General features: G+C 38.3%; 1 protein-coding gene and 1 pseudogene across 1 annotated transcript; one reads left to right on the forward strand and one right to left on the reverse strand.

Moving 5' to 3' along the window:
• Positions 1-5,485: 5,485 nt before the first annotated feature.
• Positions 5,486-111,856, forward strand: PCM1 (pericentriolar material 1). Its single transcript, XM_049772426.1, is given in 47 exon segments — positions 5,486-5,533; positions 5,535-5,597; positions 6,050-6,295; positions 7,283-7,552; positions 12,059-12,154; positions 12,156-12,235; positions 12,426-12,510; positions 12,512-12,529; positions 24,167-24,199; positions 24,202-24,246; positions 24,249-24,348; positions 29,211-29,320; positions 30,131-30,286; positions 30,288-30,342; positions 32,966-33,161; positions 36,093-36,266; positions 37,055-37,218; positions 37,493-37,725; positions 39,748-39,902; positions 40,007-40,136; positions 42,571-42,711; positions 43,372-43,562; positions 45,549-45,749; positions 46,565-46,784; positions 46,885-46,947; positions 46,949-47,031; positions 47,465-47,606; positions 47,608-47,653; positions 48,364-48,535; positions 50,519-50,877; positions 58,631-58,795; positions 64,312-64,368; positions 69,623-69,795; positions 70,877-71,002; positions 74,891-75,011; positions 77,191-77,353; positions 77,560-77,689; positions 81,080-81,214; positions 87,269-87,466; positions 88,496-88,558; positions 89,023-89,158; positions 89,639-89,799; positions 90,218-90,293; positions 92,332-92,591; positions 94,646-94,738; positions 100,350-100,464; positions 111,528-111,856. Coding segments are annotated over 47 exon segments (6,258 nt in total). The 5' UTR covers positions 5,486-5,500; the 3' UTR covers positions 111,554-111,856.
• A 15,470-nt stretch (positions 111,857-127,326) lies between these two features.
• LOC126006867 (28S ribosomal protein S7, mitochondrial-like) lies at positions 127,327-128,251 on the reverse strand (annotated as a pseudogene).
• Positions 128,252-144,179: the final 15,928 nt, after the last annotated feature.

Raw genomic sequence — 144,179 nt, forward strand, 5'->3', positions numbered from 1 at the left:
TGTTGTGTAGCCTGTGTACCCGTGATTTTTTTTTTTTTTTTTTTTTTTTTTGTGGTTTGATTTACATCTCTTTTGAGAAAATGGGAGTCTATAGAGCTGGCCTGGTACAAACAGGGCAAATGATTTTGTAGGTGTGGTTACAGTTCATTTAGTGATATAACTATTCTCACTAAAGCAGATAGTAGTGTATATATTCAGGATTGAGCCAGGCAAATAAACTAGGAGGATGCTGATTGAGTATTTTGGGAATATAGGAGATGAAATAAAAGTGAAAATAGAGTGAAATAAGAGATGAATGATCTCTAAAGAAAGAAGTGATTGGAAATATTCAGCAAGATCAAGCATGTACATCTGAATAAGAAAGTGAGAGGAGTATAAGAAGTTAGACCAGTAAAAGTGAAATTATAGCATTTCAAATTATAAGCTAATTACCTGTTTTAAAGGAAAAAAGTAAACTTTGGAGTTGGAGCCTTCCTAAAACCATTGCTTATGTTAGGTCAAGAAAGTAAGAAATGAGTTGGATAATTAAACTAGGAATCAGTTATCAAAGAAATACAAGACTATTTTTTGGAGGTCAGATAGGGTCTGGAGCCAAAGATAGAGAGGGTATGAAGGATTTTGTTAGCTAATTTGGTTATTTTGGCTTTGTTTTTCTTCTCTTTTTTCTTTTTCTTAGGGGTGCATATTCTATTGATGCTTAGGGGTTAAATCTGGCTCTGCATTCAGGAATTATTCTTGGTGGTGTTTTGGTGGAGTGCTGGGAATAGAACCAAGGTCAGCCTAGGCCCTGCCTACTCTACTATTTCTTCAAATGTATACTTTCCCCTGGATTTGAGATACCAGAAAGAGTAGTATGCTCTTTTATGATTGCAGGGGAATACTTGTAAAGGCATTTGGGATTTTATTGAAGCCAAAGACGTCGAACTATAAGAGAACACTTAAAGGAGTCTATATAGGGGGTTTATAATGTTCTGGTTGGTGGGAATGATAGATGGAACTATCATCAGTGAGTGAAATGGTGTGGTGATGAGAAGTTGATATGAAGAGAAATGAAGTGGAGAAATGAAGAGAAATGAAGGAGAAGTGGCTCAGGCTCACGTTTATATTCTTTATATAGAGTAAATTCTTTAGTTTGTTAATACTGAATGTTCTATATTTGGGAATCAAACTTCCAGGCTCTTAAAGCATGCAACACAAACATTCCACTGTTGAGCTACATTCCCAACCTCTGCAATGATTAATTTTGCATTATTTATTAAAGATTCTAATTTTATTTTATTGTTTATGTTTTTTGAGCAAAACCCGGTGGTACACAGGGTTAACTCCTGGCTCTGCACTCAGGGATCATTTCTAGTAGGGCTTGGAGGACCATAAGAATGCTTCGGATCAAATGAGTTTTTAAATATATTAAAAACAATTCATTAATTTTTCTCAAGCTAACTTTTAGTATAAATTATAAAATTGTTTTAGGAACTTTTTTTAACAGTATTAGGTCATTTTTCTCTGAATAATACCTTTAAAAGAGCTCTTTGTAATATAAAAATGTAATGTAAAATATTATTTCTTTAGATCTATACTCTTAGAAATTTTGGGAGAAATTACCCAACCAGTTCTCAAGGACTCAGGCACCACTCCCAGCAATTCCCAGTGGTTCAAGGCTGGGGTATGAGGATATGATGCTGCTTGAGCCTGCCTATGCTGGGTATCACTTGCAGTGGTACTTGGCTCCAAAAAGTGCCAGGGATTTAAACAGGGTTGACCATATTCAAGGCATGCACCTGACATCTCTGCAGTGTCAACATTTATTTTTAGTTCTGAATACAATACTGCCAAAATACTATCCAATAGGTTATGCCAGTTTACCTTTACATCAGTTACGGAGCATTCCACTTTCCCTTTGCTGTCATTAGATTAGATAATAATGTAACATACCAGATTACATAAATTTAGTTTAATAGTCCCTTTTTTAAATTTGAAGCTGAACTTCAGAATGAATACTTTTATGTTTTTTGATTTTTGTGTGTGTGTGTGTGTGTGTTGGCTGGAGTTTTCTTGAGTCTTTTCTGTTAAATAATTTATTTGTGGAATGGGGATGGTGATTCTGCAGCAGCACAGTTCATTTCTTGGATGCATAACATATTAATACAATTCCCTCCCAGCGATGCAAAGAGAAAAAAATAGGAAAGGTATTAATTACATGCCTTATTGAACTTTTCCCCAGTTTTTCTTTGCTGTTTATTCTCTATATACATAATTCTTATATCATTCTTTTTGTTTCTGCATTCCAGATTTCTAAGAGTTCTAGTTTTTAAAAGTCCCATTCTGTTTTATTACTAGTTTCATTTTTGTTTTCTTCTGTTGTTATAGCATAGGTATTCAGATGAAAAAATTAGCTCCTCCTTCCTCCAGATGGGGGAATGATCTAAGTCATTCATTGTTTATTGTTGACTCCTTTACTCTGTGTTTGCATTGGCACTTGGTATGTACTGTCCTTAGGAGAATTGAGAAAATAATTTAATTTATTAAAAAATTGTCTGATCAGTTAAATAATTCTCCACAATCGAATTATGAGAAATGCTATCCATAATTAAATTTTTATTATTAGACTTCTAATTGAGTATGTTTGAAGTCTTTCTTTTGGAGGCTGGTACTTATTTAACAATGGGCATGCAGAAATGATTATCTTGTTTGTTTTTCTATCCTTCCTAACCTTGATTGCTACTCTTACCTTTAATATTTAGATATTTAAGCTTTTTTTATCTGATTTCTCAAAAGTACATTTAGAAAACAATGATAATGTTTATATTAATTTTCTTTTGGCTTATATGCTATCATTTTATTATACACTGATTTTACTAAGTTCATAATACAGTTGTTTCAGGCATTAAGTGTTCAAACACCAATCACATCACCACTGTGGCCTTCTTTCCACTAGTGTCCCCAGTTTCCCATGCATCACCCTAGCCTGTCTTTTTGCAGACACAAGTTCACTTTATATTGTTTGTTGTAACAATAAGGATCAACTTGAGATAATTGTTTTATTTCTCAATGGTATTAACAGTCATTTGTCTAAAGATTTACTGGGCTGTGGTTGCAGTTAATTAAACCTTCTGTGTTGAGGCTTACAGAGCTTGATGGTATTCTATGCAACTTTCCCATCAAAGTTGCTTTGATGCTGCTTGGCTGACACTACCATGAAATTTTGAGGTGTCCAGAATACATACAATCAAGAATAATTTGGTGGCTTGGCAGTTTGATAAAGTTAAGTTGTGGAACTGGGCTAATTCTGTCCAAGGGTGTCTGAAGCGGCAGGCTCTTGTGTTTTAGGCAGAAAGGAGAATCTGTCCACACCATTAGAAGGCCATGGACTTTTCAGACCAGAGTACAGGTGAAGAGTCAGTGGTCTTCATTTTCTTTTGGAGCTTAGTAGTTGAGCTGGGGCATTTTTCTGCCAGGAAACTCTATAGAGCATAATAGTACTTACTCATAGTGCAAAGTATCCTATTCCTAGATAATTTAGTATTTTTTCCAGTTTAAAAAATAGGATTAATTTGGATTTTATTCATTGGAGGGGTAAGTACATCAACTATGCAGAAGCATTTTAAATTTCAGCAATTATAATTATCTGCTAACTCAGGAATTAGCATGGCTGTTAACTGCCTGACTCCTTGGGAGTTTTGTTTGTTTGTTTTAATTTTGGGGCCACATCCATTGGTGTTCAGGTTACACTCTTGATGAGGTTTTGGGTGCCAGAGATTAAACCTAGGAAGTTCCTTACTGTCCTACCCACTGCCCTTTCTCTCCAGCTCAAGTTTGAATTTTCTAATCACAACAATTTTTTTTTTTTTTTTTTTTTTTTTTTTTTTGGTTTTTGGGCCACACCCGGTAAGGCTCAGGGGTTACTCCTGGCTATGTGCTCAGAAGTTGCTCCTGGCTTGGGGGACCATATGGGACACCGGGGGATCGAACTGCGGTCCGTCCAAGACTAGCGCAGGCAAGGCAGGCACCTTACCTTTAGCGCCACCGCCCGGCCCCAACAATTTTTTTCTTTTTTTAAAAACATACTTTGAGTATTGGTGGTGATGTTAGAAAATGAGAGCTCTATTGATTTTAAGCCTTATAACTAATGGGTTTTCTTCTTACGTTATATATTAAATGATTTTAACAGCTCATGTTTTACTCATTGCCCCTTCAAGTCTTCATAGTTCCATATTTAGTGGTAGTCCAGGGTTCTTCACAAGATTATCAGAAATTTTTTTTTAATTGTATTTTCTTATCACTCTTCAGGTTTAATTTAGTTGTCTCATACTTGTAAAGCAGGTGCTTTTGCCACTTATATCTTGGGTCCTAAGATATCACTATCCTGAGCTAGTGTGTTCTTTGTTTTATTCATATTTTACCTAGTCTTGGAAATTACGTTAATTATTTTGTTTTGTTTTCTTGGCCACAGCCAGTTGAGTTCAGAGTTTAATCCTGGCTTTGCGCTCAGGGATCATTCCTGTTAGGCTTAGGACCATATGGGGTGCGATGGGATCAAACCTTGGTCAGCCGTGTGCAAGACGATTATCACTCTGGACCTGAATCTTGCTTTTTTTTGTTTTTCCTCTTCTGCATTTTATTGTCTTCCTCCATATTTTATGCAGAACATTTCTCCCTTTGAATTTTTTGACCCAAAAGAAATGCCCCCCCCCCCCCAAAAAAAAAGAAATGGCCCACCAAATGTTTTGGAGTATATTTCTTACCTAAGAACAGGCTTGATTCTAGATATTAATAGTTTTTTTTTTCCCTAGGTGATTATTTTAATCTATGAACTAGGACTGGGTTGAATAATTTAAAGTAGCATTATAGTAAAATTGGTTGAACTTAGGATATTCTGATGTTTTTCCTTCCCATCACACCAGTTTCTTAACTCATAATATGGCTGTGGCAGATAGAGTCTGTTGGTTGATAGGTATAAATTACCTTTTCTTTTTTCTTTTTTTTTTTTCTTTTGGTTTTTGGGCCACACCCGGCAGTGCTCAGGGGTTACTCCTGGCTGTCTACTCAGAAATAGCTCCTGGCAGGCACGGGGGACCATATGGGACACTGGGATTCGAACCAATCACCTTAGGTCCTGGATTGGCTGCTTGCAAGGCAAATGCCGCTGTGCTATCTCTCCGGGCCCATAATTACCATTTCTTTTTTTATTTTTTTTATTTTTGGGCCACACCCGGTAATGCTCAGGGATTACTCCTGGCTATGTGCTCAGAAGTTGCTCCTGGCTTGGGGGACCATATGGGACACCGGGGGATCGAACCTCGTCCGTCCAAGGCTAGCTCAGGCAAGGCAGGCACCTTACCTTTAGCGCCACCGCCCGGCCCCATAATTACCTTTTCTAACATTACTTTGTAGTATTTAGCTTTACTGGACGAGGTAAAAATTGGAACTTGTTTTAATCTGTTTAAAAGTTTAGTAGTTTTCATCTTTTTTTTTTCTCCCCCAGAAAATTGTTGAAGGCAATATGGCCACAGGAGGAAGTCCTTTTGAAGAAGGCTATGAATGATCAGGATTTACCAAACTGGAGTAATGAAAATATTGATGATCGTCTGAACAATATGGTATGGTATCTAATTATTGATGGTGTGTTGCTAGGTTGGGGCACAATGCAATTTTCCCCAGACATGGACAAGTTAAACTTAAAGAAGCTTTTTGACTCATTTATCTTGCTGGCCAGTATAGGCCCCGAACACTATTTGTTAACTTAGTTGAAGCCATTTCCGTTGCATATATAAATATTTTATATTAATGCTTAAGTTAATTTTAAACCTTTGCTCATTACTACTAGAAAAGCTCAAGGGTTTATCCATATGTGGTGCTGGAGGTTGAACACAAAGTGACCACCTGTAAGGCAAATGTTTCATCCCCACTGTACTATCTCTAGTCCCTATGACCATATTTTGAAAATGTTGTTTTTCATTTTATGATAAAAATTTTCTGTATACCCAAGTATATTCTTAGTGTGATAGCTGCTAGATTGACTTTCACTTTCTTTTTCTTTTTTTTTTTTTAGGATTGGGGTGGTCAACAGAAGAAGGCAAATAGATCATCCGAAAAGAATAAGAGAAAGTTTGCTGTAGAAAGTGATAAAAGAGTAACTAATGATATTTCTCCAGAATCATCACCAGGAGTTGGAAGGCGAAGAGCAAAAATCCCACATTCGATTCCACATAGTAGATATATGACTCAGATGTCAGTTCCAGAGCAGGCAGAATTAGAGAAACTTAAACAGCGGATAAATTTCAGTGATTTAGATCAGGTTAGTGAATTATTTTTTAAAAACCAAATTACAACTGTTGGAAATATTTGAAATGGATTTAATAATTTGTCTTAAGAATAAATTAGCTTTTTATTCCTTATGAAAATAATTCAATGATTGTTAATAGTATTTTCTTTGGAGGTCAGTGAAGGTTTGTTTGTTTTTATTTTGCCTTATTTTCTGTCTTGGGGTAATTGTTACCATAGCTCACCCAGCAGTGTTTGGGGAACTAAGTACAGATAGGGAGTGAAATGTGCTCTTCTACACATATATCATCTATGCACTTGAACCCTTTTAGTTATGTTTTCTAGTCCTAGGGATAGTGAAATCTAAATTTGCTAAGGACAAGTCTTTATTATTAAGCTAAATAGTTACATTATGGAATTGAATAAGATACTGTTTAAAGTGAATATTTAGTTTAGAATATTGTTGCCTAAGTGGTGAATATATGGATAACTTAAAGTGTAGAATCAAAGTATAGTTTGTACTTATAAACTGAAATAGTTCAGTAAAACTAAGAGCAAGTTGAAAGGATAATGATCAATAAATATGCTTTCAGAGAGAAAACTGTTTCCAAATGTGTATATAGATACAAGTCTGATTTTATGAGGGTGATGATCATGTATCATTTTATCAACTCTGCAGTGCTATAGGCTGATGTTTGTAACAATGTTGGTTCATTGAATTTATATAAAATTCTGTTAGTAAAACTATCAATGTGAGTCATACTTATTATCTATATTCCTAGTTTTTTGTTTAGGTTAATTTAAAACTCGTTGGAAGTGCTAATCAAATTGTGGTACTTTAATAAAATATGTTTGTAGATTTGAAAGACTTTTAGTATTACAAATCTGTTTATGTGCACACTTCCTGAATCAATATTAGAGTATGAAACGAATAACACTGAAATTTTTTATTTTTTTTTTATGAAATTGTTTAAAGTTATGAAAGATTAATATTATGGTGATTAATCTCTTTTATATATAGAGAAGCATTGGAAGTGATTCACAAGGTAGAGCAACAGCTGCTAACAACAAACGCCAGCTTAGTGAAAATCGAAAGCCCTTCAATTTTTTGCCTATGCAAATTAATACTAATAAAAGCAAAGATGCTGCTACAAGTTCTCAGAATAGAGAAATGATTGGATCAGCACAATGTAAAGAATTGTTTACTGCTGCTTTAAGTAATGACCTATTGCAAAACTGTCATGTTTCTGAAGAAGATGGGAGAGGAGAGCCTGCGATGGAGAGCAGCCAGGTGATAAAATTTGTTTAATTTTAGGGAGTCATAAATAGTTCAGTAGGTAGAGTGCTTGTCTTGCATGTGGCAGACTCAAATTTGATTCCTGATACTCTGTTATGGTCTCCTACACCCACCAGGAATGATTCCTGAGTTTAGCACTAGGAGTAAGCCCTGGTGTGGCCTCAAACCAACAAAAATGAAATGTTTCCTTATGCAGAGGTATAGTACAAGATCACTTACATTATAGTGCATTAGCACTTAGCTAATGTGGAGCTGTGATGCCATTATCTTGGAAAATCTTTGAAACCACATATCACCAGGGGTTGCTCCTGAGCACAAAGCCAAGAATAACCCCTGAGAATAACCCCTAGTCTCCCAAATTGCCCCACAGATATGTGTCTTTGACTTCTTTGTTTCATATACCTTATTTTATAAATAAAAATTTGAGGGATTGGGGCACAAACTGCATTGTTACATTGGAATTTTAGGTCAACTCAGATACTTTTCTGTTGTCCCCTTCCTCCTAAAATATCACAATTGTTGTATACAAAATTCCCCTTTTTACTCAAATGATTTAGAAGTGACATTCAGATAAACTAAAGCTTTTTCTAAATGCTGCAACTGTCATTCTGTATAAAGGAGGTCTGGGAAGAATAATTTTTTACAGAAGTTTTTTCTTCTAGGGGCTTCCCTCATGTTACTCAAGACCTGGAGGGCTCCTCCTAGATTTTGGGGGTCAGTCAGCTTAGTGCTTGATCTGAAGATGTTTAGCTGCTCAAGCTTTGCTGTTTGGGGACCACCTGTGCCACCCATTGAAGTGCTTGGGAACTGCCAGTATTTTTTGTTTATTTTAATTTTTATTTTATTAAAACCGTTGTGATTTACAAAGTCCTTCATAGTTGGATTTTAGACATATATTGAATCAGGGCTAATCCCACCACCAGTGCCAACCTCCACCTATGTTCCCAGAGTGCATTCCATACCACCACCCTTTGCCCCCAAACCTGTCAGTATAACAGGCCCATTTTTAAGTTTCGATTGTTAAAGTTTTTTTTTTTTAATTAATATTTTTTATTTAAACACCTTGGCTACCAACATGATTGTGGTTGGGTTTCAATCATATAAGATGACACCCCCCCACTACCAGTGTATCATTCCCATCACCAATGTCCCCAAATATCCCTCCTCCCTTTCCCACCCCCACCTGTACTCTAGACAGGCTTTCTATTTCCCTCATATATTTCTCATTGTTAGGATAGTTCTCAATGTAGTTATTTCTCTAACTAAACATCATCACTCTTTGTGGTGAGGTCCTTGATGTGGGCTGTAACGTCCAGCCCTCCTCTCTTTTTGTCTCTGAGAAATGTCTTTTCATTTATCTTAAATCCCATAGATGAATGAGACCATTTCTTAAAACCCATAGATGAGTGAGACCATTCTCCGTCTTTCTCTCTCTCTCTGATTTATTTCACTCAGCATAATAGATTCCATGTACATCCATGTATAGGAAAATTTCATGATTTCATCTGCTTATGGCTGCATAATATTCCATTGTGTATATGGAACTGCCAGTATTGTACCTAAGAATGTTCAAGGGAACCATATGGTGCTAGGGATAGAACCAAGGTTGGTTATGTGCAAGTCATACACTTTAATTTTATACTGTCTAGCTCTGAAAAATTATTTATTTTTTGTTTTATTTTTGGGCCACACCCTGGCATCACTCAGGAATTACACCTGGCTCTGTGTTCAGAAATCACTCCTGGCAGGCACGGGGGACCAGATGGGATGCCAGGATTCAAACCACCTTCAGTCCTAGGTTGGCTCCTTGCAAGGCAAATGCCCTACCACCGTGCTATCTCTCTGGCCCCAATTTTTCTTTTTTTTAAATTTTACTGTGGTCAAAGTGAATTGCAAATCTTTCACAGTAATATTTGAGGCACATAGTGACAATGAATGAGGGGCATTTATCACCACCAGTGTTGTCCTCCCTCACCCCTGTTCCCAGCATTGCACCCCACATCTCCCTCCTTTACCCTGTAATGCTAGTGCAGCTGTTCCCCCCTTGTACAGTTTGTTGTAGATTGGGTATTGATTCTGTTGTCATTGACTTTGGATTTGATATTCATGTCTGGTCAGTTTTTATTTTTACCAAATGAACATACGACTGTCTGGTCTTGATACCATCTATTTTCCCCTTCAAATTATGAGGCTGAGTAAGGTGATTCCAGTAATGTTGTTCTATTGGAGATATGGGAAAAGTAAAGAAAAAAAAGGCAAACAAAAAGAAAAACTAGGTGTTATAAATATCCATTTTGAAGAAGAAAGGGGAAAAAAGGTAACAAAACAAAACAAAAACAAGGAAAAAAAACAGACCAGCAACTTCTTAAAAAAAGGGTGTGTTTCTTCTTCTTCTTCTCTTCTTTTTTTTTTTTTTTTTTTTTTTTTGCATAGGCACTGTAAATATTGGGGAAGTTAGAATGGGAATTCTTTTGGTCTAGGAGATACAGGGTTTCTCTGCCCCTGAAGCATACTGCCATAGGAACAACTACAGGCTCCATACTCATTTACACACCCCAAGGCCTTGTTATGATTCCAGGAAACTTTCCGCTCAGATATGGGTGTTGACATTCTGCCTCTATAGCTGGAGATCTTGTTATTTGCGTAGGTCATAGGGTGAAGGCTAGGAGAGAGGGTGTAATTAGTAGTCTTGGTTTTTGCCCAGATCCTAGAACAGAGCCTGGGATGTGATCTTTCAGCATGGTTCCAGAAGTTCTGCTCAGTTGCAGTTGTTAGACCTCTGGAGTTAGAGACCTTGGTTTTGTACAAATCCTAGGCCGAGGTCTAGGCTAGAAACTTCCTCATTGGTCTCTTGATAAGTTCTGTCCAGACCATGTTTGTCAAAGTCAATCTTCTGCATATAGAAATTTTGGTTTTTGCATAGGGCAAAGGATGTCCTGTGTCCTGGTTGCATCATGCAGTTAGGCAGTGAGATAGGGCAGCCCTCTCAGCGCAAGTTGTTCCGTTCCTCCTCATATCAGGATGTCATGTTAAAAACTGATGCAAGTTGGTGATGGGACAGTAATTCAGAGTTTCCCAGGAGGAGTTTGGTTCCCAGTGTTGTTGCTGGGATCTGGATTGGATGGTCACTGTCCAATCACATGGAGTCTTAAGTTGGGTTCACATGACACATGTTCAGGGTGGGAGACATCCCTTTATTATAAAAAGTATGGGTTCTTATTCCTAGTAGATAAGAGAGCTTGTTTCTGTGCATAACATTTCCCATTATTTAGAGTGCCTATACAAAAGGGTATGGTGGACATATTATATTGCTGGTAGATTTGGAGGTAAGAATGATAGTTTGCCACAGTCTCTGTGTCCTAGTTTTGACTCGAGCTTTTATATCCCAGGCAAGACTTTTCTTGTAGGTTTTCATACCAAGCAGAACCAAAACAGGTGAGGTTGGAGAGAGAAAGAGAGGGGAAAAAAAAAAAAAAAGAAATACACTAGAAGCAATAAATAAAAAATACATTTAAAAAAGGCATCAAAGGAAAAATGCTGTTTATGAGACTAACTTACTTTTGGGAATAACCAGACTTGTAGGTATTATTATAGAGGTATTAAACACATAAAGGAAATATAGGCTTCCATGTTGGGTCTTTTGAGTTATTCTTGTGGGGGCGAAATCCAGGGGCAAGTTTTTCATTACACATCTTGTCTTGTTGGGTTTTGTGAAAATATTTGAAGCCATGAGGGAAGTGTCTTTGGGCTGGGGTCCTTCTGGGGCTGAATCGATATGCACAGTCCACGATTAGGAGGGTAAGAAGGGTCTGGCCCCAATGTTTTTATTCTTGATGTACTTTTTTGAAAATTAGTTAAAATATATTTATAATTTACTATATAAACGTTAGAAATAGTTTTATACCTCTATAATTAAAATATTTGAATTAAAATTAATCTTTGAAATAATTTAAGTACTGTTTGAAGTTACTAATTTCTAAATTTTTATTTAGATCTTTTGCATGTATAGATTTTATTTTTATTCTTTTGCTTTGGAGCTACACCTAGCTGTGCTTAGAGATCACTCCTGGAAGGCTTCAGGGAACCATTGGGAATACCAGGGATCAAATCCAGGTCAGCCATGTGTAAGGCATTTGTCTTACCCATGTTCTATCTCTGGACCCTTGTGTTTTAAATGAAAAACCAGATGTATATTTTAAAGCTTTATTTAAAATTTTTTAAAATATTTATGAAATTGGGGCCGGAGAGGTAGCGCTAGAGGTAAAGTGTGCCTTGTAAGCGCTAGCCAAGGAAGGACCGCAGTTCGATCCCCCAGCGTCCCATATGGTCCCTTCAAGCCTTTCTGAGCACTTAGCCAGGAGTAACCCCTGAGCATCAAATGGGTGTGACTCAAAAAAACATAAAAAAGAATATCTATGAAATTGTTGCTCTTGGACGAATTACACAATTTTCACATTGTTTAATGCATAAAAAATTAATTTTTTTTTTTTTTTTTTGCAGATTGTAAGCAGGCTTGTTCAGATTCGTGACTATATTAATAAAGCTAGTTCAATGCGGGAAGATCTTGTAGAGAAGAATGAAAGATCTGCTAATGTTTGAGCGCCTTACTCATCTTATAGATCACCTGAAAGAACAAGAAAAGTCATATATGAAATTTCTCCAAAAAAATTCTTGTGAGTTTTATGTTTTCTAAATTCTATATTAAATTATATTTTTAGTATATCGGTACTGATGGCGTTTCTGGTGCCATCCCAGAGGAGTTTAACGTACTTTCAAAAACATCATGCCTTCCATTATAAATTTATTGCCCTTTTTAAATAGTTGTATGATTTATACCACTACAATATTGCAGGCTAGAGAAAATGAGGGAGGAGGATGTTCGGACTATAGATTCAGCTGTGGGATCTGGTTCTGTAGCTGAGAGCACATCGCTAAACATAGATGTGCAGTCCTGAGGCTTCAGATACCACGGTAAGCGGCTTTTCGGTAATCAAGTTCTGGAAAAGAAGATTTATACCCCACCCCCCATTTTTTCAAGATGGTATTTTTAGTGGGCATTCCTTAATGAAAAGTGTATTTCCAGGGAGAAAGAAACCCCTCACATTGTTAATGCTGTATGAAATATGGAAGTTTAAATGTTTTATTAGCATTAAAACTTTTTTAGGGTGCATCGATAGTATATTGCAGGCAGCCAACTGGGGCTCAATTCCCATTATTCCCTTGTGGTCCCCCAGGTTTCAGCCAGGATGTATTCCTGAGTGTAGAGCCAGGAGTAACCATAACCTCTGTACCACTCACTGGGTGTACAAAAAACAAGAAAAACATTTTAGTCATTAATATAAAAACTAGTAATTACGGTAAAATTAGTAATTTCTCAAGGAATTGAAGTTTTTCAAATTTTGTGCATGTAAGGGCTGTTAGTACAATATAGTAATAGTGATTGCTTAGTTTCAGTGGAAAACTCACTTTTATTTTTTAGGCCAGCCTAAAAGTCTAGCAAATCAGATACTATAGAATTGAAGTGAAGGGGCCCAGAGAGATAGCACAGCGGTGTTTGCCTTGCAAGCAGCCGATCCAGGACCAAAGGTGGTTGGTTCGAATCCCGGTGTTCCATATGGTCCCCCGTGCCTGCCAAAAGCTATTTCTAAGCAGACAGCCAGGAGTAACTCACTGAGCACCCGCCGGGGTGTGGCCCAAAAACCAAAAAAAAAAAAAAAAAAAAAAGAATTGAAGTGAAAACTAGAAAATAGAATAAACATTTTTATTGTGATTTGTTCATAGTGGAAAAATACTTAGTACAAAATGAAAAATACTGTTGGAAGAATAATCAGTTTACAGAATTTTAAGGAAAAAATCCACAAAATTAATTTAGTTAACAGTGTAATTCCTAAACCAGTGTGCTTAAAACATTTTTACTAGGGCCCGGAGAGATAGCACAGCGGTGTTTGCCTTGCAAGCAGCCGATCCAGGACCTAAGGTGGTTGGTTCAAAATCCCGGTGTCCCATGTGGTCCCCCCGTGCTTGACAGGAGCTATTTCTGAGCAGACAGCCAGGAGAAACCCCTGAGCACCGACGGGTGTGGCCCCCCAGTCCCCCCCCAAAAAAACACAAAAACCAAAAAACATTTTTACTAATCTAGATTCGTATTGCCTGCTACCAATGAAACTTATTGTGAAATAATAGCTATATGTGTCTTTGGTTTCTGAGATATGTTCCAAAATAAGATTCAGCATTAGGAATTTGAGGGTTTGTTTCCTTTCAGTATTGACCTGTAAGTTGTCTGTGTGCCTCCTTTCTCTTCCCTGTCCTTGACTTAAGAGGAAAATTTGAATATTTTTCCTTCTATATTATTTGAGCTTGAGGATACTCAGAGGGTTTATTCAAATAGTTGGTGATGGATTCTAATTGTAGGAAAACTATTTTTATTTATGCTGGGAAAAATTTCTTCCTCTGATTTTATTCTAGCTTTATTAATGGAAGGAATTGGGTTGGGGAATATTTTGGTTAAAGGAATTTTCTTGGGAAGTAGGGGATTGGTAAATGATATTGTTTAAAATTGCCATTTATATTACCATATATGGTGTTGAATGAGTGAGATTCATTTCATAATTTTTTAAATGACAACTTGACTAGTAATATAGCATGATAAATGTTAAAGTGTTTCAGCAGTTGTATATATACCTTGAAAACTTGCTTTACTATATAATACTCCATTACAGTAAGCAATAGTCTAATCTATACACACTTGGAATTCTTAATTTTCTTCTCTTTGGGTGGGGGGGGTTTAAATTATTTTTAGATAGACTGGTAAAATTTTTGTATTTATGAGGCTGGCTTATATGTTTAAACAGGAGTTTATTGTTAAGAAATTAATGTGCTACACTATTTAATAAAGGAGGCAATCTTTTAGTCTGAGGAGTTCGGCCGTGGCATTGAGGACAAACTAGGGAATTTCAGCTTCACAGGAACAGGTTTCCAACATTGACGTTACTACAAGTCCAAAAGGGAAAGGTGACAGACCTGCTCAGAATGACAGGGAACTGAGACCTAATAGGAAATGTAGCCGAAAACATGGATTTTCCTCAAAGGTATACTTCATAATATTAACTTGGGAAGTCTCTAAAGAGCATCTCTTTTGTTGTATCTCTTTATTTGCCTTTTTTATTGTTACTATTACTCTTAAAGTATTTATTAAATTGGTTAATTATTATATTACTCCTTAAATATTTATTAACTTGGTTAATTATTAAAATATTTATTAACTTGGGTTAATTATCATACTGTATAATTTGCTGTAGTAAAATTCTGTTTTCAATTCTTTAAATTGGTCTCTGCTTTCTTAATTTCTCTCTGTAGATTATATGCAGTTGGTTTGAATTTGCATTAACAAGATTTGTAATCTCATCTGTTTTCCTTTTTTTTTTTTTTTTTTTTTTTGCTATTGACTCATCTAAAATATATATCAATATATATCACTTTTTTTTTTTTTAATTTTGGTTTTTGGACTATACCTGGCAGCCCTCAGGGTTACTCCTGGCTCTTTACTCAGAAAGGGCCCCTGACAGGCTCGGGGGTCTGTTCCAGTCGGCTGCCATGTGCAAGGCAAACGTCCTACTGCTGTGCTATCTCTCCAGCACCAAAGTATATATCACATTTTTAAACTTTATTTTAGCTTTCTGTTTTATATTTATCAGTTTTATTTTTAGTTTATTTTTGTTTTTATTTATTTTGTGGTTTCCAGGGTTTCAGACACTTAAAGCAGATGTTTTTATTCCGGAGCCACATCTCTGGCTCTTATTTTTCTTTTTGATATTTGTGTTCATGTGTGTTCAAATGTTACTATAAAATTTTATTGTAAGTTATTAATGAAAAAAATAAAGCTATTCCCTTTCCTGTTGTAAGACTGAATTTTTTTTTTTTTTTTTTTTTGGTTTTTGGGCCACACCCAGCGGTGCTCAGGGGGTTACTCCTGGCTATCTGCTCAGAAATAGCTCCTGGCAGGCACAGGGGACCAAATGGGACACCAGGATTCGAACCCAACCACCTTTGGTCCTGGATTGGCTGCTTGCAAGGCAAACACTGCTGTGCTATCTCCTCCGGGCCCCTGGACTGAAATATTTTTAATGTTTCTTGGTTTATATTTAAGCCCTCTCATTCTTTTTTTTTTTTTTTTAAGACACTTGTAAAAATACCACTTACCACAAGAACTAGGAACCAAAAAGGCATAAGAGAGAAAAATAGAGGGTCAGGGGTCTTCCAAAACCATGGGGAGGGGAAAGAGAGGAAAAGAGAGAGCTGAAAGAGCTGGAGAGGAGACAGGGGAGGAGAGGAATGAAAGAGTGGAGAGAAGGCAGAAGAGAGAGGATGAAAGAGAGGAGAGGGAAGGAGGTGGGGGAGAGGAGTCGACCTTTCATCCCCTGTTCAATTTTTATTAATGACCAGACTCAATCCACCTGTTGGGGCATAGTTAATAGACAGAAGTACTTAATGTTAATTAAGCCTAGGTGGGTTCAGCAGCAGACCTTGAAGTGGCAGTGTTAAGGGGGAACCTTAATAGTCTTCTGTAATATGCAAGGCTTGGTGTGGGTTGGGGTGGGTGCTCCAGGGGCAAAGATAGTGGGTTTAAACTTACCCAGTTGACGTGTTTGCTGATGTTTTTGTTTTATAATGTGTTTAGTGTTTTTCTTTTTAATTTTTATGGTTTGCATAAAAACACTAAGAAAAATTCATTTCAAATATAATTTAAGCACTATGGTTACAAAATTGTTTACAGTTGGGTTTCAGTCATAAAATGTATACCACCCTTCAGTGTACCTTTCCTACCACCAATGTCCCCCTTTTCCCTTCCATCCCCCACCCTGCCTGTCTCTGGGACAGGGCATTTATTTTACTGTTCTCTCTCTCTCTCTCTCTCTCTCTCTCTCTCTCTCTCTCTCTCTCTCTCTCTCTCTCTCTCTCTCCTCTCTCTCTCTCTCCTCCCTCCCCTCTCTCACTCTTCTCCCCCTCACCCCCTTCACCCCTCTTTACCTCTTTTCCACTATGGTTAATGAAGGGGTACCATGCATGTCACTTTATTCCCTTTCAGCACCCAGTTTTTGTCCAAAGTGATCAATTCCAACTATCATTATCATAGTGGTCCCTTTGCTGCCCTACTTTCACTCACCACTCTTTGTGACAAGCTTCCTAACATGGACTGGTCCTCCTGACCCTCAACTCTATTGACTCTGGATATTATTACCATACTGTTTATTTGTGTGTGTGTGTGTGTGTGTGTCCCACAAATGAGTGAGATTATTCTATGTCTATCCTTTTTCTGACTCATTTCATTCAGCATAATAATCTCCATATCCATCCATGTAAGAAAATATTAAAAGACAACTGTAATTATACTTAACACAATTTGAATAAAAAGTAACATGTAAAAAGAGTTTAATTTATTTGACAAATATAAGGCACCAATTTTAAGTTTAAACTAATTCGTAGTTTTATTAATAGAAGTAAGTTCTCTCTTTTTTTCTTCTTTTTTTTGTCTTTGGTTTTTGTTTGGGGGCCATATCCGGCAGTTCTTAGCGGTTATTTCTGGGTCTGCACTCAGAAATAGTTCAGATGGGACTCTGGGCATCAAACCTGGGTTGGATACATGCAAGACAAACTGCCCTACTATTGTGCTATCATCACTCTAGCCCCAGGCTGTCTCACTTAAAGTTGCTATTTTTGTGGCTAATTTATTTATTTTTTTATTTATTTATTGTTTTTGGGCCACACCCAGCTTGTGCTCTGGGGTTATCCTGGCTATCTGCTCAGAAATAGCCCCAGGCAGGCACGGGGACCAAATGGGACGCTGGGATCGAACCAACACTTTAACTCTTGCATCGGTCTGCTTGCAAGGCAAACACTACTGTGCTATCTCTCCAGCCCCTTTTGTGGCTATTTTAAAATAATAATACTTGGGGGCCGGGCGGGTGGCGCTGGAGGTAAGGTGCCTGCCTTGCCTGCGCTAGCCTAGGACGGACCAAGGTTCAATCCCCCCGGTGTCCCATATGGTCCCCAAGAAGCCAGAAGCAAACTTCTGAGCACATAGCCAGGAGTAACCCCTGAGCGTCACAGGGTGTGGCCCAAAAAACCACAAAAAAAAAAAATAATACTTAATAACTTGTAGGTATTTTGACATTCCCTCTGTCCCCTTTCCCACAATTCTCAGCTCCACAAAATGAAGAGAATACAATTTGAAATGAGCTGTGCTGAGCATAGTATAGAGTGTTAAGAGGTGTCTCAGTTCAGTAAAAAAGTAAATGTTAAGTAGATGATATTTTTTACTGCTTTTTTAAAATGTATGTCTTTGGGGGTGGTCTATACCCAGCGGTGCTCAGGGCTTAGTCTTGGCTCTGTGTCAGGGATCACTCTTGGTGATACTGAGATGAGTGAATATCCAGGGGAGGGCCAACCAATTAGAAATAATAGTAATATTGGAGAAGAAAAAAGTGAACATGTAATGTGATACCTCTTTTGGAATTTTTTTTTTTCGGGACATACCCGTTTGATGCTCAGGGATCGAACTGCTAGCTTCCTTGGCTAGCCTTTGCAAGGCAGACACTTTACTCTAGCGCCACCTCGCTGGCCTCCTCTTTTGGAATTAACTTTTCTGAATGATGGCAGAAAGTTCACAGTGTTATAATGACATCAGCTTTACTTTTTTCCTAAGGTGTACAAATTTATTTTTAATGTAGTGCTTTTCTAAATTAATCCTTTCAATTATCTCTCTTGAACTTGCCTTTTGGGAGTTAATGTCATTGTTAATTCTCTATAGTACATGATTGTAAGGCCCTCCTAAGATAATTCTACCAGTATCCTGCTTGTAAAAATGATCTTGATAAGGCTATCTTTATAGCCTAGCAATTGAGCACTTAACAGTGTGTGTTGTGAGATCATGTCCAATCCCCAGGAATTGCAATATTTTTTCTTAGAACAAAAACTTACTACCACTATTTCTATTCTTTCTGTGCATGCAGAATCTATTCCCATCACGTTTTTATTCCTTCCTTAGCATCCTTTCAAAATGTAGTGCTTTGTCAGAACAATAGGTAAAAATTAAGTCTTAGCTGAAATTATGTTTCTTGACCTTGTAAGTCTAAAACTCCACGCCAACAATTGTACTTTGCTTTTTTTATAGAGTAAAATAAGTTGGAGCACAGTATAAAAATTTTTATATTTTTAAATTGCCTTCAAGGACAGGATTATTCTGTGGTATATCTTTTTTTTCCCTGTGGGACATCTTAACAGACATGATGGCATTTTGCATACTTTAAAAGTTTATTATTATAATTATTTTGTTCTGGTGATTGAACCCAAGGCTTCCCACCTACAAGACATGTACTCTACTAAGTAGAGTACTCTTAGTTGAACATTTCTGGCTCCTATTACTTAGAAATTTTATTTTAGTTTTTAGTTTTTGAGCCACACCTAGCAGTACTCAGAGTTTATTCCTGGCTCTTTTAGGAGATCATTGTGTATTTGAGGGACCATTTGTGGTGCTGGGGATCAAACCCTGGCTGGCCTCTGTGCATACTTGTTTTTTTTTTTTTTTTGTGGGGGGCCCACACCTGTGATGCAAGTGGGTTACTTCTGGCTATGCACTTAGAAGTTGCCTCCCTAGCTTGGGGGACCGTATGGGATGCCAGGAGATCGAACCACAGTCTTTCCTAGACTAACATGGGCAAGGCAGACACCACTCTGGCCCCCTCTATGCATACATTTTTAAAGTCTTTTTAAGGGGCTAGAGTGATAGTAGAGCAGGGTCTGTGGCCAACCTAGATTCTATCCCTGGCATCTAATATGGTCCTTTGAGCTTGCCAGGAGTGATTCTTGAGTGTAAGAGCCAGGAAAAATCCCTGAGCACCAACCTGGTGTAGCCTGGAAGCCATAACAAAAAAAAGGAAAATTTTAAGTACTCATTTTTATACTAAGGCGCAAATACCCCTATCCCCTGTGCTATTGCTCCAGTGACTGTAGTTTAGAACCTTTTTTTTTTTTTGTAGTTTAGAATCTTTATTGGATCATCAAAAAGTTTTGCAAATAAGTGTGACTAGCACAGACTAAAAATTTTTGTTTTTCTTTTTTCTTTTTGGTGACACAAGATAGTTTTTATTGAATCAAACTTAGATACTAGAGGGAAAAAAGGATGTGTTCAAATACGGCTTTCTCCAGAAAGATATAAGCAAGCAAAGAAATATAGAAACACGCAAGCAAGATCTGTGTTTCAAGGGAGAATAATGGGCCTTTTTTGATGAAAAAGCTTAGAATTTTTTAAAGTGCATAATATTGTTCAAATAAGTTCTTTAAATTATTATAATTGGGAGCTTGAAACATTGTACAGAAGTAAAATATGTACCTTCTTGGTAGCTGCTTCTGGTTGTCCCTGATTAGACTTTTGTGTACAATATGTGGTTCAGAGTAGCAAATGGGTTGGGTCAACTTCTGAACACAGAGCCATGAATAGCTCTTGATTATCTCACTGTTTGCCCCCCAAAACATTTTATCCCCCAAAATAAATAAGATTTTTTATTTTTGGTTTTGGGCGCCACAAACCCTGGCAGTGTCAGGACTTACTCCTGGCTCTGTACTCAGAAATCTTTTCTGGAGTGTTTTGAGGGAATTTCCATATTATTTTCCATAAAGGCGGACTAGATGGCATTCCTACCAGCAGTGAATGAGAGTTCCTTTCTCCCTACATCCCAGCCAGTACTGATTGTTTTTCGTTCTTTGTGATGCTTTGCCAGTCTCCGTGAAGTGAGATGCGTACCCTCATTGTGTTTTGATTTGCATCTCCCTGCAAATTTACAATAGCAAGAATCGGGAAACAACCCAGATGCCCAACAACAAATGAGTGGCTAAAGAAACTGTAGTACATATCACAATAGAATACTACGAAGCTGTCAGGAAAAATAGTCATGAAATTTTTCTATACATGGATGGACATGGAAACTATTATGTTGAGTGAAATAAGTCAGAGAGAGAGATAGACATAAAATAGTCTCACTCATCTGTGGGACTTAAGAAAAATAAAATACATTATTATAATACACCCAGAGACAATAGAAATGAGGATTGGAAGGACAGCCCATGATATGAAGTTTACTGTAAAGAGGGGGGGTGAAGTCACTTAGAGAAATAACTACACTAACAACTATCATGTCAATGGTAGTGAGTGAGAGAAATAGAATGCCTGTCTAGAATACAGGCAAGGAGGCGGGGGAGAAGGGAGGGGGGGGGCATTAGTGGTGAGAATGTTGCACTGGTGAAGGGGGGGGGTGTTCTTTTTTATAACTGAAACCCAACTACAGACATGTTTGTAATCATGGTGCTTAAATATACTATTAAAAAAAAAAAAAAAAGAATAAGAGAATGCTAGGGATCACATGCCCAGGAATGAGTTAAAAAAAAAAAAGAAAGAAATTGGTCCCTGGGCGGTTTCAGGACCTCTATGAGATGCCGGACCCTGGTCTGTCCCCGAGCTGGCTGCCTGCAAGGCAAATGCCCTACCTCTGTGCTATTATTGCTCTGGGTCCAAGATTGTTTGGTTTTAAGGTTACTTTGAGGATACAAACCTAAATAAGTTTTAGATATTTGGAGATTATAATTGAGGTGGAAAAAAAATTAATTATTATTATTATTTTTTTTTTTTGGTTTTTGGTTTATGGACCACACCCAGTGATGCTCTGGGGTTACTCCTAGCTAAGCGTTCAGAAATCCCTCCTGACTCGGGAGACCATATGGGATGCTAAGGATGGGACCCCAGGTCTGTCTGGGCAGCTGCGTGCAAGGCAAATGCCCCCACCACTGCGTTGTCACTCTGGCCCCAGAAAATAATTCTGAAGCTTTTTTCCCCTTGATTTTTGTCTTGTTTGCTTTAATCTCTTTTAATTAATTCTCATTGATTTTTCATAAAGATGTATTTGGTATACACCTATGAGAGTTACTTCTGATGATTCCACTGTTTTCATCTGATTTATAATTTTAAGATTACTCATTAAATTAGTTGAGAGTAAATTTGCAAGGGATAGTTTATCCCTTTGTTAATGTTGTCCCTTCCCTTCAGGTTTGGTGAGTGTGTGGTGGTGTGTGTGTTTTTAAAATGTCATTTATCTTCAGGTTGTGTGTATGTGTTTAAAATGTCATTTATCTTCTGTGTGTGTGTGTTTTAAAATGTCATTTATCTTGTGTGTGTGTGTGTGTGTGTGTGTGTGTTTAAAATGTCATTTATCTTCAAATGTCCAGAACTAAAAAGATATATTTTCAGTGTAGTGAAATCAAATTTTAGTTAACCACTATTTTGGGAGAAGGGAGAGAACTGAGTCAACTGTAGTTTCTTTGAAAAGTGTTTTAACTTACTGAAAATTCAATGGCAACAGCATTTTCAATAACTACTGGATTTAACTAATATTTTCTGTGTTTATGAAGTCGTCAGTCTAGAGAGTCTAGAATGCTAGCTGTGCCTCTTATAGTCAAATACTCCATTCCTACTATTACCATTTCTTTTTCTTTGATTATTTAGTTCTGAACAGAGCACTTATTTTTTTTCACATTCATTTTGATTGCTAAGGTACAGTGTAAAATGTTTCTATAAGTTATTCATTCTTGGTCACACTACTAATAAGTTCGAGTTAGGTGCATATAAAGGGAATTTTCTACATAGTATTGGCCAAGGAAGTCATCCAGGGAATTATCTTGAACCATTTTGTTTTTATTATCATTTCTTTAGGAATAAAATATATACGGGGAAAATAGATTAGTGGCTTTTTACTTTCAAAAGAAAAACTTGAACTTTGAAATTTTTCATTAGTGGTAACTTTCATTGGGGAGGACATAATTTAAAATCTAAACCAACAAAAATTTGATAAAGGAATGGTGGGGAACTGTCAAATAATTTAATCCCTAGGCTTTTGCATGTTAGAGACTCGGTTCAGTCTCTGGCACCACTAGGTTCTCCAAAGTACCACTTGTGGCTCTCTCTGACACAACAAAAACTTGATAAATATTACACCAAACGTTGGGGCCGGGTAGGTGGCGCTGGAGGTAAGGTGTCTGCCCTTGCAAGCGCTAGCCAAGGAAGGACCGCGGTTCAATCCCCCGGCGTCCCATATGGTCCCCCCAAGCCAGGGGGGCGATTTCTGAGCACATAGCCAGGAGTAACCCCTGAGTGTCCAAAGGGTTGTGCCCCCCCCCCCCCAAAAAAAAAAACCCAGACCAACAAAAAAATTACACCAAACGTTGACAAAATCATTTTAGGTTATTAGAAATCCCTCTCCTTTTTTTTTTTAAAGTAATATTTTAAATAGTTTTGTCTTTTTGGGGGGTTAATCGGTGAGGTCTGTGGACCATTCCCCTGCGAGTCCTTACTCCAGCCCTGGGGACCAGCCCAGAGGATCAATTTAGGGACTGGAGGATATAGTGCTGCTTGTTCACCCTTAGCAGTATTGGAGTAGGAGGAAGGGCTTTCAGGGACTGTCAAAACCATGTAATACTAGGGGTCACTTGGGCTCAGCATATGCAAGGTATGCTCCTTAACCTCTATGTCTCACCCTTACATTGAATACTTTCACTTAACATTTTATAAATTATTATAAGTGACACTTATATTACCTGTTCCTTAGACAGGATAATAAAATTTAATTTTCATTTAATTTAGTAAACTTAACTTTTAGGTGGGAGTTTCAGATAACAAGTTAGTCTTTTGTGTCCTCTGACTTAGCTAAAATCATTTGGGGGTGGAGGGCACAAATCTGAGAGCAAGGCTATTTTTTGTTCCTGTACGCTGGGGATTTGAAAAGGGACTTGCATAGATGTTACAGACCTTATGAGGACAAATGCCTTCCCTTGAGTACTATCTGGCCCCTAAAATGAGATTTCTTTTGGTTAAGAAAAAAGATCTTTGACATAAAGTAAAACATTTTCTGCCTTACTGTATATGTGTATAAAATAGTAATTTAAATCTTTTATATTAAGGTCATGCTTTGAATTATAACCTTGTTAGAAAATAGTGCTTTGGAGTTTTTGTTTTTAAACCATTTTTTTAGGAGTGGGGACAGAACACTTTATCTTAACTTTTTCATAGACTTTTTCATAGGGTACTCTGGTATCATATGATCTTTTTTTGTAAGGCTTATGATTTCTCTGTGTCTTCTCGGCCTTTTGTATGTGTGTGTTTGTGTGCTTTCTTATTCACAATATGTAATGATTCCTGCTCAAGGCTATTGCTTATGGTATTTTACCATAAAATTAACAAGACTATTATCATTTTATTGTTTTTGCTTTTCAATTGTGAGCTCTACTCCAGGCAGTACACAGTGGGTGGAAAACAGGAGGCTTAATGTGCCATGGAAAGTCAGGGCATGTCCTCAGCCTTATTTAGTTCTTACTTTTTTCTTACTCCTTCCATATCTTCTAAAAGCTGTACATAGTGTTATATATATAACTTTCTTCCATGTTTATGAAAAACTGTACATAGGGTTTTATATTTAAGCCTTATATGTTATCTATGTGTATACTTTGTAATTGGTGACAGAAACATAATTTTTAATAGATATAAGTATTATTCATCTTAATTTCCAGACTAGAGAGCCTCAGCAGCAGTCTATGGAAGAAGAATAGAAAATTTGAAGAAACAACATGATTTATTAAAAAGGATGTTACACAGCAGCAGGAGCAGTTGAGAGCGCTGCAGGGACGACAAGCTGCTCTTCTCGCTCTACAACATAAAGCAGAGCAAGCTATTGCTGTAATGGATGATTCTGGTATGCTACAGTTTATAAACTGTTTTCATAAATGAGGCTCAATAAAATGTGGTACTGCAAGGTACATGCTGGCTATTAATCACATTTGTAAGTTTTCCTGTCCTGTGACTTTTGCTGGTTATGTAGAAAAAGCTAGTAGATCTGTTCCATGCAGACATAAAGCTCCCTCTCTTCCATCAAAGAGTACTTCTTTTTTTGTTTTTTGTTTTTAATTTTTATTGTGGTCAAAGTGAATTACAAATATTTCACAGTAATATTTAAGGCACATAGTGATAATGAGTAGGGGGCATTCCCACCACCAGTGTTGTACTTTTAAGGTAAAAGAGAGGCTGCAGTTTTGTTTCTGAATCATAGACTGTCAGAGGCTTTCTTTTTGATTCAGCTAGAGTCACAGAACTCTGCTTGCTTACCACAGAAGAGTGAATCAGTGAATAGAGTTTCTTTAACCTCTGAGGCTCTATTGGTTTATATTATTTCTATTAGATATTTAGTTCCTTTGAACATATGCATCATATAAAATCTCTGATATCGCTCAGAAATGTCCTCCTTTTCTTCAAAAGTGGGTATCATTTAGGTGGAAATCTTACTGAATTGTGTAATACTAGGTTTCTCCTTACTGCAAACAAACTTATTTATTAAAACTCAAGCTAAAGTATATTTTCTAGTCGTTTATCCTCACCAATTCAGTTCTTTGCTATAGGTCCATGCTGGGTTTTTCCTTTTGTTAATCACCTTTCTGTCCACACCTAATTTCCTAGTTTATCTCTCTGATCAGTCTTATATATCATTTTTCATTTTCCTAAGGGCATTTATTGTATTTAATGATTATGTTGTATTTAATATAGATATAATCTAGATAGCATAATAGCTACCCTATTTTCCGGCGTATAAGACGACCCCCTAATTTTACAGTTAAAACATAGGTTTAGGCCTATATTCGCTGTATAAGACAGAACGTTCTTGTGCTACAACTGTATGTACCACAGTGAGCTAATCACAACAAGCAAAGCTTCAAAGGTTATACTGTAATAGACTTCCTCTCTGACTCTGGCCAATCCATACAGGCTTTTTACATTCGGGTAGAGAACATTGTCTAATTTGCGTGCATAAAAAGCCTGCTTGGATTGGCTGAGTTAGAGAGGCTGTCCGAGCAGCCTTGCAGTGATTGGGGCAGGATCGAGTTGGAAAATTCCTTTCATGGCAGTATTCAGACGATTTTTATTTAGCTGCATATCAAAACATTTTTCAGGATATACTCGGCGTGTAAGACGATCCCCGATTTTCGGTTGACTTTTTTCCGTTTCAAAAGTCAGAGTCTTATACGCCAGAAAATACAGTATACAGTTTCCATTCCACTTATTAGCTTTTAACATTTGTACTAGAGAATAATTTAGAGAAATTTTAAATATCTTAGTATTAATATTATTTTGGTTAAGGACCAATCTATTAAATATTTTGAATTATAGAATTCAAAAAAATTAAATTCAAATTCAAAATATTCAGAATTTTTGCTTAGTTATTTTATATAGTTATATTAGTATAACATTTTATATCATATAATTATAGATATCACCAAAACTTTTTTACTTTTTTTGATGTATTTAGGAGCTTGACACAGTTTGTGAGATTTCGAAGGCTTCTATAGAATTTTAGTAGAATCAGATCACTTAGTCTAGATTGGGTTTTCTGTCTCTCATTATAAAATTTTACTTTTTAAGTTAGCTGTTTTTTAAAAAAAAATTTTGTTATGAGGCAGGCATGGAAGCAGAATGAACAGGAGTTAAGATTTATGTACTACTTCAAAAAGAATTTTAAGTTGGTGATTTAAGTACAGATTTCCTTTTATATTTATGAAACTTTACTTGGAAGTACTGATAAGAAAATAATTTTCTAGCATATAGGAGAAGTAGCACAAAATTTATGAGAAAATTAGCTCTTTTAATCATTTAACTTGCTTAATTGTGAGTTATCTAGCTAAAATTTCTTTACAACATAGACTGGTTTTAGATAGGTAAGATTTCATACAGCCCTGAAATTCTAGTTTCTCTGTGGGGGGAAAAAGTCCACTCAGTATGTAACTTCAAAAACAGAAACAAAAAAATAACTATTAGAATTGTTTCCTTTGGGGCCGGAGTGATAGTACAGAGGTAGGGTGTTTGCCTTGCATGCACCTGACCCAGGACGACCTGAGTTCAATCCCCTGTGACCCATATGGTCCCCTAAGCCAGGAGTGATTTCTGAGTGCATAGTTAGGAGTAACCCCTATGAATCACTGGGTGTGGCCCAACATCCCCTTCAAAAGAATGTTTTTCCTTCAGAAGATAAAAGCAACGATCTTTAAGCACAAATTTCACTACATGTCTGTTCTACTACAGCACCTATTTTCTCACAGTGGGAGAGCTAAATAGTTGAGACAAAGACTTTCACAGTCACACATTTATTATTTGAATCTTTTTTGGGGTTGTTTTGGGGTCCTATCCAGTGGTTCTTAGAGCTATATGCTCAGGGATCACTCTTGGAGCCACTTGGTGATATATATAGTGCTAAGCATTGAACTCTGGTCAGCAAGACAATCAGTGCCTGGTCCTCTACTCTCCAGCCCATTGATGCCAACATGTATCACCAATAGTTCACACATAGATTTCGCATCCGACAGCATTGTGCGTAGCACCAATGGCTCACTTTGATGTCATGCTGAACAGACTATACCACCAAATATATGTAATAGTTCAATTCAAATGGTAAATAGAAAAAATTTTCCATATATTTGAAAATTACTTAATCATAATTTTTAAAAATTTCTTATTTTTATATTTAAACACCATGATTACAAAATTGTTCATGATTGAGCTTCAGTCTTACAATGTACATCACCCTTCATCCATCAACATGTCCTCCCTACCACCAGTGTCCTCAGTTTCCCTCCCATTCTCACTCTGTAGGCATTCTCTTTCTTTCTCTCTCTCTCTCTCTCTCTCTCTCTCTCCCCCCCCATTCTCACTCTGTAGGCATTCTCTTTCTTTCTCTCTCTCTCTCCTCTCTCTCTCTCTCTCTCTCTCTCTCCCCCCCCCCATTCTCACTCTGTAGGCTTCTCTTTCTCTCTCTCTCTCTCCTCTCCTCTCTCTCTCTCTCTCTCTCTCTCCCCCCTCCCCCTTTTTAGATACTGTGGTTTGCCATACTTGTTAATGAAAGGATACCATTCAATATCACTTTTTTCTCCATCCACTACCCATTTATTGTCCCAAGGGATCAGATTCTAACTATCATTGTCATAGTGGTCCCTCTGTGCCCTAACAGCACTGTTCCACTATTTGTGGCAAGCTTCCTATCATGATCTGGTGTTTGTGGCCCTCCTCTCTATTGCCTCTGGGGTAGTATTACCACACTGTCTTTTAAAAAAATGTATATTTCTTGAAAGGAAGTAGGTTTTATTTAATGAAACCATGGGGGGGGGGAGTGGTGCAATAAATTGCAACACCAGTGTTTTTAAGTACTTGGGGATTAAAATCTGCTTTTTTCAGACTATAACTTTCCCCAAGTTTGACTTGTTTCCCCAAGTCAAAATGATAGACCTGTCTGCAACCCCCACTTTAATGAGTTACTATTCTTTTGTGTGTTTGTTTGTTTGATATTTAGCCACACCCGAGGGTCCTCAGGAGCTGATTCTGGCTCTCCTTTCAGAAATTACTCTAGTAGGCTCAGTGGACTATATGGGATGCAGGGGATCGAACCCTGGTTGACTGCATGCACGACAAACATCATACTTGCAGTGTTATAACTCCAGCTTAATGAGTTGTTATTCTTTTATTTATTTATTTATTTTTGTTTTGTTTTTTGGGCCACACCCAGCGGTGGTCAGGGGTTACTCCTGGCTATCTGCTCAGAAATAGCTCCTGGCAGGCACGGGGGACCATATGGGACACCGGGATTCGAACCAACCACCTTGGGTCCTGGGTCGGCTGCTTGCAAGGCAAACACCGCTGTGCTATATCTCTGGCCCCCCGAGTTACTATTGAAGTACAGTAATATACTTTCTTCATGAAAATTTGCTTATGCATGGATAGACATGGAGAGTATCATGCTGAGTGAAATAAAATCTAAATGATATGTAGATAGATATAGATACAGAATGATAGTACTCATTTGTGGGAAATATTTTAAAAATACATAATATGGGAATAATATCCAGAGACTCTAGAAAGGAGGGCCAGGAGGACTGGTTCATGGTAGGAAGTGTGCCACAAAGAATTGGGGAGTGCAGTTAGGACAGAGAGGGGCCACTAGGACAATGATAGTTGGAAATAATCAATAACTCTGGATAAGAATGGAGGCTAAAAATAAAATGATATCAGGATAGCCTTTTGATAATGGTATTGCAAGCCACTGCAATATTTTCACCATGGGGTGGGGATAGAGGGGGTGATAGAGGATGGAGGCATGTTTGTACAAAAGAGTCAGGTTGCGAGGTGGTGGGGCTAAGTCGGTGGCTAGAGGGAGACTGGAGACATTGGTGGTGAAAATGAACACTGGTGAAAGATGGGTGTTGGAACATTGTGTGATTAAACTCAGCCATCAATAACTAGCTCTGTATTACACAGTGATTCAGTAAAAAGAGAAAATCCTCCTTATTTGTTGGGGAAAGAAAAAACTTGGTAGTGTAATAGATATTATATTAGGTAGTATTAAATAGGAAACCACGATTTTTGTGTGAAACTAATAAAATATGTTGGTTAACTTAATCTAAGGATAACTAGGTTAAAATTGCTAGATGATTCTTAAATTATTTTTCTAAAAATTTTAGTTTCTCAAAAATCAAAAAGATGTGTTTATTTCTTTTAATTAATAATTAATTTTATTTCAAGTTGTAACAGAAACTGCAGGCAGCCTATCAGGAGTCAGTATCACATCTGAATTAAATGAAGAACTGAATGATTTAATCCAAAGATTTCATAATCAGCTTCGTGATTCTCAGGTAACTTAATTTTTTTTTAATTTAATTGAGTTCAGAGTCACATTAATTGGAACTTGTTGGCTTCAGTTAGCATGAATATCACCTGATGTGATTTTTGAAATACATGAATTTCTTTTTCTTATCCCCATTAGTTTTGGGGCAACACCTAACAGTTTTCAAGTGTTATTTCCAGCACTGTGTTTGTGGTGTTTCTCAGGGGAACTATGTGCTACAATTTGAATCAGTCTGCTAAATTCAAGACAAGCACTTTAGCCCCTGTACTATCCTTTTAGTCCTCAAGAATATACATTTCTTTTTTGTAAAAATTTTTCCATTTCCAAAATATGATTCATACATTTGGGGTGGGATTGGATTGACTTTCTATTATGCCCATGCTAGAGGTTTGATGACTATATTCAAGAATTACTAAAGTAGGGGCTGGGGCAATAGCACATGAGTAGGGCACTTACCTTGCTTGTGGCCGACCCGGGTTCAATTCCCAGTATCCCAGATGGTCCCCTGAACCTGCCAAGAGAGCCAAGGAGAGCCAGCAGTAATCCCTGAGTGTGCAAGTTGTGTCCAGAAAAACAAAACAAAAAAGGAATAGTAAAGTAGAAGAAAGCTGTTATTTACAGGTGAATTTTTTTCCTTTTTTTTTTTTTTTGCCACTTTATCTTAGACTTTTCAAGTTTGATAATGGCTACAACCTTTATTTAAAAAAATTGTCTTTTTACAGTAAGTATACCAAAACATGGGGGGGGGGGGATATATGAATAAAGTTTTTTATTTTATTGGTCTTAATTTCTTGTCTTCTTTTTTTTTTTTTTAAAGCCTCCAGCTGTCCCAGACAATAGAAGACAAGCAGAAAGTCTTTCACAAACTAGGGAGGCTTCCCAAAGCAGAAACCCATCTGTTTCTGATCCTGATGAGAAAGTTCAGCTTTTTAGCAAAATGAGAGTGTTACAGGAAAAGAAACAAAAAATGGACAAAACTGCTTGGAGAACTTCATTCACTTAGAGATCAGCATCTGAATAATTCATCATGTAAGTAAATCTTACCTCAAAGTATTATTGTATATAAAATTGCTGGCATAATAGTTAATTAAAATTTTTGTTAAATTAATGGATACATCATTTCCTTAACAAAATCATTTTTGTGGGGAGAGAGGGCTTGAATGTGCAAAACTTTTGTGGTTTTGTTTTTTTTGCTTTGTTTTAGTGCTAGGGATCAAACTTAGCATTACCTGCAGAATGTGAAAATATTTTTTGTTTGGTTTTGGGGCCACACCCACTGGTGCTTAGGGTTAGCCCTTGCTCTGTGCCCAGGGATCACTCCTGTGGGACTCCTGATACTTTGTGAGGTTTGGAGGATCAAAGCTCTGTCATCCTCATCCAGATCAAGCACCTTACTTGCTCTCTGACTGGAATGTAAAAAGTTTTTAAATAATAAGGCAGTGCAGTGTACAAACATGCCAAATAATTAGATGGCAGATCTTTTCTATAATTCAGAAAGGAAAGAATAAAGTTGGACCTTGATAAGTGATAGGATTTTAGTAGAGGAAAGTAGAAAAGAAAGTAGCTATTAAATACGTGAATATAATATTCTATTGTTTAAGCATATTTGGAAACTGCCTTGAAAGCTAAATTAGGAGTCAGAGTGATAGAACAGCAGGGAGGGCATTTGCCTTGTATGCACTCGACCCGGGTTCGATCCCCAGCTTCCCATATAGTTCCCTAAGCCTGCCAGGAGTAATCCCTGGGCATAGCCAGGTGTGGCTCATAAACAAAAATCAACAAAATAAAAAAGCTAAGTTATACTTTGCTTTTAAAACTATGAAACATTTAGATAGTATAATATATGTATATCTTCAATAGTACAGATAGTTTAATGTAGAAAGTCCCCAATTTATATCTAAAAAATTATAGGGTCCAGACAGATAGTAGTGGATAGGAAGCTGGCCTTTCATGCATCCAACCCTGGTACGATCTCTGGCATCCCATATGGCTTCCTTAGCACTTTGAGGAGTAACCTGAGCATTGTTGGATGTGGCCCAAAAACCAAAACAAACGTAAAATCTGTAAGTCATCTCAAGTGGCAATAGTAAAACTAATGGTCATTGTAATAATATTAGTTATGTATATTTATACTAGTTTTATGTGAAAGGGATTGAAAAGGCAGTGTTTATCCTAGTTAAAATATAGGAATTGATTTTACTCTACAGATGTTTTACTTAATCTAATTCAGATCTAACTACTAGATCTGATTTGCTATCGTTAATTCTCAAGCCTGGTTCTTAGCCTTTTCTCAAAAGTTAGTTACATGAGATCTGGCATTTGAAATTAATCAATTCAATATTTGACATCCTAATTATTGCTTTTGATAAGGAAAGACAAGGGATAGAAACAGCATCCCTGGAGACTTGTTCTTGCCTTTTTCTCAGTCACCTGCAAAAACAACTTTACTATTTATGTCCTGAAAAATACTCTGTTCTTTTCTTTGACTTCTGCCTAACTAGATTAACATTGCTAAGAAACACTTAAAATTCAAACATAGTCCATTTTAATACACACAAAGTAGTACCTTGTTGATTGACATCCCCCACCCAATCCCTGGGAAACCAAATGCAATGAAGAAGTAATGGTTAAGGAATAAGGGGACTATTAGAAACTATTTGGAATTTCCAACTCAGAGAACACAACAAAGATCAAGGTGTAGAAAGACTTAGAATCTAAAGCTCTGGGAGCATTAAAATAAACTGCCAATAATGATACATTAGATTGCTGTGAGAATGATAAATGACAATAATTTTAAAGTGGTAGGAGAAAGGCAAGCAAAGGCTCTTGCTCTTTTTTGTTTGTTTGTTTTGTTTTTTTTGGGGGGGGAGTCATACCCGGCAGCGCTTGGGTTACTCCTGATTCTACACTCAGAAATCGCTCCTGCCAGGCTCAGGGGACCATATGGGATGCCCGGATTCAAACTATCATCCTTCTGCATGCAAGGCAAATGCCCTACCTCCATGCTATTTCTCCAGCCCCAAGGCTCTTAATTTTTATTATTCTTGAAGTCATGAAATATTTTATTCTGTGAATAGAGTAAAATAGGATTTAAAATGTAGATTGGCCATCATTTGTCTAATGAGAAAATTTTATTGCTGTACCAGTCACTTTACCAGTTTTGTTTTTCAGCTTAAAAATGAGATACAATTTATCTTTATTGTAGATTTGTAGGGCTGAGTAAAGATTACAGATGTGTACATCTTACATTATCACTCTCTTTAACTTATCATAAAATCAAATCTATCAGCTGAGGCTAAGGAATAATACAGCTGGTGGGGACACTTGCCTTGGATGCAGCTGACACGGGCTTGATCTCTGGCATTACATATGATTCCCCTGAACACAGCTGAGTTTGGCCCCAAAACAAAACAAATTTATTTTAGGAATACTCTTAACTTTTCTAAGTATAGTATTCTTTTAATTCCCATCTATCTTTCTTTAGTCCGTTGTTTTAGCTTTGTGTTTATGAAGGTCTTTTTTATTGCCATGAGTGATATATCCTAAAGTTTGTAAGTATGAAGACGTGGAGATGTTAATAATTTTTTACCAATTTTGGTATTCAAAAATTATGAGTATGATGACTTATTTTGCTTGTTTGTTTGTTTTATAGTTGTGCCTTCTTCAGCTTCTCCACAAAGGAGTATGGATCAGAAAAGTGCAACCTCAGCTCCCTCTGCTCCTGTAGGCAGCGTAGCCCCAGTTGTCAATGGAGAAATAAGTAGCCTTACAGCATCTGTTCCTTATCCTGCTACTTCACAGAATGAGAGTGAAAATGAAGGCCATCTAAATCCAACAGAAAAACTCCAGTAAAAGTTTTACAAATGTTATTTATTTAGACTAGAAAAAAACATATGGAAAAGCTTAATTTAGTATGATAGATATGAGAGGGGGTGTATGCATGTGCTTTATGTATGCTTATATATGCATTCTTTTTTTTTTTTTTTTTTTTTTTTGGTTTTTGGGTCACACCTAGCAGTGCTCAGAGGTTACTCCTGGCTCCATGCTCAGAAATCGCTCCTGCCAGGCTCAGGGGACCATATGGGATGCCAGGATTCAAACCAGTGACCTTCTGCGTGCAAGGCAAATGCCTTACCTCTATGCGATCTCTCCGGCCCCTCATTCTTTTTTTTTTTTTATATGCATTCTTAATGTGATTATAGGTTCATTCTTTGGGCAAGAAAAAGATGTTGCAATATAATTTGTGTGAGCTGATATTATTTTATTCCCAGTTTCCAAATAAAGTGATAAGACTTGGGGCCTGAGCAGTGGTGCAAGCAGTAGGGTGTTTGCCTTGCACACGCTGACCTAGGATGGATCGTGGTTAGATCTCCCAGCGTCCCTTATGGTCCTCCAAGCCAGGAGCGATTTCTGAGCACATAGCCAGGAGTAACCCCTGAGCATCACCAGGTGTAGCCCAAAACAAAAAGTGATGAGACTTAAGAGACTTATGTCTAGAATTAAGAGAGTTCTATGTTTAGGGGTCCAGGAGGCACTTTACTTGTATGTGTCCAACCCAGTCCTTTGAGCAGCACTGGCTCTACACCAGGAGTAAGCCCTAAGGTGTGACGAAAAACAACAAGAAAGATTCTTTACTTAAAAGACATTGATCTGAGGTTCTGGCGTTAATTCAGAAATGTTACCTCACACAGGCAAATAACTTAACTTCATAATGCCTCTGGTTCTTTCTTTGCAGAATAACCTGCTGCTCATCTGCCAGAGAGATAGCGTGGAGGCGGGGCTTTTGCCTTCCATGCAGAAGGACGGTGGTTCAAATCCCAGCATCCCATTTGGTCCCCCGAGCCTGCCAGGAGCGATTTCTGCACACAGAGCCAGGAGTAACTCCTGAGCGCTGCAGGGTGTGACCCAAAAACCAAAAAAAAAAACAAAACAAAAAAAACAAAAAAAAAAAACCCTGCTCATAAAGGTGTTTTTGTTGTTTTGTTGTTTTCATTTTTTTGAGGATTAAAAATACTAGGATGTTATATACGTATTTTGGGTGCCTCTAATTCCTCAAACCTTAATAAAATCATTTTAATTAACTTAAATAAATACTATCATGGTTGTTGGCACAGTTACACAAATTTCACAAACTTAATTTTTTTTTTAATTTTTATTGTGACCAATGTGAATTACATGTCTTTCACAGTTAGTAAGGTGCATAGAAGCAGTGAATTAGGACCAGTCCCATCACCAGTGTTGTCCTCTCTCCACCCATCTTCCCAACATGCATCCCATACCTCACCCTTTTGCCCCCTAGACTGTTAGTATAACAGGTCCCATTTTATTTGTTGTTGTTGTTGTTGTTTGTTTGGGGGCCACACCTGGTGGCGCTCAGGGGTTACTCCTGGCTATCTGCTCAGAAATCGCTCCTGGCAGGCACAGGGGACCATATGGGATGCTGGGATTCGAACCACCTTTGCTCCTGGGTCAGCTGCTTGCAAGGCAAAGCCTTACCTCCATGCTATCTGAGCCCCATCATTTATCTTGATTCTGTTGTTGTTGACTTTGGGTTAGTATTTTGATCTGATTATTATTTCCACTCAGTATTCATTTGGCTGCTTGCTCCTGGTATTACTTTTGATATTGCTTTTCTGTTTTTTACAAATCTCTTATAACAAATGAGGAATCTTCTGAAAATGCTCAATAATCCCTACTTAACCAGTGTGCCTGTAAGATATTATTTAATAGAATATCTAGTATTTCACTTTTTTTAGGACTCCTGAGACCTTTAGGAATTTTTTGATGCTTCTAACATATTTATCTCTCCTTTTTTGTTGTTTTGGGGCCACACCCAGTGGCACTCAGAGGTTACTCCTGGCTCTGTGCTCAGAATATGCTTTTGGCAGGCTCAGGGGTGCCAGGAATTGAACCCGGTTGGTCCGAGGTTGGTTGAGTGCAAGGCAAACACCCTACTGCTGTGCTAGCCCTCTGACCTCAATATTTATCTTTTTGTTTTGTTTTGCTTTTGGTTTTTGGATCACACCCAGCTGTGCTCAGGGGTTACTCCTAGCTTTTCGCTCAGGAATCGCTCCTGGCAGGCTGAGGATTATATGGGATGCCGGGATTCGAACCACCGTCCTTCTGCATGCAAGGCAAATGCCCTAACTGTCCATGCTATCTCTCCGGCCCCAATATTCATCTTTTTTAAAGTGAATGTTTGAGGGGCCGGAGAGATAGCATGGAGGTAAGACATTTGTAGAAGGTCGGTAGTTTGAATCCCGGCATCCCATATGAGCCAAGGGACCCATATGTCCCCTGAGCCTGCCAGGAGCGATTTCTGAGCACAGAGCTAGAAGTAACCCCTGAGCGCTGCTGGGTGTAACCCCTCCCTCCCCCGCAAAAAAAGTGAATGTTTGAAACAGGCTTAGCTTAGTCTTTAGTCCTTAACACAGCATAAATGATTTATTTTCTAGACTTTTAAAAATTCGTTACTTTACAAGTCAGAGCTTTTGAATATTTGACTAGGTTTGTTTGTGTTGGTTGCTTTATATGAAAATAATGCATGTTTTGATTTGCTGAAGTTGTTATTTCTTTTTGGGGGGGCCACACCCATTTGATGCTCAGGAGTTACTCCTGGCTAAGCGCTCAGAAATCACCCCTGGCTTGGGGGGAACCATATGGGACGCGAGGGAATCGAACTGCGGTCCTTCCTTGGCTAGCGCTTGCGAGGCAGACACCTTACCTCTAGCACCACATCACCGGCCCTTGAAGTTGTTATTTCACATATTTTTTTTTAGGAAGTTAAATGAAGTTCGAAAGAGATTAAATGAACTAAGAGAATTAGTTCATTATTATGAACAAACATCAGATATGATGACAGATGCTGTAAATGAAAATACAAAAGATGAAGAAACTGAAGAATCAGAATATGAATCTGAGCATGAAAATTCTGAACCTGTTACTAATATTCGGTAAGAATTTTTTACATTTTTTTTTTTTGGTTTTTGGGCCACACCCTGTGACGCTCAGGGGTTACTCCTGGCTATGCGCTCAGAAGTTGCTCCTGGCTTCTTGGGGGACCATATGGGATGCCGGGGGATCAAACCGAGGTCCGTCCAAGGCTAGCACAGGAAAGGCAGGCACCTTACCTCCAGCGCCACCGCCCGGCCCCTCGGTAAGAATTTTTTAAAAAAAATATGGGCTGAGTAATAGGACCAGCAGGTAGAATGCTTGCTTTGCACTGGCTCAAGGGTGGCCAATGCTTTTTCAATCCCTGAGTTTCAGCAGGAGTGATACCTGAGCACAGAGGCAAGAGTAAGCCCTGAGCAAACATATGTATTGCCCAAAAAACAAAAAGTTTTTTAATGTTTTTCTCAAACTCTTAGAATTTTTGTAACGGAATTGTAACTTTTCAATAATGTACTATTCTCAAACTGTTCTAAGTCTGCTATTCAATCAGTGTAACTAAATTTACTTGTAAAGAAAAGCAAATAAAGAATTATTTGGTACAGTGATTGTTCAAATATCAGTAAATCTTAAGTATCTAGCAGGATTTTTTTCCAACTTTTCATTTATAATGTATTTGATTCTTCAGATATTTCTTCTTAAATTTTCATATAGAAATTAATGAAAAGAAAATGCGAATTACTCAGTTTAAATTTACATAGAAGTAGCTAATATTATTCATTGCTAAGAATTGTGTCATATTATAATTCTAGAACTTTCCTTTTAAAATTTAACATCAAATTATTTCTTTTAGAAATTCGCAAGTAGCTGCCACCTGGAATGAAGTGAATAGTAATTCTGTTGCACAGTATGTTTCCAATAATAGAGATGGGAGACCAGTTAATTCTAACTGTGAAATTAATAACAGATTTGCTGCCAACAAAAGGCCTCTAAACATGCCGCCTCCTCCTCCTTTAGGTATGTTTGACTATAATCAAAGTTTGCTATATTATCCTTAGAAAATGATATCCTTTTATTAATACTCTTAAGTTTATTAAAAAGTGATTGATTTCTGGACTAGAGAGATAGCTCAATTGGCTGAACTTATGTTTTGCATGTGGGGAGGTCTGGGTTTGCTCTTTGGTGCTAAATAGTGCTCTGAAAACTTCTGGGAACAATTCCTGAGCACCAGTGGGTTTTGCAGTAAATAAAACAAAATTCATTGATATTTAGTAATGCATATTTTCTGCAGATTGTCGATATAATAGGGGAGAACAGGGGATTCATGCTGTACATGATGAGGATGATGAAGAGGAGGAGGAAGAAGCAGAAGAGGAGGGAGTCAGTGGAGCTTCATTATCTAGTCATAGGAATAGTCTGGTTGATGAAGCTCCAGAAGACATGGAATTTGAACAAAAAATTAATAGACTCATGGCTGCAAAACAGAAACTTAGACAGTTACAAGATCTTGTTGCTATGGTACAGGTAATTTATTGCTTACATGTTTTAAAAATCTGTCAAAAATAGTCACCATGGGACGGGGGGAAATAGTTACTATAAGCTGTTAAAATAAGTGACAAAGTGTATTTTAAATTATAAGTTTATTTATAGTAGTAGTATACTAGTTTATTTATACCAGTACTACACTATACTAGTGATAGATTTGTGGGGGATGGCAGGTCATAACTGACAGTGCTCGGGTTATCTAGGAATCACTGGCTTGGAGGACCATATGAGATGCTAGGGATTGAACTTTGGTTGGCCAAGTGTAAGACAAGCACCTTACCCACTGTACTGTACTATCACTCTGGTCCAGATAAAGTTTTTTTATTCCAATTTTAAATGCTAGCATATTAAAAAGAAAAATTTTTTTCTATTAGTATGAGTTAATATTTTAGACTTGTGAGCCATACTGTCTCTTTTTGGGTTTTGAACCACACCTGGCAGTGTTTGGGTGTTAATCCTGGCAGTGCTTGGGGACCAGAGAGATAGGTTCATTTCAGATATATAGAGAGCTTTGAAGAGTATCCAAATGTCTAATATATATATATGTATATATGTGTATATATATGGATAGATAGATATAGATATATGAAAAATGAGAAAACTACAATTCAGATCTCTATCATACCTCTTTAAAGAAAACTATTTGAAATTATACTTGGAATTGCAAGTTATTGTTAAAGATGAATGTTTCTTATACTAAGGTAAGCTTTCCTTTTACCTTTAACTTTTGTTTTCTAAAGACTCAGAAGTGTAAAGTTAGTTAAAATGATTGTTTGAATCTTTTTTATTATTCCTGATTATATCAGCTCATTTAAGACTTTGAAGTTTAATGCATTTTATGAGTACTCAGATCTCTTATAATTCTTAATCTGTGTCAACAATGTATGTTTAGACTAATTCTTAATTGCTTTCTTTTAGTGTTAGAGTTATATCATCTCATTTGTGTAGACAACTTTATACTACAGTGTGAAACTTGGCTTTTCTCTTGCGCCCTAACTTAGTCTTTGATCTCTGTACATATGAGTTTACTGTTCAAATTGATGTGGAGGCCAGAAAACATTTGAGTCAATCAGACAATTTTATAATAGCATCTGTTTTAACTTTGTATTAGAGTATTTCCAAAGTTTTTAGTTTTAGTTGAACTCTTTGGTGAAACTGTGACTAAATCTAAACTAAAGGTGTAGAACTACATACAGTTCTGTAGGTCTTCTAGGGTCAGAGTGATAATATAGCAGGTTGGGAGGGTGTTTGCTCTGCACGCCCATCCCCAGCATCTTTATGATCTCCTAAGCACTGCCAAAACTAATTCCTGGGTCCAGAGCCCGGAGTAATCCCTGAGCAATCCTGTTTGTGGTCCAAAAATAAAAACAAAACTCCAAAATAATGCCATTCTACTTGTAAAAGACAGGTGAGACCTTTTCTTTAATTGCAATTTACAAAAACTCCCATTTTACTAAGAATATTGGTCCAGCACAATTTTTGAAAGTTATAAACCAGTTTTTTCTGCAGTAGTCATACAGATCTGTGACAGCACTTATGGCACACACACCCTTTTTTAGTGAGGATAATTGGCACCCTCTTTTTTTTTATTTCCAAACTTAAGACCAAAGAAAGGAAGTTTCAAGTAGAGCATTAGTTATTTGAAATTGCTGATACAGAAGTTGTATCTTAAGAAAAATTGATTTCCAGTGTTTACAGCTCCAGTGGCAAAATTTTTTTATTTTCATCTCTTGTTGAGACCCTGTTGATAGCTCAGTATCTAAAAAAAACTCAATATTTGTCATTACTGGCAAATTGATACCTTAAAATTTAAACATATTTTAGTTTAGGCACTTTATTTCTTGCCATTGGTAGGGGATGAACTTCAATGCTTTCTAAAATTCATGTTTCTCATTTTTTTATTTGTGTTACATAAATTTTACAAAATGGTGGTAGTTAGTAAATTATAAATTGGATATTATCGGGTTAGCAAGATTTTAATATCATGGTTTGATGTTGTAGGATGATGATGCTGCAGAACAAGGAGTTATCTCTGCCACTACTTCAAATTTGGATGATTTCTACCCAGCAGAAGATGATAGCAAACAAAATACAAATAATGCTAGAGGAAATACCAATAAAACACAAAAAGATGCTGGAATAAATGCAAAGGCAAGGTATGTTAAGCCTTCATTTTATAAATAAAATGCCTACTCTTGAGAGGGTATTCAAGTAGATACTGTATCATAGCATAATTTAATATTATCAAATTTAATTACAGAGAGAAATTTTATGAGGCTAAAGTACAGCAGCAGCAGAGAGAACTCAAACAACTACAGGAAGAAAGAAAGAAACTGATAGATATTCAAGAGAAAATTCAAGCATTGCAAAAGGCATGTCCTGACCTACAGGTAATTAGAAAATTTATTCCTTTGTATCTAGGAAAAATAGATGCTTTAAACCTCAATACCTCAATTTAGTGGAAGTACTCTTGTCTTTTTCTAGTATGGATATGATAAATTTTTAACTATTTTATGACTACTTGGTTAGGGTTATATAGAAATGTAGCAATAGGTTGGTTATTTACCTTGCTTTGTTAAGTATAGATTCAACATTCCTGACTATTAAAATAGTTTATTTTGACCTTTGTAATTTGGTGGTATAGGCACTCTCAGTGGTGCTTGAAAACCAGCATGCTCTTAGGACCATGTGTGCTGAGGACTAAACTATGGGCTCTTTCATACAAAGCAAGCTCTCCAACCCTTCAAACCATCTCCTTGGTCTAAATTGACCTCTTACCCCTTGGGACCAGAAACCAAAATCAGAGCTTTGTAAATGCAAGGCAAGTGCTGTACCACTTCCATGTAAGGTCCATTTCTAGTCCTAGGATATCCATCTTTATACTTGAATTAAACTACATAATTAGTTCCCAAAGCCATCATGAATTATCTAAGGAAATTAAACTATTTTATTTGAGGGACTAGGGCTGTGGATCAGTGGTATGCTTCACATCATAAAACCTATATTCAATTCCAGTCAACTTAAAATATATTTTATATAAATGTATATACTTTCTTAGAGATTAATTAGAGAAAGATAAATCTGTTAAGTAATCAAGAATAAAGCTAATGTTTCTAAAATGGTTTTATTCTTTTTTTTTTTTTTTTTTTTGGTTTTGGTTTTTGGGTCACACCCGGCAGCGCTCAGGAGTTACTCCTGGCTCTATGCTCAGAAATTGCCCCTGGCAGGCACGGGGGACCATATGGGATGCTGGGATTTAAACCACCGTCTTTCTTTTTTTTTTTTTTTTTGGTTTTTGGGTCACACCTGGCAGTGCTCAGGGGTTATTCCTGGCTCCAGACTCAGAAATTGCTCCTGGCAGGCACGGGGGACCATATGGGACGCCGGGATTCGAACCGATGACCTCCTGCATGAAAGGCAAACACCTTACCTCCATGCTATCTCTCCGGCCCCAAACCACCGTCTTTCTACATGAAAGGCAAACGCCTTACCTCCATGCTATCTCTCCGGTCCCAGACATTTTGTTTTCAAAGACATATCAAGTTTTTAGTTTTTATTTTCTCACTTTTGTGGGCGTTGGGGGGCAGGTAGCTGGTGACCGCATCAGATAGTGCTTTGGACTTACTCCTGGCTCTGTGCTCAGGATTGACCCAAAGTGGTGCTTGAGGAGCCTAAATGATTTGGAGAATAGAACCAGATTACATGTAATGCAAGTTCTGTACCTCCTGTACAATCTCATCAGCCCTCAAATGAAGGTTCTGATACAGCTTTTCTTTTTTTTTTTTTTTCTTTAATTGGTTTTTGGGCCACACCCAGTGATACTCAGGGGTTACTCCTGGCTATGTGCTCAGAAATTGCTCCTGGCCTGGGGGACCATATGGGACGCTAGGGGATCAAATCGTGGTCCATCCTAGGTTAGCATGTGTTAGGCAAACACCCTACCACTTGTATCACCACTCCAGTCCCTAATACAGCTTTTCTTGACTCAGAGTTTTCTATACTCTGAATAATGTCTGGAGAAATAAATGTCAGTATTGGTTTGAGTATCTGAATTTTTCCACTAGAATTAAAAAAAAAAATTCCCTCACTATTGGCCGAGGGCTATCAAAGATTACCTCAGTGCTTATATAGTACTGCAGTGGAAATTAACTAATCTCAGTATCTCATGCTTGCTTCTGGGCATTTTCTGAGCTATCATTGAGCCACCATGCTATTTTCTCCTGTTTCTGGTGTTCTACAGGGTTACTACTACGTGTCAACTTTATAATCTATGTTTTTTTGTTTTGTTTTTTTTTTTTGTTTTTGTTTTTGGGCCACACCCGTTTGATGCTCAGGGGTTACTCCTGGCTATGCGCTCAGAAATTGCCCCTGACTTGGGGGGACCATATGGGACACCGGGGGATCGAACCGTGGTCCGTCCTACACTAGCGCTTGCAAGGCAGACACCTTACTTCTAGCGCCACCTTCCTGGCCCCATAATCTATGTTTTTATGTTTGGTTTTTGTTTTGCTTGTTTGATTTTAGTTTTGAGATACACCAAATGCTGCTTAATTTTGAGATATACCAAATGATGCTTGGGGGTACCATGCTTTTCTAGGGATTAAATCTTGGGCTTTTGTATGCTCTCCATTGTTGAGCCCTTTCCTTGGTTCTTTATGTTTTATTTAATCGGATTTACTTTTGGTCTTAATAGCAACTCTGTCAGGTTTGGTAGTAAATTAAATATGATATTAGAGCTTTAAAGACTTAGTAAAAGAATTGCTTTTGTGAAGTTAATATAATTGCGTTAGTTCTCAAAATAGTTTTTGCCAATTCTTTTTTTAGCTAACAGCCACTAATGGGGGTAACTGCCCCACAAACAAGTACATGCCAGCTGTTACATCAACCCCAACTGCTAATGAAAATGAAACTACTACAAGCAAATCTGTTTTTGAGGCAGAAGATTCTTCACTAGTAGATAATGAGGTATTATAGAATATACCATGTTGATCCTGAATCTTTTCTGGAAGATGGTGGGGTGGTTTTAGTGTTTGTGCCACATCTGGAAGTGCTCATGGCTTAAACACCTGGCTCTATTCTCAGAGATGTTATATGTTGGGGATCAACCTAGATTTGGTCTCATGCAAGATAAGCACCTATCCCTGTAATGTGTCTTCAGCATACTGATCCTGAATCATGAAGCACATCTTAGAATAAAAACTAAATATATGAGAAACATAATCTTAATTCATTGCGAGAAGAAAATTTCCAGATAGCAGTTAAAAGGGAAGCGCTTCAAAATATTATTGTCCTGTATTAGTAAATATTTGTAGAATTATACAGAATGACAGCAAATAGTAATCATTTTAGGTAGAAAGGGCTCTATTGGCATTTATGTGATTTATGGAAAACTTTAGATAGTTGATATATATTTGAGTGGTGCCTTTATATATATTTGAGTGGTGCCATTCCACTTGTATTCGTAGCTAAAATCTATTTTGTGTAAAAAAAATATTGGTATAGACAGGATACAGTGAGAATAGAAAGCTTTGTTGATTGAGACAATACTAGCTAGCATATTGACATTAAAAACTAATGTAAATCCATAATTACACACTAACTTGAATCTTGTATTTAAAATACTAGCAGTGGTCAGAGATGCGACGGCATGAAATGTTAAGGGAGGAGCTGCGACAGAGAAGAAAACAGCTAGAAGCTTTGATGGCTGAACACCAAAGGAGGCAAGGTCTGGCTGAGACATCTTCTCCAGTAGCTGTTTCATTGCGAAGTGATGGATCTGAAAACCTATGTACTCCTCAACAGAGTAGAACAGAAAAGTAAGAGAATCGGTGAAATCATTTTAATATCACCTGCCTAAGACCTATAATCTAGATGCTTCATTTTCTCAATACAGCACAAATCTGCTATTTCATTGTTTTACTTCTCTTAGAGTTTGGAGGGTAGATTTCAGTGATTGTGTGAATGCTCTCGTCTGTCCAGTAATTATATCTAGGACTTCACATGCAAGGGAAGTGCTCTTATCCTTACCTACTAAGCTGAATCCTTTTTTTTTTTTTTTTTTTTACCCCCCACCCTAAGCATTATTTCAATCACTAAGATGATTGCTCAAGGGTTGATACTTTCTTGTGAACAAATAAAGTGTCTCAGTAAAATTTTTCAGCCAAATTAGAAATAATAGTTGGTTACTTAGATTGGTCATCTGTAAGATTTTTAAGATGTCCATAAAATGTTATTTGGGAGCTAGGAGATAGCTCTCTCTCTCTCTCTCTCTCTCTCTTCTCTCTCTCTCTCTCTCTCTCTCCTACTCTCTCTCTCTCTCTCTTTCTCTCTCTCTCTCTCTCACACACACACACACACACACTCTCTCTCTCTTTCTCTCTCTCAAAATGTTGTTTGGGAGCTAGGAGATAGCTAGTTCTCTCTCTCTCATACACACACACAAACACACTTTCTCTCTCACTCTCTCAAAATGTTGTTTGGGAGCTAGGAGATAGATATTTCTCTCTCTCTCTCTCTCTCTCTCTCTCTCTCTCTCACACACACACACACACACACACACACACACACACATACACCACATACTATTTCTGTTTGACTCATATCAAAATGGTAAATGATCTGATTTTAGATCTCTTTGGAGTTAAAAGTTTGAAATATAAGTTTGATGTAACCTACGTTTTACTATTTTCCAAAGGTATTTTTCAAATATTACATCTTTACTATTTTTTTAGCAAATTTTCTATGAGAATTCAATATGAATTTTATTGATATAATTATATTTAATCTATAGGGGGCTAGAGCAGTAGTACAGTGGTTAGGGTACTTACCTTGCAGACACCACAGAGGGGTACCTTGAGCTCCAGAATGCAGAGCCGGCAGTTAGCCATAGAACCACTGGGTGTGTGCCACTTCCCCCTCCCCAAGTGAATTATTTGGGAATGGAGTGGGGTATAATCTTCAGTTTCTGCAATTATCTATCTAGATTAAAAAACTATTGGTCTCAGGGGCCGGGCAGTGGCGCTAGAGGTAAGGTGCCTGCCTTTCCTGTGCTAGCCTTGGACGGACCTCGGTTTGATCCCCCGGCATCCCATATGGTCCCCAAGACAGGAGCAACTTCTGAGCGCATAGCCAGGAGTAACCCCTGAGTGTTACCGGGTGTGACCCAAAAACCAAAAAAAAAAAAAAAAAAAACTATTGGTCTAACATTGTGCTTATACCATTATTATATTAAATAAATGCTAAATGAAATTTAACTTTCATTTTTCAGTCACTATTCACATTTTTAGTGTTCATAAGACTTTATTGTATTGGACAATGTAAATAGAGATAAGTGTTATAAAACAAATTTTAATTTTATTTATATATTTTTTTCATGGGCCACACTCAGTTGTGTTAAAGACTTAACTCCTAGGTCTGTGCTCAGGGGTCACTGCTGTTGGTTCTTGGGGCATCAATTTTGATGCCAGGGAAATTTAATTACAACAGCAGCACTGATCTAGAACACTGAGTCACTTAAGGAAAAGGAACAGGTTTTAAAAGGAAAAGAGTTCCAGGGTATATGATTACTATCTTAGTTTAGTTGAAGTATTAGTTTTTATATGTGTAAGTCAAATAAAGTGTTCAGTGTAACAATTTACAGCAGTGATGAGTCTACCATCTTGTGATTAGTTAACCTCGTTAAATGAAATTTATGTGCATGCATACATACACAGATGTATGTGTGTATATATGTAGATTTGATACATAGTCTGCCACCTAACTTGCTTCTAAAATGATCTTCTTTTATGTCTTTTACTCTCTAGAACAGTAGCTACTTGGGGCGGTTCTACCCAGTGTGCTCTAGATGAAGATGGAGAAGATGGTTATCTTTCTGAAGGAATTGTTAGGACAGATGAAGAGGAAGAAGAGGAAGAACAAGATGCTAGTTCCAATGATAACTTTTCTGTATATCCTCCTAACTGTGTGAATCATAATTCTTACAATGTGAAAGAAACTAAAAATAGGTTGGTTTTAGTATTTTAGTATTTTGCTTGAGTCTTTCTAAGCAGTTCTGATACTGTTTTCTGTTTTCTGAACCAAGCTTGTAGTCTATAGTTTAATTCTTTTTTGTTCGATTTTTTGGCCACAACTATTGGTACTCAAGACTTACTCCTGACAGTGCTCAGGGTACCATATGTGGTATCTGGAATTAAACAGGTTGGCCACATACAAGGAAAGCATCCTATCTGCTGCATTATCATTCTGGCCCAAATTAAGTTAAATTCTAAAACTAATTTGTTGGAGTTAGGACAGACCTGACAAGTTAAGGAGCTCAGACTAAAAGATTGCCCTCACTTCAAATGTAAGTCAAATATTCCCCAGTCTTTGGATTCCCACATTTCTGTATGAGCAGTCAATACAAATTTGGGGGTTCCTGTACCCTCTCAATTTGCTGACATATCTCATAACTGTGTTAAGTAGTCAGATTTTTTATTTTGAATGAAACACTAAATTAAAGACATTGAACCCAAATGTGTGGGTGGGTATATGGAAATATAAAGCTACAAGGCCCTTTCTGTGTGGTATAATATCCACCCAGCATTTCAGTATATTCACTAACCTAGAAGCTCTCAAATTACCTTATTAGAAGTTTTCAGGAGGCAAAAACTGCATTAAGAAAAACTTAGATATCCCTCTTGCCATTTAAACTGTTTCCCTTGGCCTCTGTTTTTTAATTTCTAAAAGAAAATACCGAACTGTGGACTGGTGGTTAGGACTTAAGGCAGATTTAAAAATAATATGATCATAAGTGATGATCTAATACTAAATTCTATTTTAGGTGGAAGAACAATCGTCCTTTTTCAGCAGATGGAAATTACCGTCCTTTAGCAAAGACGAGACAACAGAATATTAGTATGCAACGTCAGGAAAATCTTCGCTGGGTGTCAGAACTCTCTTATGTAGAAGAGAAAGAACAGTGGCAGGAACAAATCAATCAATTAAAGAAACAACTTGATTTCAGTGTCAATATTTGTCAGACATTGATGCAAGATCAGCAGGTAAAGTTTACTATGCACATAATATTTTCCAATTCTATTTTTGAATCACAAAATTTTCTAAGTCATTAGCAATTGTTACAGTTTTGTTTCCTCTCCCTAGACTCTGTCTTGTCTGCTACAAACACTCCTCACTGGTCCTTACAGTGTGATGCCCAGCAATGTTTGCATCTCCTCAAGTACACCTTATAATGCACCAGTTGAACCATTGCTATACTCAGCTAGCGTGGCAACAAAATAATGTGCAGAGGTAATCTGTTTGGAAAAATTAAGAATATAATGTGCTACAAAAAGGCTTTTACATTTATTTTAGGAGAAAAGGACATAAGCCAAATAAATGCTTGAATATTCTTTGAAATCTTAAGAATTTTATAAGAACTACTTTTGTTCTTTTCACAGTATTTCCTTTTAAATATGATAAATTCAACTTTTGCCTTTGAATTTTTAATAGCTTAGACTTAGGTGAATGGCGTGTAAATTATACGAGAGTAGAACTAAAGCATAAGTTTCTTATGGATAAAAGTGCTAAGCTCAGTTATTATTCCACAGGTTACGTTATTGAATTTAAGCCTGTAATACAAGCAAATAAGAGAGAGTCAGACTATTCTATACAATATTGAGTCATTTTTTATTTTATTTATTGGTAATATAACTTTAAAATTTGACTTCTTAAATTGTTATAGGTTGAAACAAACTCTAAGTGAACTTATGCGCCAACAAAATCAGCATCCAGAAAAATCTGGGAGTAAGGAAAGAAGTAGCAGTACAGCACACCCTCCTTCCGGTTTATTTTGTCCTTTCAGCTTTCCTACACAACCTGTAAATCTTGTTTAACTTACCTGGGTTTACTAATTTTTCATCTTTTGCACCAGGTAAGTGACTGAACACAAAAGGGAAAATAAAAGTGTTTTAAAGTGTGTTTGCTTATTTCAGGAACTTTTTTGTTTGTTTGTTTTTACAAGCTTTTAGGTTTTGATTTTGGTTTGGGGTTTATTTTTTGGTTTTTGGGCCACATCCACTGGCACACAGGGGTTACTCCTGTCTCTGTGCTCAGAAAGTGCTCCTGGCAGGCTGGGAGGCCACATGGTGTGCCGGGGATGGAACCTGGGTTCATCCCAGGTCAATAGCATGCAGGGCAAAAGCTTTACCACTGTACTGTCACTCCAGCCCCAGTTTTTTTGGGTTTGGCTATATCCAGCAGTGCTCAGGGGTTGGTTTCTTCTATCTCCACTCAGAAATTACTCCTGCAGACTTAGTCTAACTAGCTTTTTCCTTTACTAAACATTTAACCTGTAATACCATTTTCTTCTTGATAAAATGAATATGATACTTATAACATCGCTCTTTTGAATCTGATACCTAGCAATAATGTCTTGTCAATATTTCTAACTTTAGTTCTTAAGTAATGGGATCTTTGCATCACCAGTTACTAAAACTCAAAAATATTATGAATTGTAAATATTTTAATAAATGTTGCTTTAATTAACAATTTTTTGTTTTGGTGATTATAAAAGTTTATTTAAATCTATTTCAAGTTAAAGCTAATTGCTATTGTAAAATTCTGGCCCCTTTTATGTATTAGGTATGAATTTCAGCCCTTTATATACTCCTAATTTTGGAGATTTTTCTCAGAATATTTCTACACCTGCTGACCAGCAACAACCATTGGCTCAGAATCCTTCAGGGAGAACAGAATATATGGCTTTTCCAAAACCTTTTGAAAGTAGTTCATCTATTGGAGCAGAAAAGCAAAGGTACTTGACTATAAAAAACCATTATTTCCTTCACAGTTAATTTTGTGATTTCATCTAGATTTATGTACTTTTAAAAACAGTTAAGACATTTATGATTATTTAACTTGATATGTTAGAAATATAAAACATACATTATTAGATACCCCATAGGCATACATATGCCATTATGGCACGAAGGGCACACCTGCTTCCATCTCTGCCCATGCATACCATCTCTGGAGCATGCCAGGTATGGGAACCTTGCTCTCCTTCCATCCAACTCCCCCTCCCAGGAAAATAAAAAGGAGGAATGAATAAGACTTCATTGGCTAAGCAAGAGAGAGAGTATAGTGAGTAATACACTTCCCTTGCAATCAGTTGACATGGGTTCTATCCTCACTACCACGTGAAACTATGAGCACAGCTCAAAGTGGCTCCAAAACCAAAAGGAAAAAATTCGGAGAAATCCTGTAGGTATATATAATTCTGATTTTGTCTATATTTTCTTAGATTAAAAGACCGTTTAATAACTATTAAAAATAGTAAGGGATGCAAGTGTTTTATTGATAACATTTAGAAAATAACACTAGAGAGGCAGAATTAAAGTGGACTTAATGTTTTGAGAAATTTTTGTTTTATGACTTCATTTTATTAAAACAAATTTCTGGTTCTGTTTGAACAGCTTTTAAGTAAACTGCTACAGATCCATATAAATAGTTCCTAAGCTCTCCTGCAGTTTTTCATAGCTATTCAAGTTCTTGGGGTTTTTTTTACCTTGTGTGTCACAGTCCTCTAAATTTTTTCTCACTCTTTCCATCATAAACAATAAATCTTTGGAAGTTGGTTGCTGAAAATGGTTTAGTGAGATGGTCCAGAACTAAACATTAAAATATATTAGCCTATCTGTTACATTTTTGTAGTGTGTTGATTTTATCTAAACTTAACATTAAACTATAAATTAGATAGATGAGTAGTTTTCCTTAAATATAGACATTTGAGGGGAAGAAATGAACAGACACTGACAAAGAAAAAATACAAATGGCCAAAAGACACATGAAAAAATGCTCCACATCACTAATCATCAGGGAGATGCAAATCAAAACAACGATGAGATACCACCTCACACCACAGAGAATGGCACACATCACAAAGAATGAGAATAAACAGTTGGCGGGGATGTGGAGAGAAAGGAACTCTTATCCACTGCTGGTGGGAATGCCGTCTAGTTCAACCTTTATGGAAAGCAATATGGAGATTCCTCCAAAAACTGGAAATCGAGCTCCATACGATCCAGCTATACCACTCCTAGGAATATACCTAGGAACACAAAAATACAATACAAAAAACCCCTTCCTTACACCTATATTCATTGCAGCACTATTTACCATAGCAAGACTCTGGAAACAACCAAGATGCCCCTCAACAGACGAATGGCTAAAAAAACTGTGGTACATATACACAATGGAATATTATGCAGCTGTCAGGAGAGATGAAGTCATGAAATTTTCCTATACATGGATGTACATGGAATCTATTATGCTGAGTGAAATAAGTCAGAGAGAGAGAGAGAGAAAAACGCAGAATGGTCTCACTCATCTATGGGTTTTAAGAAAAATGAAAGACATTCTTGCAATAATAATTTTCAGACACAAAAGAGAAAAGAGCTGGAAGTTCCAGCTCACCTCAGGAAGCTCACCACAAAGAGTGATGAGTTTAGTTAGAGAAATAACTACATTTTGAACTGTCCGAATAATGAGAATGTATGAGGGAAATGGAGAGCCTGTTTAGAGTACAGGCGGGGGGTCGGTGTGGGGAGAAGGGAGACATGGGACATTGGTGATGGGAATGTTGCACTGGTGATGGGGGGTGTTCTTTACATGACTGAAACCCAAACACAATCATGTATGTAATCAAGGTGATTAAATAAAATATATATATTTAAAATAAATAAATAAATAAATATAGACATTTATCTATAATCTATGAACTTATTTTCATTGTAAGGAATCAAAAGCAGCCTGAAGAGGAAATGGAAAACAGTAGGACACGATGGTTATTTGACCAAGAAGATGATGTAGAAAAGCCATTTATCAAGTCTGGATTTGCAGTGTCTGTAGAGAAACCTGCAAATAGTAATCGCAAAAATCAATCAGATACTAGAGAGAGAAGACGCCAATTTGATGAAGAATCATTAGAAAGCTTTAGCAGTATGCCTGATCCAGTGGATCCAACGACAGTAACTAAAACATTCAAGACAAGAAAAGCAACTGCACAAGCCAGTCTGGCATCTAAAGATAAAACTCCCAAATCGAAGAGTAAGAAAAAGCATTCTACCCAATTGAAAAGCAGAGTTAAAAATACTGGTAAGTACTGAAATTATTTATCAGTATAATAAGTTTATTCAGTATATATTGGTAACTGTATTCTGTCATGTTGACATGTTTCAGTCCATGGGTAGGCACTGTCAGGATCAGTGATTAACAACTATTAGTTCATGGATTGGTGCTCTTCCACAGGTATGTATAAGAAAGTTAAAAACCACTGGTTTAGATCTACTTAGTCACTGTAGTTATTTTTATAGTTCTTTTTTTTTTATTTTTCTTAAGAATTTTAATGTTCTGCAGTAGTTTCATTATTCTAAAACACTGATAAGAAATCTAAACGTGGCTGGACCCATTGTATAGCTAAAATATTAGTGACATTGAGGGACTAAATTTGTTATCTGAGGTTTACAGAGTATTAGTATCATTTTACCAATTTAATACTATCATTTTGACATTTTGGTATTAGGGGATTAACATATGCACTAAGAAAAGATAAAAATATTTTATCCACATTATCTTCATAAAATCGTGGTTTAATTGAAAAAAAGACAGAAATATGAGATAGAGGGAATATTAAATGACAAAACAAATCACGGAGTAAAGTCACAGGAGAGCTGATAAGATCTTGGACTCTCATTCTGTGAACTAGCTAGGATTAGTTTTCTAACAAGAAATATTTTTCTCCTTCAATTTAATGTAACTTTAAATGAAGGAGTTATTCATTTTTGTGCTTCTCAATTAGTAGTACATTCAACATATGGTTTACATAGTTACTCAATAATAATAATAATTTTTTTTTTTTTTTTTTTGGTTTTTGGGCCACACCCAGTAACGCTCAGGGGTTACTCCTGGCTATGTGCTCAGAAGTTGCTCCTGGCTTGGGGGACCATATGGGACACCGAGGGATCGAACCGCGGTCCGTCCAAGGCTAGCGCAGGCAAGGCAGGCACCTTACCTTTAGCGCCACCGCCTGGCCCCCAATAATAATAAGAATTTATTTCTGGCATTCCATGTTCCAATTCCAGTCTCAGCACCACTGTAAGATTCCCTCCATCAATATCCCTGAATTCCAACACAACCCAAGCCTGCTCTCTTGGTAGGCATAAAATAAACAACAAAGCTGTGATGGAATTTTGGTTTTGTTTTTTTGTTTTTTGGGGCACACCTAGCAGTGCTTAGAAATACTATTGACTCTGCACTCAGAAACTACTCCTGGCAGTCTCAGGGACGATGATAAGGGATGCTGGGAGATCGAGCCCAGCTTGCTACTTACAAGACAAATGCCCTATCTGCTGTGCTATCATTCTGGCCCTCTAATGGAATTATTGAAAAAAAAAAAAAACTTAGGCAGAAGGAAATCTATGAAAATGTTTATACCACAGTGGGGTCATTAAGTCCTCTGAAGGCTTACTATGCTATTTATTGCTAATTGATAGTTCTGTTACTTTGTTAAATTTAGGTGGCTTATATGCTTTGACATCTAATTTGGTGCATTATTACTGGGGTGTCAGTATTGGAAAACTTGAGTGCACATATGTGGCCATGCACAAATACCAGGGTGGGAGCAGGTAGAAAAACTTTCTGTATTCACTCCAAGTAGATCCTGGAGTTCTCATCCCAAATAATAGTATACCTGGAGTTTTTGTTGCCACAGATAAGTAATAATGCAGTGAAGTTTTCTAAGTATAGCCAACATACCTACATTTTAATATTTCCCGTTTATATTTTGGGTTTTTGATCACTTTTAATTATATTCAGGGTATATTTCTAGCTCTGCATTCAGGGATCATTCCTGGGACCATCTGTAATGCCTGGGATCAAACCCAGGTCTGTTTTATGCAAGCACCATACCCTCTGGACTCTTACCTCTTTGACTCATTCCAGTGTTTCTTGAGGGGGGGAGGGGAAGGAAATATGTGGGGCCATAAACTGAACCTGAGGCCTCAGCATGCTAGACATGTGCGTTTGCTCTTTGAGTTATTTTCCTGGCACTTTCAAAAATATTTTTTTCTTAACCCTTCAGAAACTAAACCTAATGTAAAATATTGCATATTTATTAACCTTGATATTATCAAAGTCTATATAGGTGCTACTAACTGCATGGCCACTTTTTAAATGATTTTGTTGTTGTTGTTGTTTTGTTTTTGGGTCACACCCAAACCTGGCAGCACTTAGGGGTTATGCTGCTCTACATTCAGAAATCACTCCTGGCAGGCTCAAGGGACCATATGGGATGCTGGGATTCAAACACTGTAAATGCCTTACCTCCATGCTATCTCTCCAGCCCAAATGATTTTTTTAAAATTAGAGTTTAGGTAATAGGATTACAGTAGTGTTCAATGTCTGGTATTAATATGCAGACCTGTAGCACACTCTCACCACCAAAGTGCCCATGATCCTCCCTGCGTTTTAAACTGTACCATTTTGTATTTATTTTTGTTATTTTGACTAAAGCTGTTAGTGATTATTCCATTTGAAATGTTTACATCACAGCTTTTTTAAAATATCTTTATTTAAACATCTTGATTACAAATATGATTGTGATTAGGTTTCAGTCATGTAAAGAACACTCCCCTTCACTAGTGCAACATTCCCACCACCAATGTCCCAAATCTCCCTCCATCCCACCCCCACCTGTACTCTAGGCAGGCTTTCCAGTTCCCTCTTTCCAGTTCCCTCATTCATTCACATGGCTATGGTAGTTCTCAGTGTAGTTATTTCTATAACTGCACTTATCACCCTATGTGGTGAACTTCATGAAGTGAGCTGGAACTTCCAGCCCTCCTCTCATTGTCTCTGGGATTGTTGCAAAAATGGCTTTTATTTTTCTTAAAACCCATAGATGAGTGAGACTATTCTGCATCTATCTCTCTCCCTCTGACTTATTTCATTCAGCATGATAGATACCATGTACATCCATGTATAGGAAAATTTCATGACTTCATCTCTCCTGATGGCTGCATAATATTCCATTGTGTATATGTACCACAGTTTCTTTAGCCATTCATTTGTTAAAGGGCATCTTGAGCCCTTTACACACACTCTCTCTCTCTCTCTCTCTCTCTCTCTCTCTCTCTCTCTCTCTCTCTCTCTCTCTCTCTCTCTCTCTCTCTCTCCCTCTCTCTCTCTCTTGTTTGTTTCTAGAGCCAAGAGATCCTTTACACACACACACTCTCTCTCTCTCTCTCTCTCTCTCTCTCTCTCTCCTCTCTCTCTCCTCTCTCTCTCTCTCTCACTCTCTCTCACCCTCTCTCACCAACCACCCTAGGTCCTTGAATCAGCTGCTGTGCTATCTCTCCAGCACACACACACACACTCACACACACACACTCTCTCTCTCTCCTCTCTCTCTCTCCTCTCTCTTCTCTCTCTCTCTCTCTCTCTCTCTCTCACACCAACCACCCTAGGTCCTGAGTCCGGCTGCTGTGCTGTCTCTCGGCCCCAAGAGATCCTTTCTCTACACACACACACAACACACACACACACACACACACACTCGAACCAACCACCCTAGGTCCTGAGTCGGCTGCTGTGCTGTCTCTCCGGCCCCAAGAGATCCTTTCTCTACACACACACACACACACACACACCCACACACACACACACACAATAAACACACACACACACACACACACACACACACACACACACACACACACACACACACACACACACACACACACAAACACCAGCACTGCTTGTTCTCATTCTTTGTGATGTGTGCCAATCTTTGTGGTGTGAGATGGTATCTCATCATTGTTTTGCTTTGCATCTCCCTGATGATTAGTGATGAGCATTTTTTCATGTGACTTTTGGCCATTTGTATTTCTTTTTTATCAAAGTGTCTGTCCATTTCTTCTCCCCATTTTTCGTCACTTCAGTTGAATATTCTTTACATCCCATCCATTTTCCTAATGGTTAACAATTATGTTTTTAGTACATCCTATTAACTACCTTTACACCAGTGCTCAAGATTCTATGTTATTGTGCTTTCTGTTATTTCTAGTAAACCTATTTGTTTCCTTATTCCCCACTTGACACATTCAGATTTGTATTCTAGTTCTAAGGCTTATTATCAGTTGACATAATTTATAGCTTGGATACTGTAGATAAGTCCTTTTGCTGAGTCTCAGGAGATGAGAGACTCACACATTGAGGCAGGAAAAGTGAATGGAAAATGACTATATAATGTCATGTCTCCAGGATATCAGTGCTAAGCTATTGATCATCAGTGGAATGTAATTAGAAGTACATGATGTAGATAAAACTTAAAAAGTGTCACTTGTTACTGTTGATGTTAAAGTAGCTGGCTTGCTAGTGTTACTCCAGAATAATACCATCCTTTACAAATATATAAAAGAAAGAAACAGTTCAGTTACATATTGTATGGAAATTAGCCTTCAGAGTTTTTTGGGAGGTGATGGGGTGAGCCACATCTGGCTTATTCTTGGCTGTGTGCTCAGGAGACTCCTAGCTGTGTTTCAGTCACCATCGTAGGGTGCCAGCGGGATCAAATTCAAGTAGGTTATGTTCAAGTTAAGTGCTTTTGCTGTATTATCTCTCCACCCATGCCTTGATATTTTTAAAGTTGCTATAACCAAATTTGTATATCTAACATCTTAATGATAAAATGCTTCTGTTCACAACTTCATCTGAAGGTGCCATGTATGTGTGTGTGAGTGAGATCTTAATATGTTGTTATTATTATCATATTATGATATGCTGGTGTGTGTCTGTGTGAGATCTTAATTATGATATGTTTATGTGTGTGTAAGAGATCTTAATTATGGGGGCCGGGCGGTGGCGCTAAAGGTAAGGTGCCTGCCTTGCCTGCGCTAGCCTTGGACGGACCGCGGTTTGATCCCCCGGTGTCCCATATGGTCCCCCCAAACCAGGAGCAACTTCTGAGCACATAGCCAGGAGTAACCCCTGAGCGTTACCGGGTGTGGCCCAAAAACCAAAAAAAAATAAAATAAAAAAGATCTTAATTATGACATGCTTCACCTGCCCAAAACAACAACAAAGATAAATCCTTCTCATCATTTCTTTTTGGAGGGTCACTGGCTTTTAAAAATGTGTCACCAAAAGAATTGACATTTCTAAAAGAAAAATTACTATATACCACATAATATGTATTTTAATTTTTATTAGACTACAACACATTTCTCATCCATAATAAGCCGGAACCCTTAACTTAATCTATATAAATATATGTTCTTGTTAGAATAGAATGCTTTATTATTTTCAGAGCTTTGCTATTAGTTAAATGAATTCTGATGCTATCAGTTGTATTTTTTGATATAATTTATTTGCAGTATTGTTACTTATTTCTGAACTTACTTTTTGTGAAGGTCAAAAATAAGAGGGCTCAACTTGAAGTATAATTTTAAAAATAGAAAGGAATTATTCTGTTTTCCTCAACTTTTGCTGCACCTATGCAATAAACTTCCCCCACACCCCTTTTTTGGTTTTCTCTTATTTTCATTTTTTCTTTTTTTTTTTTTTTATTGGTTTTTGGGTCACACCTAGCAGTGCTCAGGGGTTCCTCCTGGCTCTATGCTCAGAAATCGCTCCTGGCAGGCTCGGGGGACCATATGGGATGTCAGGATTCGAACCACCGACCTTCTGCATGAAAGGCAAACACCTTACCTCCATGCTATCTCTTTGGCCCCTCGTTTTATCTTTTAAATAGGGGTTTTTGCCTTTTTCATAGAACCTTGGGACATGGAATACTTTATTTTACCTCATATTTCTGCATTTTTTATTTATTTATTTATTTATTTATTTATTTATTTATTTATTTATTTATTTTTGGTTTTTTGGGCCACACCTGGTAACGCTCAGGGGTTACTCCTGGCTATGCGCTCAGAAGTTGCTCCTGGCTTGGGGGACCATATGGGACACCCGGGGGATCGAACCGTGGTCCATCCAAGGCTAGCGCAGGCAAGGCAGGGCGCACCTTACCTTTAGCGCCACCGCCCGGCCCCTGCATTTTTTTTTTTATAAAATTAAGAAGAAAGGAGAAAAGAAAGGATGGACACCATGGGGCCAGATGGTCTCAGGTGCATTGCTGGAGAAAAAAAAAGGACATAAATAAATATCCAAGCCAAAGTCAACAATAGAATCAAGAGACAAACTTTAACATTCTAAACTTAAATGGGCCTGTTAGACTGTCAGGCAAGGGGGCAAAGGGTGGTGGTATAGGAAGCACTCTGGAATCATTGGCAGAGGGAAGTTGACACTATTGGTGGGAATGGCCCTGATAGATTGTATATCTGAAATTCAACTATCAAGGACTTTGTAAATCACAATGGTTTTAATAAAATTAAATAAATTGGAAGGAATTTAGATATCACCCAAGTGGTGCCAGTGAGGGTTGTGCTAAAGGTAAGGTGTCTGCCTTGTAAGCACTAGCCAAGGGAAGGACCGTGGTTCGATCCCTCGGCGTCCCATATGGTCCCCCCAAGCCAGGGGCGATTTCTGAGTACTTAGCCAGGAGTAACCCCTGAACATCAAATGGGTGTGCCCCCCCCCCCCGAAAAAGGAAAAGATATCACCAAGTATAAATTAAGGGTACATTAAGGACGTTTTGGGGCCACACCCTGTGGTGTTCAGAGCTGACTTTTGGTTCTATGCTTAGAATCACTTCCAAAGGCATGAGGGACTGTTATGAGGTACAAGAGACTGAACCCAGGTTGGCCACATATAAAGCAAATACCCTACTCTTTCTACTATTGCTTTGACCCCTGTTAACTTTTTTCCACTAACGACAATTGCTGTCATCTGATGAGTGTACAAAACAGGATTTTAAGTACTCTTGCTCTTTCAATGGTTGAGACAAAATTAGCTCTCTGATTATCGGAGAAAACTTGGAAGAGATACATCCTTGAAAGTTCTCCATTCTTAGCATCTCTCTCCTTTTCATAAGTAGCAATCTTTTACCACTTCATGATACTGTTGGGTGTCATTGAATAAATAGGTGGCATCCTTTCCACCTTGAATTTGGGAGAGCATTGCCTTATAGATGAGGAGACTGAGGTTTAGAGAGGCTTCCTTGCCTATTATGGAACAACATTGACTATAGAAGCTAGAATTCTAAGCACTGGTTACCATTAAATATACCCAGAAGTTGAATCTAGCCTAAATAAAAGTTGTGACTAGGCCAGTAAATATTAAAAGTATTCCAACAACAAAAATAAAAGTGTACAGTAGATGGCAGCAGAGAAAACTGAAACAGATAAAATCTAATAATTATTGAAAGAAAACAGGCTTGAATAGGGGAAATAAAAGTAAATCAACCATTAGCTACATGGAACAAAATGAGACTGAGTCCCTTGTGTCACATACCAAAATAAATGTAAAAAAAAAAAAAAAAAAAAAGGAAGACAAAAACTGAAGGAAAACTTACTAAATGTATAATCCAGAGGTAAGACTTACAATAGTTATGTTATATATCTTAGTCTATTTAGTATTATTTTCAATACACTGAATATGATTTTAAGATATCCTAGCATGGAAAAATTATTTGTAGACAAGTATTAATTTTAGGTTATATCTTTTTGATCAAAATCTAGCATAGAGTTTGAGTTGGGATGTATTTCTTAAGCAGGTATCAAAGGAAAATGATTTAATTTATTCTATATTTCTGAAGTTACATGTAAGACACATCACTTACTGTTATGTGTTTTAAGTATTCTAAAGTGTTACCTATACTATTTCACTATGGAAATCAATTTCCCTTTGAATTAGATTTAGTTGCAACTGTTAACAGTTGTCACTCTTTTTACTCAAGGATATGAAAGTGCCAGTATGTCTAGCACATGTGAACCTTGCAAAAGTAGGAACAGACATTCAGCCCAGCCTGAAGAGCCTGTTCAAGCAAAAGCATTCAGCAGAAAAAACCATGAACAGCTGGAAAAAATAATAAAATATAGTAGGTCTACAGAAATATCTTCAGGTATGTTCTTTTTGTTTTGCTTAAGACCTTTAAAGCTACATTAAAGCTAGTTTTTAATTAGTCTTATTTTTCTAATGTGCAAGATTTTATAGTAGATATATAGTAAACATCCTTTGATGACAAGAAATGTAAACTGGAGTTTTTACTATTATACTACCCAGAGCTTTCACAAATTTTGATAAAATTCTAAAGGAAAAATATTGACATTAATTTAGATATGTTTGAAATTCTGAATTCTTAATATGAACTAAATACAACAGCTGTCATCCCCTGCTTAAAATCGTTGGCTTTACTTTATGTACAGAAAAAAGTCTGAATAATCTATGTAATAGGCGTAGTGGCCAACAAAAATTGAGTTGTTCCCTTTCTCTTTAGACTTCAGTTCTTACAACCTTCTCTATTTGAACTTTACCCTCTGATGGCACTGAAGTTTTCCTATATTTGTGCTTTTTTTCTCACCTCAACCATGAATATATATACTTTCCTACAAAAAATCTATTTTTGATCTTAGTTGTCTCTCATACAAAATACTATATAATAATTTTAATTCTGGAACTCTACAACAGAATCTAATAACTAAAATAGGGCCAATTTCCCCTTTTCCTACTTTTTTTTTTTTTTTGTAACTTTTTGGGCCATACCCTGTAAACGAAAACAGGTACTCCTGGCTATGTGCTCAAGGAAAATCTATCCTGCAGAGGGCTGGGGGGACCCATATGGTACACGGGGAATCTAACCAGAGTCCATCCTGGATGGGCCGCGTGCAAGGCAAATGCCCCTACTGCTCGAGCTATTGCTCATGACCCTTCCCCTTTTCACTTTTATTTATTTTGTGGTTTATAAATCATTCTTGCCTTATCTTATTCTATATATTTTTTTAAGTTACCTTAATTACAAACATGATTGTAGTTGAGTTTTAGTCATAAAAAGAACACCCCTCTTCAGTGCAACATTCCCATCATCAGTGTCCCCTATCTCCCTCTTCCACCTGTATCTAAGACAGGCATTCTATTTCTCTCACTCATTGACATTGTCACCATAGTTATCAGTGTAGTTATTTCTCTAATTGAACTCACCACTCTTTGTGAACTTCAGATTATGAGCCAGTCCTTCCAGCCTTCATCTCTATTGGCTCTGTGCATTATAATAATGTTTTTTATTTTCCTAAAAACAGATTAGTGAGTAAGACTATTCTGTGTCTATCTTTCTCCCTCTGACTTATTTCTCTCAGCATAATAGATTCCATGTACATTCTTGTATAGGAAAATTTTATGACTTCATCTTTCTTGTCGGCTGCATAATATTCCATTGTGTATTTGTACCACAGTTTCTTTATCAGGGGTCTCAAACTCGTGGCCTGCGGGCCACAAACGGCCCTCTGTACAACATTTTGTGGCCCTGCCCTAGAGGAATCTTTTTCTGTTTTGTTCTGTTTTGTTTTAGTTGTTTGGGTCACACCCTCCAATGTTCAAGGCTTACTACTGACTTTGCACTCAAGGATCACCCCGACTTTGCCTCCTGCAGCCCCCAGGTAAATTGAGTTTGAGACCCCTGCTTAGCTATTCATCTGTTGAAGGATATCTTGGTTATTTCCAGAGTCTGGCTATTGTAACTAGCACTGCAATAAATGTAGGTATGAAGAAGGGATTTTTGAATTGTATTTATGTGTTCCTAGGGTATATCCCTAGGAGTGGTATAGCTGGATCATATGGGAGCTCAATTTCCTGTTTATTGAGGAATCTCCATATTGTTTTCCTCAGAGGCTGGACTAGACATTCCCACTAGTATTCCCACCAGCAGTGAGAGAGAGTTCCCTTCTCTCTACATTTCCACCAGCACCAATTGTTCTTATTCTTTGTGATGTGTGTCAGTCTCTGTGGTGTGAGATGGCACCTCAATGTTGTTTTTGCTTTGTATCTCCCTGATGATTAGTGATGTGGAGCATTTTTTCATGTGCCTTTTGGCCATTTTTATTTCTTCTTTGAGGAAGTGTCTGTTCATTTCTTCTCCCCATTTTTGGCTAGGGTTAGATCTTTTTTCTTGTTAAGTTTGTCAGTACCTTGTATATTTTCGATATTATGGGTATTGGATGAATATTTTCTCCCATTCTGTGGGTGACTTTTGTATCCTGGCACTATTTCTTTTTTTTTTTTTTTTTTTTTGGGTCACACCCGGCGGTGCTCAGGGGTTACTCCTGGCTGTGTGCTCAGAAATAGCTCCTGGCAGGCACGGGGTACCATATGGGACACCGGGATTCGAACCAACCACCTTTGGTCCTGGATCGGCTGCTTGCAAGGCAAACACCGCTGTGCTATCTCTCCGGGCTCGGCACTATTTCTTTTGAGGTACAGAAGCTTCTCAGCTTAATATAGGCCTTTCTGTTTATCTCTGCTTCCACTTGTTCCGAGAGTGCTGTTTCCTCCTTGAAGATACCTTTAGTCTTAGTGTTATGGAGTGTTTTACCTACGTGTTTATCTATATACTTTGTGGTTTCTGGTCTGATATCAAGGTCTTTAATCCATTTGGATTTGACCTTTGTGTATGGTGTTAGATGGATCCCATTCATGTTAGTGTCACACAAACTCAGATATCTTGGAGTCAACTTAAGAGGTGAAGGATCTATACAAAGAAAACTATAAAGCCCTTTTACAAGAAATAAGAGGACACAAGGAAATGGAGACACATACCCTGCTCATGGATTGGGTAGGATTAGCATTAAAATGGCAATACTCCCCAAAGCATTGTACAGATTAATGCAATCCCTCTAAAGATACCCATGACATTCTTCAAAGAAGTGGATCAAACACTCCTGAAATTCATTTGGAACAATAAACACCCACGAATAGCTAGAACAACCCTTGGGAAAAGGAATATGAGAGGCATCACTTTCCCCAACTTTAAATTGTATTACAAAGCTATTGTCATTGAAACAGCATGGTATTGGAATACAGACAGACAGATCCTCAGATTAGTGGAATAGACTTGAGTATTTAGAGAATGTTCCCCAGACATACAATTAATTTTTAATAAAGGGCAATAAATGCAAAATGGAGCAAGGAAAACCTCTTCAACAAGTGGTGCTGGCACAAGTGGTCAGCCACTTGCAAAATAACTTATTCTATACTTTGGGGGTGTTTTTGTTTGGTTTTGTTTTGTTTTAGGGTCACACCTGGCAGCACTCAGGGGTTACTCCTGGCTCTGTGCTCAGAAATTGTTCCTGGTAAGCATGGAGGCCCATATGGGATGCCGGGATTCAAACCACCGTCTGTCCTGGATTGGCTACGTGCAAGGCAAATGCTCTACTGCAGTGCTACCTCTCCAGCCCATTATTCTATAATTTTTTTAACTATTTGTCTCATCTTTTACGATCTGTGGAAGCACTTAATACCATTTCATATTCTTTTTTTTGTGTGTGTGTGGTTTTTGGGACACACCCGGCAGTGCTCAGAGGTTATTCCTGGCTCCAGGCTCAGAAATTGCTCCTGGCAGACACGGGGGACCATATGGGACGCCGGGATTCAAACCGATGACCTCCTGCATGAAAGGCAAACGCCTTACCTCCATACTATCTCTCCGGCCCCACCATTTCATATTCTTAAATTTTAACATAATACTTGATTACATGGTAGGCATTCAGTTAGGTACTAGTGAATGATGAAGTTACAAGTATTTGCCACTATTTTAGCTTAAATAGTTCTTGTACTTTCCTGATTTATAAATAAAAATTACATCTCAAATATATAGGAGGTGGCAGGAAGTATAGACTTTTAATTCTTAGTTATCAGTGAGATCCTTGGTGAAAATAATAATTTGTGTCATTTTACATGTCTATAAATTGCTGCATGAGCCTCATTTCTGTACATGGTTTTATTTTTATTTTGGAGATGAAGAAAGCAGGTTTAAAGAGGGTACCTGTTTCCCCCCTGACACATAAAGGATAATATAAATGGTGCAATTTTTCTGGAAAATTTCAAAAGTCTTCCTACTTACCCAGTAGTTATGCTTTGTAGGCATATATTTTAAGGGGCCAAAGCATTTACTGATACACTGTTGTCTAATCAATATGATTCCAACCTTTTTTTTTTAATTTAATTTTTATAATTTTAAAAATGATGGGCCAGAGAAAGATAGCTCAGTGGAATGGAGTGCTTGCTTTGCTTTAAGAAGCCTAAGGTTTGCATCTGATATTGCATCGCTCCCCCAGCACCATGTCATAGGGAACCTCTGATCACTGCCTATTGTGTTTACCCAAAAACAGTAAGAGTGGAAGAATACATCAAATTGTAGTACTTTTATCATTTTTTAGACTCTTAACACTTTCTAAAACATCTATAATCAAGAAAAGATTATATTGTGAAACACTTCATTATGGAATTGCTAGGAAATAATAGAATTGAAGTTCAGTCTCTGTCCTGTTAATTTTGGGTCACTCTTTTTTTTATTTATACCATCTTTTATTTATTTTTTGTTTTGGGGCCACACCCAGCAACACTGAGGGGTTACTCCTAGCTCTGCACTTAGAAATCGCTCCTGGCAGACTCAGGGGACCATATGGGATGCTGGAGATGGAACCTATGTTGGCCGCATGCAGTGCCAATGTCCTCCCCACTGTGCTATTTCTCCAGTCCAATTTTGCATCATTCTGGCAAAAAAAAAAAAAAATGTTGTCTTAATCTCAATGTTTTACTAAAATTTTATAATTTTAGTTCTTTTCTATCATTTTTTTAAAATAATGATTTCTTAAAAGGGTAAAATGTTGGGGGAAAAACTCTTACTTTAAAGGCTTAAAAATTTGGATGAGTTAGTGGGAACAGAGAGTAATAATGATTCTGCAGCTAGGGCGCTTACTCAGCAGATGACCAACCCAGGTTTAATCCCTGTCTTCCCAAGCCTCTAAGAGAAATTCCTTAGAGAGCCGATATAAATCCTGAGTACCACAGGGTATAACCCCAAACCAAAACAAACAATAAAACTTGGATCAGTTAGTGGTAGTAGTTTAAACATTTATTTATTAATTATTTATTAATATACTTAGAAATACATTTTTTGCCCACCCCCAGAAATACAATCTCGATGAATTTAAAAAAGATTGAATAGTCCATTTATGTGTATTAACTATCAATTCTAAGAAAACTTAATTTTAACAACATAGTTTTAGACATTTATGATTGCAGTACAATATATCAGCACTATTGAATTGTACAGTTCTCCCTCATATTATGGGAAGTTCAACTTGATAATTATACTTGTAAGAACAAATGTTAGAAGTGTACTATGAAAGTCAATATCGTCACATTAATCATTCATATACGTTTGTAGCAAATTTTAGAAGGTTTTCCCTAAAATTAGTTTCAATAGGGCATAAACTGTAACTTATAGTAACATGAAAATTCCATTCCAGCAAACAATTTTAGATAGATTTGTTTGATTTTATTTTTTCCATTTTCTTATTCATATAATAAATCCTGTTTTTACATACACTTTATTTTCATCCTTATGTCTGCCCTTTCCTACAGCACATGCTAACAGAATACTACAGCAATCTAACAGAAATACATGCAGTGAAGCGACAGGTAATACTCTACTTAGTTTGAATGTCCACTTCTTAAATATTTTCTATTGGATTTCTAAAAACTTATAGTTTTACTCTGGAAGGTTGTTTGGGTTTGTTGAATTGGTTTGATTTAGGTTTATTTTTTTAAAGATTAGTGTACATATGCCACTTCACTATCATAAAAAGTGAAACTCAGGGACCAGAGCGATAGCCTAATCCCCCGGCATTCCATATGGTTCCCTCAAGCCAGGAGCGATTTCTGAGCGCATAGCCAGGAGTAACCCCCGAGCATCAATGGGTGTGGCCCAAAAAACAAAGTGAAACATAAAATTCTGAAGTTCTTCATTTATAATCTTGTGTGGTAAAATAGTTTATCTTGGTTTCATTTGTTTAGTAAATGCGACACATTGATAATTGTTTACATTGGTAATAGAAAAATTTGTTTTATTTGAAATATTTGAAGCATTTAAATGCTTCCTTTAGTGCTTTTTTTATTCAAATGAAAATATTGATCTTAACTATTTTACGGTATTCAGCATTGATTTATGTTACAATTTCTTTTTTATCAGCCAGGTCTGTTTAAAAATAAATAAAAGCAAAAAACTTCACTAACTATGGTTCTGTGTGATTTAGAATTAGAGATTTTCTTAATGCCTCCTGTAATTATACATTAGAAGAAAATAAAAATCTTAATATGTACTTTTATGGGGAAACCTTAAAAACAAAGACCTAGAACTGACATATGAATATCAGTGGTGTATTTCTTAATGGAAGTACACTTTGAAAATAAAGAGAAAAGGGCTGGGTGGGTGGCGCTAAAGGTAAGGTGCCTGCCTTGCCTGCGCTAGCCTTGGACGGACCGCGGTTCGATCCCCCAGTGTCCCATATGGTCCCCCAAGCCAGGAGCAACTTCTGAGCACATAGCCAGGAGTAACCCCTGTGAGTTACCGGGTGTGGCCCAAAAACCAAAAAAAAAAAAAAAAAAGAAAAGAAAATAAGAGAAAAATAAAATGAAGGACCAGAGAGATAGTACAGTTAGTGGGGTAAGGTGTTTTCTGTATATGTTACTAACCTGGGTTTAATCTCTGGCACCCCATACAGTCAGGAGTGATCACTGGCAAAGAACAAGATGTAAGTCCTGGGCATAGCAGAATATGGCTAAAACCAAGCTCCTGCTCTCCACCAGGGAGCATTTCTAAGCATGTTCTCAACATGTTTAGTTCTTGTACCCCATGATTCCTTAGGCATTATCAGATATAATACCGGAAGCCCCTAAGTACTAGCAGGCATTATTCTTAAAAGGCTCTGAGTGCCACAGTACCCAAATAAATAGCCTACTCAGATCTTGGCATTGAAAAGCCTGCCTGATTGGCCATTAATTTCGGGAGTTGAACTCAATCTCCTGAGCACTGCCTAGAGGACAAAGGGAGGAATCAAAATACCTGAGAGCAAGGACTTTTCAAATATGAGCTAATGCAGTTACTTCCGGAGAAAAATCTGGCGAAAACTTTCAATCTCTTGCACAAAGGGAAGTATTAGCCTAATTAAGAATAACATAATCTGGACCCGGAGAGATAGCACAGCGGTGTTTGCCTTGCAAGCAGCCGATCCAGGACCAAAGATGGTTGGTTCGAATCCTGGTGTCCCATATGGTCCCCCATGCCTGCCAGGAGCTATTTCTGAGCAGACAGTCAGGAGTAACCTCTGAGCACCGCAGGGTGTGGCTCAAAAACCAAAAAAAAAAAAAAAAAAAAAAAAAAAAAAAAAAAAAATCTTTAAGATAGATCATTTAGATTATGTACAACTATTAATAATGTCATTGAGTATGCATTTTCTTAGAAATACATGCTGTATATAGTATATAAACTCAAACTTTTTCATACTAAATATAATGAATTTTTCCTATATATTGTTTTGTTTTTGCTAATATGATTTCCATAATTTCCATATTAAATGTACTTAAAATTTGGCATGAGGATTTTGGGCCACACCCAGTAATGTTCAAGGATTCTTTCTGGCTCCACACTCAGGAATTACTCTTGGCAGGCTATGGGGACCTTCTGGGATGATGGGGATGGGACCCGTCAGGAACATGCAAGACAATTGCCTTACCTGCTATACTATAAGCTTTAGGTCTTGTACTTGAATTTTTTTTTTGATTTTTGCATCACACCTGCCTGTGCTTGGGTTACTCCTGGCTCTGTGATTAGAAATCACCCTTGGCAAGCTGAGAGACCATATGAGATGCTGGGAATTGAACTGGGGTCTGTCCTGGGTTGGTTGCGTACAAGGCAAATGCCAAACTGCTGTGTTATTGCTCCAGCCCCAGATTTTTTAAGGGGGCCAGAGTGATATTATAGGGGTCAAAGTGCTAGAATTGCATATGGCAGACCTCAGTTTGATCCCCAGTACCACATAAATACTGACAGGAATGAACACTGGGCACAGATGCGTCTGACTCAGGCTCAGCAAACTATACTAAAATAACAATATAGTTCATTTTATATTCTTAAATGTCTGTAGAAATATAAAATAGATTACATAACCATTCTTACTTTATACTTGTAGAAATTGAGACCTAAAGATGTTAACTAAATTAATGGAATGTTTTTTTTGTTTAGGTCATGTATTATAAAAAGTGAATCAAGGGGCCAGAGCAATAGCACAGTGGTAGGGCATTTGCCTTGCATGCAGCCAATCCGGGTTCAATCCCAGGCATCCCATATGGTCCCCTGAGCCTGCCAGGAGCGATTTCTGAGTGCAGAGCCAGGAGTGATCTCTGAGCACTGCTGGGTGTGACCCCAAAACAAAAACAAACAAAAGAAAATAAATCAATATTTTGATGATTAAAATATCTTTCAAATAGTTTATAATTAAAAGCATTTTTATTTGAAAACAAAATATTAAAAATTACCACTTAAGTTTTCTTGTTGAACTTTTATATTTGTGGTTCTACCATTAGAAAGTTTATAGGAGGGGACGGGCGGTGGCGCTTAAGGTAAGGTGCCTGCCTTGCCTGCGCTAGCCTTGGATGGACCGCGGTTCGATTCCCCCAGTGTCCCATATGGTCCCCCTTGCCAGGAGCGACTTCTGAGCGCATAGCCAGGAGTAACCCCTGAGTGTCACCGGGTGTGGCCCAAAAACCAAAAAAAAAAAAAAAAAGAGAGAGTTTATAGGAGTTGATAGCTAGAAATGCTACTTGGATATTATTGGTTTGGTTTGGTTTGGGCTACACCAGGATCTCTTCCAGAAGATAGAGGGTGCTGGGGAATCTAAACTGGTTATCCATATGCAAGGCTAGTACCCTATCAGTGCAGCCTGGCAGTTGTTTGTTTGTTTGTTTGTTTTTAAAGCACAAAATAAGAAAAATTTCTGATTTGTGCTTTTAAATATAAAGACAGGCTTATAGTCCTCTAAGGATGGTAGTTCTGTTTATAAATAATTATGATTGCTACTGTATAACAGTATGCCTAGATTGTGCAAAACTAAGGCTTATGCTCTGATTTATACTATTTTATCAGATGTAATATAATAAAATTGATGATTTATATTATAGTTAACAAATTCTGTTTTGTTTTGTCATCATACCCAGTGGCACTCGGGGTTTACTCCTGACTCCGCACTCAGAAATTACTCCTACCAGTTTGGGGGGCTTGTGGGGAACCATATGGGATGCCATATGAACCTGGGTCAACCAAGTGTAAGGCAAACAAACACCCTACCCACTGTGCTAGTGCACTGCCCCACAAATTCTATTTTTTATCAATACAGAATGATAGCTGATGTTTGAAAATCAGTAGACCAAATTAGATAGACCTTAAACTACTGACAACATAAAATTGATAGCTCTCATTTCTTTTTTTTTTTTTAAAGGTAGGAAGGAAGGAAGGAGGGAGGGAGGGAGGGAGGGAGGGAGGGAGGGAGGGAGGGAGGGAGGGAGGGAGGGAGGGAAGGAAGGAGGGAGGGAGGGAGGAAAGGAAGGAAGGAAGGAAGGAAGGAAGGAAGGAAGGAAGGAAGGAAGGAAGGAAGGAAGGAAGGAAGGAAGGAAGGAAGGGGTTCAATCTTTTTTTTTTTTTTTTTTTTTTTTGGTTTTTTTTTGGGCCACACCTGGTGATGCTCAGGGGTTACTCCTGGCTGTCTGCTCAGAAATAGCTCCTGGCAGGCACAGGGGACCATATGGGACACCGGGATTCGAACCAACCACCTTAGGTCCTGGATTGGCTGCTTGCAAGGCAAACACCGCTGTGCTATCTCTCCAGGCCCAGCTCTCATTTCTTAAAGTATTACATTTTTGAGACCAGAACAATAGTATATGAACTAAAACTTTGACCTCCATGTGGCCAACCTTGGTTCAGTCTCCACCACTACAATTCAAGAATGACCCTCAAGCAGGGATTAGCCAAAACTCCCCTCCCAGTTTTTTCTTTTTCTCCAACGACATTCATATTTGTAAAAAGAAAATTGTTTGCAGTTAACTTAGATTACACAGATGCTGAAAATTTTTATTTTTATAAAATATGTAAAATTGCACTGGAACAATAATACACTGGATAAGGAGGACACTAGTCTTGGCCCATGGCTGGCCTGGGTTCTATCCCTGGCACCACATATGGTCCCCTGAGCCTCACCAGGAGGGGTTCCTGAGTGCAGAGTTAGGGGTATGCCCTAAGCATCAGGGTGTAGTCCTAAAAACAAAATAGCAAATTATGTAAAAATTTCTGAAAATCTTTGTGAATTCAATATATGAAAAAATATGCTATCTGGTAAAATCTAAAGATTCTTTATGTATGCAAATAGAAATTTCCCAGAAATAGATTTAAGAATATTCTTGGTTTTTTTTTTTTGTGTGTGGTTTTTGGGTCACACCCAGCAGTGCTCGGGTTATTCCTGGCTTCATGCTCAGAAATTGCTCCTGGCAGGCACGGGGGACCATATGTGATGCCGGGATTCGAACCGATGACCTTCTGCATGAAAGGCAAATGCCTTACCTCCATGCTATCTCTCCGGCCCAAGAATATTCTTAATTAAGGAGGAACAGAAGGACTAGGCAACACTTATTAGTGCTCAGGGATCACACCTTGAGATTCTTGGGAGGCTATATGTGGTGACAGTTGCCACTGGGGTCACCTATTTGCAAATCAAGCGCCCTAATCCCTATATTATCTTTCCTGCCCTAAGCATGTCCTGGGTTTTAAGCAGTTTAAAAATTATAAACAACAATATAATTGTTATGAAGCATTAATACTGACTTCCTGATATTTTATATCTTACAGAAACTGGAAGTGATTTTTCCACATTTGAAGCTCTGAGGGACACTATTTATTCTGAAGTAGCTACATTAATTTCTCAAAATGAATCTCGTCCACATTTTCTCATTGAACTCTTACATGAGCTTCAACTACTTAATACAGATTATTTGAGGCAGAGGGCTTTATACACATTGCAGGTATCTGTACCCAACACTCTTCCCCACTCTGTTTGGTAGTTTCTTTCTCTTTAATTTTATCTAGTTAACTTTCTTTAAACTGAAACTTGGGTTTTGAGATTTAGTTTTACTTTGTTTTTCAATATCTCATTCAACCATGGCTCATACTTCTTCTTTTTTTCTTTTTCTTCTTTTTTTGTTTATTTTGGGCCACACCTGGTGGGCATTCAGGGGTTATTCCTGGCTCTGCACTCAGAAATTGCTCCTACTTCAGGGGACCATATGGGATGCCGGGGATTGAACCCACGTCTATCCTGGATCAGCCGTGTACAAGGCAAACGCCCTACCACTGCGCTACACTCTGGCCTCCTCTTTTTTGTTTGTTTGTTTTGTTTTTTTGTTTTTTGGGTCACACCCTGCAGCACTCAGGAGTCACTCCTAGCTCCACTCTCAGAAATCGCTCCTGGCAGGCTTGGGGGACCGTGTGGGATGCCAGGATTTGAACCACAGTCCTACATGAAAGACCAAACACCTTACTTCCTTCCATGCTATCTCCGGCCCCCACTCTGGCCCCATCTTACTTCTTTTTTTTTTTTTTTTTCCCATCTTCTTTTTTTTTTTTTTTTCCCATCTTACTTCTTTTTTTTTTTTTTTTTTTTTTTTTGGTTTTTGGGCCACACCCATTTGACGCTCAGGGGTTACTCCTGGCTATGCGCTCAGAAGTTGCTCCTGGCTTGGGGACCATATGGGACGCCGGGGGATCGAACCGCAGTCTGTCCGAGGCTAGTGCTGGCAAGGCAGACACCTTACCTTTAGCGCCACCGCCCGGCCCCCCCATCTTACTTCTTATCATTGAGTCACATCCTCTTCCCCAACTCTTACTATCCTTATATGCATTTTTATTTCTGTGTGCTTATTTGCCATTGTATATAAAACTTCTAGTAAACATAACTAACTTTTAGTTTAAAATTATTTTCAGCGTGATTTTTGGTATATTTCTTCCTCACAGTCTATGATTGAATATTACTAACACTAGTACTTTATGCTTCTGCTTTTGAATTTTGGAAAATCCTATTTAATAAATTTTTATTGCCTTATCTAGGACATAGTATCCAGACATATTTCTGAGAACCATGAAAAAGAAAATGTAAAATCAGTGAATTCCGGAACATGGATAGCATCAAACTCAGAACTTACGCCCAGTGAAAGTCTTGCTACTACTGATGATGTAAGATGATAAACAAAATGGGATTGTAAATGATGAGTTTATGAAAGATGATCTTCTGGGGGCTCTTAAGCAGTGCTCAGGGGGCCCAAAGCACCGCCCAGAGATTCTTAGATTCATATAAATAATTAAATTTCAATGCAAAGCCTGACTGTGGTGCTGATGAGGCCCAATAGTGCTGGATATTACCCAGATCCACCCTAGTTGTTCTTAGGACCTCCAGTGCTGTGCCTAGCACTTATAAAGAAACTGATCTGGTTAAGGTGTGTACCTAAATCACTGTACTATCTTTCCAGTTCCTTAGCTGGGCATAAAGCAGTGTTTTGAGTACTGTATTTTCCAGCGTATAAGACGACCCCCTAATTTTGCAGTTAAAATATAGGGTTAGGCCTATATTTGCTGTATCAGACAGAACGTTCCTGTGCTGCAACTGTATGTACCACTGTGAGCCAATCACAACAAGCAAAGGTTCATAGGTTATACTGTAATAGACTTCCTCTCTGACTCTGGCCAATCTGAGCAGGCTTTTTACAGGCTTTTTACAGCTTTTTACAGATTCGGGTCCAGAACATTGTCTAATTTGCATGCATAAAAAGCCTGCTTGGATTGGCTGAGTTAGAGAGGCGGTCCGAGCAGGCAGTGATTGGTGCAGGATCCAGTTGGAAAATTTGTTTTGTGGCAATATTCAGACAATTTTCGTTTAGCGGCATATTGAAACATTTTTCGGGTTATACTTGGCATATAAGACGACCCCCAATTTTCCGTTGACTTTTTTTGTTTCAAAAGTCGTCTTATATGCTGGAAAATATGGTATATGAATTCCTGGATTCAATCCAGAGCATCATATAAAACAAAAACTGGCAGGAGGCAAATACCAAAAAATAGATATGATAATATATGAATATAAATATTATTATGTCCTTTTCTCAACATAGGAGCAGATCGGATATTTAATAAAATTTATTTATTCAAATTAGAATAATCAGGTTGCAGTAAAAATCCTTCAAAATAAATATAAGTTAAATCAATATATATAAATCAAAATAAATATGTTAAAAATAGACAAAGTCATTAAGGAAATACATGTAATATTCAAATTTATGCAGAAAATTTTAAAATAGAATGGACTGGAAATGGGAAAGAGTAATGTGGAAAGATTATTTTCAACAAAAGTGCTGTTTGAAATAATTTAGATAGCACCTACTTTTCACTGAGGTGACTTCAATTACTAAGTGGCAAAAATAGGAGACTGAAAAGCTAACATGCTAGATAAGAGATTTGGAAATCACTTTTTTAAAACTTCAGACTTTGGTTTTAATTGTAAAGGATTATATGTGATCCTGGGTGAGACAATACACATCTTTTTTGCTAATTCTAGCAACTAGTTATTCATGGATGAGTGTTCATACTTGACTAGTAAGTATTAACTCTTGGTAGAGTTAAATGCATATTACTATTTTCTGTCCGCGGTTGATATGTGAAATTTATATGTACTTTTGAAGTGATTTTTTTCCCAAAAGATTGCCTTAAGTTTTATTTATGTAGTAATTAATATGCGGATGGTTATTGTATTCTGTATTTTAAAGTTCCAGTCTCCATGTTTCGAGGCTAAGTTTCTTTGAGATCCAGTTATGAAGCTTTTACATTTGTTGTATATAAAAGATTTTTATGTTCCAGTAAGAAAAATAAAAGTAGACATCTGCAAGAAAAACAGTGGTTATAATTCTCAAAACAGGTTCTCTGATTCTCAATGCCCTTAATCAAGAACAGATTTCTTTTGGGAGGATAGGGAGTAGGCAAACCTTGCTGTACTCAGGAATTACCCTTCTCTCTGCTCTAGAATCACTCTTGGCTATGAATGGAAACCATATTATGTACTAGGGCCTAAACCCTGGTTGGCCAATTTGCAAGGCAAATGGTATTTATGCTTTTTAGTCCCAGGAATAAGCTTTATACTTTATAATGTAAGAAAAAACCCTAATAAATAATAACTAGAAGTTTACAGTTGTGGAATGATTATTCAGTAAAAATTAACCTCATGCAGACTATTAAACAAAGATGAATTTTTTTGAAAAGCTAAAATTTGGAAAGAAAGCAAATTACCTTCTTAACTAAAGAAGGACTTCTGTCCTATGGTTTCTTAGGACACAAAGCCACTATAAAGAAATAAAACTGTTAAATTTCACTTTATCAAAATAAAATTCTTATGGGCCAGACATAATACCAAAGGTGGTACCATAAGTACTACATCTGATCCACCCCAGTTCCATTATCAGCTCTGAATATGGCTCCCTGAGCACCCAAAACTCCCAAAATGAAAAAATCTTTGGGGTTGGGGAAATAGCAAAAGGACCAGAGGTAGCTAAACTCTTGAGTTCACTCCCAGGTATCACAGGCTCCCAAAGATTACCAAGTGCTCCTGAGCCTGAGTGGCAGTATATTGCCAGGACCAAACACTAAACCATCAGGCTCAGGTAGTCAGTGGGAGTGGCCTTTACCAACCGCTATGTGTTGCTTAGGAATTCCAGAATTTCAGACAAAAACCTTTTCAAATATAACATTAGAATAAAACTATATATATATATATATATATATATATATATATATGTGTGTGTGTGTGTGTGTGTGTGTGTGTGTATATATATAATCTGACAATTTTCTACAAATATGACAAATCCAGGCTACAGAAAGCTTTCATATCAATTGTAAAATAAGCAAATCACTATAAATTATATACATAATATATAAACACTATAAACCAGTGTTTAGAGAAAGTAGATATTTAGACATTATACGAATGAGAAACACCTCCCTGCCCACTAAAATGGTTCACATTAAAATGGCAGTAATGTTGATCTGAATATGGATAAACTCATGCTTTTATAACTAAAAATGTCCGACCATGATGAAAAACCATTTAGCAGATTCTTATTAATTTACATAAACAAGACATTGAGTTTATGAAACATTAACGAAAGAATCCAGACACTAAAAAATATATACCATATAGTTTGAAGTTAAAACTATAGCAAATCTAATCGGTTGTTACAAAAATCAGGCAGGGGCAGGAGCGATAAGCACAGTGAGTAAGCTGTTTGCTTTGCACATGGCTGACCTGGGTTTGATCCCTATATGGTCTATTCTATATGGTATATGGTCCTCGTAGCACCGACAGGAGTAATTTCTGAGTGCAGAGCCAGGAGTAACCCCTGAACATTCTGGGAAATAATAGAGATTATCTACAGAGGAGAATACAAAGGAGCTTTATGAATGCAGTTACACAGGCAATATATATATATATTTTTTTTGTTTGTTTGTTTGTTTTTGGGTCACACCCAGTGACGCTCAGGGGTTACTCCTGGCTATGCGCTCAGAAGTCGCTCCTGGCTTGGGAGGGACCATATGGGACGCCGGGGGATCGAACCGCGGTCTGACCAAGGCTAGTGCAGACAAGGCAGGCACCTTACCTCTAGCACCACCGCCCGACCCCAGGCATATATATTTTTAAAAATTTTACTTAACAGATACAATGTATATAAATTATACCTTAAAAAGTTGATTTAAAATATAAAGGATGGTGTATTTTTTTCTGGATTCATAATATACAAATCATTGTATATACAAATACATAATATACAAATCATCACTTCAATATAGGATTTTCTTGATGTTACAGAAATAACTTGATGCTTGATAACTTTTTACAAGGTTATTTAAAGTTTTATTATGACTGGTTATATTACAGTCTTGGTTGCATGGTATATTCCTATAATTTGCAAGTATACTTTTAAACATGATTTTATGGGAAAACTTAGTTTCTTTGTTAAAGCTTCAGTATTAGTTATAATTTTTAAGGAATATTAGTGATTTTTATTTTTTAAACTAACTTAGGAAACTTTTGAGAAGAACTTTGAAAGAGAAACCCATAAAATAAGTGAGCAAAATGATGCTGATAATGCTAGCGTCATGTCTGTATCTTCCAATTTTGAACCTTTTGCAACAGATGATCTAGGTAAGCAGAATTTTTATAATCTTACAACATGACTTTAATACAGGTTTTCAATTATATTAGAAAGGAAGTGAAGGTCTTGAAAGGCAAGAACTTTAGAAAGAACATGAACTTTAAAAGTATCTGTCTAACTTGAATAATTGTCAGTTTCTTGACCTTTGGCAAACCATTTTATCTTTCTGACTACAAAAGAAATAAGGGTCCTGACTTGCTAAGTTACTGTGAGAAAGAGAACTTTCTAATACCTATAATAAAGAGTTTAGAAAAATGTTAACTTCTGCTCCTTTAAGGGAAACTCATTTTCTTTTTTTTCTTTTTTTCTTTTTTTGGTTTTGGGGCCACACCCGTTTGATGCTCAGGGGTTACTCCTGGCTATGCGCTCAGAAATCTCCCCTGGCTTGGGGGACCATATGAGACGCCGGGGGATCGACTGCGGTCCGTCCTACGCTAGCGCTTGCAAGGCAGACACCTTACCTCTAGCGCCACCTTCCCGGCCCCGAAACTCATTTTTTAAGGTCTGGTTAATGAGACCACTCAATTTCTCATCCAGTCACATTTGCAGTGATAATAATAAATTTGTAATGAGAGGGGCTGGAGCAGTAGCACAGCATTGGCCATTTGTTGTGCATGCATATGACCCAGGTTCCACCCTGAAACATCCCATTGTGGTCCCCTAAGCTTGCCTAGAGTGATTTCTGATCTTGGAGCTAGGAGTAACCCCTGAGCACTGTTGGGTGTGGCCCAAAAACTAAAAAAAAAAAAAAGAAAAAGAAATTTGTAATTAGAAACAATTGACAGTTCTTAGTATAAATCATCTTCAGTGGAGAGTAGCAACTCTTAAGTCATGGCACTTTGTTTGCTTTTTTTCTTACCCCAGTTAAAATCTTCATTCTTCCCTTCCATTTGTTGTAACTGTTTTTGAAATGGCTAGGGATCAAATTCTTGTTCAGGGTAATTGCACATACAGTTGTTGTGGCCTAAGAAATCCCAAATGCCAGTATGTGGATCTGTGCTAGGAGTCAAATTTTGACTTTTCTCTCATGTTGGCACAGCAGGTGCTTCACTACCGAACCATTCCTAAGCCCCCTTGCACTTGAATGTTTTGTTTTTGTCTTTCTAGGAGCCCTACTCATAGTGGTGTTTAGATGGCCTTGCAACATGCCAGATGTGTCTTTTACTACTACAACTACCTTTCTGACCTCTTACAGTGTATTTTTGTCAGTAGTGAAACAATATAACTTTCTTAGTTTGTATAATTAATTCCAGGGTATTAAAAAAAAATCCTAGACTTGGAATGGAAATTTGGGAAAAGCTCTATAGAACTTCATTCATTTTCCAGGCTTGTCTATCAAAATATTGTCAAGTTTTTAATCATTTTGACCTCAAGAGACACTTAGTTTGTATGCTCACTTAATATTTACATTAGTGTTCATATAATGAGAACAAAATTTAGGTGATTCATTTTAAAGGCATTTCTTGAGCACAAAGGACCAAGATTTGCTTTATCATTAGGTATCTATATACTACCAAAGCAAAAGTTCTTTTGCTTTATTTTGATTATTAATGAATAAATAAATATGCTGAACTGTACTGATTACACTGAAATGGGATGACATTTCTAGAGAAAATCTGGTTTTGGCTAACCTCTGTTAGGTTGTACCCCTTTTCTTAGTTGGCTTCCCATTTCCAAATTGTGTTTTATTTACTAATTTTTTTTCCTAATCTCAGCACTGGCTTTGAGGACAAAAAATTGGCAAATCTCATTCTTAGGCCTTTTCCTTACCATATTTGTGGAACATTATGTAGTAAAATATGTATTTCATATATATGTACATATAGACAACATGAACATCAGAGTTAATTAAATTTGAATTCAAATTCCTACTCCTGCATTTTACTGGCTATAAAATCTTATACAATTTATATTTTTTGAAAATAAGGGAACTGTTTTTAAGTGAAGCGTGCAGGGATGTATAATATCAGAGTTTCATATATTTGAGTTCAAATTCTTCTACATTTCACTTTCTTTGAAAAACTTGATACTAATTTCTTTGAAATGAAGGTACTTTCCATTAATAGAAATATTTAAAAATTAAATATAACATGCTATTTATACAACTATATGAAAAATACTAGCTTTCATTAGCATTTTTATCTAGAGGTATATTTGTTCTAAATGCAGGTAACACTGTGATTCACTTAGACCAAGCATTGGCTAGAATGAGGGAATATGAGCGTAAGAAGACTGAGACTGACAGTAACACAAATACAAAATGTACCTGCAGAATTATTGAGGATGAAGATGGTGCTGCTGTCACAGCTACAGTTAATAATTCAGGTGTGTTCTTGAATTGATTAGTCATAGTACCTATAGAAAAATGAAAAGCCATACCTAAATTTTTTATTTTTTAATCATTTTCAGTAATGTGGGTACTAAAATTACAGAAGTTTCTGTACTTTGGCATAAAATTGTCAGAACTTACTACTTGAGTCACATAAATGCAAAGCTTAGTTTTGATAATACATAATTTTCTTTTAAAAATATAGAAACCCCTGTTGAAAATCATGATTCACAGCAACCTATAAGTGAAGTTTCTACTGTCCCATGTCCTAGAATAGATACTCAACAGCTGGACAGGCAAATAAAAGCAATAATGAAAGAAGTCATTCCTTTTTTGAAGGTGAGTAATATTTTTTAATTTTCCACACTTTGTTCTTCAATGTATACAAAGAAAACATTGTTATTAACCAAAAATGTTTTCTCTTATTTAAACACTGATTACAAAGTAGTTTGTGATTGAATTTCTTACAATGTATACCACCCATGAACGTTTCCCACCACAAATGTCTACAGTTTTCTTAAATGTCTACAGTTTTCTTCATACCCTCCTGCCTGTGTTGCACTGTTGTTAATGAAGGGGTACTGTGCATACCACTATCTCTGTCCAATACCTATTTCATGTCCAAAGTGATCATTTCCAACTATCATTGTCATAGTGGTCTCTTCTCTGACCTAATTGCACTGCTTCCCTATTTGTGGCAAGCTTCCTATCATGGACTGGTCCTATCTATTGTCTCTGGATATTATTGCCACTTAGATTTTATTTCAAAACAAAATTAATTGCATGTTGTTTATTCAAAAAATTTTTTTTAGAATGGGTCCAGAGCAAAATTACAGCTTGCCTTGCACAAGGCCAACCCAGTTCAATTCTCAGTATCCCATATGTTCCCCTCAAGCACTGCCAGGAGTAATTCCTGAGTGCAGAGCTGGGAGTAACTCCTGAGTATCATTAGGTATGGTTCAAAATCAAAATACTGTTTCTAGAATGTTTTGTAGATGTAACAATGAACAAGTTAGACCTTATTTTTGTGGGACTATAGTCGACATGCTAATTTTTTAAAATGATTTAGAAAACATTTTTTCCATAAAAATATAAAGTAAGGGGCCAGAGCAATAGCACAGCGTTTCATGCAGCCAACACAGGACAGACCCTTGGTTCGAACCCCTGGCATCCTATGTGGTCCCCCCGCCTTCCAGGAGTGACTCCTGAGCGCCACCAGATATGACCCCAAAACAAACAAACAAACAAAACATATATATATATACACATATATACATATATACAATAGAAGTAAATATTTGTTGGGTAGTTATGTAGAGAATTAAAATATAGTGATGCAAGAGTATCTTTTAGATTAGTTAATTAAATTTAGCCTTCCCTAGAGGAAACACCTTTGGAACACCTTTATTTTGTTTGTTTGTTTGTTTGTTTGTTTTTTGGGTTGCACCAGGCAGTGCTTGGGTTACTCCTGGCTCTATGCTCAGAAATTGCTCCTGGCAGCCTCGGGACCATATGGGATGCCAGGATTCGAACCACTGACCTGCGTGCAAGGCAAATGCTTTACCTCCATGCTATCTCTCTGCCCCGAGGGAACACCTTTATATATATAATACATATTAACATGTAATAGATAAGATAGATATTAATGTTACATATAATAATGTATTGATGATTGTATTAATATGATATATTAATATATGTATATATATATAATAATATAAAGAAAACAGGCCGGAGCAATAGCACAGCAGTAGAGCGTTTGCCTTGCATGCAGCTGATCCAGGACGTATGGTGTTTCAAATCCTGGCGTCCCTCAAGCCAGGAGCAATTCCTGAGCACATAGCCAGGAGTAACCCCTGAGCATCAGTGGGTGTGGCCCCAAAACCAAAAAGATATAAAGGAAACACCTGTTTAAACTGAGCTCATTTCAAAGAAAGTCTTCAAAGGGTAGCTCAGGGGATGCTCAAGTATGTAAAAGTACCTCCTTCACAAGCATGAAGTCATGAATTTGTTCCCTAATGATGGCCTCATGTGCCAAATACAGATTTTGGCCACTCTGGCGGGTAGTTTTGCCTTCCTTTCACCCCTAAAAAATATATAGATAGAGATTGTAGAGCTGGTGCTGATTACTTATGTATCTAACTCCTCACTGATATTTGATTTCTTGATGAAAAGGCATTATTATTACTAGTTGATTTTGTTTGTAGTTTGTTTTAATGAGCTTAATTCCTTTGACTCTTTTGGGGTGGGGGCACACTTCCCAAGTGGCAGTGCCCAGTACCTGCAATTCTCTGTCCAAATTAATGTTAGGCCCAAGACATTGTGCTGCTTAGGTCCTTTGTTACCAGAGATCAAACCATACTCTCTGATCCCATTAGTTGGCTTGATGGCTAGATAAAACAAGGATTCCCAACTATGATTTATGATTCACAAGTGTTTGGTGAGAATTTTTTTTAACAATGCTAGGAATTGAATTCAGGTCTTAAGAATGGAAGGCAGTAACATCTAATTTGGTCTATCTCATAATACACATTATCTAGTTAAAAAACAAAACTTCCTGAATAAAGATTAGAGGACTTACGGAGATGTTTTTAGGGACACAGAAAGGAACAGAATCTTGATGTTTCTAGATATGGATATTTTATGGACTCAGTTTTAATGATTTTACCCATGATTTAGATTAATATGAGGTCATCATCTAAGGAAAGAGTAAGTGAAACTTGCCTGAAGTGACTTAAAAAGTTTTAAAACAAGAGCCAGAGTGAGCATTTGTCTTGCACGTTATTGACCCAGGTTTCATCCTCAGCATCTCATATGGTCCTCCTGAGCCTTCCAGGAGTAGTGCAAGTCAAGAATAATCCCTGAGAGCCTGTCACTGCACGTAACATGTGTCTTGTGTCTCAGCAAGTGCCACCAGATGGTGCCCAAAATTTAAAAAGAAAAAAAAATTAGGACATTGGTTTCTCATCTGAGAGTGGTTTTTGACCCTAAAAGTATTTTGTAATACTTAGATACATTTCTGGTTCCCAGGTCTTGTGAAGTTGGAGGGTCTTCTAGCATCTAGTAGTTACAGAGGTTTGAGTGCTACTAAAAATCCTATAGCAGTGTATAGTTCCAAAAGGTAATTTCCTACAGATTGTAAGAAATTATTCTCCATTATTTTAAAATGTTTTAGGATAATTTTTGGAGACATGCATTGTTAGAATGTAATTCAAGGTTGAGAAAACTTGAATTATAAAGGATTTGATAGTTGAATATGATTATAGGAGTAGCTGAAATTAAATTATATTATTATTATATTATATGAAATTAAATTATAGGAGTAGCTGAACTGCATTTAGATATTATGACAGTGACAGAGGTAGTTATTATAGTTGGATAGGTTTTTGTTCTGTTTTTGTTTTGGGGCCACACTTAGCAGTGCTCAGGACTGGCTGTACACTCAGGAATCACTCCTGGCAGAGCACATGGAACAATATGGGTTGCCAGGAATCAAACCCAGGTCAGCCACTTGAAAAGCAAGCACCCGCCCTACTATACTAGTTCTCTAGGTCCAGGTTTGCAAACTTTTAACATACAGAGTGGGAGTTTCACCATACTTAGGACCAAATATTTCTAAACATTATCTAAAAACTGAGAAGAATTTCTTAGAAAAAATTTAAGTTTCATCTGGATTAATACTTTTAAAATTGGTAAGTTTATATTCTAATCAGTTAGGATTTTTCTCAGGAACACATGGATGAAGTTTGTTCTTCTCAACTTCTAACTTCAGTTAGACGGATGGTTTTGACTCTTACCCAACAAAATGATGAGAGCAAAGAGTTTGTAAAGTTTTTTCATAAACAACTAGGAAGTATTTTACAGGTAAGAATTTCTGTTTTTATGATTTACTAATATGTACCATATTTACAGACCTCACCCTCCACTTTTTGGCATTACACAATTCTTGTCAGTAGATGTTGTGGACATTTTGTTAATCCTTGAATTATTCTTTTGTTTAAAGGAAAATGTTTTAGAATTTTGTTTAACTTGAAATCTCTAAAATCTATACTAAATAAAAATTTTTCTTTGGGGGCCAGAGAGATAGCACAGCAGTAGGGTGTTTGCCTTGCACGCAGACAATCCAGGACGGACCATGGTTCAAATGGTCCCCAGAGCCTTCCAGCAGTGATTTCTGAGTGCAGAGCCAGGAATAACCCCTGAGCGCTGCCAGGTGTGACCCAAAAACAAAACAAAAAAATTTTTTTGCAGCACCATACCAGGGGTCACAAGCCAGGAAAAGTCCAGAGCACTGTAAGTGTGGCCCCAGCACCATAAATAATATTTTTTTCATAAATAATATTTTTGTTTTGGTGTTTGCCCCACTCAGACAAGAAGAATTTTAAGTTTGAAATGCCATAAGGAAAGTATCCTGTAGTATTTTTTTAAACCTTTATTGATTGATTGATTGATTGATTGATTGATTGGTTCATTTTGGGACCACTCCAGGATCTGCACTCAGAAATCGCCCCTGGCAGGCTGGGGTATCTGTATGGGATGCCGGGAATCAAACCAGGTTGGCCACATGCAAGGCAAACGCCCTACCGCTGTGCTATCTCTCCAGCCCTCTCTTTAGTATCTTCTAAACTTTTTAGCAATCTAGGCAACTTTGGAAATCTTATAATTTTAGAAATTTAGATTAAAAGAACCTTACAGTTATTTTTAAGCTAGTGGTTTTTTTATTATTTGATTAACATGCTTTACAAAGTTATTGATAGTTTAGTTTTAGGCATATAATATTTTAGCAACAGTCCCACCTAAGATAGATTGTTAATTGGGGGCAGTTTTGTCTCCCTGAATGAAACATTTAACACAGTTATTTTCTAAATATTCAATCATTGATACAATGGTCTGTCTTTATTCCAATACCATGTTGTACTAATGACTATAGCTGGCTAGTACATTTAAAGTTAGGGAAAGTGATGTCGCCTATCATTTTTTTTCTTTGTATAGGTCCTTCACTTCTTTTATTTAAGTTGACTCCAAGGTATTTGAGTTTCTGTGGTACTGCTGTGACTGGGATTGTCTTTTTTTAATGTCTATTTCTTCTCTGTCATTATTTGTATATAGTCAGGCCATGGATTTTTTTGCATATTAATTTTGTAGCCTGCCACTTAACTAGAAGCTTTTTGGTAGAGTCTTTAGGATTTTCTAAATAAAGTATGTCATCTGCAAACAGTGAGACCTTGACTTCTTCCTTTACTATCTGGATGCCTTTGATACTCTTTTTCTTCTCTGATTGCTATGGCAAGTACTTCCAGTACCATTATGAATAGTGTAAAATCACCCCATGCACCACATTTCCAAACCCAGGTGAAGCAGGGGTAAAACAGGGTTGCTGCATGAAATAATCCAGACCAGGCTGAGAGCAAAACACATGTAGTCTGCCAGTCTTTTACCTCATACCAAGAGCGAGCTATCTGTTAGAGCGGTCATTTTTATTGAGTACAAAGACCACCACATGGGAAGTAAGGACAGATAGCTCAGGCTATTCTGAGCCAATCCTGCCCAAGTTTACATGTAAGACAACCTCTGTTTTCGGATAAAGCCAAGTTGTAAACAAACATACAAAGAAACCTGGGGTGATATCAGCTCAAAGACCTGTATGACTGAAGGTCGGTTTGGTGTCCCCAAAAGGAATGATAGAGGGGTGATGAAATTGTAAAGGAAAACAGTGTTTGGGTGATGGAGATAGTAGCAGGTGGGCTTCAGCAGGACCAGGGGCTTGCCCCATCTGAGAACCTCCTGAGATGTCCAGGCTTTCTGCTCCCTGGCTGGTGTACCCATGATCTTTGACAGCTTGGTTTACCTGTTCTTCAAGAAAAGAGTGAGTCTGTGGAGCTGGTTCAAACATGGTGACTGAAGTTTGAGGGCATGGTTGCCAAAATAAGTAGTGTTAAGTACCAAAACTAAGAAACCTTTCAGTGCTCTAGAGTGCTTAGCTCATATAGCAGCTTAATGTCCCATTAGTATTTACTCATACGATAAGAACATATTTAGATTATTTTAAAGATGTTTCTTTACTGCAAAGGACCATCCCTTCAGATTAGATTTAAAGAGAATTTATGAATTGTAGAGTGCTTCCTCAGATTTCCCTACTACTATGAGTGGGTGAAATCCAAAGAACTGTGAATTAGAAATAAAATATTTTTACTGTGTGTCTTATGAAATTTTTGACTTTTCTTTTATCCAAAAAAAAAAAAAAACTGAAAACTTCTTTTACCCAATTAGTAATTTTTTCTTATTGGGACATACATAAAGAATAAAATTTACATGAAATCTTGCTCAGAATATTGAAATTTTTATGAGCTGAAACTTAAAATGATTTTCTACCTTTTATTCTTATAAAACCAGTAAGCTTCCCCTCCCCCCAAACTACTCAGCATTTGTGTGCACTTCTTTTGACAGTTATTTTAGATACGGTATTTGGGGTAGCAGGGAAGGAGAATCTGAACAGAAGTTATTTGCTTTTTTTTTTTTTTTTTTTTTTTTTTTTTTTGTGTTTTGGTGTTTTGGGCCACACCCGGCGGTGCTCAGGGGTTACTCCTGGCTGTCTGCTCAGAAATAGCTCCTGGCAGGCACGGGGGACCATATGGGACACCGGGATTGGAACCAACCACCTTTGGTCTGAATCTGCTGCTTGCAAGGCAAACGCTGCTGTGCTATCTCTCCGGGCCCTATTTGCTCGTTTTTTAAATACTTTATATTCTTAGAACAATGTAGGGTTTTTGTTAGCCGTGCTAAGCATTGAATTCAGGGCCCTTACATATGCAAGACATGTACCAAAGATCTGTTACTCCCCAAAAGTGCAGAATATACCAGAATTATTTGACAATACTATGTTTTATTCTTTTTTGTTTTTTGGGGGGCCACACCCAGTGACACTACTGGGTCAGCCAGTTACTCCTGGCTATGCGCTCACAAATCGCTCCGGCTTGGTGGACCACTCCGGCTTGGTGAACCATTTGGGAAGCCAGGGGTTGAGCCCACGTCTGTCCTTGGGTCATCAGCGTGCAAAACAAGTGCTTCCTGCTGTGTTATCGCTCCGACCTCTTATGTTTTACTTTTAAAAGAACTAACATTTACTTTTAAACAAATGCTAACGAAAATGTTTGATTTAGACCAGGGGTCTCAAACTCAATTTACCTGGGGGCCGCAGGAGACAAAGTCGGGGTGATCCTTGAGTGCAAAGTCAGTAGTAAGCCTTGAACATTGGGGGGTATGACCCAAACAACTAAAACAAAACAAAACAAAGATTCCTCTAAAGCAAGGCCACAAAATGTTGTACGGAGGGCCGCTAACGGCCAGCGGGCTGCGAGTTTGAGACCCCTGATTTAGACTGTCTGGGCTATGTGAAGGAAGAAACTTTAAAATGTATTCTAATGGATCTTGTTAAATGTAGAAGATTTTATGTTTTTTCTTTCTCTAGCCTCTATTCTTGTAATATATCTACTGCCTCCAGAACTGACCAGGAATTATTTTGACATTAGGCTACCTTTTTTTTTATTAATACTTTGTTCAGTTTTATTCAGTAGAAATTAAATATTTAGATAACCACATAGTATATGTATTTATATGCATATATAGTATAATGTATGTGCATATAAACATAATAGTGGGAATAAATATATAGATAACCATATTTAAATATTTTGTCTCCTTTTGTATAAAAAGGCTTAGTACTATTCCTGCTTATTGATACTCCTTAATAATAGCCTACTTTTTTTTTCACAGTAATCTCATTAGAAATGTTTTATTTTGGGGCCGGGCGGTGGCGCTAGAGGTAAGGTGTCTGCCTTGCTAGCGCTAGCCTAGGACGGACCGCGGTTCGATCCCCCGGCGTCCCATATGGTCCCCCAAGCCAGGAGCGACTTCTGAGCGCATAGCCAGGAGTAACCCCTGAGCGTCACTGGGTGTGGCCCAAAAACAAACAAACAAAAAAAAAGAAATGTTTTATTTTTAATTTTTATTGTGGCCAAAGTGAATTACAAATCTTTCACAGTAATATTTTAAGGTACATAGTGACAATGAATGAGGGGCATTTCCACTACTAGTGTTGTCTTCCCTCCACCCCTGTTCCCAGCATGCATCCCATATCTCCCTCTTTTACCTCCGAGAGTGCTAGTGTAACTGGTCCCCACTTGTACAGCTTGTTGTAGATTGGGTATTGATTCTGTTGTCATTGACTTTGGATTCGGTGTTCAAGTCTGATCATTTTTATTTCCATTAAATGTTCATACAACTGTCTGGTCCTGGTACCATCCTTTTTCCCCCCCTCAATTTTTGAGACTGAACAAGATGATTCAAGTTATGTGGTTCTGTTGGAGATAAAAAGGAAAAGAAAAAATGGGAGGAGTTTGTCTAGATGTTAGAAATATCACATTAAAAGAAGAAAGGGAATAAAGAAGAAAAAGGTAACAAAACAACAACAAAAGAACAAAAAACAAAAGCCAGCAACTATGAAAAACAAACAAGCAACAAACAAAACAAAGTAAAAAATAAAAAAAAAAACGGTCAAAAAAACAAAACCAGCAAATACATAAAAAAAAGTTTGTGTTTCTTCTTTTTCATCCCCTTGGCCTAAGAGATTATGGGTTTCTCTGCCCTTGAAGCATACTGTCATGGAACCAACTCTAGGCTCCATACTCACTCATTTTCACACCCCAAGGTTTTTATGTTGCCATACAACTTTCCACTCAGTTGTGGATGATAAAATCAGGCCTCTGTAACTAGAGATCTTGGTATTTTACACAGGTCATAGGACGAAACCTCGGAGAGAGTCATTCTTTACAGTTCTAGAACTTCTTTTCCATCACTATTACTATAATCAGTTTTTATAAATGGTGGTCTTGGTTTTTGCACAAATCCTAGGACAAAGCATGAAATAGTTTTTTCATTATGTTTCCCAAAGTTCTGTCCCATTGCAGTCGTCAAAGTCAGACCTCTGGGAATGGAGATCTTGGTTTTCGTACAGATCCTAGGCCGAAACCTAGGCTAAGGTCTTTTATTGGTCCCAGGGTAAGTACTGCCTAGTCTTGGCTGTCAGAGTCAGTCTTCTGTAGTTGGCAATCTTGGTTTTTGCACAGATCAAAGGGCGATGTGTCTTCTGACTTTATCTTACCATTTGGACAACCTGCTCTTAGATCAAGTTATTGCCATTTCCTCTTTGTCAGGATGTCATATCAAAACTGGCACAAGTTAGTGCTAGAGCAGTATTAGGAATTTGCCAGGGGGAGTTTGGTTCCTGGTGCTGTTGCAGGGAACTGTGTCAGTTCTAGGTCTAAGATCTAGGTCTAGGTCTAAGGATTGGACGGTCACTGCCTGATCACATGGAATCTAATTTGGGTCCACATGACACATGTTCAGGGTGCCCCTATATTATAAAATGTATGAGTTCTTATCTCTAGTAGATAAGAGCTTATTTCTATACAGAAAATTTCCCTTTTTTTAGTTTTTTGTTTTTTGTTTTTTGTTTTTCAAAAAGGAGTGGTGCCATATTATATTGCTGGTGCATATGGGGGTAAGAAAATCAGGCTATACAATCTCTGTGCCCTGGTTTTGACCTGAGCTTTTATCCCAGGCAAGACTTTTTCTTATAGGTTTTCGTACCAAGCAAAATCAAAACAGGTGAAGTTAAAGAGGAGGAAACACACACACACACACACAACACACACACACACACACACACACACACATGAGAAGAAATAAATAAAAATAAGTCTAAAAAATGAATTAAAGAAAAAAGTTATTTAAGAGGCTACCTTACCTTACACTTGGGAGTAGAAATGTTTTTTTAGTTAAAGTATAATAACTTAAACTTGCTCTATCCACAACTGAAAATTACTATAATTGTAAAGTTATTTGGTTATCTTTGAATAGGATTCATTGGCAAAATTTGCTGGCAGAAAACTGAAAGACTGTGGAGAAGATCTTCTTGTAGAGATATCAGAAGTGTTATTTAATGAGCTGGCTTTCTTTAAACTTATGCAAGATTTGGATAATAATAGCATAAGTGTTAAACAACGATGCAAAAGAAAAATAGAAGCTGCTGGAGTGATACAATCTTATGCAAAAGAGGTAAAGATCAGTCATTTTCGTTTTAGGGATAGTTACAATTAGCTTATAAATACAGTTCTTTTGTCTGTTTTTGGCTCACACCTGGCTGTATTTGAGTCTTACTGCTTGCACTCAAAGATCACTCCTGAAGGAACTCAAATGACCAATGTTGCTGGGGATGGAACCCAGGTTGGTCACATGCCAGGCAAACACCCTGCCCACTGTCAGTTACTCCAAACCCTATAAATACAGTTCTTACTCATAACCAAAATGTAAATTGCTCACTTTCCTTAATACATCCCTTGGGTGGCCGGAGAGATAGCACAGCGGTAGGGCTTTGCCTTGCGCAGCCGATCCAGGACAGAAGGTGTTTCAAATCCCGGCAGCCCATATGGTCTCCGGAGCCTGCCAGGAGCGACTTCTGAGCAAAGAGCCAGGAGTAACCCCTGAGCACTGCCGGGTGTGACCAAAAAAAAAAATCCCTTGGGCTGGAGAGAGAGCACAGAGGTGGGGTGTTTGCCTTGCACGCAGCCGATCCAGGATGGATGGTGGTTCAAGTCCCGTCATCCCGTATGGTCCCCCTTGCCTGCCAGGAGCAATTTCTGAGCACATAGCCAGGAGTAAACCCTGAGTGCCACCGGTGTGACCCCAAAACAAAACCAAAAAAAAAAAGAATATATCCTTTTTATTCTCTGACCATTTATTATGATTATAATAATAAATTCAAGCTCTCAGCATTGGGAGAAAAAAATTACATTTTTAAGAAAATATTCCAGGGGCCAAAGAGATAGTATGACAGGTAAGTCCCTTGCCTGCACTTAGCCAATCATGGTTTTATCCTCAGTATTACATCTGGAGCCCTAATCACCACCAGGATTACTCAGGGGTCACCCTTGAGCTCAGACTGAGCACAGCCAGGTGTAGCACTAACACCAAAAGGAGATAAAAGGAAAACATTCTACTCTTTGGATATTTGTTAAAGTTTTCTTAAATAGTGTGGTATAGGGCTAAATCATATCCTTAAGTTTTGCTTACCTGCTTTGCTTTTAGGCCAAAAGGATTCTTGAAGGAGATCATGGGTCACCTACTGGAGAAATTGATGATGAAGACAAAGTATGTACTGATTAACTTGTGCTTAAAAATTCTTTTGAAACAAATGATTCAGTAGTTTCTTTTACATGATTCTTTGAGAGCAAAGTATATTATCAAATGTCCTTTCGTCACATGAACTTATTTTCTTTTAAAAGCTAAACTGAAAAAAAAATACTTGGGGGTCGGCGTGGTGGTGCCAGCGGTAGGGCATTTGCCTCACTACACACTAACCTACAACGGACTGCAGTTTGATCTCACATCCCATATGGTCCCCCAAGCCAGGAGCGATTTTTAAGCACATAGCTGGGAGTAACCCCTGAATGTCACCGGGTGTGGCCTAAAAAACAAAATAAAACAAAAAAAAAACCCAAAAACCAAAAACACACATGCTTTGTATTTCATATTAATGATTTATTTTTATGATTATTAGTATAAGCCTTTTAAAAATACTTTCATGCATTACTCACTCAGTTATTTGTGACTAGGACAAAGATGAAACTGAAACAGTTCAGCAAACTCAAACATCTGAGGTATTTAAAAGTGATGGTTCCAAAAACGTAAGATCTGATGTTTCTGATCAAGAGGAAGATGAAGAAAGTGAAGGATGTCCAGTGTCTATTAGTAAGTTTAATGATTCTGTATTAATTTTATACATTTATTCTTGATAGGTCACTTATATAGAAATAGTTTGTAAATGTGATTAATATAGAATTGTCAGCTCTGGGGCCGGAGAGATAGCATGGAGGTGTAAGGTAAGGCAAGGTTTGCCTTGCATGCAGAAGGTCATTGGTTCAAATCCCAGCAAACCATATGGTCCCCCAAGCCTGCCAGGAACGATTTCTGAGCGTGGAATCAGGAGTAACCCCTGACTGCTGCCGGGTGTGACCCAAAAACCAAAAAAAAAAAGAAAAAAGAATTGTCAGCTCTGATTTGGATTTCCATGTTTACCCTGACCAGTTTTCCTGCCCTAATAATATCACAGTTTTACAAGATATGTTATGAAGATTTCAGATAATGTAGCACTTCCATTATTTAGAAATACTAATAAATATATCTAGTACTGGTTACAATTTTACTAAAAACAATGTATAATTAAATTAGATTTGTCCAAAGCTGAAACTCAAGCTTTGACTAATTATGGAAGTGGAGAAGATGAGAACGAAGATGAAGAAATAGAAGAATTTGAAGAGGGACCAGTGGATGTCCAAACTTCTCTTCAGGCTAATACTGAAATTACAGAAGAAAACGAACATGATGATCAGGTATTGCAATTTAGATAGAAACACCTATTGATCTGATTTTAACTACTTTAATAGCTGGTTGTTTTTAAAGATGTTAAACTTTATTTCTGGTTTTGGGATCAAATTAACAAATTCAATGCTGAGGTTCAAGGGTGCACTTCTGTCATGGCAGTAACCACCAGGACCACACTCAAATGTTGTGAATCTCCAGAGCTATACCTAGTAATGGTCAGGGTGCCAATTTGGTGCTAGGGATTGAATTGAATCTGTAATAGGTATATGCACACATCCCTAACCTCTTCATTCTCCCCATCTTGTAAATACTTTAAAATTTCCTTGTATGAAGGCCCTAGACTGGACATATACAGCACACTAGAGACTTTCTTATCTGGTGTTATCTGGTTTAGTCCCTGCTATTAAGGTATCTCTATCTTTTTAGGTTCTACAGCATGACTTTGAAAAATCAACAGAAAACAAAATTGTCTCTTCAGAACAAGAACCCACTACTCAGAAAGGTAAGAAATTGAAAAGTGTTAAATTTTAAGAGTCTCTCAAGTACCCTTTGTGATTAATGCCAAGGTTTAATTCATAGCTAAAATAAATTTGAAATACTTTGGATTTGATGTTTTGTGGGGTATTTGGAAGGACTTGGGGGATGTGGGGACTCTCAAACAGTGCTCAGGTGGTCCAAGGGCCCCACCAGTAACAATTCTCTTCCAGATTGGCCAGTAATTCAGTCTTTTCAGGCCCTGTAGTGCAAAGCATACCTGGGCCTTCTTGGCAGTGCTTGGGCACAATGTGGCTCTGGGATTCTAATACATATCTGGTGCATACTATGCATGCATCCTAATTTCCCAGTCCTTTGATATTTTTGTTTGTATTTTATTTGAATTTGTTTGTTTGTCCTGATTTTTCGTTTGTGGTCTTCCAAGCAGTACCGGGAGTTTTCTAGGGCTACTCAAGTAGTGCTCAGAAGACCATGTGATGCTGATAATTAGGCAGACATGTGTTCCAACTTTTTTAAGTTATCTCCCAGCTCTTGGTGTGTTGTTTTTTCTTCTTCCAAAATCCTTAGTAGAAAACAACGAGGGCTATTTCTTCTCTCTCCTCCTCCTCCTCCTCCTCCTCCTCCTCCTCCTCCTCCTCCTCCTCCTCCTCCTCCTCCTCCTCCTCCTCCTCCTCCTCCTCCTCCTCCTCCTCTCCTCCTCCTCCTCCTCCTCCTCTCCTCCTCCTCCTCCTCCTCCTCCTCCTCCTCCTCCTCCTCCTCCTCCTCCTCCTCCTCCTCCTCCTCCTCTCTCCTCCTCCACTTCTCTCTTCCTCTCCTCTCTCCTCCTCCTCCTCCTCCTCTCCCTCTCCTCTCTCCTCTCTCCTCTCTCCTCTCTCCTCTCTCCTCTCTCTCCTCTCTCCTCTCTCCTCTCCCCTCTCCCTCCCCTCTCCCCTCTCCCCTCTCCCCTCTCCCCTCTCTCTCCCCTCTCCCCTCCCCCTCTCCCCTCTCCCCTCTCCCCTCTCCCCTCTCCCCTCTCCTCCCCTCTCCCCTCTCCCCTCTCCCCTCTCCCCTCTCCCTCTCCCCTCTCCCCTCTCCCCTCTCCCCTCTCCCCTCTCCCCTCTCCCCTCTCCCCTCTCCCCTCTCCCCTCTCCCCTCTCCCCTCTCCCCTCTCCCCTCTCCCCTCTCCCCCTCCCCCTCTCCCTCTCCCTCTCCCCTCCCTTTCCCCCTCTCCCCTCTCCCCCTCCCCTCTCCCCTCCCCCTCTCCCCTCTCCCCTCTCCCCTCTCCCTCTCCCCTCTCCTCTCTCCTCTCCTCTCTCCTCTCTCCTCTCTCCATAGTTACAGTGGTTAGGTATTTGATCAACTTTCTTTACTCTATCCTTTTTTTTTTGTTTGTTTGTTTTTGGTCTTTTGTTTTTGGTCACACCTGGCAGTGTTCAGGGGTTACTCCTGGCTCTACACTCAGAAATCTCCCCTGGCAGGCTCAGGGGACCATATGGAATGCTGGGATTTGGACCACTGACCTTCTGTATGAAAGGCAAACACCTTACCTCCATGCTATCTCTTCGGCCCCTCTACTCTATCCTTAATTCACTTCTGTGTACCTCTTCCTTTCCTACCCTATTTTCTCCCTCCTTGTACCATTTGACTTCAGATCTATTCTGTAGAGTTGACAGATATTTTACAGATGAGGCCAGAGTGATAATACAATGGATAGGGCACTTGCCTTGCTTGTGGCTGTCTTAGGTTCTATTCCTGGCTGGCATCCTATGATTGCTGAGAGCCTACTAGAAATGATTCCTTAGTGAAGATCCAGGGATCCAGGAGTAACAACCCTGAACATCAGTGGGTAGGGCCTAAATACCAAAAAAAATAAATAAATAAATAAAACTGTCTTCCACAGAAAGTATAAAAGTAGAAATTTCTTTAACAATATCTATCCTTGGGGCCAGAGCAATGGCTCAGCGGTAGATCATTTGTCTTGTACATGGCTGACCTAGGACTGGTATAATAGTAAAAATGTTCAATTGTTGTGTTATATTGATGTTAAATTTTTCTTTTAATGACAGATGACCAAGACAACAACACTCCGGTGAAACCCTGTTACCTCAATATCTTGGAAAATGATCAGCCTTCAACTAGTCCTGTCCAAAAAGACTCCCTTACTACCACTGACTCATCTAAACAGCCTAACCCTTTGCCATTATCTTTAAATGAAAATGAAACCATAGTGCCTAGAGTCAAAGAAGTTAAATCTGCTCAGGAAACTCCTGAAAGCTCATTGGCTGGAAGTCCTGATACTGAATCTCCAGTATTAGTGAACGACTATGTATGTTATCTAAATAGTTGTGAATGTCTAGATATTTAAGTTGTCATTTTTACATAGCATTTCTATGCATAATCCTTCATTTTCAGCATAAGAGATTATCTCTGCTTTTGGTTTAAAAACTGTCAAGTGTTTTTCTGATGCAGACTTTGTTAAAATTGAATAGAAGGGTGATGGTATTTACACAATCATCTCAACACCTAAATATTGGGGACAGAGTAATAGCATAGCAGGTAGGGCATTTGCCTTGCACACAACCCATGTTTGATCCCCATCATAATATATGGTCAAGTTTGCCAGGAGTGATTTCTAAATGCATGCAGAGGCTAGAGTAATGCCTGAGTACCACTGGGTGTAATTCCCACATCCCAAAAAAAACCTAAAAACTACTGTTTACAATTTAACAACTAAAGTAGGAGATTAAGAGATGAATTTTTGGTGGCGACCTTGAAGAGTTCATTTCTATTTTTGATAGGGTGAAATCTAATTAATTTGTATTCATTCTTCTTAACTATTTAGATTGTTTAATAAATATTTGATAAAGCTAAACTTTATTTTTTAATTATTTAAGACACTGTGATTTACAGTTATTCAGAGTTGGGTTTTAGACATACAGTGTGTTGGAACCAATCCCACCACCAGTGTAAAATTTTCATTTTAGGATGAGAAAAAAATGAACAGTTTGACAGCAATAAATTATTTATAATAAATGACATAAAAAAGTAAGCAAATATGCATTTATGGTGTAAGTTCCATTAGTTTTACTCTGTCTCTTTGTTTCAACTTATTAGCAAATATGTTACTTTTTTGGTCTTTAGATTGTAATGTTTTTCATACATCTGTGAGAAAAAAAGAAAGTTATAAAAATGATTGCCCCAGAGGCAGGTGGGGGTCAGGGGTTGGGAGGGAAAAGGGCATCAGGGAGGGTGAGAGGGAAACTGGGGGCATTGTGGTGGGAAATGTGCACTGTTGAAGGTTGTGCATTGTATGACTGTAACTCAATCATTTACAACTTTTATCTGTGGAAAAAAAAAAAAAGAAAGCTTATGAAGAACCTTGTAACCATGGTGTTAAAAAAAGGGAAAAAATAAAGTTATAGCAAACTTCTTTTAGGTCTAAGGAATTGATTTATTTTTCTTAATTAACTGACATTTTCTTAAGATATATTTACATTTATTTATGAGTTTTTAATTTTTCAGAAAGGGGATTTACTTGAACAGCATCAGCAGAAAGTATTTTTTGATGCTTGCATAAAGTTCTTGTGGGAAGCATTCAATTGAAATTAAATACAGAAGTTCTAGAATTTAAATTTTAGGTTGGCGGACACTCCAGAAAGTTTTTGCACTAAATAGTGAGATGGTCATAGTCATTGTTTTGGAAGATGCATCTGTTGGATATTTAAGGAGTATTGTCAAAAAAGCTGTTAAGAGTCTCTATTATAATAACAAAATAGCTGAAAGAAAAAAGACATGGGTGAGAAATACTACCATAAAGAGAACTGAAGATATATTGTACTTTGATAATTAATAAACTGATATACACTATAAAATTTGAGGAGAGGTAGGATAATTTAACTTTAGTGATCACAATAGTAAGATAATTAAGTTATACCTTACATGTTTGAGCCTCCAAAGTTGATATTGAAAATCTACATGTTTCATTATATTTTTCTGGATGACAAATTCTTGTTTGTGTTGAACAAGAATTGTTCAACTTATTTTAGCCCTTAGTTTAGTTGCTACTATTTTCTTAAACTTTTATGAAATGGACACAAAATCTGTTATTTTGCCTGTGTTGCAAGTAGGTAGCTCTTCCATAAAACTAGATATTTTTTTTATTTATAGAGCTGACTAGAAGAAAATCAAGTATGATGGTAGAATTATGATTATTCATTATATATAAATTATTAAAGTCTAGTTTATTATAGAAGATGACTAAATTTGGTAGACTTACAATGTATTTATTATAGAGTCTACTTTATCTCTTACTGTGGATGACTTTGGTTTAGACACAGAGATAAAATGAATTTCCTTCATTAAATACAATTTTTCTTACAGGAAGCTGAATCTGGTAACATAAGCCAAAAATCTGATGAAGAAGACTTTGTAAAAGTTGAAGATCTGCCACTTAAATTGACAATATATTCAGAGGTATTTGGCTCTTTTCTGTTAGGCTTGTCTTAATTTGTATCTTAAGTTAAAATAGTGTAATTTACCACTGTTCCACAGTATACTATATTTTGGATGTATGTCTTAGTACACCCACTAGAAATAAAGTTCTAATGCTGATCCCATTACCAAATTGACACTCGGCATTTTCTTTTTTGGGATTTTGCAGTGCTCAGGGTTTACTACTGGCAGTGCACTCTAGAATTAACCTAGCGGGCCCCGAGGGGACCATATGGGATGCTAAAGGGATCAAAGCAAGTGTCCTACCCACTGTACTATCTCTCTGGCCCCTCTCAAACTTGTACCCTACACTCTACTATTTCTCTAGTTTTGCATTGTTTGCTTTTATTCTCCATCATGAAAGAAGTAATTCAGTAATTGTCTCTCACTTCCTGACTGACTTTGATTGTTAAAATCATCTTATATTCCATCTGCATTCTCACAGAAGGAAACATTTGATCTTTTTTAAATGATTGAGTACTTATATTGAATATAAACCACGGTTTCTTGATCCAATTCAGTTATAGGTGGACACTTAGGGTGTTTTCGTGTCCTCATTATATATATTACTGAAATGACCATAGGGGGTGAATGAAGCTTTTCAGTTTTAGCATTTTCATTCTCCTTTTTTAATCAGGATATCATGATGGAATTAATATTTAGGCATGTAATATTGTATCTCATCCACCACCAAAGTCCTTGTGTCCCTCTAATGTCCTGTTGGGAAATAGGACATTTTTCCTATGTAATAATTTCTCTTCATCTATCCCTCAGAGACACTCTTGGCAAATTCAGTTCTGTTGGCAGAATCTCTTGGTATGTTTTGATTTTCTGTTCTCTTGCTTTGTTTCTTTATATTCAGAGATCTTACATTAGGGTAAGATCTCTCCATACTTTTCCTCCTTCTGAGTCACTTTGCTTAATAAGATAGCCTCCAGTTGTTGTTTTTTTTAAGTTGTATACATTAAGTATAAACGATTTTATCTCTACTTAGAACTGAGTAGTATCCCATTGTACATATAGACCATGGTTTATCTACTCTGTTTGGCATAAGATGCTGATCTAAGTACTAGTCTTCCTTTTTCATGCAATTCAAATATTGGTTTATATTAGTATTTCTTACTGGTAATAAGGTGGTATTTATTAAGGAGGAAGTAATTCGGGGGAATTGGACCATACAGATGAGTTCAGGGTTTACTCCTGAACTCTACCAAAATCAATCCTAGTGGTGCTCAGGTCCCATATTCTGTGCCAGGGATTGAACTAGATAAGAGTGCTATGTGCAAGGCAAACATTCACTATCATTTTTATTTTCATTTCCCTAATTTACATGAACACTTTCTTATATCCTATTGGACAATATATATTATTTGGGGGGAAATACTTTTTGTAGTGGGGAGTAGCTTTTAGGCTGCACCCAGCTATTCTCAGGGTTTACTCTTTTTTTTTTTTTTTTTTTTTTTTTTTTTTTTGTGGTTTTTGGGTCACACCCGGCAGTGCTCAGGGGTTATTCCTGGCTCCAGGCTCAGAAATTGCTCCTGGCAGGCACGGGAGGACCATATATGGGACGCCGGGATTCGAACCGATGACCTCCTGCATGAGAGGCAAACGCCTTACCTCCATGCTATCTCTCCGGCCCCCAGGGTTTACTCTTGACTCAAAGCTCCAATACCACTTCTAGAAGGTGCTTTGGGGACCATATTTGGTGCCAGAAATTAAAGCAGAGTTCACTGTGCAAAGTACCTACCTCCTGTTCTCTCTCTCCAACTAAACTTTTTAAGTGTGGAATTTTGTGAATGTATATTGAATACTAGTCCTTTACAGGATATTTTTGTCCGGGTATCTTTATTTTCACTTTACTTCATTTCCCAATAGATTTCAATAATTTGATTATACTTTTTTTTTAATATACTTTATTTATAAGCACTATGGTTATAAAATTGTTCATAATTGAGGTTTATCATAGAATGTACACCATCCTTCACCAGTGTACCTTTCCTGCCACCAATGTCTCCCCATTTTTCATCCCATCCCCCACCCTACCTGTCTGGGGAAGGCATTTTGCTTCTCTCTCTTACTCTCTTTCCTTTTTTACGCTGGTTTGCACTATTGTAAACGAAGGAGTACCATGTATGTCACTTTGTCCCCTTTCAACGCTCAGTTCTTGTCCAGAGTGGTCAGTTCCAACTATCATTGTACTAGTAGACCCTTCTCTAACTGCACTCACCATTCTTTGTGGCAACCTCCCTACAACAGACTGATTCTCCTGGCCTTCATCTCTATTATCTCTGGATATTACTATACTGTCTTATTTTTCTTATATCCCACAAAGGAGTGAGATTATTCTGTATTCCTCTTCCTTTGACTCATCTCACTCAGCATAATAAACTCCATATCCATGTATAAGCAAATTCTATGACTTCATTTTCCCTAATAGCTGTATAGTATTGTATAATTTTACTAGTTTCTTCAGTGCCTCATCTGATGTCATGCACCTGGGTTGTTTCCTGATTCTGGCTATTGTTAAATAGTGCTGTGATGAACATAGGAGTGCAGAGGGCATTTTTGTATTATTTTTGTGTTCCTAGCTAGAGTATATCCTAGGAGTAATGTTGCTGGATCATATGGGAGCTCAATTTTCAAGTTTTTTTTTTTTTTTTTGAGGAATATCCATATTTTCCATAAAGGCTGAACTAGTTGGTACATCCATTAGCAGTGAGTGAGAGGCCCTTTCTCCCTGCATCCACACCACCAGCACTGGTTTTTGTTCTGTGTGATGTGTCCCAGTCTCTGTGGTGTGAGGTATCTGTTTTAATTTGCATCTCCCTGATTAGATGTCTAAGGCATTTTTCCATGTTTCTTTTGGCCATCTATATATTTTTTTTTTGAGGAAATGTCTGTTCATTTCTACTCCCCATTTTTGGATGGGGTTAGGTGCTTTTTTTTTTCTTGTTCAGTTCTATCAGTACCTTGTATATCTTAGATAAAGCCCCTTTCTGATGGGTTGGGTGAAGAGTTTTTTCCATTTCATGTGTAGCCTTAGTATCCTAGTCACTATTTCCTTTGAAGTGCAGAAGCTTCTCAGTTTAATGTAGTCCCACTTGTTTATCTTTGCTTCCAATTGCTAGGCCACTGGTGTTTTATTCCTGAAGATGCCTTTAGTCTCAATGTCATGGGGTGTTTTGCCTACATTTTCCTCTTTGTACCTTATAGTTTCAGGTCTAATATCAAGGTCTTTAATCCATTTTGTTTTGATTTTTGTGTTAGGAGAGGCCTGAGCTCACATTTTTGCATATAGTTGACCAATTTTTCCCAGCACCCATTTGTTGAAGAGGTTTTCCCTGCTCCATTTTGTGTTTCTTGCCCCTTAAGTGATTGTCTGGGGGTTAGACTCAGAACATTTGAGTCTTATTTCATTGATCTGAGGGTCTGTCTTTATTCCAATACCATGCTGTATTCATGTCTATTGCTTACAATTAAAAGTTGGGGAGAGTAGTGCCTCCCATTTTTTCCTAAGGATTGCTTTAGCTGATTGTGGGCATTTATTGTTTCAAATGAATTTCAGGAGTGTTTGATCCACTTCTAATGCAAAATATCATGAGTATCCTTAGTGAATACAGTTCTGACAGTAGTATCATGAAGAGTTCTATCTATATTTTCCTTGATGTGTTTTATGAATTTGGGTCTACAAGTAAGATCTTTCATTTCTTTTTTAATTTTTTTGTGTGATAGGAGATAATATATTTTAGTTTTATATTTTGACCTGTGGCTAACCAATTTTTCCAGCACCATTTGTTGAAGTTACTTACTTACTTTTTTTTTTTTTGTGGTTTTTGGGTCACACCCAGCGGTGCTCAGGGGTTATTCCTGGCTCCAGGCTCAGAAATTGCTCCTGGCAGGCACGGGGGACCATATGGGGCTCTGGGATTTGAACCGATGATCTGCATGAAAGGCAAATGCCTTACTTCCATGCTATCTCTCCAGCCCCACTTTCTTCTTTTTTATGCTCTTGATCTCATGAGGGTTTTCCTCTTTGCTGCGATCTGCTTTTATTCTTTTGCAACACTGAATTATTTTAGCTTTATCATAAAGTTACGTAGTACTTTTTATGTTCTCTTTTCTTACATTTGCTTTGACTTTTTATTTTTTTATTTATTTTTTTTTTTTTTGGTTTTTGGTTTTTGGGCCACATCCGGCAGTGCTCAGGGGTTACTCCTGGCTGTCTGCTCAGAAATAGCTCCTGGCAGGCACGGGGGACCATATGGGACACTGGGATTCAAACCAACCACCTTTGGTTCTGGATTGGCTGCTTGCAAGGCAAACGCCGCTGTGCTATCTCTCCGGGCCCCATTTTTTGTTTATATACAAATTTTAATATTTCGTGTCCTTGAAAAAGGGGTATGGGGCATTTGCTAGGAATTGGCTTAAACTATGAATTATACTAGGGATAGAATTTTCATTATAACAGTGGCCATCTATGTGTGAGTTTCTTTCTGGACTTAATTTATACAATTCTAGGGGTTAAAGAGATAGTACATCACATAGGTTGCTTGTCTTGCATATAACTAATCTGGGTTCAATCCCTGGCATCCCATATAGCCCCCACCCCACCCCCAAACACCACCAGAAGTAATTCCTGAGTGCAAAGCCTGGACATTTGTCTGGTGTGGTCCCCCACATAAACTACATTGTTCTTTGTTTAAATTCAGTTACATACTTTTCTTCACTTTATAGTATGTAGACATATCTTTATTTAAAAAATTTTGTTGAGGGACTGGCGTGATAGCACAGCAGGTCATGCTTTTGCCTTGCAATTAGCCATATTAGATCTCCAGCATTCCATATAGTCTGCCATACCTGCAAGGAGTAATTTCTGAGTGCAGATTTAAGAGTAACCCAAGTGTCACTGGATATGGCCTAACACACACACACACACACACACACACACACACACACACACATTTATATATATTTGAGAGCAAGGAGTAATTTCTTAGTGCAGAGTTAAGAGTAACCCAAGTGTCGCTGGATATGGCCTAACACACACACACACACACACACACACACACACACATATTTATATATGAGAGCCAGGCTTATAGTACAGCAGGTCAGGCATAACACACACACACACACACACACACACACACACACACACACACACACACACACACATTTATATATATTTGAGAGCAAGGAGTAATTTCTGAGTGCAGAGTTAAGAGTAACCCAAGTGTCGCTGGATATGGCCTAACACACACACACACACACACACACACACACACACACACACACACACATTTATATATGAGAGCCAGGCTTATAGTACAGCAGGTCAGGCATAACACACACACACACACACACACACACACACATATTTATATATATTTGAGAGCCAGGCTTATAGTACAGCAGGTCAGGCATTGCCTTGCAACTGACCTGGGTTGTACCTGGGTTTGACCCTGGTACCCCATATAGTTCCTAAGCCCCACTGTAAACAATTCTGAGCACAGAGCCAGGAGCACTACCAACTCCAAAACTATAGATAGTTATTTCATTGAAATTAAGAAATGAATATTTTTTCATTCCAAAGGCAGATCTAAGGAAGAAAATGATAGAAGAAGAACAGAAAAATCATATATCTAGTGAAATATGTGAAATGCAAACTGAAGAATTAGCTGGTAATTCTCCGGCACTGAAAGAACCTGGTAAGAGGTTTAAATTTTAACTATATCTTACTGAAATCTAACTATTTTGGTACATTTTGGTTTAAAATATACCACTAGACTCAAAAAATTAGCAATTAAGCTTCCATACAACCCAACAGTTCCACTTTTTGGAATATACTCTAGGGGTCCAAAAATATAATCCAGAAAAGACATCTACACTCGTATGTTCATTGCAGCACTATTACAATAGCCAGATCTGGAACCAATCCAAGTGACCAAGAAGAGGTGACTGGATAAAGAAACCATTGTACATACATACATACATAAAGTAAATACTGCTTGGCAGTAAGAAAAGATCAAATCATGCAGTTTTCTGCTACCTGGATGGATGTGGAGATTATCATGTTGAGTAAAGTTAGTCAGAAGGAGAGGGACAGACAAAATTATCTCATTTGTGGGATGTAAAGAAACTTCATGGAATAACAAAGCCTAAAAGGCAGTATAGTCAAAAAGTTAAGGTCTTAAATCCATTTTGATTTGACCTTTGTGCATAGTGTTAAAGAGAAGTCTGTAAACAAGTATGAGTTCTTATCCCTAATAAATAAGAGCTCGTTTTTATACATAAGATTTCCCCTTTTTTTAGTGTGCCTTTGCAGGGAGAAATGGTGCTACATTATATTGCCGGTGCATTTGAGGGTGGAGAGAGAAGAAAACAAAAACATGTCACACACCCAAAAAAGATAAAAATATAAATAAAAAATATGTGCTCACATATATATATGACAAGAAAAAATATTTTTAAGAAATGAAGTAAAAAATTAAAGGAACAAGGTGATGCAAGAAAATATCTTGCATTTGGGGAAAAGCAGGTAAAGAGGTAGTATAATACAGGTCTTATACTTATGATGGTAGTATAGGTTTCCCCATTGTCTTTTGAGATTTTCTTGTGGTGTGTGGGTTCCCGGGCACCTTTCCATCTCCCAACCTGACCTTTTTGAGATTGGCAAAAGATTTGCGGTAGGGAGGACTTGGGAGGAGTTCATGCATTGGGGGATACTTGTAGAGCTAAGTCCGGTTTCAAGTAACAGTCCACGTTAGGAAGGGTTGGTAAGGAGGACCACGAAGCATGAGTCAGCAGGGGAGTTGGTTGCCTTTTCTTGTAGGGGGCGAGGTGTGGGTTTGACTGGTTGTCCCTTCGCTTGGCTGCTGGGTACTGGTTCGCTGGGGAAGGAGGTCATTCTTAATGCTTAATGGAATAGGAACTGAGGGTGAAGAGTTTTAATGTGGGGAATCTGAATGGGATTGTGGGGTGAAGGGATAGTCGAATTTTCAAAGGGGTGAAAGGGGAAAGTATATGAAAGGGGCAGGAAAGAAAAGAGGAAATAAATTAAAAAGAAAAGGAGAGAAAAAGAAAAAGAAAAAAAAAACAGAAGAGTAGAGAAAAGAGTGAGGAAATGCTAGTTTGTTTGTGTTCGATGAGTAGGGCCTGTAGTATAAGTCTACAGGTCACAGTTGCTGCTTCGGTGGTTTGGATGGTCACGTGCTTCAAGTCCTAAATGAAGGTATTACCTAGGGATAAAGGGAATGTTAAAGAGTTTTATCGGGACATTCTCGTAGTGCAAGCTGGGTATAGTATCTCCTGTGATTGAGCCCCGAGATGCAATCTTAGTTTGTCCACCCTTTGTATCCAAGAACGCCTATAGACAGAAAAGCTGAGAGGTTATTTTAAGTATAAAAAGATTAAGGCATTAAAACATTTTTATGGCATGCTTCCGTTGGAGTCAGTGGTTTTCCATGGTATCCTTTGCCTGTAATCCTGTATAAGATCCCTAAAGGCTTATTATGGGCCTTTGTAGTAGAAGGCTGATTACTTAATCTGGTCTTTCTATGCTGCTGTTTCTGCTGTTGCTGGGTTTTTTTGTGGTATAGTGTGTTGTCAAGAGTTTGTGTTGTTCCTCTTTTATGTGTTTTGGGCACTGCTCTCCGGTATATGTTGACTGTTACAATATTTGGGGTTTCTACCCTGTTAAACCCTGTTATTTGATTGTTGAATATTAGTTGTATATAAGGGGTATGTTATAGGTACTTCAGAATAGTGCTATCATTCTGTGTTTATCTTTCATCTTCTGGCTTACTTCATTTAACATAATATGTTCTAGGTCCATCCACGTTGCTGCAAAGTCTGTGATTGTATCATTTCTGACTGCCATGTAGTATTCCATTGTGTATAGATACCACATCTTAATGATCCATTCATCTGTTGTTGAACATCAAGGTTGGTTCCAAGACTTGGCTATTATACTGAGTGCTGCTGATAAATAGTGGGGTGCACACATACTTTGGAATGAATGTCCCCTTCCATCTCCCACCTTGAAAATATGTCACGTGGACCCTACTTAGACCCCAGGTGATTAGACAACAACCGTCCAGCCTTGAACCCTGGACCACAGATATAGAAACGACACACTTCTTCACAACAGCCACAGGAAACAAATCCCAACCGGGACATCCTTAACAGTGCTCGGACACCAACAAGTGCCAGTCCTAATATGATACCCTGACAATGAGGAAAATGGGAACAACTTGTCCTAAGAGCAAGTTATCCTACCTCACCAGCTAATGATAAGACAAAATCAGAAGACTTGTCACCCTTTGGTCTGTCCAAATGCCAAGAACACGATTTACAGATGACTGGCTGACAGAACCATGGCCAGACTGTATATATCCTGGGACCAATAAAAAAGCCCTAGTCTAGGGTGTGAGCTACAAACTGCATAACAACTATGATCCCTAGTTCCAGAGGTCTGTCTGAGACTATTGCAACGGAAGGGGACCTCTGGAAACATAACAGAAGATGCTATCCCAGGCCCATCCTAGGATCAGCACAAAGACCAGGACCACCAACCACAGAAGACGGGTTAAAATGACACTGAGGGAACAGAACTTCTAGACCCACAAAGAAAGACATAATCATAAGTTCAACTCCTTGACTTGTGCAGATACCAAGACCTCTAGATACAGAGGTCTGATGTTATCAACCAGGAACAAGCAGAAGTCTTGCATACACCACAAAAGCACCAAGGGAGAGTAAATGAACCTGAAAGGAGTCTATAGTTAATCCATGACAATATACTTTCAAAGGTGGAGAAACCCCATATCTCAAAGGAAAATTCCTTTTCGAAGACCCCAATATTACTGTGCATCTGCAGGAGGGGAAAAAAAAAAAAGCACAAAACTATTTTATTATTATTTACTTACCTATTTTTGTTGATTGCATTGTTGTGGTTTGGCTATTGAAGTGGATGTCTCCATTTATATTTATTTATTTTCTTCTTTTGTTATGTGCTCTGCCACATTTTTTTATCTCAATACCATGGCTTTTATATGGTGCTTACCCTTTTGTTTTGGTTTGTTTGTTTGTTTGTTTTGGAATGCTCACTGGATATTTTATTTGACAGTTCTTTATGTACTGTTGTGGTGTTTCACCTTTTTCCCCTTCATCTCTCAAACCAAGGATGAAAGCCTCTAGAGGACTCCACCCATTTCCGGAGTATATGATTCTTTTTTTCTTTTTTTCTCCAGGTTATTACTTTTCTCTTCTTCAAACAAAACAGCATAACTTGAACTATCTAGTCCTGCCTCCCAATTGGGGGGGGGGAATAAGGGAGGTACCAAGACCAAATAGGTGTAAGACCACTAAGTAGTAAGCTAGGCACAGAGGGGACCACTTATTCTAGCAGCCCCGGGGGTAAGGGAAGAGGTTATGGGAAGAAGGATGGGAACGGAAGTGGAGGGAGGACAATTCGGTGATGGGAATTCCCCTGACTTTATGTTAATATGTACCTAAAATATTATTGTCAATGATATGTAAGCCACTATGATTAAAATAAAATTATATTTAATTTAAAAAATTAAAAGAAAAAAGAGAAGTCTGGAATTCATTTTTCGCTTGTAGGTTGACCAGTTATCCCAACACTTGTTGAAGAGAGTCCTTTCCTTGCTAATTCATATTTCCTGCCCCCTTATCAAAGATTAATTGATTGTTTACCTGGGGATCAGGAATGTTTTCAATAAATAGATATGCTATTAGTACCTGGAAAGTCAGATAATGGGGAAAAAAAGCTTAATTTGTAAACACCAATATATAAAGTATCAGAATTTTTTTCTATCTTTAAAAGGTATTGTATTAGTTTTTTCAATTGCTTGAGATTGATACCCTGAGCTTTACACAATGTCAGATATGTACACTTCCACATTCCCCTTTCCAAAGTGATACATGTAAATTAAAGAAAGGTAAAAGTTACTGATAATTGGCAAGAGCACTCTCTTAATTTTGATTTTTTTTTGTTTTGGGAAGAGATTCTAAGCTATATGCATATAGTATTTCTTGTTCTTAAAGAAAAATAAGGTAATGCCCTTTGTGTCTCAAAAAGCGGAGCTATAAACCTCCGCTCTACCCTCTTTCAATTTCATATTATTTTGTGGTTTTCTGTTTATATTTGCCTTTTATTTTTTTAAATGTATACTTTAAAAATATTTTTATTGATTGTGGTGATTTATGATGCTATTAATGGTTTCTCGTGCATATAATTTCAATACTCCACCTATCACCAGCCTACTCCCTCCCCCAACTCAATTGTATGGATCAGTTCTCCCATTATGATGGCTTTGGACCTTTGTTTCCTACATTGCTGTGTAACATCTGAGAGACATGCTGGGACTGGGGCTACCAGGGCTTCTTTGGGAAGTAAAATAGGAGGGGGAGGGAAATTCCCTGTACTCTCTCTGACAAAACCCTCAAGATCTCAGCCCAGAAACCAACGGACCCAGGCAAGAGCAATGGCACAGTGGTAGGACATTTGCCTTACACGCAGCTGACTCAGCACGGACCCGGGTTTGATCCCGGTATCCCATATGGTCCCCCCAGCCTGCTAGGAGCCATTTCTGAGCACAAAACCAGGAATAACCCCTGAGCACCGCTGGATGAGGCCCCAAAAAAGCTATAAACAAACAACAAAGCTTAGCAAAAAAAAGAGAAACCAGTATACCTGGAGTTTTGATGGTTAGACATCTCTGCAGAGATTGGTAATAAAGTGGTGAAGTTTGACCATTGGCATGGCTATGATTGTGGCTTGTGGATGCAGTTGCTGAAGCTTTGGCAGGGCAGGGACTTTGCCCTCCCCCTTCCAAATGCCCCAGTTTTTAGCTGTGAGATTGGCATATTCATAAACTTTTGCAGCTTGTTTATATGTCTTTTAAGAATAAAAATAAGTATAGAGCTACTGATGAGCAGACATTGGTGGCGGCTGTGGATGTGGCTGTGGCTGCCAGTTCTTAATGTTTTTGCGTGGTTGATTGACAGTGATGAAAATAGTGTTGAAGTCTACCATCATTGTGATACCATAGATGGACTTCTTAAGTCTCTTAGCAGTTGCTTTATATACTCTGCTGCCTCTACATTTGGTTATATATGTTCAAGAGTTCAGTCCTGTGATCTTTTGATCCTTGTTTAATATGTAATGTTATTCTATTACCTTCTTGAGTTTGAATGCCATTTGGTCTGAAACCTCTATATCTGTCCCTGAATTTTTGTCTGCCATTAATTTATATAATTGTTTCCAACCATTGACTATTAAGCCTGTGTTTAAGTATGTCTCATAAGAAACAAAAGATTGAGTTTTGTATTCTAATCAATCCTACTACACTCTTGTTTTATTAAGGAGTTTAGCCCATTGATATTTAGAGAATTACCATATTTTCCAGTGTATAAGACGACCCCCTGTTAAAATATAGGGTTTGGCCTATATTCACTATATAAAACCACCTCTCTTTTAATGCTCACCAAATGGAAATTAAAAAATGTAAGAGAAAAAGAGTAGAACCCTCAAAGGTTAACAGTATATGTTTAATAAAGGTAGACTTTGGAGTGCCAACAATCATTTTACATTTGTCATTTGTAGTGAGTGACTGGGGTTTTTTTTTTTTATTTAAACAAATTTATTACATACATGGTTGTGTTTGGGTTTCAGTCATGTAAAGAACACCACCCATCACCAGTGCAACATTCCCATCACCAATGACTGTTTTTTTTTTTTAATTAATCTACATTGAGAGCAAGGAGAGGGGACTCCTCCAAGAGCAGCTGGCTGGGGTGCAGTGATTAATAGGACAGCTAGAGGGAGACAGAGCGCCTCCTTTAAAGCTGAATAGAGGACTAAGCACCGGAAAGCCGCATAGCAGCAATGACACCTGGAGGCTGGATGGGATGCAGTGCTTAGTAACTCAGCATCAATTTGTTCCCTGAAAGATTAATCAGTTCAAGCAGTGGACTGAGTGATGACACCTGGCAGCTGGGTGGGATGTGGCTGTAAGAGGTGTCAGATCATTCATCCTTGAAGCTGGAGTAAGTTTCAGCATGCCATATACCGGCGTATAAGACCACCCCTGACTTTTAAGAAGTTTTTCATGGGTTAAAAAGTCATCTTACTTATGGGTCCGGAGAGATAGCACAGCGGCGTTTGCCTTGCAAGCAGCCGATCCAGGACCAAAGGTGGTTGGTTCGAATCCCGGTGTCCCATATGGTCCCCCGTGCCTGCCAGGAGCTATTTCTGAGCAGACAGCCAGGAGAAACCCCCTGAGCACTGCCGGGTGTGGCCCAAAAACCAAAAAAAAATAAAAGTCATCTTACAATTGCAACAGAATGGGGCTTCTGGAAACACAATGAAAGACACTATCCTAGGTTCCATCCTAGGATCAGAGCAAAGACCAAGACCACCAACCACTGAAGATGGATTAAAATGACACTGAGGGAACAGAACTTCTAGAACGACAAAGAAAGACTTCATCATAAATCCCACTCCTGGACCTGTGCAGAGACTGAGATCTCTAGATACAGAGGTCTGATTTTATCACCCAGGAAGGAGCAGAAGCCTTCCAAACACCACGAAAGCACCAAGGGGAGAGTAAATGAACCTGAACGAACTCTATAGTTAATCCCATAACAATATACTCCAAGGGTGGAGAAACCCCATATCTCTTAGGCCAAGTGAATTCCTTTTCAAATGACCCCAATATTTACTGTGCCATTGCAGGAGGGAAGAAAGGTAAAAAGCACAAAACATTTTTATATCTTTTATATATATTATTTTTTTAAATACTCATTTATTTTTTTTATTTACCTATCTACTTCTTGTCGATTTCCTTGTTTTGGTGTGGTTATTGAAGTTGTCCCCATTTACATTTATGTTTTTTCCTTCTTTTCTTTCTTTATATGCCCTGCCATGTTTTTTATCTCAAGACCATGGCTATTTTTGTGGTGCTTATCATTGTTATTGTTGGAGTGCTCACTGAATATTTGACACTTCTTTTTGTACTGTTGGGGTGTTACACCTTATTTTTCTCCTTTGTCTCTCAAACCAATGATGAGAGCCTCTAGAAGGATCCCGCCCATTTTTGGCTTATTAGACTTTTACCCCAGTTTATTACTTTTCTCTTCTTCAAACAAAACCACATAATTTGAACTATCTAGTCCTGCCTCCCAGTTAGAGGGGGAAATAAGGGAGGCACCAAAACCAAACAGGTGCAAGACTACTAAGTAGTAAACTAGGTACAGAGGGGACCACATTTTCTAGCAGCCCTGGGGGTGAGGGAGGAGGATTTGGGAGGTAGGACGAAAACGGAGGTATAGGGAAGACAAATCAGTGATGGGAATCCCCCTGATTTTATGTAAATTATGTACCTAAAATATTATTGTCAACAATATGTAAGCCACTATGTTCAAAATAAAAATTATATTTAAAAAAATAAGGTCTTATACGCCAGAAAATATGGTAAGTCCTGAATTGCTCTTTGCTTAACAGTATCTTGACACCCTTTTTTCATTCTAAATAATAAGCCTGCTTGGGTAGAGGATTCTTGGTTGGAAGTACTTTGTATATGTTGTTTCATTATTTCCTTGCTTATAGAATTTTGCTAGAGAAATTTGTTCTAAATCTGATGTGTTTCTGGGGCCAGAGAGATAACATGGAGGAAGAGCGTTTGCCTTTAATGCAGAAGGACGGTGGTTTGAATCCCGGCATCCTTTATAGTCCCCCAAGCCTGCCAGGAGTGATTTCTGAGCGTAAAGCCCAGGAGTAACCCTTGAGCTCTGCCAGGTGTAACCCAAGACAACAACAACAACAACAATCTAATATGTTTCTCTTGTGTGTGAGGTTTTGTTTCTGTCATGCAGCCATGAGGAGCCTGATTCTTTTGTTCTTGCTATTTTGATTACAAAATGTCTTAGTGCAGTTTTGTTTGGTTTTATTCTGGTTTACTTTGAGATTCTGTGTTCCCATCTCTCTTCAGTGTTGTTATCACTTCTGAGGTTTCCTACTGCATTTTTAAATTGTGTTACTTTGATTTGGATTATATCTTTCATTTGTTCCAACGAGTTCTTCCAAGTTTGTTGCGCCATTACTTGGACATTTTAAGATTGTTTAGCATTGTTACAATTAATCTCCTGAAGGCTTCAGGAAAATTGCAGAGGTTTGATTCACCTGGGTTTTGCTGTCTTCTGTTGGTATTTCGCATAAGTGGACATTTGGGAATGGGTCTAAGTGTTATTACAGTCCTGCTCTCTGCTGAAACACAGAAGCTTCTTTCCAAACCAGGCTATGCAGAGTCGAGCTGGGCAGGGTGTGATGGAGGGAGAAAGGTAGTGTGTGGGGTCTTTGTACAAGCAATTTCCTTACCTTACTTCATAGCCTTCTTCAGCTTTCCTGATATCTAAAGTGTCTGAGACTTTTCATTAGATACTGCTGATGAGTCCTTCCCCATAACCACTTGTGGCTCCAGAAGATACTTAGGATTCAAAGATGTACTTGTGCTATGGCCTCAGCTGCTACTAGAGTGACACTTGCGCATTTATAGGTAAAGGGTGATGTGGTGAAAAATAATATGGCTTCGGTGAGCAGGCATAGTGCACCTGTGGGTTCTTGGGAAAGCCAAAAAATTTGTGAAAAGCAAAGGAGATCTGGCATTCTCTTCTGCAAAAATTAGAATAGAAACTAGCACTATTCATCATACTGGTTGAGAATAGCCTCTAATAAATCTAAATATATACAGTTTAAAGTTCAATCTCTTAGGGCTTTTATTCAATTCCCTCTTTCCTCTTCTACCATCAGAGTGATCTGTTTGTTTTGTTGTTGCTTTTATGGGGGAGGGGGTGGCAGCATTCAGGGATTACTGCTGGCTCTGCACTTAGGAATCACTCTTGGCAGGCTTTGGGGACCATATGGGATGCTGGGAATTGAACCCATTTCAGTCGTGTGCAAGGCAAATGTCCTACCATCTGTGCTATTACTTTTATTCAGTTTTATTCAGAATTCTTATGTTAAGATTATTAAAATAATAAATTGTTTTATAACTACCTTTAAAAATTATTTTAGGGGGGGGCCGGGCGGTGGTGCTGGAGGTAAGGTGCCTGCCTTGCCTGCGCTAGCCTAGGACGGACCGCGGTTCGATCCCCCGGCTCCCATATGGTCCCCCAAGAAGCCAGGAGCAACTTCTGAGCACATAGCCAGGAGTAACCCCTGAGCGTCACAGGGTGTGGCCCAAAAACCAAAAGAAAAAAAAAATTATTTTAGGGGACCCGGAGAGATAGCACAGTGGTGTTTGCCTTGCAAGCAGCCGATCCAGGACCAAAGGTGGTTGGTTCGAATCCCGGTGTCCCATATGGTCCCCCATGCCTGCCAGGAGCTATTTCTGAGCAGACAGCCAGGAGTAACCCCTGAGCACTGCCGGGTGTGGCCCTAAAACCAAAAAAAAAAAAAATTATTTTAGTAAATATCATTTATTGCAGAGCCAAGTTATAGTAGGTAAGAGGTTTGTGCCTTGCGCTAGACCTGGTTCTAGCCTCAGCAATGTTTATGGTCTCCTGGACACCATCCTAATATCTTCTTTGTGGCCTGCCTAATAAGCACAAACCTCCTGCAGGAAAGTATTTCCTACTTTAAGTTGAAAGGATTTTCTTTTTTTTTTTTACTTTTGTTTAGCGCTTTGTTAATTCTCACTTGATTAAAAAAAAAAAAAAAAAAAAAAACCTTAGAAGAAATGGGATGAAAATAAATGAAATTAGGTTTATACCATTCCCAATAGTCCTCAAACTACAGCCTGCGGGCCACATATTGTATTTATCCCCATTTTGTTTCTTCACATCTAAATAAGATATATGCAGTGTGCATAGAAATTTGTTCATAATTTTTGTTTTTACTATAATCTGGCCCTCCAACAGTCTGAAGGACAGTGAACTGGCCCCCAGTTTAAAAAGTTTATGGACCCCTGATTCAGACAAACATCTTTAATTTTCTAGTTTCTGGTTTCTGTCTATTGTTAGTTTCTCAGTTGATACCTATGCTTGTGCTGCATTTTATAACATGTAGGTAAGAGCTTTCCTATTCTGGCCTTTACTTCATCTTTAACTGGTCTGCATTTAATTATGATTTTGTTCAGAGATTAGAAGTATGTGCCTGGGCCCAGAGAGATAGCTCAGCGGTATTTGCCTTGTAAGCAGCCCATCCAGGACCAAAGGTGGTTGGTTCGAATCCCGGTGTCCCATATGGTCCCCCGTGCCTGCCAGGAGCTATTTCTGAGCAGACAGCCAGGAGTAACCCCTGAGCACTGCCGGATGTGGCCCAAAAACCAAAAAAAAAAAAAAAAAAAGAAGTATGTGCCTTAGTTCAACTACTTTAAAACCTGGGTGGGGCAGTGGGGAGCAGTTGGATCACACCTCACAGGACTCAAGGATCACTCCTGTGGTATTCAGGGGACTATACACAGAACAGAAGATCAGACCAGGGTTGGCCATATGCAAGGTGCAAGCAAGCCCCTTATACCCTATACATTCTCCAGCCCCATATTCTTTTTAAACACTTAATGTGTGTTAGGGAATTATTGTAGCAAACTGTTTCATTTTTAATAACTTTTTATGAAAAAATAAGGTTTAGTGGAAAACAGTATTCTTGTAATGTATTTATTCAGTATATATAAATATATAAAATGTATAAATTTATAAATGTATATATAAAAGCATTGTTTTTCTTTTTCCCCCTTTTTTTTTTCAGAAACTGTGGGAACCCAAAGTATATGAGATGTCTTCAGAAGCTCATCTGTCTTTACATAGTCCATGCATATGTGAAATGGCACTAAATAAACATTCGTTTTGCTCTGTATAAAAATGTAAATTAGTTTGGCACTGCATTTTTGATAGACATGCATTCCTGGTCACAGCAGTTCAAAACATCAGATACTGAATTCTAAATAGAGTCAAGACTTGATATACTTACTGTAGGATCTTTTTCTTATATTTAGTCTTGATTTTATTTTCCCATTGTGATGTTTGGTAACATAAATTTAAAATGTAGTTTTAAATAAAGTTTGGACTTACCTGAAAGTTCCTTTTTATTATTATTATTATTATTATTATTATTATTATTATTATTATTATTATTATGTTGAATTTTATACAGCAAGTCATTGTTTCACATAAGAATTTCAGAGAAAAGCAGTGGTTGATTTAGAGAAATGTTCTATTTATTCTGAAGTCCAGCCATTATGCTAGACTACCAAGTAATGCTAGTGTTGCTGCTGTTAGGTCTTTAGATACCCTAAATGTGTTATTCCTGGGCAAGAACAGAATAGGTTGTCCTTGATGTTATTATAAAATATATATTAATATTAAAGTCAAACTGGGTAAGTTTAGATCACATACTTAGTAAGTTTAGATCACATACTTAGTATCTAGAATTTACAAAATTACTGGAAAGAATTTTCCAGAATTAAAACTTCATTACCACAGTCTTAAAAAAATAAGATTTTCCTCAGTTAAGGAGTTATTTTTGCACAGATAAGTAATTGTGTGTAGTAATAATTTTAAATAAAAAAAACAACTCAAGGATTAATAAAACTAAATTTATATCAGGATACCCACCGCTGAACAAATTTTCTTTTGAGATGGGAATTCAAAACTAAAGCATAGCAGTTGTGTATAGAGAGAGAAACAAGTTCACAACTAAAGTATTGAGTAGTAAAAATCTATGTGACTTCTTCACCGTTATGTAAATCAATTTTTAAAAGGTGATTTATCTTTAAATCTTGAGCGTTTCAATTAACATGTAAGGCTTCAGAGTTAGCCAATGTAAGTCACCCATACAGATTTTCCTTGAATAAAAATTGATTAGTTCTAGTAATCTTTTTAAATTTGTTAACAATTGATCGAAATATCCCATAAGATAATCATTTGGTTTGATACTCCTTTAAATTTCTTGCTCATTAACTCCATGAAAAGCTATACTATAATGTTCAATTATGGAGCAGTGTTAGAGAGCAGTGGAGATTTCCCTAGGAAGACACCAACTTGTATTGCTACTAAAATTAAATTATGTAAGACATGTATCACCAATTTCCAAATCTAATAAACCTATATAGAAAAAACTAATTTCAAAATCAGGATTTCATATTGGATTGGCTGACTTCAGGGAAATTTAAATTCAAAGTTACATTCTCTATATATTATATTTATTTTCTAGAATCTAAGAAACTTTATTTTGGTCTTCAAGCCAAGCCTTACATATTGCATACAGCTATCTCTGCATGCATAGTAAATATTGATAATAGTGCAAGAATATTAGTTATAACTATAGTACCTATGAACCTTATAAAAATTTGCTTATTTAACTTGTGTTACACTGCTGTAATCTAGTCTGTTTTTCTATTTTAGTACACAATTTAGTTTTAAAATACCTAGGATTGGAAGGAAAATAACATGTTTAATATGTTTCCCACAATAACCACCTGCTAGTGGGTTTGACATTAAATATTGTCTTTAATTTATTTTAGTATTAAGTTAAAATGATCAGAAATATGAGGAAATAGGTCAATCAGAGTGAGCAAGAGTCCTGTGCAAGTTGAGATAATGCCTAAAATAGCTAACCTAATTACTCTTTGTATTTTGTAACATTCACTTTGAGCAAATGCTTTTTCACTATTAATAAATATATATCCTACATACGACTTTTGAATTGCATTTTCATTTAAATTGACATTATACTTTATAATTTATTCCAAAAGTATAGCTTAACAGTTTTTTAAATCAAGAAATGAAAAATGACATTGACTAATTAGATTAAATTTGGGGCTGGAGCGATAGCGCAGCAATGGGGCATTTGCCTTGTACGAGGCTGATCCAGGATGGACCTCGGTTTGATCCCCAGCATCCCATACATATGGTCCCCCAAGCCAAGAGCAATTTCTGAACGCATAGCCAGAAGTAACCCTTGAGTGTCACCGGTGTGTCCCCCCCAAAAAAAACAAAAAAAATTTAAAATAAATTTATGGCAATTTATTTACAGTTCAATTATGCTTGATAAATACATGTTTTGTTTTGTTTTGTTTGGGGCCACACCTTGTGGTACTCAGGACTTAATCATGTCTCTGTATTCATGGATCATTTCTAGTAGGACTTCCAGTACTGTATGTAGTGATGGGGATCAAATGCCTTTCAGCCACATGCAGGGCACACACCCTACCTGCTGCTGTACTATCGCTCTGGACTTTTGTTTTAGCTGTGCTATGAAGAGAACATTCGCGTTCAAGATTATATTTACTACAAATTAGAAATACTTGGCTTGAACAGCATATTTACAGAGCAGATTTAAAATTAAATCATTGGAAAGTAAAGTAAAAGAAATTATGCACAGTATAACAAATAAGGAATCCAGGGAGATAGCTCTAAGGGCTATCTGGAGTGATTTCACAGATCAGTCCTGGGCACCTCATGGTCTCCTTGGCATCACTGCAAACACCATGCCAGGAATAACCCTGAGTACCAACGGCTGTGGTCCAAAACAAATACAAAGGTTACACACATGAAATACGTGAATTTTTTTTGGCGGGGGGGGGGGGTCCCTGGCAGGCACTGGGGACCACCGGGATTCAAACCAACCACCTTTGGTCCTGGATCGGCTGCTTGCAAGGCAAACGCCACTGTGCTATCTCTCCGGGCCCGAAATATGCGAATTCTTAAAAATGAATACTTATAAAATTCTATATACAATGAAATACAGGTTATAACTTATAAAACAGAAGATGGTTAAACATGCAATTCAAAATATAAAGCATGAAATGCAGCCAAATAAGGATTTTATTATTTTTGGGGGGGGGGTCAAACCTAGGTATGCTCAAAGTTTACTCCTGACTCTAGGCTCGTGATTATATGGAATAGAATTCATATTGACCGCATGCCAGGCAAACACCCTACCAATAGACATATACAGTGGTATATTGCTCCACATTAATACCCCATTAAGACACTACTTTAAAATTAGTGAACTTATCTTCAACAGCAGATTGTTAAAATTTTCATTCTGCAGAAAGTTGAAGACTGTGAAACATTAGAGTCCTGTGGAAGATGGACCTTTATTGTGGGAACTGATTATTTATTTATTTATTTTGGTTTTTGGGTCACACCTGGCAGCGCTCCGAGGTGACTTCTGGCTCTGTGCTCAGAAATCGCCCCTGACCATATGGGATGCCAGGATTTGGGATTTGAGCCGATGACCTTCTGCATGAAAGGCAAACGCCTTACCTCCATGCTATCTCTCCGGCCCCAGGAACTGATTAATTTTTGAACAAAGTAAATAGACATTGTAGTTGTAAAAATGAAAATAGGGAGCCAGAACAATAGCACAAGTAGGACATTTGCATGCGGCCAACCCAGATTCCATCCCCAGCGTCCCATATGGTCCCCAAGCCTGTCAGGATTAATTGAGTGCAGAGCCAGGAGTAATCCCTATGCACCACTGGGTGTGGTCCAAGATCAGAAAAATAAAAGTATTGTCTTAGGAACTTACTGGGGGGGAAAATTTATATTGAATATCGTTATTGAAAAACAGACAAACACATACACACAATCACAATCTCATGTCTTAGTCTCACAATCTCTATCAACTACTTTATTTTCTTGTAGTTAACACCGCCCAATAATAATGGTTAATATTTTATTTACTTACCATCTTTCTTCCTGAAAAAAAATTAATGTGTCTTATTCATACTGTGTTCCTGAGCAGGTCTAGGACTAAGTGGTTATTTGTGTCTGTCACTCTTGTATGACCCCTGCCTACAGCATTCTTTAGTAATGAATGTATAACTCATCAGACATAATACTTGCTTTTTTTGTTTGTTTGTTTGTTTTGGTTTTTTGGGTCACACCCAGCAGTCAGGGGTTTTTCCTGGCTCTATGCTCAGAAATTGCTCCTGGCAGGCTCAGGGGACCATATGGGATGCCAAGATTCGAATCACTATCCTGCATGCAAGGCAAATGCCCTACCTCCATGCTATCTCTCTGGCCCCTGAAAAATACTTAACTTTGAATGTCCACCAGTTGATTTGTAAAAAGGAAAAGGGTTAGATGGATTTTTGTGAACTAAAGTACTCAAACTGAGATAATTGTTCAATTCCTGCAACTTAACTTTAAGTGCCTGTTAAATAATATATGGGAATGGGAAAGCTACAAAATGTTAACTCTCTGTAAAATAGATTCTGCACTAGGGATGTGCTACAGTGTTAGAGTACATGTCTTGCATGTGCAATGTTCTGAGTTGAGTCCTTGGAGACACAAACACAGAGTAATTGGGTTTCATTCTACTTACCTAGCTCTGGAAAGAAAAAGTCAAACTTCCTACTTACAAATAAATATTGAATGCTCAATCAATCCCATGGTCAATAAATACTGTTATCTTATTATTGAAGATCTAAGATGTGGGAAGAACAAAGGAGAAACTTAACCAGGTGTCTGCTTATTGAAAACATGTATGGCAAAGTAGAGGTGAGCAATGTTCATATTGTTTTTACCTATAGAGGATATGCTGATCAAAACATGTAGAATGCAATCTACATTATCACTATGTTGCACAAGTTTGAGTAGTAATTTAAATTGTGCATCAACTGGGAGAAATGGAATGCATTTATAGCAATGTTTAACACAACACCTGTGCTACAGATTGTGTTAATAACTACACTCAAATGTGCACCTCTAGTGGTGGTCCGTTAACATTCTCTGTAATGGAAGTTCTTTGAAGTTCATCTAAGGATTTTTTAATAAAAAAAATCAGACATCTATCAAGGAAAACTATATTTATGAAATTATAATTACAAGTCAGTTTGGATATGGGAAAAATTAATTTGAAGTTTTTTTTATCATATTCACAATTATTGAATGTCTTCAGTATTTATTACAATTGTTGCCAATACACCTAAACCAACTATTTGAAAATGTTTTCCACAAGTGTCACTGCAAAGGACTATTACTGGTAAGTTTACTTTGAGAGTAATTTAAGAAAGATGGTGACAATGAGGGACCAGCAAAGTATTTAATACAATTGTTGACAAATCTGAAAAAGGATATCAATAATAACACAATAATTGTGGCAGACCTCAACACAGGCTTGTCAACACTTGATAGGTCAACCAAAATGAAACCCAACAAAGAATATACTAGACCTGAAAAGAGAAATGGAAGAAAGAGGCCTAGTAGATATATATAGGGACTCCATCCTCAGAAACTTGGATACACATTCTTTTCCAACATACATGGGTCATTCTCCAGGATAGACCACATGCTGGCACATAAAACATACCTACATAAAATCAAGAAGATGGAAATTTTGCAGGCTACCTTTGCTGACCGCAAGGCCCTGAAGTTAGATGTGAACTATTATAAAGGGGCACAGAAGAAAAAATTTAACACCTGGAAATTAAAGTCTACTACAGAACAACCAGTGGGTCCAAGATGAAATCAAAGAAGAAATCAAAAATTTCCTGGAAACAATTGACAATGAAAACACAAACTATCAGAACCTATGGGATACAGCAAAAGCGGTTCTGAGAGGAAAATTTATAGCTTTGCAAGCACACATCAGGAAGGAAGAAGGAGCATACATGAATAGCTTAATGACGCAGCGTATAGAATTAGAAAATGATCAACAAAAGGAACCAAAAATAGGGAGACAGAGGAAATAACAAAGTTGAGAGCAGAAATCAATGAAATGGAAACCCAAAAAACAATCTGAAAGATCAACAAAAGCAGAAGTTGGTTCTTTGAAAAAATAAACAAGATTGATAGACCATTGGCAAAACTCACAAAGAAAAAGAGAGAAACTTGATAATGCGTATTAGAAATGAAAAGGAGGAGATCACTACAGATACTGCAGAGATTCAAAGGGTATTCAGAGAATACTTTGAGAAACTCTATGCCACTAAATATGAGAACCTGGAAGAAATGGATAAATTTATGAACTCATATAACCTTCCATGGTTGAATAAAGATGATGTAGCATATCTAAACACCCCCATCACTATTGAGAAAATTAAAACCATAATCAAAAATTTGCCCAAAAATAAAAGCCCAGGCCCTGATGGAATCACGAATGAATTCTTTCAAACCTTTCAAGAGGAACTACTACCAGTCCTGGCCAGGCTCTTTTATGAAATTGAAAAAACAGGAACACTTCCAAATAGCTTTTATGAAGCCAACATCATCTTAATACCAAAACCAGATAGAGATGCTGCCAAAAAAGAAAATTACAGACCAATATCCCTGATGAACATAGATGCAAAGATCCTCAACAAAATCCTAGCAAAACAGGATCCAATGCCTCATCAAGAAGATCATTCACTATGATCAAGTAGGTTTCATCCCAGGAACGCAAGGATGGTTTAACATCCGTAAATTTATCAACATAATACACAACATCAACAACAAGAAAAATAAAAATCACATGGTCATATCAATAGACGCAGAAAAAGCATTTGATAAAGTTCAACACCCATTCTTGATGAAAACTCTCAGCAAGATAGGAATAAAAGGAACCTTTCTCAATATAATTAAGGCCATCTACCACAAGCCAATGGCAAATATTATCCTCAATGGAGAAAAACTAAAAGCTTTCCCTCTAAATTCTGGTACAAGACAAGGCTGTCCTCTCTCACCACTCCTATTCAACATAGTACTGGAAGTACTGGCTATAGCGATTAGGCAAGAAAAAGATATCAAGGGAATCCAGATAGGAAAGGAAGAAGTCAAGCTCTCACTTTTTGCAGCTGACATGATACTCTACTTAGAAAACCCTAAAGACTCTACCAAAAAGCTTCTAGAAATAATAGATTCATATAGCAAAGTGGCAGGCTACAAAATTAACACACAAAAATCAATGGCCTTTTTATACACCAATAATGATAGGGAAGAAATGGACATTAAGAGAACAATTCCATTCACATTAGTGCCACACAAACCCAAATATCTTGGAATCAACCTGACTAAAAATGTGAAGGATCTATACAAAAAAAAAAAACAACTATAAAACACTGCTCCTAGGGGCCGGAGAGATAGCATGGAGGTAAGGCGTTTGCCTCTCATGCAGGAGGTCATCGGTTCGAATCCCGGCGTCCCATATATGGTCCTCCCGTGCCTGCCAGGAGCAATTTCTGAGCCTGGAGCCAGGAATAACCCCTGAGCACTGCCGGGTGTGACCCAAAAACCACAAAAAAAAAAAAAAAAAAAAAAAAACACTGCTCCTAGAAATAAGAGAAGACATGCAGAAATGGAAACACATACCCTGCTCATGGATTGGCAGGATCAACATCATTAAAATGGCAATACTTCCAAAAGCATTGTACAGATTTAACGCGATTCCTCTAAAGATACCCATGACATTCTTCAAAGTGGATCAAACACTTCTGAAATTCATTTGGAACAATAAACACCCTTGAATAACTAAAGCACTCCTTGGGAAAAGGAATATGGGAGGCATTGCTTTCTCCAATTTTAAGCTTATTACAAAGCAACAGTTATAAAAACAGCATGGTATTGGAATAAAGACAGACCCTCAGATCAGTGGAATAGGCTTGAGTACTCAGAGAAATTTCCACAAACATATAACCACCTAGTTTTTTGATAAAGGAGCAAGAAATCCTAAATGGAGCAAGGAAAGCCTATTCAACAAGTGGTGTTGGCACAACTGGTTAACCACTTGCAAAAACAGCGAACTTAGACCCACAGCTAACACCATGTACAAAGGTAAAATCCAAATGGATTAAAGACCTTGGTATCAGATCTGAAACTATAAGGTATATAGAACACTCTATGACATTGAGACTAAAGGCATCTTTAAGGAGGAAACAGCACTCTCCAACCAAGTGGAAGAAGAGATAAACAGATGGGACTATATTAAGCTGAGAAGCTTCTGCATCTCAAAGGAGATAGTGCCCAGAATACAAAAGCCACCCATTGAGTGGGAGAAATTATTCACCCAATACTCATAGATAAAGGACTAATATCCAAAATATACAAGGTACTGACAGAACTATACAAGAAAAAAAAAAATCTAACCCCATCAAAAAATGGGGAGAAGAAATGAACAGATACTTTGTAAAAGAAGAAAGGCAAATGGCCAAAAGGCACATGAAAATATTCTCAACATCACTAATCGTCAGGGAGATGCAAATCAAAACTACTATGAGGTACCACCTCACGCCACTGAGACTGGCACACATCACAAAGGAGGAAAACAAGCAGTGCTGGCGGGGATGTGGAGAGAAAGGAACTCTTTTTCACTGCTGGTGGGAATGTGTCTAGTCCAACCTTTATGGAAAACGATATGGAGATTCCTTCACAAACTGGAAATTGAGCTCCTATATGATCCAGCTATACCACTCCTAGGAATATACCTGAGGAACACAAAAATACAATACAAAAATTCCTTATACCTATATCCATTGCAGTGCTATTTACAATAGCCAGACTCTGGAAACAATCAAGATGCCCTTCAACAGATAAGTGGCTAAAGAAACTGTGGTACATATACACAATGGAATACTATGCAGCCATCAGGAGAGATGAGTTCATGCAATTTTCCTATACATGGATGTACATGGAATCTATTATGCTGAGTGAAGTAAGTCAGAGGGAGAGAGAAAGACGCAGAATGGTTTCACTCATTTATGGGTTCTAAGAAAAATGAAAGACATTTTTAACAGTATCTCAGAAACGAGAGATGAGGGCTGGTAGGTGCAGCTCATGACAAGAAGCTCACCACATAGAGTGATGAGTGAATGCAGTTAGAGAAATAACTACACTGAAAACTATCATAATATAAATGAATGAGGGAAGTAGAAAGCCTGTCTCGAGTACAGGTGCGGGTGGGTGGGGTGGGGTGAGGGAGATCTGGGAAATTGGTGGTGGGAATGTTGCACTGGTGAAGGGGAGTGTTCTTTACATGACTGTAATCATACAACTATAATCATATTTGTAATCACTGTGTTTAAATAAGGATAATTAAAAAAAGAAAACAATCCCACTTTCATTCTTATCATTGTGGATAAAATATCTTGAGGGAAAGGCTTTTATACCTGACATATATAATTAGTAAGATTAATTTTATCAGCTTTTTATATATTTTGCTTTTAGTGCCACACCCTGAAGTTTTAAGGGCTTCCTCCTCACCCTGTGATCATAATTCCTGGTAGTGCTTGGGGGAATATGTACAGTTCAGAGGATGGAACTGAGGAAGTTGTAAGCAAGAGAGGAGCCTTAATTCCTGTACTATCTATCTAGCCTTTAAGGCAGGGGTCTCAAACTCAATTTACCTGGGGGCCACAGGAGGCAAAGTCGGGGTGAGGCAGGGCTGCATAAGGGATTTCACCAAAAAAAAAAAAAAGAGATGGTGAAATTAAAAATAGGGCCCGGAGAGATAGCACAGCGGCATTTGCCTTACAAGCAGCCGATCCAGGACCAAAGGTGGTTGGTTCGAATCCCGGTGTCCCATATGGTCCCCCGTGCCTGCCAGGAGCTATTTCTGAGCAGACAGGCAGGAGTAACCCCTGAACACCGCCGGGTATGGCCCAAAAACCAAAAATAAATAAATAAAAAATAATAAAAATAATTATAAAGAAGAAATACAGGAGCTAGAGAGATAGCATTGGAGGGAGGGTGTTTGCCTTGCATGCAGAAGGAGTCTGCCAGAAGTGATTTCTTTTTTTTTTTTTTTTTTTGGTTTTTGGGCCACACCCAGCGGTGCTCAGGGGTTACTCCTGGCTGTCTGCTCAGAAATAGCTCCTGGCAGGCACGGGGGACCATATGGGACACCGGGATTCGAACCAACCACCTTTGGTCCTGGATCGGCTGCTTGCAAGGCAAACGCTGCTGTGCTATCTCTCCGGGCCCCAGAAGTGATTTCTAAGCATAGAACCAGGAATAAACCCTGGTTGTGACCCCCCCAAAAAAGAAATACAGTATAGAAATTCTTCATTTTCTTTCCTACCTACACTATCAAATCACCCTTCCCTAGCACTAAGAAAGGAAAAAGGAAGCATATGGAGACACTATACTCTGGTTTACTATATATTCCTTCATTCACCTGAGAACTTAATTTGTCCCAATTTTGAAGGTCACAGATCAGATAGAAGGAAAACCAACAAGAATGTAATGCCTGAAATTGAAGGCAGATGTTTTGACCCCTGGGTTTTAACACTGTTGAATCTTGACGGGCAGTTGGCCTTCAGATGTGAAAACATTGCTAGAAAAGAATAAGTAGTTTCAGGGCCGGAGAGAGAGCATGGAGGTAAGGCATTTGCCTTTCATGCAGAAGATCATCGGTTCAAATCCTGGCATCCCATATGGGTCCCCTGAGCCTGTCAGGAGCGATTCCTGAGCATAGAGCCAGGAGTAAGCCCTGAGTGCTGCCGGGTGTGACCCAAAAACAAAACAAAAAAAAAGTGATTTATCAGATGTCTAGGTTTAAGAAAAAACAAAGACTAATTACTTTGTAAGTTAGCAAAAAAGGGGGAGTCTAGCAGGAGGGGGTTTGGCAGGCCACCGCCATGCCGGAGGCCTTCTTAACCAGACCTAATGGGGGTGCGGGACTTGGGTAACCCCAGCACCCCTCTACCACCTTGCTCCAGATCTCCAGGGCTTCCACGGGCCACATGCCTGGGCAAACCGGTGAGTTGGGCCCCTTGGTGGAGCTTGAAGGGACCCTAGGCTTTCCCCCATTATCCATTCAGCTCCTTAGGGAGGGTCTGGGTGGGGCCCTGAACTTCTGGCCTCCCAGCTTCTTGAAGTCACTGGTAATCTCTGTCCAGTCTATATTTTCAAAATCTATATTTTCAAAACAAGAAACATTAATAGTACTCACTATCATTGAATTATGTTTTTATGTATGCAGAATGTCCATTTTGTACTCTGCCCTTTTGCATACCCCTTCATAAGATCACATTTCTCTCTAACTTCCTTAACTCCTATCATCATTACTCCTCATTTACCCTTTCTAACTTAAGTACTGTAGAGTCCTAAGTCACAGATCAAAGTGGTGCCCTGGAGTTAACACCCACCCAACTATTTTAAAAGGCATAAAAAGGACACTATGTCTCTTCAACATTTTATGGGAGTTTTCTTTGACGGCTATAACTTTTGCTGAATATTTTCTTATACAGTGACGATCTGCCCCCCATGTTTTTTTATCTTCTCTTTGTGAACTGCTCAATATGAAATTTGGTGTGAAAGAATCCCTCAGTTTAATGCTTATGTTTGAACCAAGTCATGGGTATTGTTGGAAATGTTCTTATGCCGCCATATATCTGATAGCACCACGTGGCTTTATTTATTGTTTGCTTAGGCACACTAAAATGGGAAAATACTATACATACCAATAAGTTCTTATCTAATAGAGATGGGAACACACAAATCTTGTAGTGCAATGAGACCTTACACCCTGAACATTGACATAAAGACCTGGTACAGGCCTTAGAAGAATGGGCATTCTTCATTCACCCCTGATCTAGAGAAGACATCTACAAAACATCCAAGGTTGTATATAACATCACCTGGAGGCATTCCTCTACCAGGGAAGACCCTACAGCTGCTCTGATATCGATCTCCTCAAAAAAGACTTCCCTTAACACTAAGAAGACTTAACAAAAACAATGACCTGCTTACTGGACAGGGCTTGCTGTATTGCCCCTTAATTGTGAGGTTTGTCTATAACATCACCTGGAAGCAATCCTCTACCACGGAAGACCCTACCACTGCTCAGACTGCTGAAAAGAGACTTCCCTTAACAATGAGAAGACTTAACAACGACCTGCTTACTGAACAGGGCTTCCTGCATTGCCCTTTCATGGTGAGGTGAAACGAGAAGACACTCCACATCATGACTGCAATTTAGGATATGCGGATTCCAGAATCTTTAATACAGAAACACGATACCAACAACAGAGACTGTGTGAAAAGTGTGTTGGCACTACGGACAATGTCTTGGATCGGATGATAACTTGCCTGAAGCCTAGAGTTGGTCTTATGCCAGGAAACTTCAGGGGTAGGATCTCTTTGTATTTAGGCCAAGGTTATTCCTTTCCATGCCTCTCATATTTTGGTGGGCCTATGCAAACAACAATTGCCACTCTAACACCGTTTTTACTGTGCTCCTTTGACTCTAATCCTTAAAATGCACCCACTTAAAATTTGAGGTTAAATGCACCCACTTAAAATTTGAGGTTAACTTAGCTAATATGCATGTACATGGAAATGTAAAAAATACTATGCCTCTAATGTTTAAGGAGTTACATAAGTTTTATGGCTTTAGATTGCCTTGTGTGCTGTTAAGAAATATAATGTCCTACAATGTGGGGACTTGAGGGACAAAGTAATTGTATATGAATTCTGTTTTATTTATCTTAACTTTCTTTGGCTGAAAGTTCAAAGTTAAGATATCAGCAAGGGGACTTCTTCTGAGAATTATGTTATGGCTGATTGTCCTTCCACTGTAACTTTACCTTGTCCTCTTTCTTTGCATCTTTTGTTCTCATAATTCAAAATAAAAAAATTTTAAAAAAAGTTAGCAAAAAAGACTCAAGGGAAACTCAAGGGAGTGAGTTTTCTCAAGGGAAAATATTTTCTAAAAGACTGCTACTGGGGCCAGAGCAAAAGCACAGCTGGTAAGGCATTTGCCTTGCATGTAACTGGTTCCCTGAGCCTGCCAGGAGTGATTTCTGAGTACAGAGACAGGAATAATCTCTGAGCACCACCGGGTATGGCCCAAAAACAAACAAACAAAAAAAACTACTACTAATCCATTATCTTAATGGTGAAACATTAGATACATTCTCATCTAAAACAAACATAATGGGACCAGAGAAAAAGTACAGTGAGTATCCATTTGCCTTAAATCAGCTGATCCAATTTCAATTCCTGGTACTACATGTTTCCCTGAACACCAAGAGGAGTAATCCCTGAGCTCTCCCATTTGTGGCCCCAAAACCAAATAAAATAAAACCAAATAGCTGACTATCCATAATATTATTTCAACACTGCACTATTATAAGATTTATTCAATACAATAAAACAAAGAAGTAGGTCATAATGATTGGAAACATTAAAACTATAAGGTCAAAATGTTAGGAGCCAAAGAGAACAAAGATCAAAGCACTTGCATGTGGGTGTCCAGATTTGAATCCCTGGCATTGCATATGGTACCTGGGGGGGTGGGGCGCTGCTGCCTGCAATCTGCAGTTCGCAGTATTCATCATGTTGGAGCCAGCCTGAAATGGACCAGTCGGCCACAAGGACAACACACAAGAAACAGACATAGTCATGGGAGAAGGTGAATAACCAAGAGGGTTGAGCAGCCTCTTGGATCTTACTGAGCCAACTTCTTGCTGAGATGCTCCCCTGCCACTTTTTATTAGTCAGAGTTAGCATAATGAAGGCAAGCGGCAACTACAATCATGTTTGTAATATATACAAAATACACACACACACACACACACACACACACACACACTGCCAGGAATGGTCCCTGGGTTAAAAGCCATGAGTAATCCTTGAGCACTGCTCAGGTGTGGCTCAAACAAAATTTTAAAATGATATCTGAAACAGTATAGTAAATAAATAAGTAAACAAAGTGATATCTGAAACATATACTTAAGAGATAGGGTTAACATAATTAAGGGTATTTAATGTTAATTATACTTGGGAAGGGTCTGTATTCAAGCCTAGACAGGGTTTTTACAACTCAGGATATGAGATGAAAAAGGGAAAGCTGGGAGTAATCTAATAATCATATACACCTCTTCAGCATCAGTAGTGATCCCTGACCACAGAGCTGGTAGGAATAGTCCCTGGTACTGTTGGATGTGACAAGCCCACCAATAAAAAAAAAAACTAAAATTCATACACAATTGATTGTCGACAAAGAAAACCCAAATTAAATCTATGAAGAAATCTTTTTGGAATGTTTTTAAAAGTTATTCTAGAAAAACTATTTTATATAATTATTCAAAATTGATTTTTATTACAGTAGTTAAAATAATTTAACATAAAAATTAAAATAAAATAAAATTTGGATAAAGCTCACATATGACGAGCCTATTAATGTATATGGAGAGCATTATGTGAGCAAAATGAGTCAATATAGACATAGAATGATTGTACTGATTTGTGAAATACTAAAAAATTGATAGTATGGTAATAATATCCAGAGACAATAGAGACAAGTGTCCACAGGACCTGCTCATGATAGGAAGCTTGCCACAAATAGCTGAGGAGTGCAGTAAGGGCAGAAAAGGGACCACTATGACAATGAAGTTGGAAATGATCACTATAGACAAGAAATAGATGCTGAAAGAGGGTAAAGGTGCAACAACTATATTGCATAACAGTGTCTGAAGGGGGAGGGGAAGGAAAGAGAAGAAAAATGTCTGCCACAGAGGCAGGCAGGGGAGAGGGCAAGGAGAGTAGGAAGGAAACTGAAGACATTGGGGTGGGAAATATGCACTGGTGAATTGTTGTACACTACATAACTGAAACTCAGTTATGAGCAACTTTGTAACTTTGATTTTAAAAAACTATTATGAGCAACGTTGCAAATCTTTTTTGTTTGTTTGTTTGTTTGTTTTTTGGGTCACACCTGGCAGAGCTCAGGGGCTACACCTGGCTTTGCGCTCAGAAATTGCTCCTGGCAGGCTCAAGGGACCATATGGAATGCCAGGATTCAAACCACAACCCGTCCTGGATCAGCTGTGTGCAAGGCAAATGCCCTGTCAATGTTCTATCTCTCCAGCCTGTAAATCAATTTTTTAAATAAAGTTTTTGTTTTTTTTTGCCCTGGGAAGCTCACAGCAGGAGGTTTAATGGGGGGTGTGTGGAGGGGTGGATGGGTGGGAGTGAGGGGGTGCTGCCTAGGCCAAGGGGGTTTGCGGGCAGATTTTCTAATAAACCTTTGCTGACACTACAATTCTGCTTCCCTTCTGGGCATCCTTAGGTCTTCTGTAAGCTGAGGGTAAAGAAGGCTGGAAGGGCCCTGAATCTGGGTGAGGACTTGGGGATCCCAAAGTTGCAATGCTCATGGGACCAGAGCTATAGCATAGCAGGGTATGGTGTTTGCCTTGCACACAACCTATCCGATTTAATCCCTGGCATCCCCTAGGGTCCCTCAAACCTGCAGGAGTAACCTGTGAGCATGGCCATGTATGGCCCCAAAACAAGCGGAAAATAACCACCAAAGTTGCAATGTTCAGGGAATCGGAGCAACACCACAAAGGATAATGCATATAACTTGCATGCAGTCAACCTTAGTTCAATCATCAGTATCCCATATGCTCCCCTCCCCCTCCCAGCCTGCCAGGAGTAACCACTGAACGCCGCTGGATGTGACCCAAAAAAAAAAAAAAAAAAAGGCATCCCATATGGTCCCCCAAGAAGCCAGGAGCAACTTCTGAGCGCATAGCCAGGAGTAACCCCTGAGCGTCACCGGGTGTGGCCCAAAAACCAAAAAAAAAAAAAAAAAAAAAAAAAAAAAAAAAAAAAAAAAACACTAAAGTTGCAATGTTTACTTTTTAGGACCAAGAGGGGTGGGCAGGGACAGATCCAACCCTCAAAGGGTCAAAGCAGCAAGAAACCTGCCAGGACCAAGCGCCTGCCCTAAGGGTCACAGTAGCCTCTCCCATTTGGTCTCCTTTTCGACTCTCAGGCAGGATGTACCCCTCTCTTGACTCCTGCTCCGGTGTCTACCTCTACCACCAACGGCAGTGGGCAAGTGGCCGGTTGGCCTCTGCCATCTTATGCATGTCGTGTTTCCTCTTGACTATGGGGCCCTTGTTGTGGAAAGCTTCAATCAGCTCATGTGCCAACTTCTCAGGCATCAGTGTCCGCCGGTGCTTCTTATTCCGGCACTCGGTGATCATCCACTTCATGGCAATAAAGTGCCGCCACCAGTCCCCCAGTGGCACCGGAACCTGGTAGAAGTGGTTGCCCTTGAGGATGGGCACCAGCTCGATCACAGGCTCACAGTTCTTCAGCGCCTAATGGAAGATGGTGTGGGTTGCGCTCAATGCTGGCCTGATTCTCGGCAGAAGCTGCATGGTACTTTTCAAACTGTTTCCTCTTCACAGTTTCCAGAGTCCGTGCCATGAGGGACTTGGCCAGTGTTTTCCTTCCGCTCTTCATCATCATGTTGGTGAATTTACTGATCACTGGGTATTCAAACACGGAGATGGTGTTGGTGGCAGGGGCAACTTTGAAAAGCTGCGTCTTCTTGAGCTCCTGCTCACACTTGTCTTTTTCGTTCAGCTTGGCCAGCGGCTTGGGATAATACTCCTTGTCAACCTGGGGGGTCCTTGTATTCAGGCCCATAGCGGCTCCACATCACCTGGGTCAGCCCTGGAAGCTGCCAAACAGCGCCCGAAAGCCCAGCGCCAGGCCCAACCACCCTGGCACAGTGTTCACTACGGGCGCAGCCATCTTGGCTGGCCATAAAGTTATTTTTTAAAAAATAAAAAGTATATATATAATGTATTATATTATATATGCAATGAAATACTATGCAACTCTAAAAGAGAACAAAATCATTCAGTTTGCAGTAAAATAGATGGAGTTAGAGGACATCATGTCAAGTCAGAAAGAAAGGGATAGACACAGAATGGTCTCTCATATGTGGGACTTAAAGATACACAGAAAAGTAGGAATAAGGATCCAAAGGCAACATATTGAGAGAACTGACCCACACAATTAGAGTTGGGAGGGCTTGCGAGGGAGGGTTGGTTCTTGGGGCCCTTAAGAGAGGAAAGGTCCACATTGGTAACGGGTGTGGTATTCTAATTATATACATGTATGAGCGAGAAACCATTACTAATAGCATTGTAGTTACAGAATCTCAATGAAAAAAATTCCCCACAATTGCTTATGTCAAATAAAATTGGTGTAGGTAATAGAGTTATAATTAATTATTCTCACTTCCTGAGTCAGACCTGTTCACTGAGCTCTCAAGGGACTTGGCTGGAGTCTGTGAAAAAATCTGATCTGGGTAAGCTAGAACCCTCAGAACTCAGAGGCCCAGGAAGACCATGGTCACTAGGAATACCTTGCCAGCATTGAGCGCAACCCACACCATCTTCCATTAGGCGCTGAAGAACTGTGAGCCTGTGATCGGGCTGGTGCCCATCCTCAAGGGCAACCACTTCTACCAGGTTCCGGTGCCACTGGGGGATCGGCGGAGGCGCTTTATTGCCATGAAGTGGATGATCACCGAGTGCCGGAATAAGAAGCACCGGCGGATGCTATGGGCATGCTTTGTTTACAGCTGCTCAGAAAGCAGGACTCAAAACAAGAGTGCCTTCTCTTGCTTCTTTCAATTGTGTGGATGGCTGAGTCTCAGAAGACAGAATACCTAGTCTAGGCTGGACCATACACAGTGCACTTCACCTCCACCCATGATCTCAGGAAGAGACATTTAATGATGCCAATTAGCAGGTCCTACCAAGGCATGAAATATATTGCATACCAGATCAATGCTACTACTCTAGCAATTTCCAAATGTGTTTGAATCAGAGCTTCTATTTTCTGCTCCACAGATTGGTTTCCCATGCATTTGTTCCTGTGTATGTTGACTTGGGAAGCTTGTCTGAGGGAAATAAGGTCCATAAGAGGGAGAAAGGGGAGAAGAGAAAAATAAAGCTATAATGGGAATGAGAGGATAGGGAAGGAAGGGAGAGAGAGAGAAAGAGAGGAGAAAGAAGAGAGAGAGGAGCAAGGAAGAGAATAAGAAAGATATTACAGTGGGTAGGCTGATTGCTGGAATTGACTGAACCCCAGTTCAGTCCTTGGTATCTTATATGGCTCCCTTGAGCACTAGTAGGAATGATCCCTGAGCTCAGAGCCATAAACCCTGAGCACAACCAACTGAACTCCCAAAATATGAGAAAGAGGTGATAGGGGTTTTATTTTCCCTTTTCCTTCCTTCCTTCCTTCCTTTGTTTTCTTGCTTTCTTTCTCATTTTCTTTCTCGCTTTCTTTTTCTTCTTCCTTCCTTCCTTCTTTCTTTCTCTCTCTTTCTCTCTCTTCTTTCTCTCTCTTCTTTCTTTTTCTTTCTTTCTTTCTTTCTTTCTTTCTTTCTTCTTTCTTTCTTTCTTTCTTTCTGTCTGTCCGTCTTTCTTTCTTTCTTCTTTCTTTCTTTCTTTCTTTCTGTCTGTCCGTCTTTCTTTCTTTCTTTCTTTCTTTCTTTCTTTCTTTCTTTCTTTCTTTCTTTCTTTCTTTCTTTCCCTTTCATTATGCCTATACTGTTCATATCTTTCCTGTGATTTTTTTTCTGTCAGCAATTCCCTGTTTTTGTTGAAGTTATTTTATGATCTCTGTGTGTTTCTCAACCCTAACACTTTAGAACTTGAAATAACATGCATAGATTTCTGAGATAGCCATATAAATATAGGAAGTTTGACACTTCAATAGCTGGTCTTAACTTAGCCAAGGTACAATTCTCAATCCCTCATAGTTGTAACTTGACTCCAGTATTTTGTCAAAGTGACTTATCTTGTTTCTTTAAGAGGAGAAAGATAAGAGAAAAGGAGAAGTTACATGATAAGTAGATTGCAGGGTCCTGGAACAGGGGTCTTCAAACTATGGCCCACGGGCCACATATTGTATTTATTCCCATTTTGTTTCTTCACGTCTAAATAAGATATATGCATTGTGCATAGAAATTTGTTCATAATTTTTGTTTTTACTATAATCTGGCCCCCCAACAGTCTAAAGTACTGTGAACTGGCCCCCTGTTTAAAAAGTTTGAGGACCCCTGTCCTGGAACATCATATGAAGGAAGTTGACCTTTGAGGAAGTATTTTTCTCTGACCAGGAAAATGGATGACCAGAGTTGAGTTAGAAAGATTCATTTGTGGCCAGAGAGATAGCATGGACGTAGGGCGTTTGCCTTTCATGCAGAAGGTCATTGGTTCGAATTCCAGAATTCGATATGGTCCCCCGAGCCTGCCAGGAACGATTTCTTTTTTTTTTTTTTAAACACCTTGATTACATACATGATTGTGTTTGGGTTTCAGTTATGTAAAGAACACCACCCATCACCAGTGCAACATTCCCATCACCAATGTCCCAAGTCTCCCTCCTCCCCACACGACACCCCCCTGTACTCTAAACACGCTCTCCATTTCCCTCATACATTCTCATTATTAGGACAGTTCAAAATGTAGTTATTTCTCTAACTAAACTCATCACTCTTTGTGGTGAGCTTCCTGAGGTGAGCTGGAACTTCCAGCTCTTTTCTCTTTTGTGTCTGAAAATTATTATTGCAAGAATGTCTTTCATTTTTCTTAAAACCCATAGATGAGTGAGACCATTCTGCATATTTTTCTCTCTCTCTGACTTATTTCACTCAGCATAATAGATTATGTGTACATCCATGTATAGGAAAATTTCATGACTTCATCTCTCCTGACAGCTGCATAATATTCCATTGTGTATATGTACCACAGTTTTTTTAGCCATTCGTCTGTTGAAAGGCATCTTGGTTGTTTCCAGAGTCTTGCTATGGTAAATAGTGCTGCAATGAATATAGGTGTAAGGAAGGGGATTTTGTATTGTATTTTTGTGTTCCTAGGGTATATTCCTAGGAGTGGTATAGCTGGATCATATGGGAGCTCGATTTCCAGTTTTTGGAGGAATCTCCATATCGCTTTCCATAAAGGTTGAACTAGACGGCATTCCCACCAGCAGTGGATAAGAGTTTCTTTCTCTCCACATCCCCGCCAACACTGTTTATTCTCATTCTTTGTGATGTGTGCCATTCTCTGTGGTGTGAGGTGCTATCTCATCGTTGTTTTGATTTGCATCTCCCTGATGATTAGTGATGTGGAGCATTTTTTCATGTATCTTTTGGCCATCTGTATTTCTTCTTTGTCAAAGTGTCTGTTCATTTCTTCTCCCCATTTTTTGATGGGATTAGATGTCTTTTTCTTCTAAAGTTCTGTCAGTGCCTTGTATATTTTGGAGATTAGCCCCTTATCTGATGGGTATTGGGTGAATAGTTTCTCCCACTCAGTGGGTGGCTCTTGTATCCTGGGCACTATTTCCTTTGAGGTGCAGAAGCTTCTCAGCTTAATATATTCCCATCTGTTAATCTCTGCTTTCACTTGCTTGGAGAGTGCAGTTTCCTCCTTGAAGATGCCTATAATGTCCTGGAGTGTTTTGCCTATGTGTTGTTCTATATATCTTATGGTTTTGGGTCTGATATCGAGGTCTTTCATCCATTTGGATTTTACCTTCGTACATGATGTTAGCTGGGGGTCTAAGTTCAATTTTTTGCAAGTGGCTATCCAGTTGTGCCAACACCACTTGTTGAAGAGGCTTTCTTTGCTCCATTTAGGATTTCCTGCTCCTTTATCAAAAATTAGGTGATTGTATGTCTGGGGAACATTTTCTGAGTATTCAAGCCTATTCCACTGATTTGAGGGCCTGTCCTTATTCCAATACCATGCTGTTTTGATAACTATTGCTTTGTAGTACGGTTTAAGTTGGGGAAAGTAATTCCTCCCATATTCTTTTTCCCAATGATTGCTTTAGCTATTCTAGGGTGTTTATTGTTCCAAATGAATTTCAAAAGTGCCTGATCCACTTCTTTAAAGAATGTCATGGGTATCTTTAGAGGGATAGCATTAAATCTGTATAATGCCTTGGCAAGTATTGCCATTTTGATGATGTTAATCCTGCCAATCCATGAGCAGGGTATGCATTTCCATTTCCGTGTGTCCTCTCTTATTTCTTGGAGCAGAGTTTTATAGTTTTCTTTGTATAGGTCCTTCACATTTTTAGTCAAGTTGATTCCAAGATATTTGAGTTTGTGTGGCACTATTGTGAATGGTGTTGTTTTCTTTTCTTTTCTTTTTTTTTTTTTGTTTTTTGGGCCACACCCGGCGTTGCTCAGGAGTTACTCCTGGCTGTCTGCTCAGAAATAGCTCCTGGCAGGCACGGGGGACCATATGGGACACCGGGATTCGAACCAACCACCTTTGGTCCTGGATCGGCTGCTTGCAAGGCAAACGCTGCTGTGCTATCTCTCCGGGCCCATGTTTTCTTAATGTCCATTTCTTCCTTATTACTATTGGTGTATAGAAAGGGCATTGATTTTTGTGTGTTAATTTTGTAGCCTGCCACCTTGCTATATGAGTCTATTGTTTCTAGAAGCTTTTTGGTAGAGTCTTTAGGGTTTTCTAAGTAGAGTATCATGTCATCTGCAAACAGTGTGAGCTTGACTTCTTCCTTTCCTATCTGGATTCCCTTGATATCTTTTTCTTGCCTAATCGCTATAGCAAGTACTTGCAGTGCTATGCTGAATAGGAGTGGTGAGAGAGGACAGCCTTGTCTTGTGCCAGAATTTAGAGGGAAGGCTTTTAGTTTTTCTCCATTGAGGATAATATTTGCCACTGGCTTGTGGTAGATGGCCTTAACTATATTGAGAAAGGTTCCTTTTATTCCTATCTTGCTGAGAGTTTTGATCAAGAATGGGTGTTGGACCTGATCAAATGCTTTCTCTGCATCTATTGATATGATCATGTGGTTTTTATTTTTCTTGTTATTGATGTTGTGTATTATGTTGATAGATTTATGGGTGTTAAACCATCCTTGCATGCCTGGGATGAAACCTACTTGATCATAGTGGATGATCTTCTTAATGAGGCATTGAATCCTATTTGCCAGGATTTTGTTGAGGATCTTTGCATCTGCATTCATCAGCGATATTGGTCTGTAATTTTCTTTTTTCGTAGCATCTCTGTCTGGTTTAGGTATCAAGGTGATTTTGGCTTCATAAAAGCTATTTGGAAGTGTTTCTGTTTGTTCAATTTCATGAAGGAGTCTTGCCAGGATTGGTAGTAGTTCCTCTTGGAAAGTTTGAAAGAATTCATTAGTGTATCCATCTGGGCCTGGGCTTTTGTTTTTCGGCAGACATTTGATTACCGTTTTAATTTCATCAATGGTGATGGGGGTGTTTAGATATGCTACATCCTCTTCCTTCAACCGTGGAAGATTATGAGTCCAAGAATTTATCCATTTCTTCCAGGTTCTCATTTTCAGTGGCGTAGAGTTTCTCAAAGTAGTTTCTGATTACCCTTTGAACCTCTGTCATATCAGTAGTGATCTCTCCTTTTTCATTCTTAATACGAGTTATCAAGTTTCTCTCTCTCTCTCTCTCTCTCTCTCTCTCTTTCTTTGTTAGTTTTGCCAGTGGTCTATCAATCTTGTTTATTTTTTCTAAGAACCAACTTCTGCTTTTGTTGATCTTTCGGATTGTTTTTTGGGTTTCCACTTTGTTGATTTCTGCTCTCAGCTTTGTTATTTCCTTCTGTCTTCCTACTTTTGGGTCCTTTTGTTGAGCACTTTCTAGTTCTATTAGCTGTGTCATTAAGCTACTCAGGTAAGCTCCTTCTTCCTTCCTGTTGTGTGCTTGCAAAGCTATAAATTTTCCTCTCAGTACTGCTTTTGCTGTGTCCCATAAGTTCTGATAGTTTGTGTCTTTATTGTCATTTGTTTCCAGGAACCTTTTGATTTTCTCCTTGATTTCATCTCGGACCCACTGGTTATTGACTATGAGGCTGTTTAACTTCCAGGTGTTAAAGTTTTTCTTCTGAGTCCCTTTGGAATTCACAAATAATTTCAGAGCTTTGTAGTCAGCGAAGGTAGTCTGCAAAATTTCTATCCTCTTGATATTATGGAGGTATATTTTATGTGCCAGCATGTAGTGTATCCTGGAGAATGTCCCATGTACATTGGAGAAGAATGTGTATCCAGGTTTCTGGGGATGGAGTGTCCTATATATATCCCCTAGGCCTCTTTCTTCCATTTCTCTCCTCAGGTCTAGTATATTCTTGTTGGGTTTCAGTCTGGTTGACCTATCCAGTGTTGACAAAGCCATGTTGAGGTCCCCCACAATTATTGTGTTGTTATTAATATTATTTTTCAGATTTGTCAACAGTTGTATTAAATATATTGCTGGCCCCTCATTCGGTGCATATATGTTTAGAAGAGTGATTTCTTCCTGCTCTACATACCGCTTGATTAATATAAAATGCCCATCTTTGTCCCTTACAACCTTCCTGAGTATAAAGTTTGATTATCTGATATTAGTATGGCCACTCTGGCTTTTTTATGGGTGTTGTTTGGTTGGAAAATTTTTCTCTGGCCTTTTATTTTGAGTCTATGCTTGTTCTGACTATTCAGGTGCGTTTCTTGTAGGCAGCAGAAGGTTGGATTGAGTTTTTTGATCCATATAGCCACTCTGTGTCTCTTGACTGGTGCATTTAGTCCATTGACGTTGAGAGCAAGAATTGTCCTGGGATTTAATGCCATCTTTATGTCGAAATTTGGTGTGTCTTTTGGTTAGTCTTGTCTTAAATTAGGTCTTTCAGTTTTTCTCTTAAGACTGGTTTTGAGTCTGTAAAGTTTCTGAGCTGCTTTTTGTCTGTGAAACCATGTATTCTTCCGTCAAACCAGAAAATGAGTTTTGCTGGGTATAGTATTCTAGGTGAAGCATTCATTTCATTCAGTCTTGTCACAATATCCCACCACTGCTTTCTGGCATTGAGTGTTTCTGGTGACAGGTCTGCTGTAAATCTCAAGGATGCTTGCTTGAATGTAATTTCTCCTTTTGATCTTGCTGTTTTCAGAATTCTGTCTTTATCTGTGGGATTTGTCATTGTGACTAGGATGTGTCTTGGGGTGGTTTTTCTGGGGTCTCTTTTGGTTAGTACTCTTCAAGCATGCAGGATTTGATCACATATATTCTTTAGCTCTGGAAGTTTCTCTTTAATGATGTTCTTGACCGTTGATTCTTCCTGGAAATTTTCTTCCTGGGTCTCTGGGACTCCAATGATTTTTAAGTTGTTTCTGTTAATCTTATCATAGACTTCTATTTTCATCTGTTCCCATTCTTTGACTAATTTTTCCATTGTCTGTTCATTTGCTTTAAGTTTTTTTTCCAATCTCTCCTGCTGTATGGAATTGTTATGTATCTCATTTTCCACAGCACCAAGTCTATTCTCAGCTTCTGATACCCTGTCCCAGAGCTTATCCATTTTGTCATTCACTTCGTTTACTGACTTTTTCAGGCCTGTTAGTTGACATGTTATTTCAGTTTGGAGTTTTGTGATTTCTGTCTTCATATTTTCTTGGTTCTTATTAGTGTTCTGTTCAACTCTATCCATGGTTTCTTTGAGTTCTTTGAGCATCTTCCATATTGCTACTCTAAAGTCCTTATCTGAGAGGTTGATTAGTTGGTTGGTCATTATCTGGTCCTCAGAATTGTCATCTTCATTCTCTATGTCTGATGCTGGCCCGCGTTGTTTTCCCATTGTCACACTTGTATTGTGGGTTTTTCTATGTGTTGTGGTGGTATTCATTGGCTATATGATGCAGGCAGCACACTCCTCTGGCTCCGCCCTTTCTGGATGGGCTGACTTGCCTCTAAGGGAGGGGAGTCCTCCTGGATGAAGCCTCACACTGGATCAAATCTTAGGCCTGAGCATGCAACAGAGAAGACAGTCCGGAGAGAAATGCTTGCTTCTGTGATCCAGCACAGTTCTTAGTGTGATTTTTTTCTTCTTGTTGCAATGGTGTTCTTTTCTTAGAAAGAGCCCACAGCCGCGTAGCGAAGCAAAGCGGCCATGCTCTGCTGGAGCCTCTTTTCGGCCCACTCCCAAGAGGTTCACGCAAGAGGACAGTAGACAGACACACAGAGGCAGCACTCACAGTTTTTCACAGTCGGGCCCCACTGGGCAGGCATAGTTTCGTGGATTTTCCCAGCCTGATGTCACAAAAAGGGTACCCGGCTTCTGCAAAAGCAGAAACGATTTCTGAGTGTGGAGCCAGGAGTAACACCTAAGCACTGCCTGGTGTGACCCAAAAACCAATAAAAATAAAAAAATAAAGTTTTATTTGACAGAGATGTACAGGATTAATTAGCAAAGAAAGAATTAAATGTTCAGAGTCATCCAGACTGTTTGGAAAAGCCCCCTAGGTTAAAGATAACCCAGGTTAAAGATAACACAGGGCTGAGCTTCCCTTAAATGCACATTCTGTTGCTCAAACTGGTTTATAGTTAATGTTCCCAGAAAAGTAAATGTCAAAAACTTCCTGGAATTAACTGTCATGCTATGGCCTGTAAATTTCCACTGTACCCAGAACGCTATAAAAGGTTCGCTGAATTTAGGATCGGGGCTCTCAGCCTCTAGCCTATGGCCATGCTGATTGCCCCTGCATATATGCTTGAACAATAAACCCCTTGCATTTGCATGAGTCTCGAGTTCGTGTCTTTGAGTGGCATTCGCGGTAATCCGGAGCCCTTTCAGCAAGACTAGGAGTAACTTACTGAAATAACCATTCTGTTCAGGTGACTGCAATAGGGAAGATCTAAAATCAGCTTCCTTAAAATATCAAAGGTCTAAAAAGATAGGAGCTGTAAGTTGAGATCTTAGTAGAGGTGAGGCACTGGTCATCATTCAAGACTACTTTGTTCTTGAGGGCATTTGGTGAACTTGAAGAGATATATGCTATAGATTGATTATCCTTTTGACTCTTGAATTTGTTTTTTAGGACTCTGCTCTGTGTCGCAGGGAGCCAGAAAATCTGAAGACTACATTTCCCAGACTTCCCTATGACTTACTTCCAACTTAGGTTCTGGCTAGAGTAGAAGACTGAAAGTAGGAGGAATGAAAATATAAAAATAAATATATGGGCCCGGAGAGATAGCACAGCAGCGTTTGCCTTGCAAGCAGCCAATCCAGGACCAAAGGTGGTTGGTTCGAATCCCGGTGTCCCATATGGTCCCCCGTGCCTGCCAGGAGCTATTTCTGAGCAGACAGCCAGGAGTAACCCCTGAGCACCGCCGGGTGTGACCCAAAAACTAAAATAAATAAATATATAAATTTATATTTATATATAACTATAATAAACTGACACAAGGAAACTTTCCTGTTTATTTCATCTGCTTCAAGTAACTACTACAGATAAAACTAACTGCAGAATTAATAGCAATAATGTTTTTCCAAGAATAAGCTGCAGTAATAAGGTATCATAACAACCTTCATAACTATTGCTTTCTTGCCAGTGAAAAATACTTTTCTCTCAAATTATTTGTTGTTTGATACTGTATCAGTAAAAATGAAATGCCTCCCTATTGCCTACAGAAGCTAGCCACCTTGATACAGAGAAGCTACCTTAGTTTTCGATCTAATTGCAGTTTCAGAGAAGTGGCTTATAAATACAACGTCCCATATCACTCAACACTTCTTAGTTTCTAAAGAAATAAGCCCTGAATCCACTTTGTAGTCCAGATCTGATGGCAGTCCTCTTTGTTAGAATTCTGCTTTGCTTGATGCCTCTCCAAGTGCCAAGTCACTTGCATGACATCTAACTCCCACCCTCCCTTTAGCCTCTGGAAACCGGATCTATTCTGTTTGGTGAAATGGTCCCTGAGTGCTCTGGAAGGTGCAGGGGAAGTTCCTTCACCAAAACCTGCCAGTCCACCTGGCTGCACCTGTAGATATATTCCTAGTAGTACTGGCAGGACTAGTGGAGGAAGATGCCACACCCACTGACAGTAAATAGAGACTCGTGCTTTTTTATATTAGTCCCTGCTGCTTTAGAGGGATGCTTTTCTTCTGATTTGGGTCCCTTTCAACAGTTATGGCAGGAGCATCCATGATCCTGTGGGTTAGTGGAGTCCACAGGAGAGTGAGATTTACCTTCCTTATGTTCCTTTAAAAATGTTCCTTAGTTTTGGTTTCTTTTAGGTTCTTTCCACTTTCCTCAGCAATTCACTTCTCTGACCATAAACTACTAAATTTCTCTCCAAAATAGAAATAGAATATAGAGGATTATCGCTGGATATATAGACTATCACTGAAGTGATAGCATGGCGGGTAGGGTGTTTGTCTCGCATGTAATGTCAGGTGTGTCCCAAAATCAAACAAACAAAAGAAATAGAATATAAAATTACAAGGTGGTTCTTTTTTCTCTATTGGCTGTACTGACCCTATTGGCCAGCAAGGGTCAACGTCCTCCTCCCAGTGTGTTTGGGTACCCAGGACTTTCCCCAAACTCATGACTATGATCAAACGGGTCCCAGGTTGATGACCAGAGACAGTTTATTCCCTTTTAACAATACTTACACTATATAGCACCAAAAGAGGAACTGGGATATGGAAGGGTAACAGGACATAGCCTGGGAGGTAGGTGAGATGCTGGAAGAAGCTCTACCTGAACAATGGAGCTTAGGAGTACCCTGGATCAGGGCAGCATTGATAGGTATTATAACCAGAAATCTCTGTGAGGGAGGAGGGATGGCCCAAGGTCAAGCCCAATTAGGAATGGTGCCCTCTTTGTACTGTGCATTCACTACTGGTGCAGTAGTGACTCCTAAACTTTCAGCCTCAAGGAGAATCCCCAGCACATTTGCTTAATGGGGTGCCCTGGAACAGGGGTTCCATCTGTGGTTCAGGAAATCCAACTAATGGCCATTAATTGATGTAATAAATGAGTTCACTTTGACTGCTTTGCGGGACTAGAGAGAAAAACAATGAAGATCTAGCTCTCTCACAGATTTTACCCAGAGAAGTAGGAGTTAATGGAAACTAAAACACCTCTGGAAGACACCCCAGTTTGGCTTGCAGTTCCGTGAGAAGACAAACCACAAATCTTGTAATTGGATTAGGTAGGTCTTAGATGGCTTAAGGCCTCTAAGGCTTCTTTCATTAATCAGTCTGGAAAAGTCACAGGTATATTCTTTTGTTTCTCTTTCAGAAAAATTGTATATTATGCAGTTAGTTGCAAGTTCCACATTCTCACATTAAAAATTAATTGTGTTACACATTCTCACTGTATATTCTGTGTTTTGTTTATTTTTATTTCTTTGTATTTCCCTTTTTTTGTCTGTTCATGTTTAATCTTGAGAGATAATTTTAACTTAATTTTCAGTTCAAGAACATCTTCAGCTGTCCTAATTTGGGATTAAAGCAACACATTGAGCTCTTAAAAAAATACAAAAAACAAAAAACAAAGATGAGTCTATTACATGCTATGCTGCTAAACTTCATGGCTACACCCATCTCAAGGCTGAGTCTCAGCCCTAGCAAAACCCCAACAGCCACACCCATACCCCATAATTGCCACCACAATGGCCCAATTTAACTAGTTCAATACTAATCTTTGTTCCAAACCAACAAAAACTTCTAGTGTGCTAGTATGGGGGTGCTGAAAACTCTGAGATCTTTATGGAGCAATCCTCTCAACTTCCAGAAGCCCTGGCAGTCACACCCATATCCCACATGCCCCCAATTCCATGGATCCTGAAATTTCTGGAGCATACAGCCATCCAACGCCTTCAAATTCCTCAATACTGACACCCTTTAGGAGCATGCCAAATTTGAGGTTAAATTAGCATAGAAGCCGCCTAAGCTTAACAAACAAAAAAAGCAACACAGAATACTCAACTAGCAAACAGTAAAACCTGCAGACATTGATTTTGTGGTCTCATAGTGATACATATGAACAATTTTTGTAAATTTTTTGTTACTAAAGAAAAAAGATAAGCATATTACAAACTTGTAAAAGTAAAGCTTTCAGTAAATAAAGTACAACATTTTTGTGGGGCCCACAAAAAAGTTATTTTTGTTTTGGCCCACATTCAACAGTGCTTGGGGCTTTTGACACTTGGCTCAAGAGTAGATCCTGGTAGTCCTCAGGATCATTGGAGTGCTGGTAACTCCCTGAAATTTACTGCTAAGGGTTCCCCCACTTGACTCCACTTCAATAGAAAATATTTTATATCTAGGACAAAAACAGTCCCTAAAAGAAAAGGTTGATACATTTTTGCTCTGTGTGTACCCACTAAGACATGCCTTGATTACAAACAACTGAATAAAAGCAAGGCTGTTTACGTATGAGCCCACTTTAGTAATGCTTAAAAGGTGGCAAAATTGGGGCCAGAACCACAGCCTTCCCTCTCCTTCCTACCGGTCCCCTAGGTTACCCCTGGCCGCCTGCTCAAGGTCCAAACAAGTGGGTTCCAGTGAAGAGCAATTTAAAGGAGACCCCAGGTTTCCCCGTTCCTGCAAGAGTCGGGGAGGGGACTGGTGAATTTCCGGCCTCCAGCAATTAGGAAGCAAACGCCTCTCAGGGAATAGGAAGCTTCAGCAGGCAACACGGGGATGACATGGCTCCATGCGCTCTTCGCTTGGCCAAATCACAGACCAAAGTGGTGTCTCAGAAACAATACCCTCCCTCTTGACTATTTCTAAAACATAAAAGGGACACGTGTATCTCCTTTGTATATCTCAGATGTATTCCCTTAAAATCTATAACTCTTTTCGAATATCCTCTTATATAGTGACAATTTTGCCCACTGGTTTTTTAATTTGATTGTTTGCTTTTCCCCCTTTGAGGTTTGTTTTATAAGCAATACTGGTAGAAGAGTATCTCTGTATAGAATTCATGTTTGAACCAAGTTTTGGGGAATGTTGGACTTTATTTATCGGCCCCCAGATGCACCAACAATATCTTGTGGCATTGTTTCTCTTTTGCATAGGCGCATTAAAATGGGAAAATAATACACATGCAAAGAAGTTCTTATCTAATAGAGATGGGAACACAAATTTGGTGATGCAGTTAGGCCTTATTCCCTGAACATTGGCATAATGATTTGGTTTAGGCTTCAGAAGAATGGGCATCGCCCATACACTCCTGAACAATGGATACCATCTATGGAAACAACCACAATTGTCTATAACATTACCAGGAACCAAACCTCTACCAGGGAAGATCTACCATTGCTCTGGCATTGACTTACTCCAAAGAGTGCTCTCCACACCCAGACAACTCAACAGCAGCCTGCTTGCAGGGCAGATCGCTCCACATCTAATGGTGTGCTGAAACTACAGGATGCTCCACATCAGGCCAACTTCAATGAAAGAAATGCATAGAATCCAGAATCTTTGAATATAGGAACCTGATACCAACAACAGCTAAAGTGTGAAAAAGTTTCACCGGGACCACGAGAATGACTCGGGTTGGACAGACTGGTATGCCTGGAACCCAAAGTCGGTCTTACGCCAAAACTTCGGAGGTGAGGCCTTCTTGTAATCAGGCCTAGATTTTTTTTTTCCGTTTTCCCCATATTTTTCTGGGCCTATGCAAACAACGGTGATTGCCACTGTCACACCTTTACTATTTTTTTTTAACCCTTATCCTTTAAGAAAAAAAATTTACTGAACTTAAAAATAAATGACTGTAGTAGAATGCCCGTCTCGAATACAGGCAGGGGATGGTAGGGGGGAATGTTACACTGGTGAAGGGAGGTGTTCTGTTTGTGACTGTAACCCAACTATAATCATGTTACTTAAATAAAAAATATATTAAAAAAATTGGGCTTCCTTCCTTCCTCCTTCCTTCCTTCCTTCCTTCCTTCCTTCCTTCCTTCCTTCCTTCCTTCCTTCCTTCCTTCCTTCCTTCCTTCCTCCTTCCTTCCATCCTTCCTTTCTTCTTTCCTGCCTTCCTGACTTCCTTTCCTCAAAAAAGAAAAAAGAAAAAAAATTGGGGCCAGAGTGAGAGCACAGCGATAGGGCATTTATTTCCCTTGCACACAGCTGTTCCTGGACAGATGGAGGTGCTAATCCTAGCATCCCATATGGTCCCTGAGCCTGCCAAGGGAGATTTCTGAGCACAGAGCCAGGAGTAACCCGAGTGCCAAAACCAAAAAAGAAAGGAATGCATGCCTAAAAGATATATATCTACATATTAACACAGACTTATTCTCTGTCTTCAGAAAAACCTGGTCCCACTAGTGATTCTTCCAAGGTGGATGTAAATCAAAGTCAGGAAAAACCTTAACATCAGAGTTGGAACTTAGCTTTGTGCTACTGTGGAAATTCTTACTGTGAGCCAGCAAAAAACCAAAGGGCATGTTGAAGAGTTGGAAGGATTCTGGTTTATTATACCTGCTGACCTACTTGGGGGCCAGATAGAGTAATGGCTGGGATACTTGTAAGTGGCCATTCTAAGTGTGCTATATGGCACCCAATATGATCCCCTAAACCCCATTAGGTATGATCCCTGAGCATAGAGCCAGGAGTAAGCCCTAAGCACAGTGGAATATGCATCTCTGCCCCACCCCAAAAAGTAAGTTAAGAGTACTCAGACAAAATTAAGAGTACTATTTTATAGGGCATATGATGGGGGGGGGGATCAGAAATAGCAGATAGCTGGTGGAAAAGTACTGAAGCATAAATTCTTTTTAAAAAACACTTATTTATTTATTTATTTATTTATTTTTGTTTTGGGGCCACTCCTGGCAGTGCTCAGGGTTTACTCCTGGCTCTGTGCTCAGAAAAAGCTTCTGGCAGGCTCTGGAGACCATGCAGGATGCCGGGAATCAAACCCAGGTCAGTCCCTGTGCTATTGCTCTGGCCCCTCTTTTTTTTCTTATTTTTTTCTTATTTTTAAGAGCATAGAGATTTTATTAAAGCTCAGTGCTGAGGGTCTGCAAATGAGAGAGACTTCGAGCCTGGAGCAAACAGAAAACAGTCCATTTATACAGTTTGCATGGGTTTTCTCACCCCACATTATAATTTTCAGTAATTTACTAAAGCAAATCAAATGTACAGAAACAGCGATAGGACATTCTGGCCAGATTGAGACAAAAATTGTTTTCACTGGTCATGATGCCCTGTGGCCTCATTTTACACCTTCAGGGCAGTCTGGCCAGTCCTGACCTGCTCCTGCTATTAAGAAACCATGGTTTATGCCCATTTTGCCTGGCCAGGTTATAACTACTACCCATTAGACTATTTATCCAGCCCTCTATCATATTTTCCTTCATATTTTTTGGCCACACCCAGTGACACTCAGGGGTTACACCTGGCTATGTGCTCAGAAATCGCTCCTGGCTTGGGGGACCATATGGGACGCCCGGGGGGTGGGGTTAAACTGCAGTCTGTCCTAGGCTAGGGCATGTAAGGCAGATGCCTTACCACTTGCGCCACCACCACACCGGCCCCTCTTCCTTTATATTCTTTTTCGTTTGTTTTGTTTTTTGGGGGGTCACCTGGCAGCACTCTGGGGTTACTCCTGGCTCTATACTCAGAAATCACTTCTGGCAGACTGGGGGGACCATATAGGATGCTGGAATTCGAAACACTGTCCTTCTGCATGAAAGGCAAACACCCTACCTCCATGCTATTTCTCCGACCCATTCCTTTATATTCTTATTCACTATTTTACTGAAGCAAACATTCTTCAACATGTCATTTGTAAAGCAAGGATCAGACTATCTCAAGCCGCGTGCACTCTGCATTTACAAAGTGTAAAGAGAGTACATTCTGCATTTACAAAGTGAGCC

This window comes from Suncus etruscus, chromosome 4, assembly GCF_024139225.1.
Source record: "Suncus etruscus isolate mSunEtr1 chromosome 4, mSunEtr1.pri.cur, whole genome shotgun sequence".
Classification (NCBI taxonomy): domain Eukaryota; kingdom Metazoa; phylum Chordata; class Mammalia; order Eulipotyphla; family Soricidae; genus Suncus; species Suncus etruscus.